Source organism: Cyprinus carpio, chromosome B19 (assembly GCF_018340385.1).
Source record: "Cyprinus carpio isolate SPL01 chromosome B19, ASM1834038v1, whole genome shotgun sequence".
Taxonomy (NCBI): Eukaryota; Metazoa; Chordata; class Actinopteri; order Cypriniformes; family Cyprinidae; genus Cyprinus; species Cyprinus carpio.
The window spans coordinates 5622725-5766903 of record NC_056615.1 but is presented as its reverse complement, the minus strand read 5'-3'; the positions used below and the strand labels follow the sequence as shown (position 1 = coordinate 5766903).

The 144179-nt window shown below is 36.4% G+C and overlaps 9 protein-coding genes and 2 long non-coding RNA genes across 13 annotated transcripts; 5 read left to right on the top strand and 6 right to left on the bottom strand.

Annotated features, from left to right (window-relative positions):
* Positions 1-18693: 18693 nt before the first annotated feature.
* Positions 18694-21812, bottom strand: polr3gla (RNA polymerase III subunit GL a). Its single transcript, XM_042745516.1, has 8 exons — positions 21651-21812; positions 21422-21546; positions 20673-20802; positions 20393-20461; positions 20234-20290; positions 20049-20125; positions 19837-19962; positions 18694-19562 (listed from the first exon to the last, which is right to left on the bottom strand). Exons 2-8 carry the CDS (start codon positions 21536-21538, stop codon positions 19476-19478), a joined length of 663 nt encoding a protein of 220 aa, XP_042601450.1. The 5' UTR covers positions 21539-21546; positions 21651-21812; the 3' UTR covers positions 18694-19475.
* A 4011-nt stretch (positions 21813-25823) lies between these two features.
* On the top strand, positions 25824-31069 carry si:dkeyp-92c9.4 (mucin-1). The gene is made up of 7 exons (XM_042745569.1): positions 25824-26048; positions 26209-26282; positions 27052-27194; positions 27413-27552; positions 27656-27802; positions 29310-29397; positions 30317-31069. The coding sequence occupies exons 1-6, from the start codon at positions 25836-25838 to the stop codon at positions 29370-29372; spliced, it is 780 nt and encodes a 259-aa protein (XP_042601503.1). The 5' UTR covers positions 25824-25835; the 3' UTR covers positions 29373-29397; positions 30317-31069.
* A 7173-nt stretch (positions 31070-38242) lies between these two features.
* Positions 38243-40831, bottom strand: LOC122140778. The gene is made up of 2 exons (XR_006157351.1): positions 39387-40831; positions 38243-39207 (listed from the first exon to the last, which is right to left on the bottom strand). It is a non-coding gene; the product is annotated as an uncharacterized LOC122140778 (long non-coding RNA).
* Positions 40832-41060: 229 nt separating this feature from the next.
* si:dkey-81h8.1 (uncharacterized protein LOC100034657 homolog) lies at positions 41061-47586 on the bottom strand. Its single transcript, XM_042745433.1, has 9 exons — positions 47351-47586; positions 46054-46237; positions 45619-45735; positions 45461-45517; positions 43733-43870; positions 42194-42244; positions 41599-41652; positions 41479-41568; positions 41061-41099 (listed from the first exon to the last, which is right to left on the bottom strand). The coding sequence occupies exons 2-9, from the start codon at positions 46147-46149 to the stop codon at positions 41061-41063; spliced, it is 642 nt and encodes a 213-aa protein (XP_042601367.1). The 5' UTR covers positions 46150-46237; positions 47351-47586.
* Positions 47587-48632: 1046 nt separating this feature from the next.
* sema4ab (sema domain, immunoglobulin domain (Ig), transmembrane domain (TM) and short cytoplasmic domain, (semaphorin) 4Ab) lies at positions 48633-78277 on the bottom strand. Of its 2 annotated transcripts, XM_042745977.1 has the most exons (16): positions 78041-78277; positions 76656-76759; positions 71797-72025; positions 59997-60157; positions 59331-59390; positions 59111-59209; positions 58055-58160; positions 55367-55489; positions 55113-55240; positions 54808-54989; positions 54517-54661; positions 53948-54137; positions 53747-53862; positions 52966-53126; positions 52749-52837; positions 48633-51299 (listed from the first exon to the last, which is right to left on the bottom strand). In XM_042745977.1, exons 3-16 carry the CDS (start codon positions 71888-71890, stop codon positions 50446-50448), a joined length of 2508 nt encoding a protein of 835 aa, XP_042601911.1. In that variant the 5' UTR covers positions 71891-72025; positions 76656-76759; positions 78041-78277; the 3' UTR covers positions 48633-50445. The 2 variants fall into 2 exon arrangements, with proteins under 2 accessions (XP_042601911.1, XP_042601910.1); XM_042745976.1 differs by lacking the exon at positions 76656-76759 and having other exon boundaries at positions 78041-78276.
* Positions 78278-86411: 8134 nt separating this feature from the next.
* LOC122140783 lies at positions 86412-90145 on the top strand. Of its 2 annotated transcripts, XM_042745720.1 has the most exons (7): positions 86412-86582; positions 87143-87442; positions 87828-87929; positions 88509-88536; positions 88627-88664; positions 88814-88854; positions 89911-90145. In XM_042745720.1, exons 1-7 carry the CDS (start codon positions 86525-86527, stop codon positions 89965-89967), a joined length of 624 nt encoding a protein of 207 aa, XP_042601654.1. In that variant the 5' UTR covers positions 86412-86524; the 3' UTR covers positions 89968-90145. The 2 variants fall into 2 exon arrangements, with proteins under 2 accessions (XP_042601654.1, XP_042601652.1); XM_042745718.1 differs by lacking the exon at positions 89911-90145 and having other exon boundaries at positions 86413-86582; positions 88814-89000.
* A 2239-nt stretch (positions 90146-92384) lies between these two features.
* On the top strand, positions 92385-93764 carry LOC109054973 (immunoglobulin kappa light chain-like). Its single transcript, XM_042744850.1, has 3 exons — positions 92385-92572; positions 92661-92978; positions 93069-93764. Exons 1-3 carry the CDS (start codon positions 92524-92526, stop codon positions 93374-93376), a joined length of 675 nt encoding a protein of 224 aa, XP_042600784.1. The 5' UTR covers positions 92385-92523; the 3' UTR covers positions 93377-93764.
* A 1299-nt stretch (positions 93765-95063) lies between these two features.
* LOC122140614 lies at positions 95064-98839 on the top strand. The gene is made up of 2 exons (XR_006157200.1): positions 95064-95241; positions 97836-98839. It is a non-coding gene; the product is annotated as an uncharacterized LOC122140614 (long non-coding RNA).
* Positions 98840-110902: 12063 nt separating this feature from the next.
* LOC109067913 (immunoglobulin lambda-1 light chain) lies at positions 110903-112676 on the bottom strand. The gene is made up of 4 exons (XM_042745580.1): positions 112512-112676; positions 112056-112373; positions 111594-111899; positions 110903-111404 (listed from the first exon to the last, which is right to left on the bottom strand). The coding sequence occupies exons 1-4, from the start codon at positions 112558-112560 to the stop codon at positions 111298-111300; spliced, it is 780 nt and encodes a 259-aa protein (XP_042601514.1). The 5' UTR covers positions 112561-112676; the 3' UTR covers positions 110903-111297.
* A 1812-nt stretch (positions 112677-114488) lies between these two features.
* Positions 114489-117387, bottom strand: LOC109067912. Its single transcript, XM_019084788.2, has 4 exons — positions 117170-117387; positions 116487-116807; positions 115273-115566; positions 114489-114917 (listed from the first exon to the last, which is right to left on the bottom strand). The coding sequence occupies exons 1-4, from the start codon at positions 117255-117257 to the stop codon at positions 114775-114777; spliced, it is 846 nt and encodes a 281-aa protein (XP_018940333.2). The 5' UTR covers positions 117258-117387; the 3' UTR covers positions 114489-114774.
* Positions 117388-120963: 3576 nt separating this feature from the next.
* Positions 120964-124956, top strand: s100v2 (S100 calcium binding protein V2). Its single transcript, XM_042745879.1, has 3 exons — positions 120964-121118; positions 122772-122903; positions 124231-124956. Exons 1-3 carry the CDS (start codon positions 121107-121109, stop codon positions 124387-124389), a joined length of 303 nt encoding a protein of 100 aa, XP_042601813.1. The 5' UTR covers positions 120964-121106; the 3' UTR covers positions 124390-124956.
* Positions 124957-144179: the final 19223 nt, after the last annotated feature.

Below are 144179 nucleotides of genomic sequence, written 5' to 3'. Positions count from 1 at the left end.
TTAGCACATAACCTGTTCAATCATTTCATGCAAAGGACTTCCTTTAATGTAGATATATATAGCCAATGATGTAGGCGTTTGGGTTTTTTTTTTTTTTAATCAAGAGAGTTTTTAGTGCCAAACGTCATAATTATTTGAACCTGTTTGCACTAGTTTGAAGTTTCAACAGAGAGCTCAAAAACAAATTGTGCAATGAACAACTCATGAGATTCGTCAGATATTGTTCAGGATGTCTTGCTGGTACACCATGAGTACAATGTTTGTTTCGTTTGTTTCCGTCATTAGTCTCTGAGTCATCCCAGTCAGTCGGTAAAAGCGCTATTTATATACTGTATGTTCTCTCTATATTGATGATTTTTCTCATTGTGACAGCACCTCTTTTCACCCACTGCCTGGAACTCTCTTTTTTAGTTTTAGTTTTTAAATTTGTTCATTTCAAAATGTCCTTTTTGTGTCTAGTCAAACAATAGTGTAGAGGTTATCTGATGTGATTATTACGTACAACACTGAAAGGCCTGTGAGGTGTCTATTTAAAAAGAATAAAAACCAAAAAATCGTTCCTTAAGAATAAAGTATCTAATATTAGATGTAGAGGCAGATGCTGAGCGGTAGCCATAGTCCTGGATATCTCTGTCCCGGCATCTCTGTCTTGATGTCACATTATGCAAGGTTGGCATTAAGCCATGTGGAGCAAAGTTGAATCTCAATTGTCCCACTGTAATGGAAACTCGTCTCATATTCCAGTTCAGTAATGGTACATCAGCTGTTGCTTTTCCTCTGCTTGTTTGTCTGGCTCCTCATGATATATATTTTGTTTTGGGACTTCTTTATACAAGCATGTGATATCATCTGAGCAGCAAATAACGCTGACCTTGCTGTGGTAATACATTCTGCCACAATTTCACTTTAAGGTAGACCATCACAAAAACATGACCAGGTCACATAAAGACAGTACAACAAAAACTAGCAATAAAATACCATTTACTCACACAAAATTCAATGGCTTCAGATTATATGGTGTATTTGTGAATGTTCTAAAGCTTTAAAAATCCAGTCACAGTTCACTGTAACTGCCTGGAACTACTGCTTTTTATTTATTACATTTTTTGATTTTTAATTTAATGTTGATTAGTCAAAAAATCTTTGGGCCACTTACCAGTTGAGCATTGTTTAAACTCCACAGCCTAATATTGTTGCAGACCATAGCAAACTGTCCCTTTATGACCACAGTGTATAGTCATAAAATTTACACTTTTTGTCACTAGGTCTATGTTGTTGCATTTTCTTTTCTGTGTTGCAGGGAAAAAAACTACAGTTCACTACCCCCCCCATTATGTAAAATACTTGTATATTTGATTGGTGGCAACTTACTTGACTAGTTCTACTGCTGTTGGTTCTTTTTGGTTCACTGAAGGTGAAACATATCAAGTTCAGTGTGTGTTTCTGCAGCTCAACTGGTAGAGCATGACACTATAAACTGAAGTTCATGGATTCAGTCCCGAGGAAACACAAAAACATGCACGTACACATAATCTGTTCAGATGTATGCTTTTAAATGCACTGTAAAATGTTTTGAATAATTTGGCAAAAGCATAACACAACATGTTAGAAACTACCTTACATATTAGAAACACATTTACATGCCTTTTTAAATTGTGCATTTAATATGCAAGCTTAGGTTGTTTCTATCTGATAAATACTGGACACATGTGTTTTATAAGGGTCACCATGAGTTAAACTGTTAAACTATTGCTAAACAAGTAATAAAGGTAACACTTTAGTATATGGACCTATTCTCACTGTTAACTAGTTGCTTATTAGCATGCATATTAATAACATTGTCTGTTTATTATTATTTATAAAGCACATATTCTGCATGACCATATTCTACATCCCTAACCCTACAAAATACATAAACTTAACAACTACCTTACTAACCATTAATAAACAGCAAAAGGATCTTACTGAGGCAAAAGTCGTTTTTTAACAGATTTTTTAAAACTGCTCCATTTCTTTAAAAAGATGATTGCTAACAAGTTGCTAAATGGGACTACAGATGCTGTCAGAGACATTAAACATCATACGTCAACGTCACGCTAAAATTAAATGCTTATGGCCACATGATGCTGTTAGAAAGCATATGAGGATTTTCTAGAAGCAAGAACAAAATAATATTTTGTGTACACACCCACCCTAACAAAGCTGAAATGTGGTACTTTATTCTCTAAACTAAGTTTAATCTAACCATATCCAAAAACTCGCTTACTCTGCTGTTATTTAATAGATTAAATGCACTAGACTTTTATTCAATTGTACGTGGAGATACGTTTTTAATTTAAATATTCATATCAATAAAGGATTGATTGACTTTTAATGCACCTTATTTCAAAATGTACAGAAATACATGCTTTCATATGTCTTTTATTTATGAATTTTTTGTTTGAGAAAGTTTAGCTTCTAAACCTGAACCATATTGATTTCATTTTAGTGATACAGTTCTGATGAAAGCCTCTTTTAGACTAATTCATTTGTCTATTAATTAGATGACAAGATGTTAGAGCATTAAATTTCAAATCAGTAAATTATATCTGAAGCTATATTGTTATACCTGCTTCTCATAGTTTCACCGTGTGCTAGTGCGTCATGATGTAACGTCACACTCCTGAGAGAGCGTCCTCTTACCTGAGCTTCTGACTAAACCTGACCACTGTGTTCATAATTCATCACCGGGAAGTGTGAACTGGAACTAAATATGCAAGTAGTGAGCGACCAGAGCCATGTGCAAACTGACTGATGAGGATATGAATGCTTGAGGCCTCCAGCCAATCAGGAAGAAATTAGTCAGCCATGCTATATGAGAACCACTCAGTTTAAAAGTAAAGGAAATGAATGTTTCTCCGACACAATAAAAATGTTATTACATTAGTCATTCTTAAATTAAGAACAATTTCAGAGCAGGTACTACACTCTTATTCACTGAGCTGATAGTATAAAGATGGTTAAAGAAAACTAAGAATGTGGTGGTTACCATCATATTCTTTACACTATACTATTTAGTCCACATAGAATATAGAGTTTCATCTTATATCTTCTATCTCTTGCACATTAGTTTTATTTTAAGACAGACACTAAAATGTTACATGGTTTAATCTAGAACAGGTAATTGTAATAAAGTTCAATCAAGACCGAACCATCACAGGTATTTGGGAAATAAGGGAGAATTGTCATTAGGTGCATATGTAGTCCAAATGGTACATGGTGAACTGAAAAATCTTTCCTTAAACAATCAGTGTTCATTTCGGCAGCCTAGCCAGGCCAAATATGGCTTTCCCTTGCGCCTCCTGTCTCTGGTATGTTTGAACCCTGGCCTTACTTGGCAGAATTACAGGCAGAAAAAAAAAAAAAACTTCACTGTTCTCCACTGTTCAAATGAAAGAAAGATTTTGAGGAACAGTTTTAATGTCAAAGCTCAGAGTCAGAATCCGAGGTCAATATGTGCTACTAGGATTAATTTCAGCCACAAATTCAGTTTCATCTGCTGGCTCCAGTCTGTCTCAGTGGATGACTAAACTTTAGTGGGAACTCTAAGTAGTCTTCAAAGACAACTCATTTTCACTTTAAGCGTGTTGTGACCAAAAAGTCCCAATCTATTTAACAGTGTATGTATTCAACTTCAAAATTCCCACAACATAGTGAGCTCATGATGCGACTTTCTTGGCCCGCTGACTAGCATTAACGGTGCTTTCCTTTGATTGGATGAAACACTTAATCATGCATGTTCTCATTGGTTGAGGCCAGTGTTCAGCGAGCTTTCATTCTCCTGATGCATGCTCATGACTCATTTAATTTCTCTTCCTTCTTTTTCTTTTGGTTTCTCTTTTTTTTTCCCATTTGGTTGTTTGTTTGTTCTATTAAATAGAGAAGAACAGTTAGGTCAGATTTTAATATGAATCTCGTTCTAAAGAAGGAATGTCTGGCCTTTTACAAAACGATTTTGTGTGAGAAAATGATAAAGGTTTCAGATTTAGATAGACGGATTTAGAATTACAATATATTAAGCATATATTTAAAATATATTTTGGCAAGAAAATGTATAAATCTTTGTGGTGTGGTTATTGTGATAGTTGTCTTGGTCTATTACTGGGTAATTTTTTGAGAAACTTGAGGAAAACTGATTTCATACATCCACTAAAAATCACTGCATTGCCAGCATAAAAAAACTATATAAATTTAAATATATTGAATTAATTAATTAATTAAAATACAATATATTAATTGAATGTATTGTATGAAATATTATAATACTATTACACTTTACTTTTATTATAGAAAAACATTTTTCTTGGCATGCCATAATTCCAGAAATATACAGAGCTGGCATAATTTATGAGGACACACTTTTGACCTTTGCACATTTGGAAAAAACCCCAGATTCCACTAAATGTTCCATTTCCCCACTCGCATACTTTCTGTGTTCTGCCAAATGGCAGTTTTTTCCCCCGCCCACGTCATCCTTCCTTGGCTTGAGGCTGAGAACAGTACTTCCCCTACATTTGTGTACTCTCAGTCACAACAGCAGCCTAGATGTCTCTGGCATCTGATTGGTGGCTGGCTCTGATCACGCTCCTGCTGATTGGCCGGATGCTTTGAGCATGCTGTGATCACGCTGTGAGCGTGTGGCAGCATCTCCTGTCTGACTCTGGCCTGTTTTGGGTAAAATGCGGGTTTCAGCCTTTTAAGGAGCATGGCACTATAGTCATGGCACTATAGTCATAAACATGGAAAGATTATTTTTCTTTCTTTCTTTTCTTTTTCTTTTTTTTTTTTTTTTTTAGAAGATGCTTTAAATTGATCAAAAGTGACATTAAATACTTTTATAATGTTACAAAAGATTTCAGTTAAATGCTGTTCTTTTGAACGTTCTATTTTTATAGGATCATGTCATACTGAAGACTTGAGTAGTGGCTGCAGAAATATATTGCATTTTAAATCATATTAAAATAGGACATAATATTTAAAATGGTAATAACATTTCCCAGTATTAGCCTACTGTTTTTGCTGTATTTTCGATCAAATAAATGCAGCCTTGGTGACTTCTTTAAAAAAATCTTACCGACTCCGAACTTATGAACGTAAGTGTATGTGTGTTTTAAGTTTTTTATCTGTAGCTTTGTGTTTTATACTGTATACAATCTTTAAAATTGTTTCAGTTCTCTGTGTTAAAACCAACATGTCAAAATCTATCCTGAACAGCAACCTTTAGAACTTGTTGAATGTTTTAAATGGGGAAGTGAAGGTCACGTTACATGTTGTTAAATATAAATAGATGTCTCAGCAAATTCAAGCACAGAGAACTGAAACAAAGGCAGAGAAACTGATGAAGGACAGGGAAATGGGATTTGTCCAGATCAGCACAGTTAATGCTGTTTTTTCAAAACACTGTATGCTGAAAGAAGACATTGTATCCTAACGTACTTGTTACATAAAACCTACTAAAGTTCCAAAAAGTCACAAAAAACGTACAAAATGTTTAATACAGCTAGACAAACTTTGACGGTTGCACAGTTGCTCATTATTGCATCATTACAGGCCAGTGTTGTTTCCCATCCATTGACACACATTGTGCCAGAATTCATGTGTGAAATGATCAAAACAGCTGGAGGGCTCAGCACGAGCTGCAGAAACGAACAGGTTTTGTGATTGCCTGTGTTGCTGTGCAGGAGTGAGACACACTCCTCTCATGAGATCGGAATGTTCTGTTTACAGTCAGTCAAGCAACAACACTTTGAGAAAGAGGAAATATCAGCTCCTCAGGTAACCTTGACCTGTGCTGTACTGCCTATGCACTGAGATACAACCATGCACCATGACAGAAACAGCATTGGTGCATGAAGGTAAACATCAAAGTGAGCCCATCATCCTAGTTTATGTATAAAGTTTAAAGGGAACAGTAACAGTTTTTTTTTTCTTATTTTTTATTTTTTTTACTTTTTATTATTATTATTTTATTGAAAGTAACTCACAATTGCAAAGACAGTCATCTTTGGAAAATATAGACCAGGGATTCCCAGCTGAAGGTTTGTGATTTTAAACCCCTAGAGATTTGTGATGGAACTGCAGGGTGTTTGTGGAATTTTGATAGAAAGCCATTGATAATTAAATTAAATAACACACACACAAGCTAAGCATTAAAAAGAACACTAGTCTTCACTTAGAAAAGTCTGCAAAAACACATTAAATTTAAACTCATTAAATTGATAAGAAGTTACAGTAAAGACGTATAATGTAACAAAGCATCATTGCATAAAAAAAAATGCTGTTGTTTTTAACTTTCTACTTGTCTAGAAGTTTTGGAAAAAAGATAAAAAATAAAAACAGACTATAGTTTGGCTCATTCAGCCAAGTTCAGGTGCATCCTGGGACGCTTTTAAACAGCACCAGAGTTATGAAATGAATTTTCTTTCAGTGTATCTTTTGAAAGGTCAGGACATTAGGCTGTTTAAAGATCCCATGGCCTACATCTGTCACGTGTCACAGGGGTTCAGCAGATGCTGGGGAAGTCCTTGGCACAGAATATGTGGCTGAAGTGAGCAATGGTGAGACAGCAAGAGTGTTATATCACATAACTCTGCAGTTTCTGGGTCACTCTGCCTAAGACTAGAGAACTACCTTTCTATTAGTAGCACATGATTGTATCAAGAAAGGCTGGGTTACAGGATCTGGAGTGTAGAAACAGTCACATCATGCACCTGTTTTTATCTGTAATTCACTAATGGCTCCACTCTTAAAGAAACAGTTCATGCAAAAATGAAAAATTGTTGAAACTATAATCATCCTCAGGTCATTCAAGATGTAGATTAGTTTGTTTCTTCATCAGAACAGGTTTGGAGAAATGTAGCATTACATCACTTGTTCACCAATGGATGCTCTGCAGTGAATGGGTGCCGTCAGAATGAGAGCCCAAACAGCTGATAAAAACATCACAATAACCCACAAGTAATTCACACCACTCCAGTCCAACAATTAACCTCTTGTTAAGCAAAAAGATGCATGTTCGTAATTAAATGTGTTTGCTTCCGGCTAAAATATGGGTTCTCTATTTATAATATTACTACCCCTAGTGAAAAAGTTGTTTGGCCTTTGTCAGTATACACTGGCAGAAATATGCATTGATCGAGCACCATTTACAAGCCAAAAGAGTCCAAAACACTCCTAAACTAATACATTGGTGGATTTTGATGTGAGAGGACAACAGGAGATGGACTTTTTTCACTGGAAGAAGCATTATTATGGATTATGTCCAGAAACAACAGTTTGAAGTTAAAGACGACTTAATGATGCTTTTGTTTCTTACAAACATGCAGATTTTCACTTTGCAAGATATTAACTGATGGACAGGAGTGGTGTGGATTACTTGTGGGTTATTGTGATGTTTTTATCAGCTGTTAGGACTCTCATTCTGACGGCACCCATTCACTGCAGAGGATCCATTGGTGAACAAGTGATGTAATGCTACATTTCTGCAAATCTGTTCTGATGAAAAAACAAACTCGTCTACATCAGCCTGAGGCTGAAAACATTTCCAGCAAATGTTCATTCCTTTAAACATTGTGTCAAAACAGATCGGTGACCCATTTTTGGGCAACAATGCACCAGTTTAGAAACCTTGTCATTGGGTATCTGCATTCATTTCCATAATTTAAAGACTCATGCAGAAATCAGTGATGTTCAAAGTCAGATCAAAGGTCCCACAGTCACCTCAGCTGCTGAATAAGCCATGACTCAGTCCTTCAAGCCAATATTAGAAGCAGCGGCAACAAATGCCTACACTTGTGGCTATATTTAGGTGATACGAACTGACCGCTTGCTGACAAGCCCTGGTGTGAGGACAGTGTCATGATATATCACAACCCTACTGTCAGCAACAACTAAGCTGACAGTGACACAACGAGGAAGTGAAAGCACTGAAGCTATTTTTTTTTTTTACCGAATGCGTTGATTTGGTATTATGTTTGGCACTGCTATTATAGGCAGTGTGTCATTTTCTCCTGAAGTCAGCCTGTACATATGTCAACATTTAAGCAGTGCAGCTTTAATTAGAATTCTTGAAGGACAAAGACATGAGTGAGAAAGCCAGAGATAATGTGCAGTGTAATGCCCTTGATTACATCTGTCTCCTGCTGTGTGTTTAGTCTAAAGTCTGCTGATTCCCCTTCAGTCCCCTAATCAGAGAGCTCGAAGCAAACAATCACCACATCTCCCTGCTTTCACATGGTTTCCCCTAAGTAATATTATTGTTGTGCTTTCCGAACATGAGAATTTTGAGATATGAGGATCGTGCTGCATAACTGTCATGTTATGAGTCTGATACTGCAATCAGTGATCATTAGAAGTGCCTGCGTCCAGGGTTCATTACAGTATGGGTCACAGCAACTAAACAGTGCTACACTGTAAAAACCTGTGATTCTTATCTTAAACAACTATTTTTTACTCATCTTAGCCATTTTGTTGGTGTCACCTAATTTATATAGGTTGATTCCATTTCGATTTTAATAAAATCAAATAAATTACGTTACCACACAAAGCATGTTTTTTTTATAATAAAAAAGTCATTTAAGTGTCGTTAAAGAGAGTTCACTTTCATGACTGTTTGTTAAAACACATAAGTAACCTACACTTTAAAGTGCACTTTGAAATAATGTCAGTAAAAGTTTTACTTTAAAGTTAAAGTTACTTAAAGGTTAACTTTAAATATTTAAATCATTGTTTTAATAATAACTTCTTTTGATGTGTTGAAAAAGATGGCTTATGTATTTTAAATGTACTAAATTGCAACTTCACCATACATTTAAATAAATAACACTGACGTCTTAGTAGTAATTACATTAAATATTATATCAGTCCATCATAAATGCTTGTCAGTACATTCAGCAGTACACTTTAACCATATATATCAAAAACAATAGAAGTAAGCATGAAAGGACAACTCATGCACTAAAGTTCAATACTTAGGATTGGGGACTTCTCTGTCCTCAAGTATGTGCAATAGCAATTATAATACTTGTTCAAATTTATATTATTGCTCCTTATTAGTGGTGCATTTTAAAGTTTCTGTTACTAACTGATATGTCATGATTTTCAATCAGTACCAAATTGCCTGTTAACGCTGCCAACACATAATGAAGAAGGAATGCTGGCAAAGCTTTACTCACACTGTGACTGTTTATTGCTTCACTTCAGTTTCATTAACTGGACTGTTTATTGCAGTAACAAGAACACTGTGTCACTGAATAGAATCAATATCAGATCCCGAGTGAGGAGGAAGTGAGAGTTGTTAACTACACAAACAGAGGAAGCACACTGCAGTACTTCACCTTGCCTCCGAGCACAATAGAAGGGCTGATCCTGGATCTGAGGAAGCAGGAAAAGGGTGGTTCTGACTCAGCTCTCCCATGAGAGTCAGGGGTTACAGCCGCTTTCGGAGGAGTATCAGCAAATAAATGTAGATAAGCGATTACTGTACAAAAACATACAACTTTTGTGGTTTGGTGGAGTCACTGGAATGTAGGTTTACTTGTTTCTGGTAAAGTCAATTCAGATGATTACTGTGGTAATGAAATGATGCAGCACATGACTAACATGTGATCAGAGTCAGAGTTAGAAGAAGGGAGGATTTCATAGCTGTGAGAGCTTTGCAAAACCTGTGACACACAATAATGTCCATAAAAATCCTTGTGAAAAAGAAGTGCACTTAACTGTATTGAATGTGCACTTGTAGTGCCACTTATGTGTACTTAAAGAGACACTTTCATATAGGTTTGTTAACACTCTTAAGTACATTTTACAAATTGCACTTTGTAATAATGTTAAATTAAAAATGTAACTTTAACGTGTATTTTAGCTATTTATTTATTGATCTATTTATTTATTGTTGTACTTTAAAGCAGTGCATTTATTTTGATGTGTCGACTAACGGAAAGTACTTGATTAGAATTTTAACTGTAGTTCAGTGGCGGACTGACAATCGGGAGTTCCCCTTCAGGAACTTGAGCTGCGTCGAAATTGTATGGGAACGCTCTGAATCACGCATGTAATCAGTCCAATAGATGGGCGAGACGTCACGGGCGGGGTGACGTAGCGACCAGGAAGCTTAAAGCACGTGCGGTGGATACAGCGGCAGTTTTCTGTCATTCAGCAAGTGCTCTGTCTCTGTCCTTTTGTGAGTCTTATTTAGTGTTGTCTGCCCATCACTATAAGTCATGGCAAAGGCAAATGATAAGACAAAACACTTGGGTGAGAGCAGGCAGCGTTTCCGGCTGTGTGTTCCTTCCTGCCCCCGCTACATTACAGTCTGTGCGTTGTCTGCTTGGGAGCGAAGCACGCAGAGTCAGCTCTCGAGGGCGTCTGCCACTGTGTGCGCTTCGCTCCCGGAAGGCTCTCTTCAAGAAGGCAGCCTTCACCAGCGTTCCTCGCGGTGCTGTCCCTGCTGCGCTAGTGGGGATCGCCGATGGATCTGGTGGAGGGAATGGAGACAGGCGAGTCGCTTTTCTTCTTCCTCACCCACCAGATCCAGCGCCTGCTTTCTGGGATCGGAAGCCTGCTCTGTGGTTTCTTCCCCCCAGGGAGAGGGCTCGAAGGACGCTTGTGGCTCAGGACATCTGAGGACAGGCCTCTCTGGGGAAGAGTGGTGTACACTTCATCATTCAGTGCCCATCTCTCCACAGTGCCCTTAGGGAATCGATCTGCCATCCACAGTGCTTCAGGGCACAGCAGTCTCTGGCGAGTGAATCTCTCTGTCTCCACCCGGAAACATAGCGGTACTGGGAGGCTCGCTACCTCTTCGGAGGTCTCTATAGCAGCTAGTTCGGCCATCCCCTGCTGGTCCACTGCTTCAGGACACCAAGCTAGCCACTCTGATTACACCAGTCAGGTCAGTCTCGAGAGACTGATTACCTTAGTAGACTATTTGGCAGCATGGAAACTTCTGTGTCTCAATGAGTCCTGCACACTGTAGAGAGAGGCTACAGAATCCAGTCCGGTTCTCCTCCGCCTCATTTCAACGGGGTCATTCCCACTCTGGTGAGTCCCGAGCAGGCTCTGGTTATGGAACAAGAAGTAAACACTCTGTTGAGGCAGGTGGTCCCTCCTCTCGACAGAGATTGTGGGTTCTACAGCCGGTACTTCGTCGTTCCAAAGAAGGATGGAGGGTTGCATCCCATTTTAGATCTGTGTCAACTGAACCGCTCAGTGATGCGACTGAAGTTAATGATGCTCCCAATCAAGCATGTCGTGTCTCAGATCAGGTCCGAAAACTTGTCACGATCGATCTAAAAGACACATCATTCATATTTCCATCCTTCCCCAACACAGGAAGTTCTTGAGGTTTGCTTTTGGGAGCAAAGCTTACCAATATCGGGTTCTTCCCTTCGACCTTGCACTCTCACCACGCACTTTCACAAAGTGTGTGGATGCTGCTCTGGCTCCTCTGCAACTCCAGGGCATCCGCATACTGAATTATATTAACGATTGGTTGATACTAGCTTAATCGGAGCAGGAGGCGGTTCAACATCGAGATGTTGTTCTCGCTCACATGAAAGAGCTGGGGTTAAGACTAAACTTCAAGAAAAGCGTGCTTTGTCCAGTACAGAGAACCACTTATCTGGACGTGGTGTGGGATTGGACCATGATGCAGGCACGTCTGTCTCCTGCTCGGATGGAGTTGATCCTCACTGCTGTTGCAAGAGTAAGAGAAGGCCGGTCACTCACTGTCAAGCAGTTTCAAAAACTGCTGGGTCTGATGGCACCTGTGTCCAATGAGATAACATTTGGCCTGCTGTGCATGAGACCCCTACAGTGAATCACTTGAATCAAACCTTCTAATTATTTTAGCGTGCTCTGGCTTAGTGTAGCGGCTCAAAAGCACTCGTCAATGTCAAAATACTTTGAAATAGCTGATCAAATCGAAGAAGGCTTTCTTCTGTAATTTCACGTGTATAAGAAAATGTTGAAAACTTTCAACCACAAAAATAATTTAAAAATACAAATAAATCTAAACACAACACACACAAGTACAAATAAAAAAACAGAAATAATTATGAAATTAAAATAATGTACACGTGATCCAAGATGGCGCCGAGCATGGCGGCCGTTGCAAGCTCCGAGTAAACTTTGCAGTTTTTCGTCTTTTTACTTGTTTTTTTTGTTGTTCTACGTGTAATGTTGTTTGTATAACTGTCTACGATATTCTGAACATCGGTTCCCTACGTCGCGGAACGCAAACCGGACTTTGAGTTCTTGAACGCCGGCGCTTTGTTTACAGACACCGCATCAGAGCCCATTGTCTGGGCTGCGCGGGCGCGACCGAGGAAACGCCGCCGGAAAAGAGGAAAGAGAGCCGGCGTATCGTCAGACTCAGACGTCGTCCCCTACCTCCTCTCCCATCCATTTTGCTGGCTAACGTTCAGTCACTGGACAACAAACTTTTGCGAACTGCGGGCACATATCTCATACCAACGATAAACAAGGGACTTGCAAATTTGCTCACAGAAACCTGGATTCTTTTGGTTGACTCAGCCATCGAGCTAACCGCTCGGCAGAACGAAAGAGCTCACAGGGAAAAGCAGAGGTGGGGGCGTTTGTTTTCTGATCAAACTCGTGGTGTGATGAAAGGAACCTACACTCTATTTTCCTTCTGCTCCCCTGATCTGGAATTTCATATGCTTCTGTGTCGACCATTCTGGCTATATGGAATACAGCGGTCATTACCGCGTGTTTACTTACATAAGGAACTTATTATACAAATTAAATTATAAAAACACCTCCGCGTACCAACACAAGCCTGTGCAACACATCACCATCAACACGCGTGCTGTCGTTAACTGGCTACTCTCCTTTCCGGGATACAAATCTCTCCCACGCCCACCTTTCGGCAAATCGGATCACTCTTCCATTCTGCTGCTGCCTGCTTAGGCAGAAACTGAAACGGGAAGCACCCGCCCTCAGGACAATTCAGTGCTGGTCGGACCAATCAGACGCTATACTACAAGACTGTTTTGATCACGTGGACTGGACATGTTTCCGGGCAGCGTCTGATGACGACATAGAGGCGTACTCAGAAACTGTAACGGTTTCATCAGGAAGTGTGTAAAGATGTAGTGCCGACAAAACAATCCACATCTACCCCAACCAAAAACCGTGGATTAATAGCGATGTTCGAGCAGCCTTGTCAGCGCGGACATCCGCTTTTAAATCCGGAAATGCTGATGATCGCAAACAAGCCAGCTACGATCTCAGGAAATCCATCAAAGAAAAAAGACAATACAAAAACAAAGTTGAAGAACAATTCAACACCAGCGATGCAAGAGGCATGTGGCAGGGAATCAATAAAATCACAGACCTTAAAGGGAACAAGCCAGCTACTGTGAACATTGCCGCCTCTCTACCGGACGAGCTGAATAACTTTTATGCTCGTTTCGAGGCTCACAACACCGCCCACACAGAGAGCGCTCCCGCAGCTGCTGCAGAAGAGTGAGTGCACTGTCTGTCGCGGATGTAACCCGATCCTTCCGACGGGTGAATATCCGCAAGGCAGCGGGTCCTGATGGCATCCCAGGCCGTGTGCTCCCAAATGCGCATTCCAGCTAGCCGTGTTTTTACAGACATTTTCAACCTCTCCCTCTCTCTCTCTGTGGTTCCCTCGTGCCAAAAAATCCACCATTGTGCCCATACCAACAATGCTTGAATGACTGGATTTTAACACCCATCTTCAGTAAGTGTTTTGAAGAGACTCGTCAGAGACTACATCTGCTCTGTGCTGCCTGCATCACTGGATCCGCTACAATTTGATATCGTAGCAACCGTTCTACAGACGATGCTATTGCTTTCACTCTACACACTGCTCTCTCCCAAAAATAAGACACCTTTGGAATGCTGTTTGTACAGCTCATTTAACACCATAGTGCCTGCCACACTCGAAGCTGACACTAAACAGATCTCTGTGCAGCTGGATCCTGGACTTCCTAACAGGCAGAAGCAGAATGGGCAAAAACACTTCATCCCCGCTGATGGTGCACTGACCTCAACCAATGGTACAGACACACAGCTCCAACGCATCATCAAATTCGCTGACGGTGATAGGCCCGTGATCACCAACACAAAACCCTTCAATTCATACACCTCTCACTCAACATCGCCTACCTTGGTAATAAGACAGAGCAGAGGAACAGAAACCATCATCAAGTCAAGACACCTGTGGAGCGGGTAAGCGGTGTTTACATCAGTGCCGCCCTGAAGAAGGCAACACACACTGAAGCGCCTCTGATTCCTGAGAGGCTGAGGAAGTTTGGAATGAGCCCCAGCATCCTCAGATCGTTCTACACCTGCACTATAGAGAGCATCCTGACGGGCTCATCACTGCCTGGTTTGAAATGAACCGCAAAGCTGAAAAGGTCGTGCGAACTGCCAGCCACATGTTGGAGGTGAGCTTCCCTCCCTCCAGGACATCTACACCAGGCGGTGTATAAGGAAATCCCGGAGGATCATCAGTGGCCATCCTTCCCACAGACTGTTCTCTGCTGCCCTCAGGACGTCTCCGCAGCATCCGTCCCGCACAGCCGACTATATGTGGGACTTATGAACAGTCTGAACTAATACACCCTACAGCATTCCACAATATGCTATGCTTTAACTTTGACAGTTCAACACCGCATTTAGCACAATAATCAACCTTACCACTGGATACTGACATCCATACAGAGCATGCATATGTTCATGCGTATATATGTCTACATAATCTTGTACACTTTATAGTGTATGTGCATGCTAACTGTGTATGTACATTTGCGTAAAATGAGTGCTAACTGTAAGTATGTCCAATAGTACATGGTTTTATATGTACCATATTGCAAACCTGTTGAAGTCTGTATGGTATATGTTAGTCAACATTTCTAGGTTCCCAGAATTGGCACATGTGCTGTCTGATCAGATGCATAGCTTAGTCAAATGCAATACAATCCATTGTAGTGAGATTCAGAACATTTTTAACACAGCAAAATTATGAAATTACATATAAAGGTACTTAAGTCCTACTTATGAGTCAAAAACACATTGCATTTAATATAAATTTAAACTATATTTTTTTTAAATTGTAAATAACATGCCATTAAATGTCTGAAATCATTAGAGTACATTGTTTTATTACGTAACAAATGCTGTTTTTTTATATGCTAAGTTTACTTAAACTTACATAATTATTATACAAATTAAATTATAAAATGAACACAAGCCTGTGCAGACGTTCACACTGCTGTGTTGGCCATACCTCTTTCTCACCACAGCAGAATCCTCTCTCTTAGTTTAGCTAACAGGATTGACGCAGCACAGCATGATGGCCTAAATCCGCTCATCCTGACCTCATTTTGGCATTCTGCCAAGAAGCTGAATTGTGCTTGTAATACCTAGACGTTCACTTGAAGTGGCCTCGGGGCGAGAACGTCAGGTGATGTCAAGAGTGACAAAGCAAACATCCGAATGACTAATCTTTTCTCCTCACTTCCCTTTTCAACAAGGACATGTTAACAAAATTTTAAAGACATTTTGATTTTCACGTCTAAAAATTTTGGTGGAGTCACCATAATTTACATTCATGCAAATGAGCAGCAACATGATGCACTGACAACCAATGGGAGAGCAGACGGTCTTGCCAACACAAAACCTTCAATTATACACCTTTAATAACAAAGAAAGTTACATAACGGTGTTACAGTGCCGCCCTGGGAACTTGATCAAGATTTGGTGGCAATCTGTCATAAGTGAACTGGGAGTTTATGCAGGGCAGGTCACATATATGTGGGGTTTGCTATCTTTAGCATTAGCATTCAGCTTGATACTGACCTACAGAGCATGTTGTGTGAGTTTACTTCACTTTTATGTGCATCCTGCTTGTCATTTATGAAATCCAAAGCATGGTTTTATGTACCAAACGAATAGCAGTCAACATCTAGGTTAGTTGACCACGGGTAAGTGAGATGAACACAGCAAAAATGACGTGTTAAAATGTGAAACGTATACCCTATTTACATAACCAGATATCCAAGCCAAATAACATAACCAGATAACAGTATTCTTACAAAAATCTTTCACACATACAATTCACCAACATGAGTATGAAAATAGCCAAACCCAACAAACCAAACCACAGAACATAACTTAATAACAAGACCATACATAGCAAAATATGCAGTACGTGTGCTTATAAAAATGCCATGCATGGCATACCCAGACATATTTTTGGGATCCTCCACGTTAAGCTTGTTGACAGGGTGAATGGTTGTGAAATATATGGAAAAATTCACAGAAACCTACAAAATCACCACTCCAACACAGTTTGGTCCTGCTGTCATTTGGAGACTTTGTCAGCTATCATTTGAGCCTGAAAAATGTGTCAGCCAAACAACTTTCATTGATAAAAAGATGAAGGGTATATTAAATGAAAGCATAAAATGGGTAATGCATAACCTTGCAAATCCACATTTAATAACAAATACATTACGTAGAAGTTTTAACATGGAAAACATCCAATCCAGATGCAAAGGTTAACCACATAAAGCCTACTGTATCATTTTTAATATGCAAAGGCCTCTAAATTATTAATAGAATTTAAACTTTCCTGAAAAAACCTGTTGTACACAATCAATTACAGGCCTTCTTTTGTCTGACTGATAACAAGTAAAAGGCCTTTTAGTATAACTGTCGTGGTTCATGTTTTTTTTTCTTCTGTAAAATCATCACAGATTATAGAAAGTAAATGTAAGAATATCTTTTAAATATGATATTATTAATAATATTTCAAGACGATCACTTACTGGACTTTAGTTTCATGCAACTAAAGAGTTTTAATCATAAAACTAAGCATATAAAAATCTTACTTAGACATATAATTGGGAGAAATAAGAATGACAACTGACATTGATTTACAGTACAAGCTATGAGAAATTCATTGTACTTTTTGGCCGTATTAACATTAGTATCTGCACCAGATTGAATATTTTGCTCTTTTTGGACCTTTGAATAAAACTGACTTATTTTTCCATCTTGAATATAAGCTCTATATTCTAATTATCATACCTATCACATATATGCAAAAAAAAAAAAAAAAAAAAAAAATCTTAGATTTTTAGAAAAATTTTGTCCAAAAATTAAAAAACTGTTCCACTGAGAAAAAAAAAATAATAATAATACAGTGATAGTACAGTAATACCGTTTATGTTAAATTTTATGTTTATGTTGCTCGTTGGACTAGGGGTATGATTCTCACTTTGGGGCAGCTGTGGCCTAATGGTTAGAGAGTTGGACTTGTAACCCAAAGGTCACAGGTTCGAGTCTCGGTGCTGGCAGGAGTTGTAGGTGGGAGGGAGTGAATGAACAATGCTCTCTTCCACCCTCAATACCAATAGTTGCTCCCCGGGCGCTGGATATATAGCTGCCCACTGCTCTGGGTGTGTGTTCACTTCTCACTGCTGTGTGTGTGTGCACTTGGATGGGTTAAATGCAGAGCACCAATTCCGAGTATGGGTTACCATACTTGACAAATGTCATGACTTTCACTTTTACTTTAAATGTGCATTTATCACCTTCAGGCATTTTTCTTTGCTATAATCAGTGCTCCATATCTGTTTATTCAACACAGTCACATGCTGGTACAAAGGCATTCAATAAGTAAACTTGTTCTCCCATGTCTCTAGACTGGCGTTAGTTTGTGTCTCAGCTGTGCTAAAGGTCACGGCAGAGAGGGGTGGGTGTTTGTGCAGGTGACACGTCTGAGTTTGCTTCAGTTTGTTACACTTCCCACCCCTGTCCTTCACGGTGTGTGACATACATTGAATAACATGTTTTTCCTCAGGCCCTGACGGAAAATGCTGTATGCATATTTTGCACACTGTAGGTGTGTGTATCCAACTGCATGTGGGGGCCAATGTACGTGATGCACTGCATGCACAGTCTATAAGAGCTAAAGAGGTCAGTTTCTATGATTATAACCCCATGCAGCATGTCAGTTGTTTTTCTTCTGCAATTCACTTATTTCAGTCCACTGATTTAAAACTTTGAAAACCTCAAACCTCGAAGACCATCACTGTACACACATTCCAGCTTTTTTTCTTCATTTTTTCTTGACAGGTGTCTGTTATATAGATTAGTGTTAGCATATATACATAAATCTTATTTTTATTATTATTCCATTACTAGTTTGACATTGCCATTGTTATATTGCACATTTCCTTTTTCTTGTCATTACTTACATAATATATTTGTATAATGCTTTGGCAGAATAGCATGTGCACACAGTCATGCCAATAAAGTACTTCAAAATGATTGGAAATGAATTAAGTTTAATGCTAGAGGGGAGCTGATATTTTTTAGCTTAACTTTTAGTTCTGCAGAATGTTGCTGCACAAACAACATATATCTGTCACTGAGGAATGATGCAGTAAAACAAGATGAATATCACTGCACTCCATAGCATGCATTTCAACTGAATAATCAAAAAAAAAGATAAATATTTTATAAAATAGCATACAAAGATGTAACAAGTTGACGTTTTGTAAAGTCCAGCATGTGCAGTTCTGACATCAAAGCACTAAAGCTTATGTTACTTTGATATTACTTTGTGAAATCATGCCTGCACTGTAAAAGCTCTATAATCAGGTGATTTATTGTAAGAGCTCATTGCAGATTTATTTCATACACTGAAGGGAAATGTCGCCACCTGCCGGCTGCGTGATGATACATAAGAAATACTCTACTCTTAAAGAAACAGCTCACATGAAAATGTCCTCATTTACTCACATTCATCACAAACACGACTTTCATGGAAGTGAATAAAGACTGGGTCTGTCAAACTAAGAACAAAAATGCATCAGCTGTCTTCAACATGCTCCCTAAAAATCAAATTTTCTGTAACATTAATTCATTTTTCCCTAATATGTGTTATTCATTCACTCAAACACACACACACACACACACACACACACAACGCTTAAAACTTATGAAGCCAGGTGTGATTCACAATTCAAGGTATTATCAGGTGTAAACATGAGATGCATTAAAATGCATTTAAAATGGGGAATGAGGGCTTCTGTGCACTGCCTTTTTAAACAGAGCTTTCCAATTACAGTAATAAAACAGAAGTTAAAAGCAGACAATCTTTGAGTAACATCCCAGCACTGTTGGAATAGCAGCAGAATCTGTATCGATCATGATCTGTGTATGTGAAGCAGCTTAGAAATCCCAGAACAGCATCTTTAGGAGCAGCACTGACTCTCTGGATCTTAACAATATTAGTCCGTCACAATCAGATTCAGTATGTGTCAAGACAGCACATGAATTAAGACGCTTCTTCCTGAAATATATACTTTCAGTCTCACTCATAGACATATTCAGTGAGAAGAACTTGAAATAAAAAGCCTCTTAAAAACACATTAGTAGACAGCTTCATCCATATTGTCATCACTGTCTGCTCCGAAATCCTCTCCGTTGTCAAAGTAAGACATGATGTAGTCTGTCTCCTGAAACACAGCACACATATTCTGCTGTTAAACATGCTTTGCTAAGTTGCTAGGATATTTAAAGACTACTTTATTTGCTCTGAGGAACACAGAAGGAGATATTTCACAATAAGGCTAAGACACTTTGTCCATGCAGTGAAAAGTAACAGTGATTTATACCACCAAAAAAACTAAAGCAGCATACAACACAAATCTCCTTTTGTGCTCGAGAAAAGGAAGCGAGAAATATATCATATACACATGACAACAATACAAAGACTGTATGTTTTCGTACATCTTCAATCTCCTCTTCGTCATAGTCTTCATCTGCATCCGGCTCCTCCTCCTCATCATTCTGTTTCTTCTTCTCTTCATCCTCCTCTTCCTCAGAATGCTGCTCTTCTTCTCTTTTCTCGAGTGTCTAAATGCCATTCCACAATATCAGCATTACTAATGTGCTGCATACACAATAAACAGCAAGAAAACATGTTTTCAGTGAACTTATACCTCTAGTTTTTGGAGAACCTCTTCTTTACCCGCAGCTACTTTTGGTTTTCGTGTGAGTTGTGGCTTGGCACCTATGACAAAATGGAGCAGAAGTATTAAAAACGTGGTTTACTCTTATTATAACATGCATTAGCATTAGTATCAAGACTGTGAACCAATACACATAATAATAGAGTTTCCTTCACCTGTTTTCCGTGGCTTCCGTACTTTAATGCAAAGCTCTTTTGGCATTCGGCTCCAGTCTGGAATGAAATTGAATATTTTTAAAGGCGAAAACTTACTTTTAAAACCATTTGACTATAAAACAAGTTCAGTAACTGAAGAATGGTGCTGATGGTACTCACCTGGACTCCATTCAATGCAGTTGTTCTTCGGCTCTCCATTTTGATATTTATCAGAGTAACGAGCCACATCTAAAAAAGAAAACAATACAGAGAGCCGCTCAAACCTGATCTTCAACAATCAATGCCTGAAAGGTCGTTGGCTTTGAATATCTCCGTGACTGCCGACAGTTCAAATACAAATCAAGAGACAAGTCATGCTGGATCTTCATGCTTTGTGCTCAGAATGGGCCACTCTTTATACACCGATGTATCGCCCACATGTTGCCTCGCCCAGTCTTACCTGTCTTTGTTCTGGCTGCTTTTATGTGGAACGGCAGGTTCTTGCTGGAGGCTCTCAGCTCCTGCTTAAGAGCGAGCATGTAGTCCACCTCTTCTCCTGCGTGCAGAGGCACTGGCCGAAACTGCATAGGCTGCATCAAGAGTAATATGATTATTTATATTAAATAATATTAAATCATTATTGTTTGAAAGAAAGAAAGTCATAAAGGTAAATGAAAATAAAAAGAACAAAAAACAGCAAACACCTGTGTTTAAAAAAAATTTAGAAATTCATAAAGGTAAATGAAAATAAAATAATAAGAAATAAAGTACAATTATTTGACAAATAATTAATTAAAAAACAGTTAAATAATAAAAAATATTAAACTACAAATAAAAATAAATTATTACTGCCAAATGCAAAAAGGACCAAAACAACATACACCAAATATCTATTTTCGAGAATGAAAGAAAGAAAGGTAAATGGCATAAATTGATTGTCTTAAAGAAAAACACGCTTTTAAAGTGTAAAGAATAATTAGAAATACAATTATAAACAAAAATAAAATAACAAAACAAAAGTTACATACAGCAAACCCCAACATGTTTTTGTTTTGGATAGTTAAAGCACACTTTCCAAAAAGGCTTTTCTCAGAGTAATCAGCTTTTACGAACCAATAATAAGACATTTATAGCACAATATGTGTGTGATAAAAACCTATGGAGTTATACTCCAGTGTAAAGACACTTGATCTGCCAGTAAACACTTACAGGAAAAAGAGGAGAAGGTGTCTGTGCAGAAGTGGGTAAGGAGTCCCCTCTCCCAAACCCCAGCGCGTCCACACTGAAGGTGAACTGGCTCCTGCCTCGACCTCTGCTGCCTGCCATCACTGCACCTGGACCAGCATCACGTGTCAGCGAGTATATCACCAGCCATTCACAGCCACGTGAAACCGGAAAGATCCACAACGGATGACTGTGTTTAAACCATTAAACTTACCTCTAAATGTGTCTCGGGTTCAGTGGATCGCATTCATGAAGTTGTCCTTCCAGAACAGCCTCTTATGAGCCCAATAAACAAGCGCACAGATCACCAGCTGCCTGCTGAGCGTGAGGCCATGTGCACATGAACACGTGGTAGTTGTGTTTACATCCGGCACGTGTGCACGTGTCTTCCGCCTCAGTTAACAGTCCAGACAGAAACACTGCTCGCTACGAAGTTCCTAGTAGCCTATTACAAATGATCGCTACTACATTGTATTAGTATTACACTGCTACTACAAGTGTTATTACGAGATTAACAATTGATAATAGGATTAAAAAAAATAAGATTAAAAACAATTATTCTATAAACCATACAAAATACCCAACATACAAAATACCCAACCAAATAAATATCACTGAAATAAGTGTTGGTGAGAAAATGAGAATATCGAGTACATCTGTTACTGTACGAGACTCCTTCTGTGTGTTTCCAAGGCGATACGATGCTGAATATCAAATGTAAAAATATATAAATAACAGTTATCCCATTATAAAGGTGTTGCCACAGGAACATTTTACTCAAGTGCTCAACACTGGTCAGGATGCACCAATCAGATTACAATATAAGACTATTATAAAAGTTAAAAGAATCAATGAATCAAGTACTAATCAAGTAACAGATTTAAACGATTACAAAGTCCTTTCTGAGTATCTCGCGCCCCCTGAAGGAGAAGAACTGTGTTACATTGGAAACAGATAAACACAGGGTGAAATAAAATAAAAGGCTAACCAAATAAAAAAGAATAAGAGGAACAATTGATATATGGTAAAACATTTTTTCCTGTCTACATGTTCTCTAAACACTTTAATTAATATAGCAAAAAAATATAGCAAGAAACTATATTTAAAAGCTTTATACTCTGCATCTACATTTTCTGAAAACTTTTAAAAACTTTTTGCTCTTGAATCTCCTGACTGCACACTCATTTCTGTTTTCTAATAAGTCAGTTATGCATGTCTATTATACAACAATTAGATTTTTTTTTTTTTTTTTTTTTTTAACAACCATGAATAGAATTAGTGAAGGTTCAAGGTGGCCCACTTTTTTATCTAGCACACTGAGTGGACCAGTGATATTACTAAATGTGCATTTTAATCCATGTTAATCTGAAGTAACAAATAATACACGTACTGCCACGATAATATTTCTTTACATTTAGTTAACAACCAAGAAACTCTTAATGTCAAAGTGTTTACTATAGTAATAAGCAAGTTTTCCTTTGTAGTCACAATTACCAGTAACATATTGCACTGGCCAAACTATTTTATTGTTTAAAGAAATAATGTCCCTTTAATTGAAGTCCATTATTGTGCTCTGAAAGTGAAAACAAAGAAGTGTAAAGAGCCACTTTACCTGAATTCACCCTAATGTTTTTCCAGCAGGTGACACTCATGAGACTTGAGATCAGTGAAACTGTGGCGGAGGGATCTGCCGTGACCAGCATATGTGCTTTTTTGCACACCCTTTGTTATAGCTGTGTGGGAGAAATTTATTTTGCGTATTGTTTAAGTCAAATATTAGGGTGGAAACCTGAGTCACGGAATGTAATTTCAGTCTGACACGAGAGTAATATTTAACCAATGAACCACTGAATAAAGAAAGACAATTAAATAACCATTAAACATCCTTCATCAAACCATGCGCAGTATACAGCTGTGGATGCAAAGAATTCAATTCAATAAAACTACACTAACAAGACAAGACTCAGAAATGTAATATTTTTTATCATTAATTCTCTGTTAACTTTATTTAAGGTTGTAGTGCTTCTGTGTGTGTGTGTATTTTTTTTTTTTCAACAATTTAATTGCTTTTTTTTTTAAAATTTGCTATTACAAATTATTTTAAGTAGTCCTTGTTACAGTGTAATTGCACATTTAAGTAATGAGTAATATTAATAAGATACATGTACTTACTATATGTTTTGGGTTAAGATAATTTTTTGTCTTTGGGTTACTTGCGTGTAATTATGCATAATTTATTGTTATTATAATAGTAAATGTAACATGTGACAAGGACACCTTAAAATAAAATGTTACCAAATTGGCGTCTAGCTGGAATAAAGAAGGGTTAAGGTTTTCATATCAATAAAAAAAAAAATAATAATAGTAATAATAAAAAAACGTAGTGTTTTTAATCTTTACTTTATTTGAAATAGCTTATTAATTTATTTCAAATTTGTTTGTTTAATTTTAGTTAACTACAGTAACCCTCATACACAAATTTTCAGTAAAAACATTTTATTATGCCGGAAATGTGACCATAAGGAGGTCATAAAAAGCCCTGAAAAGTAGTTTCTCATTGTTGGCAGTGTGTTTCCATGGCAACACATCCTGTGCAGTGAGGTAACCTGTGTCCCTCTGGTGAGGGTGCAGCAGACCAGTGTCAGTCACATTAACCCCTGGTTAAACACAGCAACATACAGCGTTTTGACGCAAACACATGTCACAGCAGTGCAGTGCGTGCAGGTCAAACAGAATGGCTTTGACAGCAGTCCACGGGTCTCACTGTAGAACAATGAGAAAGAGGATAGAGTAAAACAAAAGAGTTAGTATGATTCATCATTCGTTACTAACTTTAGGTTCATAAAGCCACGCCTCCATCCACGACTGATTGACAGCTGACATTCTGTCTCTGGATAAAAGCTGTGCAAATACAGGATCCCTCTACACTCACCCCCACTCCATATACAAATACAAACACACACCATCCAGACAAACACAATAAAACCAATCAAATAACCAAATCCCCATCTCCCTATCATCTGACTTTCTTCAGCATGAGGCACATTAGATTATATTACACTGGGGCTGCACTCTTCTTCTTGCTGTTCTCTGCAACAGGTAAGTTATGACTTTTGCATTTAATCAAACACCTTGAGGATTTCACTATAGAAATAACAAACTGAGTTCATACGAACAGACTGTTTTGATAACTCACGCTCTCTTTTTTGTTATTTAATTCAGTAACTCATAATTGTGTAATTTGTAGAATGCATCTTAGTTTAATACTTGAAACATTCACATCTGTTCTTTTTTGTTTGTTTGTTTGTTTGTTTTTGTAAATGATAAAGTTCGCTATATGCTTTATTACTTATACTATGAACAAATAAATTAATCAAGAACTCAAATCAAGAAAAAAAACTTCTTAATGTTTGTTAATGGTCCTAACATAAAAAAAAAAAAAAAAAAAAAAAAAAAAAAAAAATGTGCTAAAATAGCAACACTTTACAAGAAGGGGCCATTTGTTAACATAAACTAACAATAAAAATACTTCTAAAGCATTTATTAATCTTACTTAATGTACACTTCTTAACAAAGATTAATAAATACTGTACCTTGAAAACATAATCGATGGATTTTATTCACTTACGTTAACAAAGATTAATAAATACTGTAACAAATACATTTTGTAACAAATTCACTGTAACAAATCAATTGTTAGTTAATGTTAATGCATTAAATATAATTAATCGATGGAACCTTATTGTAAAGTGTTTTTTGTGCTAGCAAAGTTGGAAAATCAATAATGTGTGTATTATATAATAACATAAAACAGCTTTGAGTTTTCGAAAGGAAAAAAAGAGAGATATTATATAACATTATATGCTATTTGTATTTACAAAATGTCTGATATCAATGCATTGTAGATACACTTATAAATAAATAAATACATAGAATTCAGCATTATACTGTTGGTACTGTTTTGTTATCAAATTTGAAACTGGTGCAAGTAGTCTTGAATAGTTAAAAATACACTTATTTTGATAAAAATAAATTGAATTTAGATGTCAAAAGTCATGATCTGACATTGACATGAGCTGAATTATGGGAAAAATGTCCAAAAAAATGTCCCCACAAGGTCAAAATAAAAGCTGTCACCGGGGCAGTACTTTTATTAGGTACTAATATGTACTGTATCTTTAAGGAAAAGGCGGTACACTAAAGGTACCACCACACTTACAAACCTTTTAGGTACTAATATGTACAGTATCTTTAAGGTACCAATGGATTTTTTTGGTACAATGGTGTGCCTTTTGTAAAGGTACCACCCCAGTGACAACTTTTGTACCTTTTTTTCTGAGAGTGTGGGGATATTGGTCCCTGTAATGTAGGGAATGCCAGGACACACACACACACACACATGGCAATGAAAAATCATTTAACGTTTCCAGGTGCTGAGCCCTACAGTCTGTTAAAAATTCTGGAGGGCCTCCAGGCAGAGCCACAGAACTACCCTTCACCCCTGTACTCATTCTCCCTCTGCATGGAGATCAACAACCGCGTCTTCAGCGACGCTCTCCTCAACTCAAGCTCACAGCAGTACAAGCACATGTATGCAGAGGTTGCTGGAGCTGTAAGTGTTTCCAGTGATTTATCAATGAACAAATGTCAGTGCCAGTTTATTGACCAGAGCAGCCATTTTATACATAATACCAGCAACAACATCTTCAGTACATGTAAGTTGTTGACCCTAAGAGAGATCCTGTGAACATGATCTTGTTTCATTTTCGCAGCTGGACATCGCCTTTAACTGCTCTGACTGTGACACAAGAGAAACCTACAGAGGAGTGACAAACATACAGTTCAGGTAAATCTCATCTCATTCTTTTGCTAAAGGTGTATTAGTCCCAAATGACTGTGGAAAATAAATGAATAATAATAAATTGTGATAAAGAAGTGTACTTATTCAGTACTAAGAACACTTATAATATAATGTTAATAATGTTAAGATAATATAATGTTAATGAAATAAAAGGTCAGTTAAGTATCCTTGAAGTTCACTGTCATGACGGTTTCTTAACACACTTTGTAAAACAAATTAAAATGTTACTTTAAAGAACATTTTAAAATCATGTTTTAATAATCTTTGGTTGCACTTGTTGACTAACATACTAAAGCACATGTAAAGTACTTGATTAAAATTATAACTGTAGTGTGTTGTTTGATATAAGATTTGAGTAAATGTATTTTATATCGATAGCTACTAAATTGTAGCTTCATCATTACAAATGTGTAATTACAAATATATTTTTAAATACATGACCTACAGGACCTACTATTACTATAGTTTAGTTTACTATAAAGCCTTGTCAGTATTCAGCATTACACTTTAATCTTTATCTCAAAGGCAACAGAAATTATTTTATGTAAAGATATACTTAAGCCCTACTTAAAGTTGGTCAAAAAAATTGTTTTTGATATAAATATAAACTATAACACATTTTCATTTAAGTGTCAGAAAACATTAAATTCACTCCAGAAATCTATTCTTTTAAACTAGAATATTTCTGTGTAATTAAGTGTTACTGCATTAAATATTGCAATCAATCAAAATTTTGTTTCTCATTTGATTACAGTAACGGGTCTGTGATCGCGAATTGTACGCTCCAGTTCCAGACCGTTTTTATCAACCATGTTGTGATCAAGCATTTGTTCCTGAGGGCCATAGATAATAAAACTCACGTGAACAGTCTTGCAGTCAACAGACAGTACACAGCGGGTGAGTATTCATCATCCATCAATCACTCATGCAGAATGGATGAATTTGCTCCCATCGATGTCAATTTGAATGATATTGGCCACACCAACATTCAGCAAAAACATTTCATTAGTCCAACACGTTTAGGTTTATATCTTGTAAGTCTGCTTCATGGTGTTTGAAAACCTATTTTTTTTTTAACATAAATTAATTCTAAAATGCATATATTTTTCATGCAGAAATAGTCACACCTGCCTGGCTTTTTCCAAAGTCAACCACTTTTGCAGAATCTAGTTCCGAGGGTCTTCCTTGGTGGGCCATTTTATTGCTAGTGCTGGCATGCATCATCATACTGCTGCTCTTCATCCTCTTACTACTGGTAAATACTTTACATTTACAATTGACAAACTCACCAAGTAACAGGACAAATGGTCAACACTACAATGCTGTGATATTATCTAATCTCATTTCCATCTTTCCAGTTATGCTTTTGGTGCTGTAGGAGAAAAGAAAAACGGGAAGAAACACAAACCGTTGCTCCGTATGAGAGAACGTCTTTCAAAGAACATCTTGCCAAACCCACATATCTGTCACACACACCTGAGAGGAGCCCCAACTACCAGAGCTTAGTGAGAATAACTTCACTTCGAAGACTGTGATATAAATTGAACTAAAGACCTACTGAGAAATACCACTAGCCCAAAAAAATATTTATTTCACATCAGCATTGTGATTTAGATGATCAAACATAAATTAATGGACCCTGTTCACAGACAATGATGATGTGTTTCCATAGTAATTAACATTGTAAACCTAGCAATGCTTTTTATATGTTCATTTTTGTTAATGTAATGTACATTTATAACATTTAAATTTTTTGTTATATTACCTTGGCATTACAATTCAGAAAAATACTTAAAGAAGAAGTTGACTAAAAAATGAAAATTAGCTGAAAATGTGCTCACCCTCAGGTCATCCAAGATGTAGATGAGTTTGTTTCTTCATCAGAACAGATTTGGAGAAATGTATCATTACATCACTTGCTCAGCAATGGATCCTCTGCAGTGAATGGGTGCCGTCAGAATGAGAGTCTAAACAGCTGACAGAGACATCACAATAATCCACACCACTCCACTCCATCAATTAGCATCTTATGAAGTGAAAAACTGTTTCGGAAATATGAGTCATCTATCCATAATACTGCTTTCTCAGGCGAAAAAAGGTTGTTTCATCTAAATCAGGAGAGAAATATGCATTGATCAAGCACCGTTAGATGTGAGAGGACAATAGAGGATGGACTTTTACACTAGAAGAATCTTTATGGATTATGGCCAGAAGTTAAAGTTAAAAACATCTTAATGATAGATTTGTTTCTTAAAAACATGCAACTTTTCACCTCACAAGATGTTAACTGATGGAGGGGAGTAGTGTTGATTACTTGTGTATTATTATTGTGATGTTTTTATCAGCTGTTTGGACTCTCATTCTGACGGCACCCATTCACTGCTGAGGATCCACTGGTGATCAAGTAAATATGCGTAAATGTATTTTAAATACATTTATTTCATGCTAAGTGTACTACAAATACATTCTAAAATGTATGTACTTAATAAAATACACTGCAGTTGTATGTTTAGTATACTAAACTGGTACACTTAAAGTCTGCTAAGTTGGAACAACTAATTTTGTACTTAATAGTGCGGCAGTAGTGCTGAAGTCCAATTAAACATATACTTATTTGATTGTGCTAAAGTGGAACTATTGCAAGTATACCGTACTTAAGGTACACTTCAAATATGTTGCATTTAAAGACCGATATTATTCAAAGATCATACAATCCTCATCAAAAGACATTAAAACACATTTTAGACTTAATATTAAGAAATGTACATTTTGCACATTAAAGTTTAATTATAGTTTTTATATCAGTAAGTCACTTGCGTTAACTGTCAGTAAATATGTTAATAGATTTGAACTATATTTAGTATGAAATAAATGCATTTTAAATATATTACGCTTTTACTAGGGTATACAATAACTTAATTGTTTTAATCTTATTGATCCATTATTCATATAAGATGTTTGTCTAATGATTCTGTTATCAGACATGATCTCTAATAAATGGTTCTTCTACAGGGAGAACCAGAAGCACAACATGGCAACCGATCCGGGATGTACATGACGAATCCTCAGAGATGAAAACCACAACACTGCTATAAGAGAGGTAGAAATAAACCCTTCATCAATAAACACTTCTACAATCTGGCCTCAGGAACCAAGGGATAGGTTTGCCTATGATGGAAGCTTACAGGTAAAAGCGTAGCTGCTGGTGGAGCAGATCTATTCAACATAAACAAAGAAACACCAGCAACACAGTGCAGATTAAATTCATAAACTGGGTTAGTTAACATGAAGTGAAGCCCTTCATTCAATGAACTGTTTACTATCGTGACCACAATGCTTGCTCAATATGGCAACACAAAGAAGGGATTTAATGCTAGTAAACACATTTCATAAAGCTGCCATTGAATTAGGATTAAACACAATACGTTCCGTTCTTTTACACACGATTAACGCGCTGTCAAATATAAATGGAGATGATGTATAGCTTTCGCTGGGAAAGGCTTTATGCTGGTCATTACAGATTGCTTTAAGCTCTGTTTAACTATTTTAATGCAGTGATGAGTGGAAGAGTTTTTTTTTTTTAATTGTTTGAGATTATTTAGCTTTAATTAAAAAGTCATACTGATTCTGAACCAGTTATGATTTCTTACATTATGTGCGTGCCAGCTATTTGAACAATAAATCCATCCATCAATGTTTTATCCAAATTGGTGATCAGTAAATGAACGAATAAAACTGAATGAGTCAGACTTGTAAACCCGGGTGCATTTAAAGTTCAGGGAGTGGTTTAATCTATTAAAACTCACCCTTCACGTGTCATTTACAGTGCAATATTTCACATACAGTTTACAATACAAAACTTACTACATGCGTAGGGTTTCTCTGACATGATAATCATCTTGTTAATTTTCATTAAACACTGTAAAACTGATGTCACTTTCAGGAAAAGTGTCGCTGCACTCTTTGATATCTGTCTGGTATAATGTATACTAATGTAAATAATATGGTCTTTGTTTCAGAGGCATGGAGTAACTGATGCTATGAAGGTCAGGATGGTAACGTGGCTTCTCTCATAGAAGATGCTGGTTTCCTCAGCAAGTTTCTAAAAATGTGGATTGTCATCATTACCATGTGTAATCTAAGTATTATACTCAACTGGACAGACAATTATTTATTTCTGTACTATTTATGAAACACAGATATGGGCATTTGGGTCTGTGAACTTTTGCTTCTCTTACTCTATTTCAGTGTAACATAAGACCGGGTCTAGTTGTCACACTTTATACTCCACTAAATATTTGCCAGGTTAGGTTTATTCTCAAGAAAGCCTTTGAACGTTTGCACTGTTTCAAAAATATTTCATTTAAAGTGTACTTTATGATATTCAGTGGTGTGAATGTGAAATTTCAGACAGTAAAACAATTATAAAACAGAATCATTAAAAAATAAAAAAAAATAAAAAAAATCAAACAGTCAAGACATATTAAATATCAAAACAATGTTTTGATCAACAGGATTTGCATGTGTGACTACGTGTGACATCTTGCCCCGGTCTCTTTTACTGTATATCTTAGGCTACAGAAGAAGAGAAGGTCTCTTAAATGGAAAGATTTTATTTTTGATACTGTATGTGGGGTTTGGTATCTCCAGATTACAAATTCATAAATTTCTTTTGATTTGTAATTTGCATTTGTGTTATTTGTATGGTCATTTACACTTATTTACACACTTTCTGTGGGTAGAGCTGATGTATTCCACGCACAATACTTCAGCAAAACAATATCTTACCAGGTACATTATAAATAAATAAACTGTATGCAGTATATGCAACTGTATGTATGTTTTATTTATTTTTTGAAATATTTATGTTTGATGAATGGCTATCCTCTTCTCAATTTTGTAATTTCATCTGAAAATCAACATTTATGGGATTTAGTCAGTCAGAACAGGTTAAGTGATCTAATTTTGTGTCTTTGGAAAATTGTGATCTGTGATGTTGAATATCAATAATTTTTGTGTCTATTTAATAACGAGGGATTCGGATTTATGGAGTAAAACTTATTTTGAAGTGAACAGATGAACCGAAGTACTTATTCCATGAATCACTCAATAATAAGCATAAAGTAAAAATCGTTAATAAAGTAATTCGTTTATAGTTTATTAGTTTTTACTGAAGTTACTACATTGTTAATAGGATGTATTTAAATAGTGAGTTTTTCATTCAATGTCAGTGTAATTAACACAATTATTATTGTTTAATTAGGTCTTAGTAAAGGAATTGTCAATTGGCAGGAGTGAATATTTTTAACTTTAGATTGGGTCATGGAAAATGCGAAAATGTCATTAAGTGATTTAACCTTTATGGAACAACACACACACACACACACACACACACACACACACACACACACACACACACACACACACACACACACACATACATAGAATCTTAGAGTCATATAATAATCTTACAATCTTACAATTTAAAAGTAAAGATCACATTTTAATTTGTGGACCAATTCTCACTAACTAACTATTAACTACTTAAATTTTGCTTCAATAAACTCCTAATTTGCTGCTTGTTAATAGTTACATCCCACTTTATATTAGGTGGCCTTAACTACTATGTACTTACATCAAAAAATATATACAGTGTACTTATTGTGTTTATATTGTATTGCAAAACACTTTTGCTGCTATTGAGGTGGGACAGGTAAGGTTAGGGACAATGATATAATGATAAATTATAAAAATAATCAAATAATAAATCATGTGAATGACTAATGATTTTAAAATTATTATGTGAATAAATTATTATAAATTAATTTTAAAAAATCATGAAAATTTTCCTGTGAGGATCTTCACTAATAAACAACTTGTTAATAGTAAGAATTGCTCCCTAAAGTGTAACCAAAGTAAATGCATGTTGTTCTTTACCCTTTAGTTCTGCTGTGGTTGTGCTTAACTAGGTCACATTCATGAAATGTGCAGGTATCTGAGAATTAGAAAGTTGCAGAATTCATATTCAATTCAGTCCCACTTAACTAAATATTTCAGCAGGTTACTCCAAAGGCACTATGTATTTATTTAGTGCAATTTTATTTCAGATTTAGTACAATTAAGTGATCAAATAGTTTTTTATTGTTGAAAATCAAACTTAGCTTAAATATTAGAATTAGTAATCATTTGAAAGTACATAGTTGATTAAAAATAATCAGTACCCTAACTCAAACATTGCATCTTTTATGCCTCTCCAAACTATTCCACATTTTCCTCTGCAATGTTAACATTCCCTCATAAGTTTAAGATATATATATATTAAGAAATGGTATAACCTAATAAAATCAGTCAGGGATCAGTAAAGACCTTCATGTAAGCTATACCTTCAGATCCATATAAATCGTAATGGAGTTTGTTTCTATAGCAGACATTTAGATATTTTAAGCACTTTTAGGGCTATTATACATAATATAACATTTACATGTTTTAAGTGGTTCACCAGCAAATAATGAACAAATGTTACATGTAGAGCACGTGTAAAAGATCATATAAATCTGCTTATCAGTGTGTTCTGAGTAATCATGCCAAAGCAGAAAGAAATCAACTGCAATCTCTGACAAAACCCTTGATACACTCTGCTTTCAACAGCATGTAGTTGTTTCATATACAGTGTATTTTATAATTAGTCAATATTGTTTGTGTTTGATTTCCTGGCTGAAAGTCAGAGGTGCTGCGCCTATTCTATCTTTAGTAACAGTTTTGCGTGACAAGGTGATCAGAAAAAGTAAAGTCATTATTTGTGGATTATTAATCAGAAAGGATTTTAAACAGTGATATTTATACAGTCTATTTATAAAACACTTATGGGATCAGGGAGTTGTACATTTCCGATTCACACATTTGTGAAAAAGAAGTGTCCTTAATTTTATTAAATATACACTTCAAATGTTATTAGCACAGTATATTAAAACAACAGCAGCAACAACAACAACAACAACAAAAACTGTACATGCATATAATATAATAAAATGAAGGGCCACTGAAGTGTACTTAAAGCTTATTTTTGTGTCTGTTTGCTAATAGACTTTTAAAAAGTGCACTTTGTAATAATGGCAAATTAAAAGTTTTGCTTTACAGGATGTTTTAATTCCTCATGTTTTAATCTTTTTTGTAACTATATTTTAAAAGTACTAAATTGCATCTTCATTGCAAATGTGTAATGCAAAATATGCAAATATTTTAAATACATGGCATACATTAAAGTATATTTTAGTACATCATAACTCCATATCAATCTTTTCGTAACCAGAGAATTTGAGTAAGATGAATCCTGGCAACCATTAACACAATCCTACACAATCATAAGAAGAGAGTGAATGAGCGCATCTCCGCTGAGTGCATCTCCAGAACATCTCTTCCCTCTCTGCAAGACATCCACACCAGGAGATGTAAATCTAGGGCTGTAAAGATCCTTAAAGACCCCACCCACCCTGGAAATCCACTGTTTCCTCTGCTACAGTCAGGCAGACGCTTCCGCAGTCTGATGGCAAAAACGGAGAGGCTCAGGAGGAGTTTCTTCCCTCACGCTATCAGACTACTAAACCATGGACATTAAACACACTACACTTTAGAGACTCTGGTAGTGTAGGGTTACCCAATAACTCTCTGCACACTGCACTTTTTTATGACACCTAACTATAAAACTCATCTGCACACTGTTTACATCTCTGCACATCATCTGTATAGCAGTTCTTGTAGCATCGCTACACAGCATCTGTGTAGTAGTTTAATATATTGTGTATATTTCATTATTTGTATTTAATTATCTTTTTGTTTGATTTTTTAAAATTATTATATTTTTCATATATTTCATTATTTGTATTTAATTCTTATTTTTTAGTTTTATTTTTTTCTCCTTATTTTTTCGGATATTTCATTATTTGTATTTAATTTTCTCTTTCTATCTTTTTTTTTTTTTTTTTGCACAGTCTAAAAAGAGTATGCCAGACCTACATTTCACGGCATGTTGTGTCATATAACTTGTACGTGACAAATAAAATCTTGAATCTTTAATAATAGTATTAAAAACTGAGATTCTATTACAACACAATAGTTCAGCCCTAAAACATGACAATTTGTTGAAATGGCACACAGTCAGATTTGTTTTTTGAATTTGTTTCTTCAACAGAACAGATTTGGAAAAATGCAGCATTACATCATTTGCCCATCAATGAATCCTCTGCAGTGAAAGGGTGCCGTCAGAATGAGAGACCAAACAGCTGATAAAAACATCTCAATAATTTAAACAGACAATATTAACTTGTTAAAATTATCCTGCAAGACAAAAGTGTAAAATTAACAATAGAATTGAATTTTGCATGAAAGCAGCATGAAAAACACCAATTTACTGCTACAAGGTTCTTTTTATACACTAAAAAGTTGAAAATGTGAAATAAGAAATAATATTCTCACATTGTTGGTGCTTAAAAGAGGTTTAATAAGTCCATTCAGCACCTAAAATACACTGCACTTCAAACACTATGAGAATGTGCTACAATGACACACCAGTTCCTCTGATCCCCCTCTAGTGGAAACTCACAGCAACATGCTCTAAATCACAATTAAACAAGAAGCAACATGTGAACAGGGCAGAAAATACACAGATGTTGTGTAAAAGAGGTATGAAAGTAAATACTTTGGTTTTTTAGATCTGTAATAAAATGTTCCTTGGATTAGGACTGTATTGTAGCAAATTCAGATTCTTCAGAGATACTAAAAATGACAATCCGTGAGTCTGGTTAGTGAGTAACGCACAACAATAATAACTATTAGCTGAACTATTACAGTAAGCTTTGTGAAACAACAATGGCAAGCAAACAAAGGGTCAAAGATGACACATAAAAGCTCTATTCGAACTCTCTCCAATTAAACCTGGTTATCCTCTCTCTCTCTCTCACTCATCTACTGATAACTGAAGGATACAGAATCATCATATGAAAGTTGAAAGCATGGTTTCTCACACACAAAACCTCATCCTGCACTGAAATGTATTGTTTTGTTAAGATGAACTAGTGTACTAGCACCAATGAGATTAATCAGGGATATACATCACATCTACAGGGAACTAACTCATGCCACTGTTTGATATTAACAGTGAACACAACATTGTTTTTTTTTGTTTTTTTCTAATAGGATGTAAGAGATCAAGTCCACCCTCTTCCTATTATATTACTCTATTGTTACTATTTTTCATTCTCTTGTGAGCATGGAGGTTCAATATAGATATTGTGCTATCAGATTACACACATTACTAACACTCAAGAGGCCAAATGAACAGTGGGAATATTTTACATTATGTAACATATATTAACATAAAGAGAATTGTGTTTGTTAGTAGGTTAGCTCAATGGAAGTATTTATTATTGCAGATCAGTGGTAGGTTTGATGCCATTTTTCAATTAACATGATATTACCCGCACTATAGTTTGTTGGTTGTAGTTGACAGCTGACAATGATTTAAAGCTGTCTTGCATTAAATGGATCCAACTATGCATGCTTGCACTGTTTTCATACATTTTTTCCTGCAAGATGTTTTTTTTTTTTTTTTTAGCTATGATTACATTTACGCCAATCATGCTATGATCTTTCTGCATTCGTTAATGTTATTTTTTCATCATGTACTTTATTCTGATAGACTCTGCAAAAATGGCAGAGTTTGCAAGGCAGGAAATTAATTGTCAAGCTTCCCACGCACTATGATAAATCAATTTTAATTTTTTTTTTTTTTTTTTAGTTGTTACTACATAAAAAGCCAATTTGTAGAGATTGCACCTAGAATAGTTCTAGCAAATAAAACATTCTAGATCTGTGCATTATTAGAAAAAAAATTATATCCATTTTATATCCATTTCTATAATATTTCCAGGCCTGGAAATCACAATGTTCAAATTCCCTGAAAGTTTAACATGTTTGTGGGAAAGCCAAATACAGTAAAAAAAAATTTAGCCTGTGCAAAATTTCCTTCACATAGAACCAAACCCTAAAATCTAACATCGGTTTGATTCAGAGCAAATAAAAAGCTACATTAGAGCTGTTTTGCCATTTCAAGCATCAATATACAGGTCCTTCTCAAAAAAATTAGCATACTGTGATAAAAGTTCATTATTTTCCATAATGTAATGATAAAAATTTAACTTTCATATATTTTAGATTCATTGCACACCAACTGAAATATTTCAGGTCTTTTATTGTTTTAATACTGATGATTTTGGAAAACCCAAAATTCCTATCTCAAAAAAATTAGCATATTTCATCTGACCAATAAAATAAAAGTGTTTTTAATACAAATAAAGTCAACCTTCAAATAATTATGTTCAGTTATGCACTCAATACTTGGTCTGGAATCCTTTTGCAGAAATGACTGCTTCAGTGCGGCATGGCATGGAGGCAATCAGCCTGTGGCACTGCTGAGGTGTAATGGAGGCCCAGGATGCTTCGATAGCGGCCTTAAGCTCATCCAGAGTGTTGGGTCTTGTGTCTCTCAACTTTCTCTTCACAATATCCCACAGATTCTCTATGGGGTTCAGGTCAGGAGAGTTGGCAGGCCAATTGAGCACAGTAATACCATGGTCAGTAAACCATTTACCAGTGGTTTTGGCACTGTGAGCAGGTGCCAGGTCGTGCTGAAAAATGAAATCTTCATCTCCATAAAGCTTTTCAGCAGATGGAAGCATGAAGTGCTCCAAAATCTCCTGATAGCTAGCTGCATTGACCCTGCCCTTGATAAAACACAGTGGACCAACACCAGCAGCTGACATGGCACCCCAGACCATCACTGACTGTGGGTACTTGACACTGGACTTCAGGCATCTTGGCATTTTCTTCTCCCCAGTCTTCCTCCAGACTCTGGCACCTTGATTTCCGAATGACATGCAAAATTTGCTTTCATCCGAAAAAAAAGTACTTTGGACCACTGAGCAACAGTCCAGTGCTGCTTCTCTGTAGCCCAGGTCAGGCGCTTCTGCCGCTGTTTCTGGTTCAAAAGCACACGCCTGTGCACGGTGGCTCTGGATGTTTCTACTCCAGACTCAGTCCACTGCTTCCGCAGGTCCCCCAAGGTCTGGAATCGGTCCTTCTCCACAATCTTCCTCAGGGTCCGGTCACCTCTTCTCGTTGTGCAGCGTTTTTTGCCACACTTTTTCCTTCCCACAGACTTCCCACTGAGGTGACTTGATACAGCACTCTGGGAACAGCCTATTCTTTCAGAAATTTCTTTCTGTGTCTTACCCTCTCGCTTGAGGGTGTCAATGATGGCCTTCTGGACAGCAGTCAGGTCGACAGTCTTACCCATGATTGCGGTTTTAAGTAATGAACCAGGCTGGGAGTTTTTAAAAAGCCTCAGGAATCTTTTGCAGGTGTTTAGAGTTAATTAGTTGATTCAGATTATTAGGTTAATAGCTCGTTTAGAGAACCTTTTCATGATATGCTAATTTTTTGAGATAGGAATTTTGGGTTTTCATGAGCTGTATGCCAAAATCATCAGTATTAAAACAATAAAAGACCTGAAATATTTCAGTTGGTGTGCAATGAATCTAAAATATATGAAAGTTTAATTTTTATCATTACATTATGGAAAATAATGAACTTTTATCACAATATGCTAATTTTTTGAGAAGGACCTGTACACTGCACAGTGTAAATGATTAATACATACACAGCGTGAATGATTAAATATATGCAAGGAAGAATGCAAGCATGCACCATCACAATTCATTATTCAAACTGTTGCAAGAAAGAAGACCAATCACCATTCAATATGCAAATTATTTGATGACATCTGTGCTGCCAGTTAACTAAGTGATTCTATCAAAAGGAAAAATATCTTACTTTTTTAAGGATACAAGTTGACAATAACAGAGAATTTTAAAATTTACGGTTAAGTTCTGACCTTGAATATTTAAAGAATATCTGTGTGCTGCTTTGCAAGCACTGTAAGTCTTCAGCTGTCAGACAAGAAGAAACTCTGCAGGTAATACAATGTTAAAGCAATAGTTCACCTCAAAATTAAAAATTTACTCTCATGTCTTTTGAAACCCATAGCTTTTAAAAATATTTCTTTAAAGATGTCGAATGCAAAAGGATAAAATAATAGTAGGATAATAGGATGTCTAAATTGCTCTTTTTTATAACATGAATGGGTTATCACAGTAGTCAAGCAATATTTTTAATGGATGACATAAATGTATGACTTCAAAAGAAAGTTATACGAACCACGCTTGTTTTTGCTTTTATGGGGATTTTTTTGTCCTTTTTGGAGCTTGACAACTTTGGTCCCCATCCATTTTCAATGTACCAAAGAAAGTCAGGTAACATTTTATTTTAAGGTGTCCTTGTTACACATTACATGTACTTACTATTATAATAACAATAAATTCTGCATAAAAACATGCAAATAACCCTATGTCAAACCCTAATCCTAACCCTATAGTAAGTTCATGTGGTTAATGAATATTACTCATTACTTAAATGTATAATTACACTGTAACAAGGACACCTGAAAATAATGTGTAACCAAAAGTCAGGGGTTTGGAACAACATGAGGGAGCAAATTAATTTCTATTTTTGGTTGAACCATCTTTTCTAAGTATGATGATAATGGCCTATTTTACAAAGCCCTATCATATTGATTTTATACATCACTTTCATACAAAAACCCTTGCTGCTTAAATCTCACTCATCTCTACAATATACATACAGATCACATGAGCACAAAGCATCAAACGTCTGTTAAAGAGTCAATGGGCGCCACTTGAGGTTCAGTGGGAGGGCTGGGGATTTCTTCTATCGGTTCAGATTTGGGTTCGGGTTCACGCTCAGGCATTGGCTCCACCTCTGACACCACCACTTCCACCTGTAGGGTTTGAATGAGTGGGAAAAAGCAGATGTTTGATTGGCTGACAGGGTCAAGAACTAGCAGAGAGTTAAATAGGAGAAAGCAATGGATTGACTAGCTCTAACATCACATAAGATGGTATCCAAAACCAAGCAAGGTTGAATCCCAGTTGAAATCTGAAAGTGCTCCTGGTGTACCTGAGGTTGGCTAGGGGTGACGGCCTCGGGCTGAGATGGGGCAGCACGCTGTCTAAAACCAGGAAGCTGTGGAAAAACAGGGATCACTGTATTATATTAGTTCATCATGAAGATTGTGAAGAGGAGATCACAGAATACAAAGAATACATAAAAAAATATTTCTGAACACCACTGTACATGCTGAGTTATTTTAGAAAAAGATTCACATTTATAATAGAAGTTTACCAGATCTGTTACATTAATTATCATGTAATAAATACAATGCAGGGTTGGAAATTAATGGGGGCTTGGGGCAAAAATTCCACCAAAATGAACAAAAAACACCCCACAGATTTAACAAACGTGGCAAAAAAAAATGTCTCTGCAGAATTACACTAAATCTTATGATTGCTGTGATTAAAGTGAAATGCGAAATGACATGGAAAGTGTTGATTTTGGCATTACATTTAGTTCCACTTGTGTTGCATAAAAGATTTTGTTTTACATGTTGTTTTTCTGCAATATTATGGCCAGTCACAGATGTTTATGAGTGCACGAATGACCAATCAAAACCACTTAGATTAGTGTTGAAAATTAGTTTTGTTGAGTGTGCACATTCACTGACTGAATGCACTACTGTGAATTCTGTCATCATAAGCAACAAAGCACAGATATTATGCAAAAAGAGGTACATTATGCCCTGTAGACAGATTTGTTCATTATAACAAGAGTTCCCCTTCCAGGGAACTCGCACTGCATCCTCATAGTGTACGTTAGAGGATGCAGTGTCTCGTTCCCTCTCAGGGAACCATGGTAACATGCGTAACCCAAGATGTTCCCCTTCTAGGGAACTCATGCTGCATCCTCTAGGGAACACTATGAGGACGCACAATCTCCTTGCCTCTCGGGGAAACATGGTAACATGCGTAACCCAAGATGTTCCCCTTCTAGGGAACTCATGCTGCATCCTCTAGCGGACACTATGAGGACGCAGGGTCTCGTTCCCTCTCGGGGAAAAATGGTTACATGCGTAACCCAAAATATTTTAGCAAGAATGCATAACTCAAGCTACACTCTTAAAATAAAGGTACCAAAATGGGGTTATTGCAGTGATGCATTGAAGAACACTTTAAGGTTCCCCAAAGAGCCTTTCAGTGAAATGTTCTTAAAATAACCATTTTACCAGTGCAAAAACAATTTAAAGAACTGCAGCTGTCAAGAACCTTTTGTGTAATATAAAGGTTCTATGGATGTTACTGGAATCATCAATGCTAATAAATAAAGTTTATTTTTAGGAGTGCAGACTGTCATGATCTTCTACAGTTATGGGCAAACACTATAGATACACAAAGACGGTTTACTTATTTACTTGGGAAAAATGTTTTTACATTGTACTTATATTTTAAAAATACCGACTTGCAATTACATCTGTAATTAATTTATGGAATTACATTTATAATTACACTGTTGACCCATCCCTTACACCTTAGCCCACCTTAAACCTACCCATACCACCAAACCTGTCCCTAACCTTACTCGTATCCCACCTCAATAGCAGCAAAATTGTTTTGCAATACAATATTAACACAATAAGCACACTGTACTTATTTTTTGATGCAAGTACATATTAGTTAAGGCCACCTAATATAAAGTGGGACCAACAATTTTTGAGGTTTCAGGATTTCCCCCATTCATTTAGATGGGACTGGGACTTGGAAGCATGAAATAGCTTCCCTGAGGCATTGCAAATATGGCTGCTGAGTGAACAGACTGTGCTTGGCTCACTTTCTATAAAATGTATTACTAGTGTCACTTTCACTTTTACTATAAAAATGTATTACTAGTTTCATCTCAGTAAGTGACAAACAGATTTTTTTACAATTTAAAAATTCATTATATTATATATATATATATATATATATAATTAATAATCATTGTTACAATATCAACAGCAATTATCAAATAATCAAAATGTCCTATACTCTCATTTATAATCATATTAAGCTCATATCATTATGCAACTATTTCATTAATAATTGTATTACTAGTGTAAAACAGATACATTTAAAAATCAATAAATTCCTAACCCTCCAAAAAAATAACAAAAACAAACATTAATTTCTGACTCTGCCATACAATTATCAAAATCAACATCCTCTCTCAATCCACTGAGTCCAAACAAGATGGTTACAATGCAGATCACCAGTCCACAGATGGTTACAATGCAGATCACCAGCTCCACCACCAGAAACAGAACCAGTGTGGCCAAGAAGCCATCGATTAAGAGCTGAGAGCAGCCAAAGAGACAGAAAAACAACAATCTAAGGTACATGCTCGTCCACGTTTGCAAGTTGACAAAGAGATTTCCTGTTTCAGTTAGTTACAAACATGGACAAGCACATCACATGTTGAAATATTAAAAAAGATTAGCAAGAGTGGCCATCTGAGTTTTCATAGCACATCTGCAAATAATTAAAGGTATCTTTCGTTCTGAAGCATTTTCATACAACTGGCCCAAAGTGCAAAACTGACCCTGCTACCACATGCATTCACTCTCCTTTAAATATACACAAAGCTACTGTTTTTTTTCTTTTTTTTTATCCAGATCCTGAACTGTAGAGTAAATTCAGGCAAATTGGACCAATTTTTGTGATGCTGTCACAATGGTGACCCAGTTTACCTGAATTAACATACTGTTTTATGGTTGAATTGCCTTAAAACGACAAAAGTGTTACTTTCAATTTGCCTTTTTTTGTTCTTGCATTATCAGCATATAATTATGCACATTCATGTAAACAAAGTCAAACATAAAGGTAAGAATTACTTACTTTACAATTTCTCTCGACAGTATAAGTGCACTTCCTGTAACAATATTGTTGCTTTGGAAAAGCAGACACAAAAGACAAAATGATGTTGAATTTTGTAAATGCAGCTATAAATCTATTATTTGTATACAAATGTAGCTGCAAGCAAACCCAATTAGCCAATTTAGAAAAACTGTTACAGTTTTTTGGCTTCCTTGACAAACGACAGTGCCCTCAGAAAGGTTTTGGACTTCTGAGATTGGAACAAGCCCAATAGGACATAGACATAGATTTACTAAACAGGGCAAAAATAGGACGAGAATGCAATCCCATAAAAGTTCCAAATAGACTAGAGCACACATTATTAAATCACCTTGGATGAGTCATTTAAATTCACTGTGTTTTTAATGTTTTTAATGCCAAAAGAGGGTTAGTGCAGGTGCAAGCTGTTAGTTAATCTCGCCCAAAGAATGTTAATGTGGCTGGCCATCACTGGGATCAAAACATAAAAAAGCAATTACAAACATGAGCATCAGTCAAAAATGTACAGCACCAAAGAAAAAAAAAAACAGCAAAGAAATAACTTCAAACCAAGAAAACATTAATATTCTATCTTATCAAGAACATTATGGAAATTATTTTCATTTTCCATTTTAGATCTAAAATAATTTTTTAAAAACGTTTCACTTTACTGTCCAAATACCTTGAAAGGGCACTGATTTTATTCATTTTCTCCCTTATTGGAAAAAAAAGTCTGTACCAAGTGCAAAGGGTCGGTATCCTTATAGTTATTAATCTACTCTGTTATAAATATAAGCAGTAACAAATTAATAGGAGAGATGTGAAACTATTATTGTGATTATGCTATGAAATATATTAAAATATCTATATATTTCAACAATTAAAAATTATGATAAACCAATTACAATTATACATTCCAATCAAATTGCTTAAATTGCTTTTCCAATTTAAAGCAATTTAATAAAGTATAAGTTGCATAGACAATCCTACATCAAATCAGAAGTCAGTACCCCAAGTAACAACATTACCTGTCTTTTTTTTTTCATTCCAACATAATCCTTCAATTCATTGAGCTCCTAAAAAATAACCTAACTATACCTAAATTATACTACAAAACAGCTTCCAACTTTGAAAGCACTAATTTGACTTCATATAAAAAAGCAGACAAACAGGTCTTTACTGAAGATTCACAAAAATCCTTCAACCATGTGAAGTATACGAACCTGACTTTTTGACAGACACACATTATTACTGAAACTTTTGAAGACGCTATGTTTTGCACTTCGGTACAGTCCTTTGAAAAGGCATCAAGGAAATTGCTTAAAGAAAAAACTGTAACAATAAAGTTGATGTGGCCAGTTCATCACATCATCACCCACTTACAGCGTTTTATCCTTCCCACTGCACCCAAAACATGCATTCATAATCAATATACTGTATGCATGCATATCTACAGGACTATGTTTAAATGTGCAAACCCATCTTCCCATAATGCAAGGCGCTCAGCAGTGCAGCGAGAGAGTAGCAGATGTGTGAGCTCACCACAGCATAGATCTCCAGTCTCCTGCAGTGCTCACAGTGGTACGTGTCCTGACGGTAAGGCAGGTGACGGGACAGCAGCCCAAGAACAGCAGTGGAAAACGCTGCACTGACCAGGTGAGCAACCAGTGTGGCTTTCACTTCACATGGTGGGACAGAAGTCACTGTGCAGCTCATGTAACTCATATACTGTCATTTGATAAAACACTGAAAAATGAAAGCCAATGCAGTACTGAGAAAAAAAAAATGAAATACAATGCCAGTCAACAGTTTGGATACACATACTTTTTTATGGTTATTATTTTCCACAGTCATCAAACTATGAGAATGTTAGCAAATGGAAGCATGGGAATTACGTAAGGACCAGATCATAACTCTCTTGTACTTTTCTCTTCTTCTTCGTATAGATTAAAGCTCGACATGTTTCAAGTAGTTCACATGAGTGACTGATATGTAATTATGTGATTGTTTGCTCCAAACCAAACACCTCCTACCAACCTGCTACCAACATCCACCAACTGCTGAGACCATCATATCTTTCAAAAAGCAGATGAAGACACACCTCTTCTGCCAGCACTTAACTACCACACTTAAACACACTCTTAAACTATTTATTAAACTATTTTAAACTAATCTGTTTTTCATTAACATTAAACATTCACTATCTGTTCCAAAACAAAACAAAACAACTTCTAAGAAAATCATAAACAGTCACTATTTATATTTCTTATAAACATTAAACATTCACTATCTGTTTCAAAACAAAACAAAACAAAACAATGCAAAAGCAGCATTCATTATCATCTCCAAAACAAAACAAAAAAAAAAAATCAAAACAGTCACTATTTCTAACATTTCACTAAGAAAAAACAAACACAAACTAATTTCCATCAACAATGACCATTTATATTTTTCTAAATAACTAATTTCCATCAACAAATGCAATGCAAATACAATGCAAAAGCATTGAGCATTCATTATCATCTCCAAAACAAAACAAAACATCTTTTAAGAAAATCATAAACAGTCACTATTTCTAATTCTATAAAAAAAAAATAAACATGACCATTTATATTTTTCTAAATAACCAACCAAAACAAAACAAAACAAAACTAAACAAAACAAAACTAAACAAAACTAAACAAAAACTTTTAAGAAAATCGTAAACACGACCGTTTTTTTCTAAGAACTAATTTCCATCAATTATGCAAAAACATTAAGCATTCATTATCGTTTCCAAAAAAAAAAAAAAAACATAAACAGGCATTATTCTTATTTTTCTACAGAACTAATTTCTATCAGTTATGCATAAGCATTAAGCATTAACTATCTGCTCCAAAAAAAGAAAAGGAAAAATAAACATAAGAAAACGAAACAAAACAATACATCTTTTAAGAAAATCATAAACAGACATGATTCATATTTTTCTATAAAACTAATTTATATCATTTATGCATAACATTAAACATTCACTATCTGCTCAAAAACCAAAACAAACAAAACAAAACAAAAACAAAACAAATAAAAACAACTTTTAAAAAACGAAAAAGGAATCATTTGTATTTTTCTACAAAACTAATCTCAATCAAATGCATAAGCATTAAAAGATAAGAGAAACATAAATTTAGTCAAGCATGTCCAAGATGTTGACTAGTAGTGAGGGTTCAGGGTGGGTAGGTGAGTAGGTTAGTATAGTTTCATTAACTCTGCAAACCTTGAACTTGTACTCACCCAGAACAGAGACAGGAACCGTCCAGCATGGATTAAAATGGATCCAGACACAAGCAACTGATAACAAGAGACTTCTTGAAGTTTGCAACATCCTTAGTAACAACCGGATTCATAATAACATATTAAACACCCTGCTTTTAAGGTCCATTAGCACTTACCTGAACAACAATCACTACCACAACAATGACATCAGGAGAGAAGTGAACCTCTTCATAGAGCTGAAGAATGGTGATGCTCAGACACAAGCACAAGACTGCAATGATGATCTGAATGGACTGAAACAACAAAACAAAACTCAATCAATGAACTTAATGCTGCCAAATAGGCCATTTCAATAGTTTTATAACAGAAAACAATTAAACTTTGATTTGATGTCAAAGATTCGGTTTGTTTTGAGAAATATGCTTTGACACTCTAAATAGCGTCAAACATTTGCATAGTCAAATGCAATTCATGCAATCACACTGAATGAAATGTGCAACACAGGGGCTTACAGTATGAGAAACAGCTGGATCTCTGGTGTATGGAAGATATTCCTGTGCACTTTTTTATGCATTTGGTATGGGATTTGTTGCAGTGAATGTGACACTCACGCCCAGTGCTTTCGGCTCCACCTTCTGAAAAGTCTCGACCTGCTTTGGCGTCAGGTTTCCTGCAGGGCGCGTGGGGCCCTGACTCTCAATGCCCATGCTGATGTCAGTCAGTTTGAGGCCTGGCTATGCTACAATCAGAGAATCAGCTGGAGATACAATAGCTGGTTTTGAAGAAGAAACTGAACTGAATAGGGAAATAGAGAGAAATAAGAATGAAGACATATCAGGACAGAATGAAAAGGACAAAAATATGGATGACTGAGCATTAAATCACGTTAACACTCAAAAAGGTTATGCTCATGGTGTCATTTGTGCCTGAAAGGTCATTAAAAGGTTATTGGTTTCAAAAAATCATATTTTTTTCCATGCTATCTCTGGCCTAAAGGTCCACCATAGAGCTATTTTGAGGAATTTAACTAGATTTTAAGTTTTTGTTTCCAATGATTTCTATCCTATTTGCGTCAATATAATGGAAGTCAATGGGAACTAAACTGTTTGGTTACCAACATTACATGAAATATTTTGTGTTCTGCAAAAAAAATAAAAAATAAAAATAAAAATAATAATAATAATAATAATTTGGTTATGAAAGTCATTCAGGTTTTGAATGGCATGAGGGTGAGTAAATGATGACAGAATGTTAATTTATGAACGGACTACCCCTTTAATATTTTATAGAGATGCATCACATGACAAGATTTTTTGACCAAAAAAAGTGATATGTGAATGTGAATATGATATAGGCTATACAGCAACTAAGATCTCCAAAGGGGTTCGCCAGTGTGTCAATCTGAGGAACCCTATATAGTGCCTCCAGTAGGCATATCTTTACAGGCTACTGCAAAAGTATTTCATATTTCATCAGCACTAGACCATTTTAAATCTGTATAAGGATTATAACATTTTAAGAGCGCATCTTTACACATCTGAGTCTTCTGAATTTCTGCGTGCGTTTTTATCATATACAGCTGTTTCACATGTTCAGCGGATGAGATATTAAATGGTTTCTTGGCCTCGAAGGCAAGAGGAGCAGCCAAAAATAGACGCAGGGCAAACGTGCAGCTTCATCATCTCCTCACATCCGCAGTGTCCCGCACTATGACAGCATGCAACTTTATTTCTGAGCACAACTGCGCCACGAATAACGCTAAACAGAGCGACTCACCCCCGTGCTGTATTATGCTTCCCAAATCCTAAAAGCGTGTAACCTTCAGCGCTGTCGTATATAGGTGGGGCCGCGCGCGCGGTCGTGCTGTCCCAAATTGAGATTCCTTCAAACACACGTGATGCCACTTACCTCTGCAGCTCAAGAAAAACGCGTTGATTCTGCTTTTCTTTTTTAAAGGCGAAAGTGAAGCCTTAAGTTATTCCATTCGTGTTGCGGCTGAAGGGAAACAACTAGTTCATTGTGAGGTGTGTGATACGCGGCTCTCGCGCAGTACTGCAGTGAGGAGGCGCGGTATGTATGGAGGCAGATTAAGTGATGCGGCGCTATGGCAACCTCCAGCATTCACTAACGCTCCCGTTCATTATCTACCTATACACACACATATATATGGGTTATATAATCAGTTTTTAATACCAGCAGCACCACTGCGAGATATTGCTTTTATAACAGCATTTACAATTCCATATTCTATGTGTAGTAGCTTACGTTTCAGACATAAGTTACGATGGATTTTTTTTTTTTTTTTTGCAAACTTGTTTTATAGTCTTTTAAAAAGTTTAATTTTAAACATTTTTTTTAAAGGAAGTCTTTTATATGAGCAACAAGGCAGCAGTAATCTGATTGAAATACAGTAAAACATTAAAATTGTGAAATATTATTACAATTTAAATAGCTGCTTTCTATTTGAATATATTTTAAAATGTAATTTATTAATGTGATGTAAAGCTGAATTTTCAACATCATTGCTCCAGTCTTCAGTGTCACATGATGATCCTTCAGAAATCATAATAATATGCTGATTTAACACTCAAGAAACATTTATTATTATTATCAATGATTAAAAAAAAAAAGAAAAAAAAAGTTGTGCTGCTTTATATTTTTGTGGAAAAGTTCAGGATACTTTGATGAATGGAAAGTTCACTGAACAGCATTTTATTGAATTAGAAACCTTTTGCAACATTATCAATTTCTTTACTGTCACTTTTAATTAAGTTTGCTGATTACAAGATTTAATTATTTGTTTTTTATGTTACACTACTATTCATAAGCTTGGAGTGAGGTTAAAAAAAAGAACAAAAAATGTATACCTGTGTGTTTAGGAAGGACAAAATTATAATATTGCAAATGTTTTCTATTCCAGTAAAATGCTGTTCAGTGAACTTTCAATTCATCAAAGAATCATGAACCTTTACACAAAAATATGCAGCAGCAAAAACTGTTCAACATTGTCCAACATCAATTAATAACATTATTGCAGAAAAAATATTAACAATTAAACATCAGTAAAATTTAAGCCGTTAATAAGCATATTAGAATGATTTCTAAAGGTTCATTGATGCTGAAAATTCGTCGTTTGCTGCCACCTAGTGGATTTTATTTTTTTAAAATTTGAAAGAAAACTTTCCAACACTTTAAATCAGCATCTTTTATTCTCAAAACAGCCTGCATCATAGGCTATAAAAAAATAAACAACATAATCTTTCAAAAACAGTGGCGTGCAGGAGAATGCATCTAATCCTGTGACAGGCTTCACATACTGGACTTCGACTGGTCTCAGTTACCCAACTACAGACAAACAGATACATGGAACCATTCTCTGAACCACTAAACAGAACAAGTTCTCCGTCATTTGATTATAAAACACACATTTGGCAATATCACAATTTACAAGTGATTTCCCCAGAATGAAGACTTCAAATCCGTACCGTTCAGTGACAAACCACAGGCTGGGAAAGAATAAAACAACAGGTGCAGGTCACTCCCAATTTAGTGGATGCAGCTACAAACAGGCCCAATATACTGCTGTGCAAACGCAAAACACAACTGCCGATTTTTTTTTTCTTATCATATTTAAGAACAAAACAAGTTTCTTTGACTATGATTTTTCCTGTAACAGATTGGCTTAACCATCTCCCAGTGCTTTGAATAATAAAAACTGAACAAAATTCAACCCAAAAATCCTTCGAGGCCATTTTCTCAGTTCCAGTGTTGAAGTTCCTGTGTTTTGTCGTTAGGGCAGAGTGAAGTGGTCAATATTGAACGAGGTAACCAGGCTCCATAGTTTTCTATAACAGGTCGCGAAATAACACATTTGAGTATTATTTTTATATTGAGATATTGTTACTCTGAAATATGAATGATAGACAAACATCTACTCGTACCTGCACATTACTGATCAGCACAATTTTATGCATTACAAAATACTTATTTAAATTAAACCACTTGAAAAGCATCTTCGAAAGCTTCATTTTTGCATTGGTGCAACATTCGAGAGATAATTGACCCAAAAATGAACATTCTGATATTAACTCACCCTCATGTCATTCTAAACCTGTATGAGTTTCTTCAGCGGAACACAAAAGATTCTTTTTTTTTTTTCTTTCTTAAAATTTTTTCAAAAACATAGTTAACCAAACTGTTTCTATTCCCATTGTCTGACATCGTTTTTTTTTTTTTTTTTTTTTTTTCTCAACATAAAACAAGTGTCACGGGAAACCAAAACGGTTTGGTTACCAACAATCTGAGGGTGTATAAAATGACAAAATTTTAATTTTTGGGTGAACTGAAAGAAAAAAAAAAGTTACACCGACAATACCTCGTCTTAGCATTCAAAAATAAGGAAAAAAGGCAAAGACTAAAAAAAGATGTGCGATATAGCAACTCTGAACAATGCAGACAAGAGTACAGGAAACTGAACATTTGATCATATTGGAAAATATGCAATTTCAAGCAATTCTTTGAAGCTGAAATTAGCCGATGATCAGCTGCCTCTCTTAGGAAACTTTATTACATTTTACTTTTAAGGTTCATGAAAATTTGTAATATAAAATTATTTAAAAAGTGTATTTTAAACTGAGCTGACTGAACAGCTTCTGACATCAATTAAAACCTTTGAAGAGATCAATAAAAATCTTAAACTGACCATCTACGTATACATGTGATTTTAGAGAGGCATAACATCTGAAACACTTTAGACTGAAACAAACAGTTGTCACATAAATTACAGCATAAATATGAACGAACTGAAAAATGTACACTACTGAAGTACCAAGAGTTTAAGATCTTTGAGTCTTACAGCTCAAAAAAAGGTCAGGTGTGCAGTTTTTACCAGTTTTTTTCCTCTCGGAAAGCGAAGTGGTTCAGGGACAGGGCTCGATGCAGGAGAAGCCCGGTTTGGCTCAGAAACGAGGTTTACAGTGAACCCAGAAAACCAGACGAGTGCGTCAGATGGGTGTGTTGGGCAGGTGACCGTTTGAGCTGTTCAGCATGCTGTTGCTCAGCGTGATGGGAGATTTGCCGTTATGTGCCTGACCGTTGTGGGACTGTCCGTTAGGAGCTTGTCCGTTCCGCTTTTCCAAACAAGGCGAGTTTCCTCTGAGAGACTCTCTCTCCTGGGGCGTCGCACTTCCGCTCTTCTCGACGTCCCTGCGAGAGGAAGGAGTTTGCGGGACCGTCTTGCTAGGACAAAGATGCCTGAATCTGTTAAAAGCGATGGTTAGCAAGGCGCTGATGCACAGAGCTAAGAGAACGGACACCACTACAAGCTCCTGAAAGTAGCTGGGCGTGTCCGCTTGCTGGAGGTTTTCACCAGGCTCGGTCATTCGGGAGTCTTCCTTTTCCATGCCAAGCAAGCGAGTAAAGTTCCTGCTTCTGCGAGTGGTGGCCGCCGGTGAATCTTTGGGTGTGACTGTAGGATCCACTTCGTCTGGTTTAGGCGTGGGCTCTGTTTGTTCAGGTGTGATGGGTCTGGTAGTTAAGACGGGGGTTTTAATTCCTGTTTCTGTGGACGGGGTGCTGTGTGGGCGGTTCAGGGTGGCTGGTGGGACGGTGGGGCTGCTCTTCTGTTTGACGTTGTAGGCGACCAGTGTTTGAGTGTAGCCGTTCTCCACAGACTGGCACAGGTAGTGTCCCAGGGTGGACGGGGTCGCCACGAAGCTGAGGCCGCCGTCGTCCGACTGAATGTAGATTTTGGGCGAGAGCTGGCTGTTGAGACGCTCCCAGTGGCGTTTGGCGAGGTGCGACGCTCCCGGACACTGCAGGTGCACTACTTCGTTTAGTGACACGGACACCACTTCACCTGGAGGTCAGGGGTCAAGGGTCAGCACACACACCACAGTTAACACCATGCAGTTAAACCAGTACTATGTTCAGCACATCAATAAGTACTAAAGGCTTAAAATGCTTTTCTTTTCTTGGATGAATTTTCCAAAATAAAAGTCAGCACAGGAGGTGCTAATCTTTCTGAAAATATTTCATGTTCACCTCATTTTTGCAACTGTTACATCCCTGTTACCTTTACCTAGAACATGACTGAACAGTTCAAACCTCTAATTTGTGTGATTATAATACACTAAACACAATACAACACACTAATATTACATTTAAATGAAAACATAAAAAAATAAGTATTATCATTTATAAGCACAATAGAATGGGAAACATTCACAAACAGTGTTGGGGGAAATGCATTTGAGTTATGAATCGGATTACCCTTTTAAGTAACAAGTAACATTACTTATACAACAAAATATCAGTTTTTTCAAATGAGTAACCCAGTTACTCTGTTTTCCCATTTATTCACCGACAGCTCTCCTGTCCACATGTTTCAAGAAATCTGGAATAAGTGCAAAGGCGCTTCCTTCAGACTGAAGCTTATTAATTTCACTTTTGGTGTGAAAGGGCCTTTACAGTTGCCAAAAATATATCCTTTGGGTTCTTTGTTATTAATAACAAATGAGCAAACCTAGCCCAGCTGACAAAAAGTAATGCATCACATTACCTTCTATAAAAAGTAAGTGACTTTTTAAATGGAGTAACGCAATATTGTAATGCATTACTTTTAAAAGTAACTTTCCCTAACACAAATTTATCTTAAATTCTGCTATCACTCAGTATGGGCTGGCTAGTTTGGGACAAAATGTTGGTTTGCAGTTTCTGATAAATCTTATTTACCATAATTACTTTTTAAATAATTTTAACAGTTAAACACTAAAACCTGTGTGAAAATTAAAATAATGCTGTGAATGACACAAGATCATGAACTATATATATTTTTTTAATAATGGAAAAAATGATGCAGCAACAGGGTTCTGTTTAAAATGTGTGACGTTGCTAAATATTACGTTTTCTTTTTGTTAATTTTTTTTTTCTAAAGTGAAGGAAATATTTAATCAGATTGTGCCAACAATTTGCCATTTCTGTATGATTTTACTGTTGTTAATTATTGAATGCAGTTTGGGAGGCAGGAAGGTCAAACGTTTGTAGAAAGTGCCATAAACAGCACTGAAAACACTCTAGTAACAATGAGACAAACTATAATAATATCAGGGACTTCTACTGAGCTACCCAAGTATAAGATTTGCAAATGCAATTAATTAATTATCATATATGGTTATTTCAATTATACATGATTAAAAACTATTATTATATATTATTATTAATTATTACACACGAGACTTGTGGATTAGAAATCATTTATACACTGATGCCTAAACATTATATACTTGTATACATGAACTGTACTCACTTGAAAGGGTTCGGGACTGGACTGAGCGTGACCTGGGGGTCATATATGTACACTGCACTGACACATTTCCCTCATCTACATCCTGGACACTGTGAAGAGTAGTGAAAAAAAAAAAAGACATTAAAAACAGTTTTCTGATGTAATCTAATGAGTGCAAATTCTGAAATCTTCAGTATGAAAAATAGGTTTGAATATGTTTGGCTGCGTTGATACTTACAGATGGTCGTGAGCGTGTATGTCTGTGCAGAGCTTCATCACAGGGTCCCAGCCACAGAAGGGGTCTCTGGCTAAAACACACTCAGCACAGCTCCAGTAGTATGAACAGTTGGACACAGGCACTGAAATAACTCCTTCTGAAGAGCCCACCAGCACTGCACCCTGGGACAGAGACAAACATTTACACTCAACTCTTTACACTCTTTCTTGCACAGTACAATAAACTTGCAGATTCATGAGTAAATTAAATTACTATGTGAGGATGAAGCTGTAACTAGGGGCACTTTTTATATTATAGATGCTTATTTAAAAATAAACAGTCAGTGCATATAGCTCTCAGAAAAGCTGTGCTTTCGCTGTTGATGGCATGAGGCTAATCTGGGGTCATTCCTTTAGCTTCTAAACAAAGGTCTAAGCAAAAAAACACCACACTAGCAAACCTCTTGCAGATTAAATTCAGTTTCTGAGGAAAAGTGACTGCTGAAGTCAGTGAAACCAGGCCTGCAGGCTACAGCTTGTGGGTCAGTAACACTTTTCACACTTTCCGTTTCTTTATCAAACAATTCACAGAATTAAAAACTGAATAAAGACACAGAAAATAAAGTGTCCACATGTCTTTCATGTGGAGCTGGCCTGTAATTGGCTGAGCAGTGTGATGGGAGTGGTCTAACACACCATCTGTGTCTCACCAGCATGATATTGTGAATGTTGTGATTGTGTTAGAGTCTGAAATGGATTAAATACAGACACACACAGACGGTTGTTCTCTGAAGTGATGGTACCTTTGAGACTGACAGCAGGAGGTTTTTGACTGGCTGAGGTTGATGAAACACTTGGATCTCCTCAATGATGTGAACTCCGTTCTTCAAGAGCACAGCCTTGTGCAGGTAGCCAGACTCTACAGGGAACACAGTAAAGGTGATATAAGGGGAAAACATCCATGAGAGGATAATTCTAAGAAACATTACAAAAAAAGTATTTACCTGTGAGCAGGTAAAGCAGAGTGTAATCTCTGCCGCGCGCTCCACGGACTCTCTGAGCTGCGATGTTGCTGTAGCTCTTATCAGGTGACACCAGTGTCAGGCCCTGATTGGCCGGTCGAACACTTTTATCAGCCAGGAAGTTGTCTTTAACAAAGCGCAGAGTGTTGTCTGACGCATTATGGAGGCCACACTGCAGAGATAAACAGCAGAAATTTGAATAGTTAGATTTAAGTGCATAAGAAAACAGAATCAGAGAATATCATGTCAAAAATACAACATGAACAGTAATAATCTTAAAATTGTAATTTTTTTTGTTTTAATATAATTTAAAATGTAATTTATTCCTGTGATGCAAAGACTAATTTTTCAGAATCATTACTTCAGTCTCACGATCCTTCAGAAATCATTCTAATATGCTGATATACTTATATATTTGAAATGCAGTCTTTAGTGTCACTTTTGATCAGTTTAATGCATCCTTGCTGAACAAATGTATTAATTTCTGACTTTTGAGCAGTATGTAATACAATATAATAAGGGTCTTCTCAGGACGCTCTCATGACACTAACCTCTCCAGGGTTTGCCATTTGCTCCTGTACCCGCGTGCTCCATTTTAAAGTGTCCCGATTCAGAACCTTGTAATGTCCATTAAACACCTTTTTAATGTCTTTGAGGCTGAAAGCACACACAGCTGAGCGACCCAAGTTAACTTGCCTAAAAAAAAAAAAAAAAAACAATAAAAAACAACAAACCGTTTTTTTTTTTTTAAGCAAAACAGCTTATTATAAAATAAATCCTCGCCAGTTTCAAATCTGGAAAAAACAACTTTCAGAGTAATTATTTGAAGCATGTTTCCTCACCACTGAGAAGTGAAAATCCCATAGAATAGAGTTTCGTCCTCAGACGTGCCCTCTGGTGGTGAAAGGCTGACAATGTCCTGCAGGATGTTGTAGGGCAGCTCTTGTTCAGCTTGACATAGCAGCTGAGCCTTGGCAAAGGTGGTCCAGCGTTTTTGCAGAGTACGCTGGCCTCCCACATCACTCTAAAAACAGATTAACACCTCCTTCAGAATGACAACGAATCTTTCATTTGAATTTGATGACTGCAAACATGCTTGTGACAACAAGTTGACTAACACTAGAAATGCATCTAAAACAATACTTACGGTGCAAACTTGGGCAACGCGAGACACTGTAAACTTGTCAATGAAGTCATATTCTTTTCCAGTCTCACTAAAGAAGAAATAAACCTTCTCCTCACTGGGAACGTACGTGGAGCTGATGAATGTAGGATCTGGAGTAGTGTAGTGAATAGAAAATAGTGTACGTTATGAGTAGACAGTAAAGCAAAATCAGAAATAGTCAAATCTAACTCTCTTTGCTTTTGTGGCAGCATAAACAACAACAAAACTTTTCTTACCTTCTAACCAGCCAAGTGTATCATCCAGTTTCAGATCAATATGGCTGCCTTCGCTCAAGTGGCGTGAAATCACAGGCCGAGTTCCCCTGTAGTCTGCCACTGTTCCGGTGTACAGTTCTCCATCTGAAACACACAAAGAAACATTATATTGTGCTAAATCACATACAAACATCCTTCATTAATAATCTTAGTAATTAGGATCTAGCAAAATGTGAATAAATATGAATATTCTTATTTGCCAAGTTTTGGAAACTTGCATGTACTTCTTTTAGGATACTAATACACTTCCAGCCTCACATTTTTGCCTCACAAAGTCAGAGACAGACATCACACACACACAAAAGTTTTAAATTCCATAAAGCTGGGGGTTTTGGGTAATATTAGGCCAAATAATCATGCATGGGTGGACATTTTGAAAATCAAATCAGTTGGGGTTCATGCATGGCTGTAGGTCTGTCTGATGGTGAGGTAAATGTGAAGTGAACCTTCTCAGGCCTCATGTCTAAAGTCACATGTCGGCCATCCAAAGATAAGTAGATCAACACTAGGATTTAAGAGCAAGAGGATTTATGGTGTCTGTTCACTGGGGGAAATCTGCCTGTCTCTCTCTCTCTCTCGTTCACTCTACTCTTCTTTGCAGCAAGGCCCTTTTCACACCACACACAACTAACCTGTGAGAGCAGCATCAGCAAAACTGCAACACCTGGGTTGTGTTGCACTGCAACAGTGACACTTACTGACACTGACATTTTTCCTGTTGGTGGGTAGTTTCACTCTCCACGTCTGTACTAAAATTCTTTAATATTTAATTTAATTAACATTTAACATTTATTTATTTTTTTAAGTGGAATTTGGTGTGATTACACTGCATGCATTCACTTTTATACATTTTTAAGATACCAGTTTGTGTTGATGAAATGTCAAATCAAAAACATGTCAAGTGTGGAGTTCCACAGGGCTCAGTATTTGGTCCTTTACTTTTCTCTTTGTATATGTTTCCCTTGGGCAGAGATTATCAGGAAACATGGAAATAGTTACCACTGTTACATATGAAACACTGCTTTATATTTTCAAACCTGAGCCAAGTTAACAGAGTGTATTTGTGTTTTCAAAGACTAGTAATTTCCTTCTTTACAAGTCTGCCAAAAAAGATATTTGTTATTGGACCAAAAACCTCTGAACATAAGACATTAGAATAGAAACAAAGCTCCATTCATTTATAATGCAAGTCTATCGCATAAGTTGTATAAATATCTAGTTCAGTCATAAAATTCTAGATGTCATTTAAAAGATCCTCCACATGCAATCTGCTAGCAATAGCACTACACATCACAAGCTGATTGGCCCCTGCTTATTCTGTAGCTTATATAAAGCATAGATAGTCTGCCAAAACCAAATACATTAACACTGTCATATCCATTAACATGCTAAAACTGACTGAAATTTGTTTATAGTGATGTGTTTTCACAGGCTCAGCACCAAAACCTAACTTCCAGCTATGCTTCTTCTGCACAACACTAATGCTGCTCATGTGAGCGGTGTAGGGCTGCTCCGAATACCTTTTTTGAGCTTCGAAGCTTCGGTAATAATCAACACTGAATATTTGAAGCTTTGGAGGGAGGGGGCTGAACATACTCTTCTCTCTAATGCTGTGTCTACACCGGACGCTGCGCTGCGACAAAATACAATAGAACCTGTTATGCTGTCTACACTGGATGCGGCGCAGCAAGTTCCTGATAGTTAACTGCTGCTGCAGTCTATTTATGACGTACTGACACAAATTTCAAATGATTTTCAACGGCCGTTTTGTCGCGTCCAGTGCAGACAGACTGTCGCGTCCGGTGTAGACATGGTGTGATAAAGGCAGGAATCTCTGTGTGTCTGTCTGTCTGTTTGCATTTGTATTATGTCGAGAACCGTTCATCCAATCGACTTCACGTGTGGCAGGTGTGTCGCTGCGGACCCAAGGGAGTGCAGTGTCTCATTTGGTGCAATATGGACACGCGACACGTACAGAATGAATAAACTTTTAATAACTACAGAACAGCGCAAGCCGGAAGCGGCACACCTCACGCGGGCAGCACTTATATGCTCCGAGAACGGACACTGCACTGCACTAGTGATACAAAACACAGGTCTGTTAAGAGCAATAATTTAATATAGACAAATTATTATTAGGCTGGGATACTGAACGTTTTTTTTATGACTGCCGTATTCGCAAGTATTTTCCAACTAAATTAAGTGCACATTTTTATCATGTGTAAAATTACTGATGAACATGCCGGATAAAAGCAGCAGTTATTTTTTTTTCTTTTTTTTTTCTTCACCAACAATAGGCGTACTACTTACAAAAAATGATTTTTCAAACTTAATGTGCTGTGTTAGGCCAGTTTCAAATCGCATATTTGGCACACTGCCTTTCTTGTCCTCACTCAATTTAAAGTGCTCCCACACAGCTGTTTGTCTTCTCTTTCATATGATATGAATCATGACGCTCACTCATGGGCGATTCATATTCAAGTGAATGAGAACCTTTTCGCAGTGGATGCCAGCAGTAAAAAAAAAATAATTATTATTTTCGAATCTCAAAATTGAAAATCAAATGCCAACCCACCGAACGAATATTCGAATAATCGAATATTCTGGTCCAGCCCTAGAGCGGTGTGAATGCTGAATGTAGGCTCTTACCCACAGTTATGGCAGTGTTCTTCTGGTATGGGTCATAAGGACAGCGGCCTCTGCCTTCTTCTGGCTTACCGCTGGGGCCTGTAGCCATGGAAAATGTCTTCGAATTCTGTAGAGGTGAGCACATAAAGCATATGTGCATTAAAACACTGATCACAACTTGAAGCAATTAGACTAGGAGAAAGAGCACAACACAATTTCAGCCCTGCTGATTGTTCAGATTTGTTCTGACGAAACATTGAGAAAATTAATAAAATCCTTCACAGGCTGTGGTGGTTTCATTCAGAAGGCTTTCTATTCTGCATGCACATCTCCCACGAGACACGCACGCACGCACGCACGCACACACACACACAGATCTTCATCCTCTCATGAAAGCACAGAATGAGGAAGAGGCACTTAGAGTGTTCACATGACAGGATCGCAAAATGCTCAATGGCACATGAAGGACAGTCACGCAAGTTTCCATCTTTAAAGTGAACTGAAAAGCACTGAAGTCGTTAACTAATCAAATCTTATTTTAAAAAGTTGTGCGAGGGGACACTACATGAACTTGGGCCCTTAGACACTAAGGCAGCCTTCCACTATCTTAAATAGATTGTTAGTATTTGCCCCCTAGTGGCATCCACACAGAACTTTAAACCTGGTTGTGAAGCAGCTGTTACCCTCCAATAATTCACCATTGTAAAATAAATGAATAATGAATGCATCAAAACAATGCTCACAAAACAACTGATCACCAATATGTCTAAAAGAAAAACATAGGTCATTTTTACCCTGCACTCAAAAGTTTTAATAAGAGCACATAAAATCCGGTCTGGTGGTTGCATACAGTCCAGCCGCAAGTTTAAATATTTTTACACAATGGAAGCTCTAATTTAAATATGAAAAGCTCTAATGTAAATATGAAAATTCTGCATATAATCGGAACTCCATGCAGCTTCTGTACCAATGGAAATGGAAATGCATGACTTTCGGCCTATCATTTGTTGCAAACTGAGAAAAGGCGGCTTAATTGGGCAAAAATAACTGTGAAAAGATGGATGCCGTCTGTCTTACGATGTAGATGCAGCGGGGGCTGAAGGCAAACGTTCCACAGGCGTACATATGGGTGGAGTTCAGCTCTTGCAAAACCCTCACGAAGTTATGACAATCCATCTGAGGGTGGAAAGGGGGTTCGGTTAAACACCAGCTTAAGAAGACCGATATTTTGTTAAGTTTAACATAAGGGTTAAAAAGGTCAGACCGTTTAGCACTGAGAGTGGACGGTTTCCCATACCTTCATTTTGCCTTTCATGGCACAGTCAGCGAGATCTTTTTCTGACGGAGACCAGTCCAGCTGAAATTTGAGTATGAAAAATGGGTCAAATTCATCACATGCATATAAAAATATTATTCAAATGCTGCAAGAAAACATGAACATACATATACATGCATGCAAACTCGTACGCATATATTAAATCACTTTAATTTTCAGAGCACACTGATTACTTAAAACAAATAAAAGATTACAAATAAAACTTGAATAATACATAATATGTATTTATTTCAGTGAGAAAAAAGCTCATATTTATAGACAAAATAATTTGTAGCTTAATCTTTTCAAGCAATAATGCATGAAAGATCTTGCTGAATTATATAACTATTTTTTAGTCACACGTACAAAAGTGTTTTATTGCTTATATAAAATATTATATAAATTAAAACGCTATTTGACTCTGACATAACAGTTGCTATGCAACATAAATAATAATTTGCTATGGACGCTGTTACTATATTGTGATATATGAGACCGCTTGAATGCTGCATTGACCAAACAGCATCCAGGAACGATCCATTAACAATATACAGTATATGTTTTTGTTTAATTATGTTTGTTTCCATTACTCGGATTTGATGTGTTTTTCTAGGTTATATCCCAGTATTAAATCAAAACTCCACTGACCTTCTCCTTCATGGTCATCGCATCCGTCTGACTGACATCGACTGAAAGAACAGAATCACGAGCTCCGATGAATAAAGTGCCCTCATCGTCGCTAAGCAACAGCGTGGTGGTGTTGTAAACATCAGGGTTTGTGAAGATACTGAGGGAACGACCTGGACTACCTGTGACGCAGCAGAAAAGAATATCCACTATTAAAGAGCAGAACCATAATCGGAAAAACAACAGCAAATTACAGTCTTATTGTATAGTTACCGCTAATTACCAATATTTTTATTCCAATTAATGAGTGCAAGAGTTGTATTTCCCAGAATAACCAAAGATAAAATCATATTTAGTAACTGACAAAGAAAAATAAGTCAATATTTGGGATCATTAAAGTGATAGTTTACCCAAAAATGAAAACTCTGTCATTAATTACTCACCCTCACGTCGTTCCAAACCCGTAACGCCTTCTTTCATCTTCTATTTTAACAATGTCGTTACTAGCTTTCTGGACCTTAAATGTAGTAGTTGCATTGCTGTCTATGCAGGGTCAAAAAGCTCTCGGATTTCATCAAAAATATCTTAATTTGAGTTCTAAAGATAAAGGTCTTATGGGATTGGAACAAAATGAGGGTGAGTAATTAATGACAGAATTTCATTTTTGGGTGAACTATCCCTTTAAGATAGCCATTATATTCATATTCCGTTAATGAGAGTTAAAATTATTATTATATATTATATTATATTATATTATATTATATTATAATATATTATTTATCCTATTTAACTGTCCATCATAAGGCCTGATTTTCCAAAAGCCATTATTATTTTGTCTGAGGTGATTTAAATCCCAGATAATTCTTCATCATGATGTGGAAAGATCACAAGCCCATTGAGTTGAATGGGTGAATTTAATCTAAAGTACTGCAGCTGTGACTACAGCAGTCTATAACAGCAGTAGTACTGCAAGCTAAACAGCTACATTTGGTACATATACAATGACTTTTGGATTAAGATATTTTCCCAAGCATATTAAATACCAGCTGATGTAAACTATGACAAGAGTCACATGAAATTTGTCAAAACTGCTGGTTTCTTATGAAGCAGCCATCAGATTCGCCTATGTATTACAAACAAACACTGAGCCGCAGCAATAATGAGAGAAACTGGGATAAAATCACTGACAGCAGGGGGAGCCAAGCCTCCACAGCAAGAACTGATTATTAATCGTGGCAAAAGACAAAAACGCAGTTCTCATGACAGTGACGCAGTGTTTTGGGGAGAATTTGAGTCTGCAGGTTTTTTGATGAGGAGATTAGTTTATTAAGCACAAATTACACAACTTGATGTATCAAATAGGGTTGAGATACAAGCTGATGTTTACATTTTAGGGTTTGTGGTTTTGTGCCATGAGAAGCAATATTAGTGGTAGACTACTTATGAAATGTGAAAGAAATCTTGATTATGGTTTTGTTCCAGCATAGGTACTGTTTTGGATGCACCTAATCAATAATAAAAAATATATATATATTGCTTTAAACCTCAAGTTAAAATTCAACTCTATAATGAGGAAGTCTATCTCCCCAGATGAAAGACACTGTAATTTCGAAAAAGTCAATTCGTGAAGCGTGCAAAGACAACTATGACTTCCTGTTCATTCTTTATAGGCAACATAGAGTGTGTCATAAACGTCTGCCGTGCTTTTGCTTGACTTTTATTAGATTTACACTGTTGCAGGGTTTTTTTTTCACCAGGTGGCTGGTTCACCTCGAGTTGGATGTTTGTAAATTTAAATGTGGTTTGCACTGTTTTTTCAGAGCCTCAAACCTGCCATAGCAGCCAATAACTGGTTACTATTACGTGAACTTCCCCTGAAAACCACATCTCTGATGCATCTCAGCTCAATCAGGTTCAGTCTAGACTAAGATTAGATGGCTACACCTGAAATGTCTCAGCAGATGGGCGACTGTAACCACTCATCAAAAAAAGTGATCTCTTTAACACACGCACACAAACATTGTATAATATAAATAGTAGATAAAACAGAATGCACTTCTGTGAGAGCAGAACAATGAGAACGAGAACAAAATATGAAGGTGACTGCATGCATTATTGATTGTAGTTTAATTTTGTTTAATATGACAGAACAAATATACACATTAATGCATGCTGGGGTGATATCTGCCATTATCTACATGCAAAAACAAGCGTGCATGCAGGCAGTAATGCTATGGGTTGAATATGAAAGGTTGAACAGTTTGGTTGTGGAATTTGCCAGATTATTTAAGATTTTTGATAGAAGTCTCTTATATTAACCGAGGCTGTTTATTTGAACAAAATACAGTAAAAACATTAATATTGTGAAATATTACCACCATTTAAAATTGTTTTCTGTGTGAATGTATTTTAAAATCTAATTTATTCCTATGATCAAAGCTGAATTTTTTTTTTCAGTGTCACATGATCCTTCAGAAATCATTATAATATTCTGATTTGATGCCCAAGAAACATTTCTCATCAATGTTGAAAATCAGTTGTGCTACTTTATATTTTTGTGGAAACCTCAATATTTTTTTTTTTCCATTTCCTTTTATGAATAGAAAGTTCTGAAGAACAGCTTTCATATGAACTCTATTAAAATGCTCCTTGTGTAACATGTTTTCATGCAAAACAGTAACTCCGACTCTCAATTTAGTTCAACTTTAACCGTTCACATGGAACTTTGTTCATATTTAAATCAAGATAATCGTATGTTGATAAGTAGCCAATAATAAATACGCAATGGTTCGTGAGACAATGTACAGACCTCAGAATAAACAGCTATGTGTCATGTTATTCTCAAGAACTGAAACTGTAAGCGGTTTAGTAAACAATGACAACCTAAATATCATATCTATAAATGATGTCTTAAAAGATAAGTGGGTAAAGTCTACATCTACAAAAAGAGTGACTGCTTCTCTGTTAGCATCCGTATCTATGTCAGCTCTTGAACAGGAAACTTGCTTGGGTCAAATACGAGCATAGTTCAATACCTAAACTGAAAACAAAAAACCACAGAGTTGGAGATGAGGAAAAAAACACTAACAGCTTTAGAAAATGGTGCTTTTCCAATCCATTAATACCTATGTGTTAAATTAATGAATAAATAACAAATGTAAAATTTTATTCCATCTTTTATGAAATGGCTGAAAAATGTTTTATAAAATCATATCCACATTTATAATATATTATTGTATATATAATATAATAATAATAATAATATTTATTGCTTAAATGTAACTTCAACTTCAAGCTAAACTTCCATCTGAAAATACTGTACATATTATTAATGCAATTGGTCATTTCAATAAATTTCACATCAATTAATTCTGATTTGTTTAAAGGTCGGCTCTCTTTAACGGCAAAAACAATTATATAAATAGATATCACAACTCTGTGGAGGCAATAAACTCATTTCACCCACAAGCTGGGAAAGAAGGGGGGTGAAGTGGTGTTACGCAACTATTTCAGATCTGAAAAGCTCTTGCCAATGCTTGCAGAAACACACACCGCTATCCGGGCCTTCGCAGAGCGTTCGGAAAAAAGCGCCGACAGCAAGGATAGTGAGGACATACAGGAAGCCCAACGACAAAGCAAGCTTATTAACTTCTAAGTCACATTAAAATCAACACATTCTTGCCCTAACCGCAGCTCTTATTCTGCAGAGGACATGTGAACGCCTTCCCCGCTCGCTCTCATGACCCTGAGAGGAAAACACTGGGCTCCGTGGGGAGGCTAATCCTAAAGCTGAGCCGCAGCATACCAGCTGTCTTCTCCAAACAGAGCTCTGAGGGAGAAGAAGAGGAACGTCAGCACTGCTTTACCTCCTCCGCCCATCTATTACTCACACGACGACTTCTGTGTAATTGAAGCTTCATAGAAATCTCCACAGAATTCACACCTTCTGACGCTGTGTGTAAAATGCTTCTGTTCATTTGATAACAATTAACATGCTTCGTAACAGGTTTAGAACCATAGATTTTCACCAAAATCCATTCAGTAAATGACAGTCTGCTTAAAAACAGCTGATACATAAACAGGGTTATTAACAAAAAGAGATACTGTCTTCTAAACTGTTCAATGTTCTGGTCGCAAAGGAAGGAAGGAAGAGGAATTTCCAAGAAAATCCTGGCTTATTAGCAGCATGTAATGGCGAATTTCACTGAACTAAAGTCCTGTAATTCTTCGTATCAGCTGCTCTCTGGTTTGTGAGGGCTGTAAAGAATGTGGATGTGACAGTCAGCGCACGGCTGTGAAATTACACAACCCCAGAGTGCATTCTCTCGGTGCAGACCAGAGAAATTTAAGTAGTGCTTCAGTTCATTCAGAATGACCCAAAACTTTAAAACCTCCTTGGCCCAGTTTATTACAGAAGTACTTTGTCTTGTAACAAAGCACATTTTCCCCAGACTCTAAAACATGCAAATGTGACCAAGCAGAGGTGCAGACTGCAAGTTTGGAAGTTTGCTTGACTACCCACTGTGTCTTTACTTCTTGATTCTTTATGCATGATTATGTAACATGAGATTTGTCTACAAGTCACATAAGGAATCAAAACTTCCTTTGTTTTTTAAGATAAGTCTTACTATAAATTATTTGGTGACGCTTTACTGTGAAGTCCAACTGTGCACTATTAACTAACAACTTTTGCCACGATAAACTTCTAATTTGTAGCTCATTAATAGTTAGAAGGTAGTTGAGTTTAGGTATGGGGTCGGGTTAAGAGATCTAAAATATAGTCATGCAGGATAAGACATTATTATGTGCTTTATAAGTATTAATATATAGGCAATATGCTAGTAATATGTATACTAATAAGCTATTATTTAATAGTGACAATTGGTTACTAAACTAAATGTTACCAATTATTTTGAAACTTTTAGTTCAGAACTTTTAGATCACTTTCCCACAGTAAAATAATAATAAAAAAAAAACATTTATTGCAACAAAGTAGCCAGAATGACTGGTTCCTAACTTCTACCAACATAATAATACAAAGAGAGCATGGAAAACGGTCAAACAACTAAATGATCACCTTGTTATAATAACACTAATCTTCATCAGAAAATGAATCCAATCTGATTTCAGATTTTAAAAGTTGCATATATGAACCCTAAACGTTGCAATTGAATTATGTTGATTATGTGTGAGTTCAGAACCAAAGACACTGCAATGATTCAACCGGAGCTACATCAGCATTATCGTCATTTCTTGATGACATATCTAAAAAGAAAGCTGGCATATGCCACAAGAGGGTTTTTTTTGTGCAAATATTGCAAAAAAAATTCCTCCACTGAACAGTTAGACGTATATTTGACAACCCAACATAAGCATGTTTGTAAGACATAGGAAGGCACTGCACATGTGCACAAGATATTTTTGAATCTGAATAAAAAGATAGTCGGATTAAAGCATTCACATGCTTATTTTTTTTCCTGTTGATCATATTATCGAGGCTAAACCACAACCTTCAATCAAATCAGAATTTTATTCGGATCGAAGGAAGAAAACACATGAAGACTTTTTTAAATCCAATTGAGACATTAATCTGATTATTAACTGATTATGTGGTGTGCACGTAAATGTAGCTACATGCACAAAAACTTACTTATAATAAATAAATACACACATAAATTCATAAAATATTTATACGACCCCTTAAAATGTCCACAACCTAATGAAATTACTGATGTAAATATACCCTGAAATAAAAATTTACAAATCATAGTGCTAGAAATAAAAGAACACAAAAGGCATATATTGACGCAGGCTACTGCTTGTTATTTGATCAAGTGTGGTGTTCGTGTTTCTGCAGCTACAGCAGCAAATGATGGGTCTGCAGGTGTCATCATCACATCAGACTCAATCACCTGCATGAGTGTGATCTGACTCACTCTGACACGGCTGTAACTGGTACTGCTGGGAAACAGGGACTCCGTCTGAATTAAGCCCTGTAATCTTCACACTCACCTCTGGACATTTACATGACGAGTAAGCAAACACGCTCAGGTCAAATGACTGATCCTGAATAAGCGAAACTGATGTATCTGCATGTCTAAGCAACTGTGTATGCATCTTTCAGTTGTTCAGATAAACAAGGAGAAACTCTTCTTAACAGATCCGTGTGACTTTTGCCAGGTCAGCCATTCTGCCCTGCTTCGCCAGCTCACAGACTGGCCTCCTCTCATCAAATAACTGTGGTTCAGAGAACAAGGGCCTCCATTCATTAAGAAGAAACTAAATAACCACTTTCAACTACATCAGCAAATTTATTTGTTTACTTTCTTGTTTCTCAAAAGTAGGCTGTTTCAACTTCCTTGTCTGTGACCCAGATGTATTACCCAAAAAACCACAAAGAGTATTATTTAATGTGTTAGAGGGTAGATTTATTTGTACAAAAGAAATGAAAATACAATATCAAATCAGTATAGCAATGCTTACTTTGTTTTATTGCATTTTATAATGTATTTTGCAATTATTATTATTAATTAAGACATGTTTTTTTTTTTAAGTAATTGATCATTTATTTTTAGCAAGGATGCATTAAATTGCAACATTTAAAATTTGCTTTCTATTCATCAAAATGATCCTTAAAAATATCATGTTTTCAGCAAAAATATTATGTAGCACATCTGAATTGTTTCTTGAGCAGCAAATCAGCATATTAGAATGATTTCTGAAGGATCATGTGACACTGAATTCTGGAGTAATGATGCTGAAAATTCAGCATTGCATCGCAGGAAAAAATTACATTTTACAACATATTGCAATAGAAAAACATTATTTTGAATTGTAATAATAATTTAAGATATTACTGTTTTAACTTTGTGCTTGATTAAATAAATGCAGCTTTAGTAAGCACTGCAATTCATTGCATTGATACTGTGGAAATACTGTTTGTTAAGCAATCAAACCAATAAAAACTATTTGAAAATGTAATTACTTAACTCCTTATGCACGTCAAAGCTAACATATAATAACAGTATTATTCAAATGTGTCAAATCAATGACAGCAACTACAAGTTCCTAGATTTTAACCTGAGAAAAGGACCTTGTTTAAAGTTACTGTGAGGCCACAGGAGAAATGAAACCTTAACTAGAAGTTTCAGAAATATATCAAGAGGCCATTTCAGGACGACTGCATCACAGCTCGCACTGAGGAGAAGGCTTCCTCTAAAGAGGGTCAGGGTCTTTCATTCCTCGTACGTCCAATGCTTTCTAATCAGAACAATAAGTATGTTCTACATGGAACAATATTTGTTGTAATGACCTCTCTTAGGCTTTTTGCATGTTATCTTTTCTTGTTAGTGAAAAACTGAATCCTTGTCCAGGAGGAAGCTTTTTAATGTACTAACGTTTCTAGCCCGAGTGGATTTTAAAGATTAACAAATTATAAAAGTGGATGAACATTTTGTGCAACCTGATGGTCAAACTGAATCAGACCGACTCAAAGTTGTGTACAATAATCTCTTAATCAAGTGCTTAATGATTGCAAAATCTTTATGAAATAATGCATTCTTAATAATAAGCATTCGTTTTTACATTACATTTACATTTAGTCATTTAGCAGACGCTTTTATCCAAAGCGACTTACAAATTAGGACAATGGAAGCAATCAAAATCAACATAAGAACAATGATACACAAGTGTTATAACAAGTCTCAGTTAGTTTAAGTAATGACACGTAGCAAGGCTTTTTTTATTATATAATAAATAAAAAGAAAACTGATAGAATAGAAAAAGAATAGAGCAAGCTAGTGTTAGAGGCCTTGTTTGCTTTTGTTAATTGTATAATAAATAAAAAGAAAACATAGATAGAATAAAAAATGATTAGAAAAGCTAGTGTTAGTTTTTTTTTTTTTTAAAGAAAACAAGCAGTAAATAAATAAAGTGTGAGTCTAAAAGGGGCACGTTTTTTTTCCTATATAAGAATAGAATTAGAATAGAGAGTGCTAGAGTTAAAGGGGTTAAATAAAAATGGAAGAGATGTGTTTTTAGCGATTCTTGAAGATGGCTAAGGACTCAGCTGCTTGATTGAGTTGGGCACGAGGGAACAGTTAATGTAAAAGTCTGTGGAAGTGATTTTGTGCCTCTTTGGGATGGCACTATAATGCACTGTTCTGCTTAGAGAGCATTGCAATAGTCCGGCCTGTACAGAACAAGAGCTTGAACAAGGAGTTGTGAAGCATGTTCTAAAAGAAAGGGCATGATCTTCTTGATGTTGAATAAAGCAGAATGTTTTTTAATTTACTGATCAATATTTTTATATCCCATACTCATAATAATTAATTCGCTGCTCCAATGTAACTTAATGGACAATAATGATAATTATGACATTCTACATATAACTTGCACATTACATATATGTGAAACATAAAAATGCTAGCCATGTTTTTGCAGGTCTTGCTGGCATAATCACAGCTAAGCATCTCATCTAATCCAAGTCTATCAATAAGTACCTGTACCAGTCACAGCAGTGCACGGCTAAACCAAGTGCACTAGGGTCATTCCATAGCCGTGCAGGCCAATATTAAACAAGATCTCGTTTAAAATTCCTGATATACTTTACTTTGTCATGCATAATTAAAAAATGAAAAGCAGTATTCTGACTGACAAATTTCATTATTAAATTATATAATATATGTATATATATATATATATATATATATAATATATATATATATATATATATATATATATATATATATATATATATATATATATATATGTTTACATAATATATGTGTATATATTAGGGCTGTCAAATGATTAATCACGATTAATCACATCCAAAATAAAAGTTTTGTTTACATAATATATGTGTGTATACTGTGTATATTTATTATGTATATATAAATACACACACATGCATGTATATATTTAAGAAGAATATGTTATGTTTATATATTAAATATATTTATATATAATATAAAATATAAGAATATAAATATATAAATGTATATACATGTAAATATTTTCTAAATACATAATTTATGTGTGTGTATTTATATATACATAATAAATATACCCTGTACACATACATATATTATGTAAACAAAACTTTTATTTTGGATGTGATTAATCGTGATTAATCATTTGACAGCCCTAGTATATACATATATGTATGTATATATATATGTATATATATATATATATATATATATATATATATATACCACACACACACACACACACACAGTGCCCTTCATAAGTATTGGAACAGTAAAGACAAAATTGCTTTCTCTGCTGTGGAGTCAAGACATTTGCAAATATGATTAAAAGATGAATATGCGACAAAACCACAGAATGTCACATTTTTATTATTAGGTCTTTCGACACATACATGTTTTAGCAAATAAAAAGGACATCACTTTTAGAGTTCATCACACTATTTGATGTGAGCATAAGTATTGGAACAGTTGAATTTAAGGCAGCTAATATTTAGTTGCAGATCCCTTGCATGCAGAGCAGTGAGTCTGCAACCCTTAGACATCACCAGACTCTTGGTCTTATGCTTTGAAATGTTTTTCTCCAGCCTTTAATAAAGCCAATTCCAACTGTTGCTTGTTTAGGGGAGTTTCTGTCTTTAGTCTCCTCTTCAGCTGGTGAAATTAATGTTCAGTCGGATTTAAATCTGGAGACTTGATCTGGAGACTTTACATTTCTTTGCCCTGATAAAGTCCTTGACTGAACTGGCAGGGTGTTTTGGGTCATTGTCCTGATCTAATATGAAGTGCTTTCTAATGAGTCTGGTGACATTTTCTTGAATATTGGTAGCCAAGATGAGTTTGTACCCTTCCAAATTCATTCTGCTACTGCCATCATACATTAAGTCATCATTAAAATGAAGAGTTCCTGTTCTAGAGACAGCCATGCATGCCCATGCCATGACACCAGTTCCACCAAGCTTTACAGATGAGGTTGTGTGCTTGGGATTATTTGCAGTTCCCTTTTTTCTCCAGACTTTTGCTTTCCAATCACTTAGATAAAGGTTAATCTTTTCTCATCGGTCCATCAACTCAGTTCCAAAACTCTACTGGCTCACATTTGTGAAGAATCTTGCCTTTCTATTTTTGGTGCTGATCAGAGGTTTGCATCTTGCTGTGCAGCTTCTGTAATTCTGTGTCAAATTCTCCTGCGGACTGTAGATTGACAGAGCATGTTGGTGATTTTACAGACGTGTATTTTAGGGTTTCTTTTTCACAGCTTTTATGATTTGTCATCAACTACTGTTGTGTTTCTCAGCCGATCAGGTCGTCGTTGGTTGCTGATGTCGCCGGTAGTTTCCAAACTCTTGATTTCTCCATGCCCTTTGTTTTTCCTATAGTTCTAATTGACTTCCTCTTTTCTTTTAGCATCCAAATTGCTTGCTTTTCTTTCAGAGTCGCTTCCTCGTCTTCATCCTGGTTTGTGTGTGTCATCATCGAATGCAAGACTTAGAATGCAGAAGCAATGGATATAACTGATAAGACACATTCCCTGCTTTTAATATCTGAAGAATTAATGCAACAGGACACAGCTGAACACTTAGAAAGACCTGTCAGGCAACTGTTTCAATACTTAAGCTCACATCAGATAGGGAGATGAAACTCTGAAAGTGCTGATCATCTTAGCTGGTAAAACATCTTTGTGTTGAATCACCCAATAATGAAATATGACATTCTGTAGTTTTGTCTCATATTCATCTTTTAATCATATTTACAGATTTCTTGACTCAACAGCTAACAGAACAATTTTGTCTTTACTGTTCCAATACTTATGGAGGGCACTGTATATATAAACTAAAGCTAGCATTTAGATACCAAGAAATTCGAATATTGATTACAATTATTTTATTTTATTATATATTTTTTTATATTATTATAATTTGATTATGACACTAACGCCCTTAAGTGAGATTTAATGAAACTGCAGCATGTTGACCCCATGGTCCATGTTTTGAAAATATTATTATTGAATTAATTTTTAAAGTGTTGATACATTTTACAAAAACAAATAAATAAATACATAAATAAATACTTATTTAGGCTCCAGTAAAAAAAAGCTTCAAGACAATTTGAAAGAGGGTTGTTACTGTTAATTAAAACTACCGCTATCGAAAATAGTTGAAACTAAAATATAAATATTAGATAAAAACAATTTCAGTAAATTGGCAAGGCAAGGCAATATTTACATTTATTTTTCATTAAGCTGAAGTACTAAAATTACTAAAACTGAAGCAAAACAAAACAAAATTTAAGGTAAATAGAAATATAAAAAAGGACAAATACACATAAGAAAAATACTCAAACCTAAATTAAATTAAAATCAGTAAATATATTAAAAAATTAGGTAAATTTTTTTAAATAAAATATTATAATAAAATGAAATAGTAAATAATAAAATAAAAATATGCACATAGCTAATTCAAAATATTAATAAATTCTATAAAAGTAAATAAATACATAATTCTAAAAGAACACTGATTCGAAGGTGTCACATTCATGTTATTAAAAGATGCATTCAAATGCAATTATTTACAATGTTGATATGAGGATGTAAAGCATCCTAAGGGTATGTTTAGCTCAGGTGGCACAGAGGTCTTTAGGTCTTGTTTAATGCTGTACTTGAGAATGAAATTCACCTTAATTTACCTCCTGATAACCACTACGGGCTGAAGATAAAGAGAACAACAGCAGCTCACAAGTTTCACAAGTAATTCAAATATCTAACAGAATTAATTATAGTAAATTACTAAATTATAGTTCTAAATCTTCACAATTTTAAAAATAAGCCTTACCTGTGGGAAAAGAGAGTCGGGGTAGAACATGAGAATGACAGCTGAGGACAGACAGAAGAGACAGACAGGCGCAGAGTGACGCTGAATGCACCATCCTGAGCACAACAGAAGAACTGAAGCCAAAGACCGGTCTATCTGACGCTGTTGGGTTCTGCTCCTGTCCTTTCAGCACTGACAATCCCACAGGGACACCACTTCAAACAGCCAAAGCAGTCTGCCGTCATCTCATCTGAGCAGAAACATTAAGAGCACGTTAGAAATCGGTACGCGAGTCCTTTCAGTCATCACTTCCTCTCAAGTCCCCTCTTCCTCTTTTAGAATTTTGCATAAGCTTAAGAAACAGTCAAGAAATTACATACATCAGCACATGACTGTCTTCATCCATGAGCAGGGAAGGAAATATAAGTTACTTTTCAACATTCATACTATTAAAAATGAGACTGACCACCATCCAGAGAAAGTCAGTGCAACGATTACAGCAATATGCAATTTTTTCCATTTAATGTAGCCATACATGTTCACAATGTATAATAAAAACATGAAAATAACTTCGCAGTGGATCGGAAACTGGGTTTCTCGCGTCAGAGAGTGTGGAGCAGGAAATGGAAAACTCAATGGAGGTGAAGGGTTTTCAGGATAAATCATGAATCATGTCTGATCTAATGACTGTTCGATGGAAATCCCTGTGAGCCAAGAACAGAAACATGGTGACTAGTGTCTTGTGCTAAACCAAGATTTACTAAACACTTGTTGACGTGAAATGCACTCCTGACCATCACGCATTCATACAGGAACCAATGATCCTGATCAATAATTTATTCATAAACACAATAGCTTATTTCAGGAGAATCTTTTTACTTTCATTAGAAATTCGTTTTACTATTTTTGGGAGTATAACATCTCAGGGTGAACTGTACTAATGACATTATTTGACGGTTACAGTATGTGACTTTTTTGGATTGTTCTTGTAAAAGCTATGAACGTTTTGTTTTTAAAACCACATTAAACCAAAATTAATACAAAGAGCATTTTTCAAAGAATTCGGCACGTGTTTTAAAGTACACTTTTAAAATAATTCATTTCCTTTATCCTGGACACTTTTATTTGTCATTGACCCAGACAATAATAATAATAATAATAAAAAAAGAACAGAGAAACTCAAGAGCTGTTTCAGTTCAATTTTAGTAAAACAATGACTTACATTAAGCTCACATGTAATGGGATCATATATATTAAATTTGATTTCTGAAGAAAACATAAGCAATGTTTCCCAAAATGATGCCAGGCATTGCTTTGTGGTTGCTAAGGTATTCTTTGTGGCTTTTATCATGTTGCTATGAGGTTATTGGGGTGTTTTGGTCAAGTCAATCACCTTTATTTACATAGCACTTTATACAACAGAGATTGTTTAGTACAGTGGCTATAGTGTTTTTTAAACCACAATTTAGCAAACCAAGAGGTGACAGCTCCAAAAACCCATAATTGGTATTTACAATATTCTGATATTCTGATTTCTAGATATAGCTCAGGTACAACCTATGATTTTTCCCCCAACTGTTTTATCATCTGCCAGATTAAAATCACAAGTCTGTGCATGCAGCCTAACATGTGAGTCATTTATATAATGACACACCCCTCCCAAACAATCTAAGGAATAATTCATGTGTGCAGCACAAATGGCAACAAACATGAAAAAGATGAATACAAGCACAGAGTATGGGCCTGTGCATTAGTGAAGATCTTCTTAGCAAGTGTCCTTCGCCAGTCTTGGGTGTTGCTAAACAGTACATTGGTTTACAATATACACAGCACAAGCAACAAGACCGTTCTCTAAATAAATGGCTACTTGTTTCAACTGAACAGCATGCAGGTCGATCTTATTTCCTACACCATACTCTGCCAGTCATTACCATAAAAACTCAAATTACTCATTCGTCATTTAGGTAGTGTGTTGAGCACAGATTTGATTTCCTTTTTCCTTTTATGCTGGCCAAGCATAAACCGGAAGAGCCATATAAGAATTACACAATCATTAGTTCCCTAAAATCTTAATTGTGAACAAGAATTGGTTAGTACCAGCGGTTTCAGTTTGTCAGACTTCCGTCATGATTCATGTCGCAGCACCAGCTCATAAGAAAAAAGTCCTATACAGAGCTTTTAAAACATTTTGGTTGCAAAGGACCCAAAAACGATGCGTGAGATCTCCTTCCTAAAATGTAAAAAGTTACTATCTATTTTGAATATTCATGTATAGTGTGTGAAAGAAATATTAAGCACAATATTACAAACAGCGTTTTCAAGAGAAACTGGCTTTTATGTTGTCGCTGTATTGGCAGTAAAGCAAATTATTTAAACATTATCTGGAAACTAGTATTTACTTTGAATTGTGTTAACACTAACAGACAATTATTTTTCCTTTCAAATCGTAATGTGATGTATAAAAAATGGAATATACTATTTTTAGCACTTTTCACATATTTCATAGCAGTTTTAAATGAAAAATATCACACTATTACATATATTATAATAGTATTAATAATTACAAACATATTTAATTCACTCCTTAAGTTAACTTTGACAGCCCCCCAAAAAACACTTCTGCTATAAAACATCCAATCCAAAGTCTTAATAGCACATTACAACCCTGATGCTATAAAGCAGACTAGATTTTCAACATAAGACTTTTCCAGTCTGATGGACATCTGAAACTAAAAGAAGTGCTGGATGCTCCAGTCTTTATCCACTGCATGACACTCAGCTGTCAGCAATGGGATTTCAACTGAGTCATATCTTGACTTCCATCATATGACAGCAGACGCTGAATGTTACAACAGAGTCATTCACATCTGATTAAGCATCACGGCAGATCGAGCCAGATAGCAGTCCTGTGCGTGAAAACAGGTCTGATGAGTGCTTTGCAAGTTCGCAATCTACTGAAGAGTGTGAAATTACACAAACCGTAAGAGATCTAGTGTGACACCGGAGCACTGTAGGGTTACTGTTTTGAACAAAGAGGTTTATAATATTTGGAGAGATCTGGTCACATTCATCTCAATGGCAGTTGCTTGGTTGGCACATTCTGAAATCCTGTCATCTTCGTTCATTCGCCGCCAGTTTTGCCCAGGTTTTTGAAACCAATCACTTTGAGCCGTAAAAATAACATGTAAATACAAAATCATGAAACACATTAATTTTTCAAATTAACTGTTTCGAATGAACACGTCCTTCCAATTCACGTATCGTCGACGTTTCAGAGTTTCCCGCTTGTAAAAAAACATTGCTCAGAACTCAGAATTACCATATTTCCAATTCCACTTGAAGGGCACCTTCACTTTTGATTCTGTTTGTAAATGATAGTTTAAGAAGAAGAGCGTTTCTCTAAAATACAATTTTAAAAAGACAGTCCTGAAGACTGCTGTCAGAGTACGCTTTAGCAAATCCCTTAAAATCGCTGTAACTGTCCATTCCTGGACAAGTCCCTGTAATTGGTTTACACACAGAGCCAGAAGCAGGATCAAACTGGTACAAAAATATCTACACCACAGTCAAATTAGGAACAGTCGTGACATACTTTTTTCCCCGGTAACAAAACAGAATTGTAGGAATGTCCATACAACCAGTACATTTTCCAGTATCTCACTTTACCGGTGGCTATTATGATCACACATGTTTGCTTTACTCACTAACTTTAAAGTTGCCAATAAATTATTCTGTTTCCTGCTATAAACACACAGGGCCTTGTTTTGAAGCACTTGAGCGCTGAAATTGCACTGAAACAGAGGAAGCCACAGTCATTTTAATATAAAATACTAAAATATTCAGTACCGAACTGAAGTCAGCCGACAATAACACATGCAAACATGCCCTCAGCCACTTGATAAATAATACACAACCCCTTGTCAACGTTCGTGTCAGGACTGCTTGAAAGGTGACATCTCTAGTGTAGTGAGTCACGCAAGCCTGATAAACACAACAAACCTTACATCACAACCTGCATACTGCAGGCCTATCCACACATCGACACCCCTGTCATGCTACAAGCCTACAGAATTCACATGACAAGCTTTATGTGCACGCAGAATCACACACAAGCCCTGTACAAGCACTATTTGATTCAGAATGAAAGCAACACAGGGTCAAAAAGAGTCTAAAGATAAAACAATGGCTCCTTTAACCGAGAGAGTTCCTCTTCTTGTTTACCGTAAGATCTTTTGACACTTTTCACATCCATATATGTGTTTCCAAAAATAGGGATGTAAACCACAGCCTCTGACCCATTACCTGAAGATGTTGTTTCACATTTTGTAAGCTTCCCATATGTAGCTCCTTTTTAGGGCAAGGTTTTGAGAACCACTGATGATGAATGGACATCTTTGAAGTGAAAAAACATGTTTCATTTCTCTTCCAGCTGAAAAATCATATAGCCTTAAGATATTATACTGCAGGAACTTTTGCATTATTTTACATTAAGAATTGAGAAGTCCAATCGGGGAAATTTTTATGTGTAAAATGTGCATAATGCATCCTCAAGTTTACTTTTAATGCTCCCGTTAGTCACTGTTTATTCCCATAACTGTAATACAGTAATTTTACTGAGCAAAAAAAAAAAAGCCTATATAATGTTGAAATAGCATAGGATAACAACAAATAATAAGATGAGGTATTAATATATTTAAATACTGTTTGCATACGAAAAGCAATAAACAAAGAATATGACTTTTTCTTTGCATCACGATAATGAGAACTGATGGGAAAATGAGCTTAACTGACATTGAGAATTATGTCGCAAAGCAAAAACTATTAACGAGTTAAAACAGCACGATAGGAAAAACAGCCACTGGCATCAACACCAGCCTTACGTGAAGATGAAGCGGAAAAACCTGCCTCCGGAAGAGCATGCAGCGATACCCTGAGGGAAAACCGGTGGTGGCATTTGCGTGCAAGCAGGTACCATGTAACTAGTCTGTGGAGGAAAAGCGATGAGTCAGTGAAGGAGAAGAAAATTGCTCTCCCGGTGAAAGCTTTCGTTCCCATGTGCAGTTGCCATGACTACAGCTGATGTGATTACCAGGCAGCAGTGATGTTATGAAGTGTGTGAGCCAGTGTGCTGCCGATGCTCTATAGTATAACATGTTAGGAAGCCCTGTGAGAATGCCACATAATTTTACACGTGTTTAATGAACACAATCCAGCCAACAAAAATAGCCCGCGATACTACGCCATGCAGGCTCTGATGTGTTTTGAAATGGGAATGAAAACATGAGCGATTAATTTCACTGGAGGACAAAACACACAGCTGGAGCGTCTTCAGAATTAACAACACTTTTCTGAATCGTTTTGCAATGACTTTTAACACAGCTGATCTCAAGATGGTGGATGCATGAAGTCAGTTCTCCTCAAGTTCACACAAGTGTTCCAGCACATAATAATAATAACAACAACAATCACCATCATAAACTTGATTATACTCATTCCATTATTTTTGTATTTTGTAAGCTTCTGTATTAAAATGATCAAACTGTTTTTCAACACTGTGGGGTCAGGTGGGTACCATTGCAGTGTAACTACCTACTGAATTGAATTAGTAAACAAGTGCATTACCGTATGACCAAGTAACAATATGCATGAAAAATGTGACCTGACACATGGGTATATAAAGGAAATGTGAATTTATACAGAAGCTAGGCCTATGCCTTTCAAAACATACTTGATGTGCTCCTGTACCGACATGAGTTATGTACTGTGTAACGTTACAAGACCTGAATAATTGTTGGTTTAAGGCAATAAAACTGCATACTAGACTCTGCAAGCACGCGCTACAACAGAAAAAGAAACTTAACCAGACAAGACCGACAAACACATCCTGCTTGCACAGACATACAGGACAAAACACGTGTTTCCCTCTCGCTCTCAGGGCTTTTTTTTGTGTGTAAAAAATGTTTTTAAATGTTTTTTTTTTTTGTTTTGTTTTTTTGTGGACAAAGTTTCTACACTGTTAACTGAACACACATTCATTAACCCACCGCGGTCAATGTTTGTTTGACACAAAGGTTTACATCGCACAACTCTGCTCTGTTTGAAATGATTTGGATAACCGTCCACGCTCTCCACAAACATACTTTACTATCAGTTATATAGCCCACTACAGTACTTCATGGATTTGCCAAATCTTTTGTAAAATAGACAGAATGTTCGGTTTATTTAACTTCATTAGGCTGTGTAATGATTTAACGCTCGTACTCACATCAGAAATGTGCTTCTCCGGGATCTGTTATGATAGTCCTTCCGTCTGTTTCTCAATTACGAACAACCCCCAAACGAAGAAATCGAAAATCTGAAGCACGGAGTCTGTGTTTGGTGACGGAGCTTGCTCTTTCTTTCAAATGCAGCTCGTTCTCGTGTAAACGCTCATCTCTGTCTATCTGTTGCGGTCACGCTGTTGATAAGTGAACGCCGTTTTGCCCTCGAGAAGAGAGACAGGTCAGCGGTACTGCAGCGGTACTGCAGCGCCATCTAGCGCTCAGACACGGAACGACACATCACTTTTGACCAAAGAATTTTACATTTTGAATATTTAAAAATCGAAGCTTCATTGGAATGGTATGAAACTTGGTGACCTTTATTGCACATGGAATGTGAACACACAAAAAAATTTAGGGCATGATTCGAAAAAGCTAAGGGCTCGTAAAAAATAGTCACACTCATGGTCTTCGGTCAAAAATGACCAACAATAGGAAATTAATACAAATCTACAAATCCCCAACGATGCAGGAAAAAAAAAAATTGCACAGCAATGAAGGGGTGAAACTCTAAAACATCTAGAGTGCAAAATCAACACACCCACTCACACACACACACACACACACACACACACACACACACACACACACACACACACACACACACACACACACACACACACACACAGCAACTATGTAAAATAAAATCAATAATGTAACTACAATTTAGTAAAAACAGCAAGGAAGGGGTTACACTCTAAAACATCAAGAGTGCAAAACAGACACATCCTCTCACTTACACATACTCACACACACACAATTATACACACTCAAATGACTTGGTATGGCTATAACCATATAGCCAAAATGAGTCAGAAGACTGAAATAAGAGGCTAAAATCAGATCAGGCCCAGAAGGATTGAGCTCTGATAAAGCATTCCTGTTTATTTTGTTACATTTTTATAGAATTTTAAAGTTTTGTGTAACAAAATGCTTTCTATGTTCAGGTTTGACTGTGGTAATAATAATTCAAAAACTGACGCTTCAAATCAACATTTAAAACAACAAAAAAATATATAAACCTTGACAAAAAATAGTCTTTGAGAATGCCTTAATATACATTTAAATCCACAACCTTATAAAAGTAAACAAATATGTATAAAACAACTAGGGAATTCAAAAGCCTCTCTATAGATTCATATTCAGGCATCTAGTGGTTACACCATGAAATGACAGGTGTTTCTTTCTTTGCTCTCACCAGGAGGTGCTAATCTGCCTTAAAAAATGGATTTTAAAGGCCTAGTAGTCTCTATTTTAATCAGAGATACTGCATTGATTGAAAAATAATTGTTAAAAAAATAGAGAATTTTGTTGTGCTATTTTCAATGAGAAAAAATTATAATAATTATTGCATAAATATTAATTATTACCATAAAATTCTCTCAAAATACAAAATAAAAAATATTATTGAACAAAAATATATTTAATTGATTTTACTGAAGGAAAAAAAAAAGGTTAAATTTCAGGTGTCCAGTCACTTTGAATGTGAAGACCATGAGTGTTGCTCCCAAATGAGGAGTGCACAAGGGTTAAACTCCTTTTAAAAAAATGAACCCCAAAATAAACATTTGCTGAACATTTACTCACACTCCATCCAGGATGAGTTTTCTTCTTCAGAGGAACAGATTTTGAGAAATTTACCATTATGTCATTTGCTTACCAATGTATCCTCTGAAGTGAATGGGTGCCATCAGAATGAGATTCTAAACAGCTGATAAAAACATCACAATGATAATACACAAGTAATCAACACCTCTCCAGTCCATCAGTTAACATCTTGTGAAGCAAAAAGCTACGTAAGAAACAAATCCATCATTAAGACATTTTTAAATACAAACTGTTCTTTCTGGCTAAAAGTGCTCTATCCATAATATTGCCTTTGTCAGTGAAAAAGACATCTCATCTGAATCAGGAGAGAAATATGCACAGATCAAGCTAAAACTGCAAAAACAAGTTTTACAAGCAAAAACTGTCCAAAAAAAGTTCAAAACAAATATATTGCTGGATTTTGATGTGGGAGGACAACAGGGGATGGATTTTTTCACTGTAGGAAGCGTTTTTATGAATTACGGATTCATATTTTGATTCTTACAAACATGCAACTTTTGCCTCACAAGACATTCATTGTTTGACTGGAGTCATGCGATTATTGTGATGTTTTCCTCAGCTGTTTGGACTCTCATTCTGACGGCACCCATTCACTGCAGAGCATCCAGTGAGCAAGTGATGTAATGCTACATTTCTCAAATCTTATCTGATGAAGAAACAAACTCATCTACATCTGGGATGGCCTGAGGGTGAGCACATAGAATGATGACATACTAGAATGATGATAGAGAAATTATATTTTATCATACAGGCAAGTGTGCATGGTGCAAACATGAGGGAGGGGTTTGCAGTCACTTGTGGGGAGACTGAACTGTTTTTCTTTCTTGTTGTTGACTCAAACAAGGTAGACTGTCTCAGTTTGACCGTATCTGATCATCCTGAACAGGAATAGGTCACGTGTTAGACAAACCAGTAAGGCCTACGTGACAAGCTAGTTTAAAAAGGCTTTGATAATACAAATGCTGTGAATAATTTCCTTAGGCATTGTGCAAATACTGTCAGCTACAAAACATGCTTGAACGCTGTATGAACTACTCAAAAGAGAGTAGAATAAGGCATATGGCTGCACTGTATGCAGGTAATAATTAGTCTACTAATAAACAACATTCATGTTTTACACATATTTCTAAATACAAAACCATAAACTTACCTGAATTTTCAAAACAACAACTGACCTCCGTTTCTTCTTTGCACATCAAAGTGAATCCAAAGGGTTGAAACCTCAATTAAGTGTCCGAGGTCCTCTAAACACAAACCCATAAGAGCTCAAAGGCACATTTGTAATCTCAGAGCAACACTAACCCTCACCAAACCCGTGATAATGAATTCTTAATATCAAACTTGCCCATCACAATGCATCACCATTCGTCCCTCAGAGGAACAGAAAGAGAGTTGTCCTCTCATCGCACCTGCTCCGTCTGTGCGCACTCCGCGTTGAGTTAAGCGGCCTAAATGTAGATCTCATTATTCACTTGAAAACCAGATTGTGCAGCACTCCACTTTTGCAGCTTTGTAAAATTCTGTCACGCCTTGTATCCTAATTAAACAAAAATTGCTGAGCCATTTATTCAAACAGTAGCCAGTGCTGAAAAATCACCAGGACTCGTCCCAGACTTTCACTGGTTTAATAGGTAGGTCAGGAGCGAACACAAAGTGAGCGGGTAGTAAGATTAGTAATATGAGCAAAGAAGATTTGAAGCTTATGCGCCGACCTCAAACTGGCTTTTGCGCGCAACCGGTTTCTTGTGCGCTTCTCTTATATCGCTATCCAATAACGCGCAAGTGTAGAAATGTGAAGATTTTAGCTGCTTTGTAATATTTTGATGTGCAGCTTATAAATAATGCATGGCTGACATTAAACGTGTTGTTGCATTATCTACTTTAAAATACGGGTTAATGTTAAAGAGATTAAAAAAAACCGTACGTTCATAAATCAGAATGCGCGTGAACATGAGAGTGCTGCAGGCGGGGGCTTTCATTCCTACTGTGGTGAAGTATGCTCTGCCGTTTTCTTTTTTGATCCGACTCTTATGGAGGGATTATTGGGTCAGATTATAAACTAAAAGTCTAAAACTAAAAGTCTTAAACCAAAACTAAAAATCTAAATTTGAAACTTAAATCCAAGTCGAAAAATTAATTTGGTATTTAGGATAGGGGCATTTTGTATTAGGATTGGGCCTTTTCTTATTAGGGTTGGGCATTTTGGTCATTTAGCCGCTTTAGGATTTAGGATTGGGCATTTGGGGATTTAGGATTGGGAATTGGTATTTGGATTTGGCATTTAATCATTTAGCCATTTAGGATTGAGGACTGGGCATTTGGGGATTTAGGATTGGGCATTTGTATTGAGGATTGGGCATTTGAGGATTCGAGGAGTGTATGCAAATTAGGAGGCGTGGCCCAAATACTGGAGGCTGGGTTGAAATGGCTGGTGCGCAGAGGCCCCTATGGACAGGAGAGGGAGCTCCCAGTGCTAAGGAGCACACTGTAACTGAAACCAACGGAGCGACTGTGTGATAACTTCAAGGACTTTAATGACAAGCTTAATGTTTTTGGCCATTCAACATTTGTGGCCTCAAACTATGGCGGCATTTCAATGCCATTAATAACCGAGCGTACAACTGATGCTTGTGCGCACGGTAAGTCACTTCCGCGAGATGAAAACAAAATCGTGACATGTCTTCTGCGCGCAATACAATCCCTCGCGCGTGCATGATCATTCCCCACATCCTCGCGCTCGATCTTCTCACCTGCCTACACTTTTATTTTTGTCAGTCGTGGGGCGGGGCTTGCTGTGTTGTAATTGTTATCTCAATGTCATTGGTTATTCCCGTTTTCCTGAAGTCAGTATTGGAGCCTGTTAATAAAATGATTAATAATTCACTTGACTTGACACATGGCTTCATCAGTGGACAAGACATATGAGTTATCATTTCATTTGCTTGTTTTATTTATTTTTGTCTTTATTTAATGTAATTTAATGCATTGTTCATAGAGTAGATCTTTTCAAGATACTTCATTAAGAGGAAGTCTTCTGATTATTAGTGACTGCAGTCTTGTGATGATAAGAGATACACATATAAACCCTTTTTACAGGCTGTAATAATACACACACACACACACACACACACACACATATATAAAGCTAAAGGAATGACAGTAAAGTGTTTAAAAAGTGTTTTATCTTTAATCTTGTAAATAGATACATCATAATATTTGAATGTTTAGTCTGTGTTCCTATAAAACATAGGTTTTCATCATGTTGCATTTGATTTACAGTCTTGTAATACTTTCAATCCCAATGTATTTACTTATATAACATAAGTAAATACATTGGGATTGAAAGTACATTGGGCTCCCGTTTCCTCGCGTGCGATTTTGTTTTCATCTCGCGGAAGTGACTTACCGTGCGCAAAAGCATCAGTTGTACGCTCGGTTGTTAATGGCATTGAAATGGCGCCATAGTTTGAGGCCACAAATGTTACAAAGCTGTCATTAAGTTGAAGTTATCACACAGTCGCTCCGTTTGGTTTCATTACAGTGTGCTCCTTAGCACTGGGAGCTCCCTCTCCTGTCCATAAGGGGCCTCTGCGCACCAGCCATTTCAAACCCAGCCTCCAGTATTTGGGCCACGCCTCCTAATTTGCATACACTCCTCAATCCTCAATCCTCAAATGCCCAATCCTCAATCTACAAATGCCCAATCGTAAATCCCCAAATCCCCAATCCTCAATCCTAAATGGCTAAATGATTAAATGCCCAATCCTAAATACCAAATGCCCAATCCTAAATCCCCAAATGCCCAATCCTAAATCCTAAATGGCTAAATGACCAAATGCCCAACCCTAAATAGAAAATGCCCAATCCTAAATACAAAATGCCCTGTCCTAAATACCAAATGCCCAATCCTAAATACCAAATTAATTTTCGACTTGGACTTTAAGTTTCAAATTTAGATTTTTAGTTTTGGTTTAAGACTTTTAGTTTTAGACTTTTAGTTTATAATCTGACCAAATAATCCCTCCATAGACTCTTGTTGTAACTCGGTTGATTTAGTCAGATGACATACAGCGAATTATTTGATTATAATTTTAATAAAACAGTTTTAGGCTGTATAATTTGCTTAATTTATCTTCATGTTTGGTGATGAGAATAGAGCGCGCTCTGGTTGTCAAGTGTGATAAAATTAATTCTTTGGAATTCATAGCGGTAATTGTGAGCTTTATGATGCTATCAGAGGTAGATTAATGGTCCTTTCATTCTTGTCTTTGCACACTTTATAGTTCAGGCTTAAATTCAGCGTGTGCATCGTGCCGGGGAGCCAGAAATCGGCACAGGCTCTGGAGATGCTGTGACCATGATTTTAATTTTCTATCTATCTGTTTATTTTCCTAAAATAATGTTTTTGATTTTTTTCTCTCTCTTTTGAGGAAATCTCAAATCACAGCTGTTATGATTATGGAATATTTTGTTTGGACATGAGAATATTCCAAAATACTGTTCATAAATGCTGAATCGGTTTATATAGGCTATTACTGCAGATATGAGTAAACAAGTTTAGTTCGAAAAATGTACGTGCATGCGTCATTCATCAATTTCTAAATGTATGTATGTATGTATGTATTTATTTGACAATAACATTTAATATAGAATAGAACTGTCGATGAATTGATTTATATTGTATGCATTTTATGTATGTATGTATGTATGTATGTATGTATGTAGGTCTACGTGTGTAATGTTTACATTTCACTAATTACACTCAACAAACTGCAGGCTGCTTGTTATTTGAAGGAAACGACAGAATGGCCAGAATTAGATGATTTTGACAACAAATGTAGCCTAAACTTTCTTTAGTCCAAGGTTTGTAGCATGCATTTTGCACTCTTAAAGAAGAGTGAGAGCAAAAATAAGTAATATAAGCTATTTCTTTGTTGTCTTTGAATGCTGACTAGAAAGTGAATCAAAAAATTAAATCAAAATAATGCCAAGATCAAATGCGTGTGAAGCAGCGAGTCAATATGAACTTCAAAAATATGAAACAACAGGCTCAACAACAACATTTACAATAATCCCGAACACATATTTCAGTCTTTCTTTCTTAGTTAAAAATAAATAAATAAATAAATAAATTAAAATAACAATAATTCTGTTAAAAACATTTATAGGTAAGATTTGTAAAATATGAGAATTTGTGAATATGTAGGCTATGTTTTTGTGACGGGTTGAAAAACCACAGTGCATGCCTAAGACAATGCATGGGCATCTTGCTGAAGCCCCTCTGCTGTCATCTGAGCCCCGTGTGGTTAGACCAAAGTAAAGAAATGCATTCACAGCAGGATGTTAGAGATGAGGGTCTCATGAAACAGACTCAACACCTGCTCACATGTCCATTCACTGCAGTGACACAATCACATACATCCAACACTGATATATAAAACCACTCAATTGATGCAAATTATTTACACAAATAAAATGGAGCATACATAAATATGTATGCTGTGCATCGACATACATATTGTCCCCATCCCTGCGGATCCTAAATAGCCAAATAGCTGGCGTTATGATTTGTTGAAGACACGTTTTTGACCATAAATACAGGCATATACAATAGACACAGAATTAATGATATTCCTAATGGTGTGATGGATTCCATTCAGTCTCATTTTGTTTATTAGTTTATATACAGTTTTTTTTTTTTTTTTTTTTTTTTTTTTTTTTTGTAATTATCATACTATTTTGGTTTATTTCTTAAATTTGTAAGAAAATCTCAAATCCCTGGCACAAAAAGTAGTTTTCATAACACAAAACCCTTGATGCTTAAGACACCGGACATATATTTTAATGATTTATTTATTTTTTTATTCTATTTAAAGGAGTAGATTTGATGTATTTATAGAATGGCATTTTAACATGACATTGCACATGTGGGTATTTGAAGTGCATGGTGGAGAAATGTCTCAGACTCAGTAAGCGAGCGAAGGGGTGGGCGTTGAGCATTGGCCGTTCTTCTCTCACCATGCTGCTCTTTTCATCTCACACCCGTGTGGTTAGATCAAAAACATGCGACTGCATTCAGAATTACAGCAGATTGTCAGACACAGTAGAGTCAACCGGCAAGAAGAACACCTGCTCAGTCTGCCGTGACCTTTCTAAAAATCTGTAGATTTGTGCAACACAGAGGAAAAAGCCACACCAATGCAGAGCAACAGTGACTTTGTTGATGATATATGAAATATATAAACCTGAGGCATCAAACCTATCATTTAAGAGCTTTTGTCTATGTTAGCAATAACACACTAACACAATGTCCTTTAGCCTCTGAGAGTTCATCAACTCCAGGTTATGTCATGACAATCACAACATGTATGGAATAAGTAATAGTGACACATTGCCTGGCTATGTATTTCCATGGTAATGAAACTATAATGAAGCAACAGAGAAGAGCATTAAGCAGTCAGTCTGGGATGTATGGGATGCATGCAATATGGCCCTATGACCCCATTTCCTGAAAGACCATTAAACATAAATGCAATTCTATCTAATCTGGACAACATCCTTACCTGAAAGCATCATGAAACTAATTAGCACCACTGGGAGACTTTAATGCACAATGTAAACAGGTCTTTCGATCCACAGCAGGTGCAGGCCTAGCTTTTGCATTTATATAGGCAATTAAGGTCCACCCACTGGAGACTTGTAAGTTTTTACTTTCTTGTTTTGTTTCTTCTTGCAGGCCGCTTTCAGTCAAACTGCACGGGAGGCGATTCATTGATTGCCTTATTTAAGTTAAAAGTGGTACAGCAGATATTCTTCTAGACATGGCTATATGGATGCATTGTTTGATACTGTTATGTTCCTGCCTTTTTGCTTCACACAGTAAGTTTTTTGACATTTTGCCTGCATTTTCAATTAAGAACATTATAAAAACAGTATTTTTATTAGTTCCAGAGAGTTTTAACTGTTTGATCTAACATTCTGGTAATAATATTAAAAAATAAGAACCATTTCAAGCTTGTTTTTATTATTATTTTGTTTGCAGCTACTCACTCATTCTTCTTGACTCAGTCACCGGTACTCACACACGTCTCAGTCGGTGGTTCTGTAGAGTTAAGATGTATATTTGAGCATACCATTATATACTGCTATATCTCTGCTGCATGGGAAAAGTTGAATCTGCGGACTGGAAAACTCACGACAGTGAAGACTAGCAATGAGAATAATGTCCGTCAGCATGATCGTAATGCCTCTTAATTCTATATTAATTAACCAAAAAAAAAAAAATCAAGTAAATTACCATGAGCCAATTTAACCAAATGGCTGTCATTGGCAATGGGAGCAGGGTGATCGTATCAGGTAAATATGTAGTGAAATCTCATCTACATAGGATCACTATTCCTAAAACAAATAATATTTTGTCTTTATTTTCTCTGCTGTAGATCACTCTGAACCAGAACTCTCCATCTTACACTCACTACAAGAACCTGACTCAGCATCGGTATCACTGCAGTGTCTCGTGACTGGACTTGTCCCGTCTCAGGTGCGTGTGTTCTGGAGGATTGGACAGAATGAGCTTTCTGGATGGACCGAGTCCGGCTGGACAGACGACACTGATTCAGCCACAGAATTCACACGGGCTCATCTCTCTGTTCCTGCAGAGGAGTGGGATGAAGCTGATGAAATTCAGTGCTTTGCTGAATATAATGGCAAGAACATCTCCAAAACTCTGACACGAAGAGGTGCGTAAATGATGAAAGTCTCAGAGACACGACATCCACTAAATTAAATTTTACACTGTAAAAATATCAGTCCACTTAAAAAAGTTTATATAAATATATATATATATATATATAGTGTGTGTATCATATATATATATATATAAGTATATATATATATAATATATATTATATATTATATGATATATAGATATATATATATATATTAAAAATTTGAATTTGATCACTGAAGATAAAACTACATTACAAAAACCCCATGAAATTGAGTAGAAAATGTTAAAGTCTATAATGATGAAAACACTATATTAAAGCATTACACAAAGTTATTAATGAACTTATATCTATATATCCAGTTATAAATCCTATAATGCTCATTGCTATATTTCAGGACCTGAACCTGCAATCGTCTCGTGGCTTGTGTACGCCGGCTGTGTGGCAGCGCTCCTTACCATATTTATAACCATCATTATGTCTGTGGGATTATACCGAGGTAAGAACTTAATTACAAAAATTTCAAAAATAAAAAAAAAAAATATAATAATAATAAAAATATTTTCTAAAAATATTAAAAATACATACATTAATAAATCTTAAAACATCACACTTGCTTCTTTGTCAGGTTTGTTTGATTGGATGAGCAAGCTTGTCTGGCAAACAGTCCATAGCCTATAACTTTCACAATGTTGATTAACATGACAGTAAAGAGGAAAAAATGTTGGAATACAAATATGACCGCTTGAGCTTATTTATTTATTTATTTCTTTATTTTGTATTTAAATAAGTCAGCCATTTAGGAGATCATTCAGAATATTCATATGTTGGTTCAACAAATTCAGTATAAAATACATAAACTAAAAAAAAGCAAAAATAAAAAAATGCATAATTTGATAAAATTGGAATACTCTTAAGTAACATACAATTAACAACTTTTTTTGTACGAGTAACTTTAAGCAATAACTAAAGTTAAAATACAAAAATGCATAATTTGATAAAATTGTCCAGCTGATGATAATATTTTTTATAATATATTCAATCATACACTTTTCATTTTCTCTTTTACATTTCTCAGATATGTTGATGACCAAAAAATCCAAACGGTCAGTATTTCAAAATATACTTTATAAACTTCAAAACTGTACTATTAATATAATACAAAGTATCTGAACCAAATATGTATTTCATTTTAGGCTCACAAGAAAAGATGCCCACCGCAAAATTTCATATGGTAAAACAACCTTTCTAAGCTAATAAGTCTAATATGATGTACTGCATTTAATACACCTAATATTTGCAGTAATAGAAATATTACATAAAGAAACATAGGGAAGAAAATAGCAAACAAATGAATGTGTTTATTTGTTTGTTCTTCATCAGGTAAACAGAACACACTGAGAGAAGAGAGTTCACCTGTTATGGTAAGAGACAGAAATGAAGATGACGAACATCGAAGTGGATCACTAAACCATGTTTCTGCATGTGTCTTATGAAAAACTGTTTCTGCTGTTTCAGAACAACTATTACTTAAATAATAAACAAACTTCAAATATCTATCATACAATATTTACAAACAAAAATTTATAAATACATAGAAAAATCAACAAAAATTCAAAAAAAAACTATAAATTAAACCAAATATAAATAAAAACCTAAGTACAAAAACTAAAAAACCTAAAAATATAAAATACACTTATCTGCGAATATACAGTGTGGGGTATGTTACTTTTATTGGTGATATTGGTAAAGATTTTAGCATTTATTCAGTACCTAAACTAAACTACCTACAAATGTTGTCGATACCAAATACATGGTAATAAAAAAAGGGGTATATATTTAAAAAATTGTGAATTGCATTATTTCCTAAATTTTCTGAAGTTATATGATAGTCTTGTGTGAGGAACAAACTGAGACTGAAAATCTTTTGGCTGTTCTCCTGTATGTTTTAAAAGAAATGCAGGCACTCCCGATCAAATGTGTAGAATAGAAAATTAAAGATATTTAGTAATGATGGCTTAAATTTTGGTCTGGTCCTCACAGTTTTTGTCTTCAAATGATTTGGACATTTTGTATCACTTACTTTAATTGTGTTTTTTGTCCTCTTTGGAGCTTGACAGAGGTGGTCATGAATGCTGTGAAATAATAATAATAAAAAAAAACGTATGGAGATTTTTTAAAAGTGTTCCTTTTTATTACATGGCTCTCTGGATCTCTTGATTTTGATTGGTCAATTGTAGCAATATTTATTCATTATTCGTTATTCATTACGTTTCTTTATTGGCAAATAATAGAAATAATGGAGCAAACCGTTCCTTCAAACAAACACACAACAGATAAACTCATCTTAAGAGTGTGACAAAGTTGCAAATATTTGTTGGGGGAAAAATGCTTTGCAAACTTTTAATTAAACAAACCTGTTGGTAATTTTATATACAGGTACTTCAGCTTGCATTTTATGATGTTAATATTTTGTCCAGTGTTTCTCTGGGGATCTCATCGGTCATGGACAGGATGTTGGTCCATCAAGAGAATAAAGATAATGCAAAAGCAGAATTTGTAATTATATGAATTACATGAAACAGCAAAGTTGTGCAACTTGTAATTACACTTGAGAGGATCATTGTGGCATGGACTTGAGTTTTTCTTTCTCTGTTTTTCAGCGGGGAGGAGGAAATGTTGGAGTATGCTAAAATATTTATAAATAAAAGTCCTGAAATTAAATATATTGTTTACTCACATATCTTAAAACAACAAGATTGCCTGTTCTTGTTTTTTATAATGTCCATGGTCTTGAATATTTCGTAGTTAGGAACTGTTTCATTTACTTGTTTGTTTGTTTATTTATTTATTAAGTTTGCTTTTATAATTATCTTTTTTTTTTCTAATAAAAATTTGTCCTCTTGAAAATTAGTTTAATATTGCTCCTCTAGGCCATCACACTTTCCAGACAGATAAACATGTGATTTTCTGTTAACTGAAGAATCCTCTCATAGTTTCTAGACTACAGTACATGAAGCAGCACAATCATTTTCAACACTGATCGTAACGGTAAATGTGTCCTGAGCAGCGGGTCAGCATATTAGAATGATGTCTGAAATAATTTTAATATGAAAATTCAGCTATCATACAAATAAATTTCAATTTAAATTATAATAATATTTAGTATTATTGTTTTTACATCACATAAATTCACTAAATGGTAGTATATTTAACTATCATGAGATCTCTTTCCTACATTACTGAAATGTGCAGCACAGAATAGCAAAGCTACAGTTCAACTTTTCTTTGCAAAAGTGGCCCATCAAATGAAAATTAATCTTAATGTTACTTTTAATTATAAATAATAATGCAGGCAACGTATGTTTGAGATTGATTTCATATTGTAAGTATATGTTTTTTTTTTTTTTTGTGAAGGGTTAAAAACTCAGTGCATGTAACAGGAAAATGTATGGCCTCTTGCTGTAGTCTTCACACTCTCATTTGACAGCTTGTGGTTAGACAGAAGCTGCATAACAGGATGTTAGAAGAGACATGGGTCTCATGAGACTGAGATGCAAACCTGCTTTCACTGTCCATTTTTGCAGCAACTCCACTGGCATTACTTGAGCCTTCATGTGAAACTGTCTGAATTATGCCTTTTTTGTAATAATGTTCTCCAGCTCTCTGTCCCTAGTATGTAAATAACCACACTGAGAGTTATGAAATACTCAGATGATAAATGAAATTAGTCTGCACATCTGTATTAACAAAGCATTCAAAATAAAACATTATAGGCTAATGAAAAATAGGTTAATGTTGACATTGACATATAACGTTGAATTGGAGCAAAACTGTATTATGCAGATTTACAGACCTTAGGGTTAGGATTAATTAAGAAAGTAATATATTTCTTTATATTTCTAATTGTATGTTGTGTATTAAAGGTGGATGTTTTTTTTATGACTTTTATGAATTAATATTTGACCCCCTCAAAAAATAAATAAATAAATAAATAAGATAATTCTGTCATCATTTACTTATGATGAATTTTATGTTCAACAATATTAAACAACATTGTACGGAAAAAATACATTCCACAGTAGAGCACAAGTCATTTTTCAATTGCATGTTCGTGTGACCTGTTTTAACATGCAGTTACATAATTCATATATTTACCAGCTTGACACTGGACACAGATGCATCTGTCTGAAGTGCAGGGTGGAGGAACTGTACTGTCAGTTTGTGAGTGAAGGTGTGGGCGTTGGCCGTTCTTACACCATGCTGTCCTTTTCATCTCACACCCGTGTGGTTAGATCAGAACAAGTGACTGCATCCAGACTGTAAAAAGATTTTCAGAAAGCAAAGAGTTTACCGGCAAGAAGAACAGCTTCTCAGCTTACAGCAGAAAACACAAACAAATCCATTAAAAGAATATATAAAAAAATAAAATAAGACACAATGTGTATTAATTTGAATAAGTTTTGTTCAGTATTGAATTTTTGTTTATTTGTATTTTGAAATTTGCACTTCATTGCATGTAAATGTCTGTAAAATGAATGTTTTTTAAAATTAACATTTTTTTTTTTTTTTTACAGTGTAGATTACTGAAATATGCTATTTGTGCTAAATTGCCATCATTTCCCAGCTCTTGTCTCTGTATCAGGGTTGTGTGCCATTCAGAATTGAATTTAGGATGCCTTTGATATTCCAGTTCAATTCCTGAATTTGCAGAATTGCAATAGGTTTATAGCAAAAACATACAGAATACATCAGCACAATATGACCAAAACACCAAACAAAACAATATTAGAGATCAAACCAAAACAAAACCACCTTCTACAGTATATGAAACATGAAACAGTTTGTAAGTGCTACTTTGCAACCTGTTTGCTAAAATGAATATCACCATCAAAGTTACTTTAACTTCGTACAGAGTCTCAGATTTGCAAATAGATGTTTCCCCCACTGTTGCTACAGGAAGGGCCACCCTCTGGTGAGTTTTTTTCCTTGAGGTTTCAATCACACTCTTGTGTACTGACACCTTGTTGCATTAAGATTGTGACAGGTAATGGTGATGTTAAAAGGTGCATTAGAGCCCTGAAACTGTTACTATGGGTGCCTGGATGTGCTGTTGGATTTTATGCATTTCTTCTGTACTAAGTAAGCTTATGCCAGTTATCAATATTATTAACAATATTTCATCATGCAAAATATTTACTGTATGCCTTTTTTATTCTCTCATTTGCAGCTACTCAGTCATTCTCCTTGACTCAGTCACCGGTACTCACACACGTCTCTGTCGGCAGTTCTGTAGAGTTAAGATGTATATTTGAGCAGCCCATTACGTACTGCTATATCTCTGCTGCATGGAAAAAATTGAATCTGCGGACTGGAAAATTCATGACAGTGAAGACTAGCTTTGAGAATAATGTCCTTCAGCATGATCGTAAAACCTGCGTTTTGACTCTTAATTACTTAACCAAGAAAGATTCAGGCATGTACTATTGTATGAGCCAATTTAACCAAATGGTTGTCCTCGGCAATGGGAGCAGGGTGATCGTAACAGGTAAATATGAAGTGAAATCTCATCCACATCTTTTCCAGGGTCACAATTCCTAAAACAAATAATATTTTGTCTTTATTTTCTCTGTTAAAGATCACTCTGAACCAGAACTATCCATCTTACACTCAGCACATGAACCTGACTTACCATCGGTATCACTGCAGTGTCTCGTGACTGGACTTGTCCCGTCTCAGGTGCGTGTGTTCTGGAGGATTGGACAGAATGAGCTTTCTGGATGGACCGAGTCCGGCTGGACAGACGACACTGATTCAGCCACAGAATTCACACGGGCTCATCTCTCTGTTCCTGCAGTGGAGTGGGATGAAGCTGATAAAATTCAGTGCTTTGCTGAATATAATGGCAAGAACATCTCCAAAACTCTGACACGAAGCGGTGCGTAAATGATGAAAATTGCAGAGAAACATCAGGAAAAAATTTACACATTATTGTCCTCTATTATTCTCCTTATATCCAGAATTCTGAAAACAGACCAATTGTCAAACTAACTACAAACTCTTGATTCAAAAGGCCAATTACAGAAATGTTTTTTTTTTCTTTTTCTTTTGTCAGCCCTTGGTTTTGTGTGTATATTACAAACACTTGTCAAAACCTTGACTGAATAGTTGAAATTGATCTGAATATTCAGAATAATGTTATTCATTCTGTTCTACAAATTATACTTACATTTAAATTTACTATCTGTTGTTGTGTAAACAAGTGAACAAATTAAAGCATTCTCATATTCAGACAAGTTACATTAGGACAATATAAAGATACCTAAAGATTGAATCCTTGTGCTCACATGCTAATTCATTAGTGCATTAATTATTAATTGGACTCTGATCATAGTTAATCTTTCAGAGTTGAATCAAAGAAGTCTGTGGATTCTGTACTGTGTCTGGGGCACGGTATTGCTGACTATGGCTGTGGTCTTCTCTGTTTGTTTATGCCAAGGTAAAGATTTAAATCAATGGAAACCTGGTTAATTGCTATAAAAACCACTTAAGAATACAAACTAAACTAACTTATAAACTAACTAGCAAACTAATATATGCAAATACTGCTTAAAACATAGCATTATAATATGATTATAATATACATATATAAAAAAATAAATAAAAACTATATAAAAAATGTGAAGAAAATATATAAAAAATACAAAGGTCATTTACAAAATATTTACACATAAATATGGTATAAATACGAAAAGAGACAATCATAGTGGTGTGTGGAGATTCTAAGAAATCCATATGGTGATAGAGATTCTGAGAAGAAGTCCACATATTTAAATTAAACCCAAGTGTTGTTGAGAGATTCTGAGAAGTCACGTACTCAGAATGTGTTCTATTCATAATGAAGTTTCATTTCAAAAGTTAAAAAATGTATATTTCATGGTAATGATCTGTCTCATATATATTAATAGGTTTCATCTTTATATTCAAAATGTTTTTGGTAAACTTTATGGTATATTTCATATGTAATTTCACAGTATTTCTAACTGCGTAGTCAGTTGAACTGCATGTATTGTTCTTTTGTATCAATATTTCTTAGTATTATCAGTATGATACTTTGAATCTAAAAGAGGAATAAGTCCAAAATCGAGACATTGACTAGACTATTTTTAAAGGGTCAGGCGTTATTAGTGATAGCCAGATGACGACTTATGTCTGGAACAACAGTATATAAGATAGACTCTGCAAAATAGAATAGGGTTTTGACTTTCTGAGACTCTGGTCTCTCTATCTTTTCAGTTCACTTCCTCTTCTTTGGCTTCACTCGACAACTCTTAGACTCAGACTTAGAACTCTTACAGGTTTTTATTCCAAATTCAGATACCTTGAAATTCAGATACTTTGATACTCTGATACTTTGATATTTTAATATTTTAATACTTAATATTTTGGTACATTTGATTCGAACAGAATAGTTTATTAGAATTGTTTATGTTTTAATTACAATTGTATTAATGTTTTGGATTAATACTGGTTGGGTTCAATCCATCATAAATGGATTGTTATTAAAAATGTACTAACATTGGATTTACATTTTCTATATTTGAAGGTTGTTATTATTATCAAGAACTTTATTTCCAAGTTATGATGATTTGTGGTTTCTGTTCTCTATATTCTTTTTAATAAATTTACCTATTATTACACCTTGACCGTCTGAATTGGATTAAATTTTGCATCAGTTTATGGAGGCACCGCTGGGATACTGATCGATCCTTGAAGTATATTTGATGCATCGCAAGGAAAGATAAAGAGAGGTGAGTTGCTCATCTTTCTCTTTATGGGCTTCTGTTGTTCAAAACCTGCCGAGTCTAAGAGCTATATCTGCGGACCCATTTCGTTCATTTTTTCTTGACTGCAGCAAGAGAACGAATTTGGGGCGGTACGGTGGTTTAACCTTGTGTGAGGAATGAGCGCGCTCTGTGTTTGAGAACGGCGATTTGCGGCATTAAATGTGTTGTTCACTGAAGGGGTTTACCGACAGTGTGGATAATTCTGCGTAGCAAGTATACTTTGCGGGGTTTACCGGAGGTGTATTGCGGGCGCTTTCAGGGTTTACTGAAGCGCAACAGTTTTTTGAGACACGCGCTGTCAGGGATTACTGCAGCGTGCTGGTCAGATCTGTAAGTCGATTCTCTGTTTTGATATATGACAATTGATTGACTGTGGCAGAATACCACATTGTAATTCCACCTTGCTCTAAATTTCTAAATCATATATTTTGACGATTGTTTTGAATGTGGGCAGAATACAACATTGTACTGGCTTTCAATTTCTGTATAATGTTATAACTGGCATCAAATTAAACAAATTAAGAAAGAGAACACCACCAAATTTAAAGAGATTTAAATGGCTTTAAATGAGTGTATCTGAATTGAATAAAACTTTTTCTTTGTTGGGGGTGTCACCACATAATGGCTCATGTGTATGTAAAGGAGCTCTTAACGAAGCTCTCACTGCTCAAGTAGCGATGTTAGGCATCGGGAAAAAAAAGATGAGAAAAGGCTAAAGTTAATTTAAAAAATATGGGGTCTAGGCATGTGAATTGGGGGTGATGAAGGAAAAATGATCCTAAAAACAAAATAAATATGCACGAGTTTTGTGTTGTTTGAGGATTGTGCAAGCAAAAGGTATTTTAACATATCGCAATTGAAGAATAGTTTATGTGGATAAACTGGCACAAGCCGCTAGAGATGCTACACAAGATATGTGGGATTTATTAGACATTGTAACTAAGGAGCCAAGAGCAGATACAGGGAGAGTCCCTAAAATGATATTTATAGCTGGCAGGAATATGCTTCAAAACTGAAAGCAGCGATTGCCAAGGCAGGGAGACATGTGACGAATGTTTCTGAGAATGGTGGTATACAGGTTGTAGCTATTTCTCCCGGGGACCTGGAGGAAGCTGAGAATGAGTGGGGCGAGTATGTGAAACTGCGTCCAAAATTACCCCGCTATAGTGAAATAGATCAGGAATCGACAGCGGCTGGTCAAGTGGGGGTTTATCGATCTATGGGTGTGCGAGATTTGACTAGTATTGTAAATACACTGCCACTCATGAAATCTAACAGTACCAATTCTGAATTTTGGGATAGTTTGTGGGTAATGGCAAGAGCCAACCGCCTAGCAGTAAAAGATAAAAGATCCGTATTCAATTTGTGAGCAGGTCTGCCCATCTACATACACGGGACAGATCGTTTAATCTCACCCCTCCTTTACAGCCACCAGCAAATGCAGATGATTACGCAACTCAGTACAGAGTGCTGCGTACTGAAGTACAGCGTGCAGTTGGAAATGGAATTCAGACTTTCACTAACGTGACAATGATAAGGCAGGGTCCAAATGAACCATTTGTGGATTACACTGAGAGATTCACACAGGCGCTGAAAGAATTTGTGGCCGCACGATGGGGGCCTGACTTAGATTCTCCAATCTTGCTCCACACTGCGCAGTTAAATATGAATGCTAAATTTATACAGTTGTTTCATTCTTCTCTGCCAACAATAATTGACTGGTCTTCTTTTGTTGCATGGGGGACACGGGCTCAAGAAATCATGGATCAACAGAAAAGAAGAGACTGGTTGCTGCAGTTGGTCAGCCCTCTGCTCCAGCATTTCGTTGTTATCATTGCCAGCGTGATGGTCACTACGCAAACAGGTGCCCTGATCGAAATTTAGAGTGAAATTTCAGAAAGCCTAGTTCCTCTTTTCAACAACAGCAGACACCAAAACCACTTCCTCGAGATTGTGATTAAAAATAACCCTGGTGCAGAGAAGCAGGGTGCTGACCTGGAAGCAGGTTGAAAAACTGACAAGAGCTTTTGAGAATACAAACTGACAGATAGTGGCCTCCATGTTATATGAACACAAAGACCCTCGTCCATTTTTACATTCTAACTTAGGAAGCCAGGATAGCTACATTCTTGTGGGCCCCTGGGTCTGCGTCTCAGTAACTGTTATTAATTTGCCTTTAGCAAACAAATGCAACTTCAAGGTATATCTGGTCGCAGTCTTTTCACACAGTCTCTATTGATTCCTCCAATAATATATCCATTTGAACAGCCTTTTTGGGTGCAATTCTGGGTTGGAGAAAGCCAGTTGTGGCACAGTATGGGAATGGATATACTGAGTAAATTGGAAGCAGATGTTTTGCTGACTAGGGGTCAATTAATTAGTCAGCATTTACCAATTCCCATACCAGTGTTTAATAAAACTGGAATTCCTAAATTAATACTTGGAGCTATCACAGCTAATGAAAAGGAGTCTACTGACTCCTCAATGATACAATATTTTTCTGAGAAATTTCCAAATTTGTGGTCAACTTAACTTAAACATGATGTTGGTCTTTGCAGGATTAAACCTTTGAATGTTTCAGATCCTATACATCCTCCAGTATTCCAGTATCCTCTTCGGAGAGAAACAGAGTGAGTTGCACAGGAAATTGTGAACCAGCTTCAGGAATCAGGGATTTTGGTAAGGTGTACTTCCTCAATGAACTTACCTATGCAGCTTGTGAAAAAAAAAGAAAAAAAAAAAAAACCAGATGGGTAGTATAGGTTAACTATAGACTACACCGCATTAAATGCTGTGACTCCTAAAATAACTCCTATTGTTGCTAATCCGTCAACCATTCTTAATGACATTTCTCCAAACCATCGCTATTTTAGTGCAGTAGACATAACCAATGGTTTTTGGTCTTGTCCTATCAGAGAAGAAGTACAATACAGATTTGCCTTTCAATATTGTGACGACATTCTTCTCACATCTCAAGACAAAGCACAACACTTGAGTGTACTCACTCGGTTGTTGAAAATACTCCAAGAGGCGGGTTTCCTCTTAAACAAACAAAAGGTGCAATTGTTTCAATCGGAAGTTACATTTTTAAGGACAAAGTATAGGTTGTGAGGGAAAAAGACCTCTTCCAGACCGGGTCATAGCCATCATTCAATTGAATAAGCCAACCACAGTTACTGGTTTAAGATCATTAATGGGGCTATTTAATTTTAATCAGATGTATATCCCAGATTTTTCTGATTTGGCTAAACCTCTAACAGAGGCTTTTAAAGGCGGCCTTCCGGGTGCTTCGCCTTTGGAGTGAACAGCAGACATGGCTGAGTCCTTTACTCTCCTCTCCCGCGTTACATCACCCCGACATGACAAAGGCATTCCATGTATGGACACATGCTGGCCCAAGTGCTTATAACTGGGTTATAACTGGATTTTATTTTGTTACCTTCTGATCGTGGGTACAAATATGTACTAGTTTTTGTTTGTAAATTTTCCAGATGCTCTGAAAGGGTATATTGGATTTTCAGTCCCTCTCATTGCACCATGGTTCGGGAATGATAGATTTTCATGAAATAGGGGTATCTTTACTGGGATTTAGGTTATTAGCAATGTCTGTATTTGGTATCTGTGAGGTGACTGAGGGTCTGGCCTATGTCAGGAATGCAATAACAGTGATTATTCATTTAGCCCGGCTTCCAGAGTATAATACATATATACGTTTATTGCAAAGAGTTATTTTATGATATAACAAATTAAACAAAATTCATCATAGTTGTATAAGACATATAAAAAGAAAATACAACTAAGTCAAATTTCTTTCTAAAAAGGTATTTGGGTTTTTAACAGTACATTCCCCTACAGCTCCATTATTGCTCGTAGGTCCCTCGGGTTCATTGAAGGACACTTTACAGGAGTATCTGAAAGTACTCACGTGCGCAATGGGAATGCCCATTTCAGTGCCCTCAGTCCTCAAAATGCTGGAGATCTTAAAACACTATATTTAATGTAAAGGTTAAAAATCACGTACAAGTGGGGGACGAAGTGATGACACAGAAAATAGGGAACTCAGGACCAATGTCCTCCAAGTATGAGGGTCCTTATTCTGTGTTGTTGACCATCCAACATCTCTTCTTGTTGAAATCGAGCCAGGGCTGACTCGATGGATGCAACTTGCACAAGTGAAGCCTCTGTCGCCGCTTGCTGATACTAACTCTCTTTCTAATGTGATTTAGTCCAACAGGTGCAGTATTTTATATCCAAGGATTGGCTGCTAAGGAAGAACAATGACTAATTGTTTCCTCTCTTTAGGTTCTCAACTATGATTCCATCCGGACCTGTTGTGTTAATAATAAAAAAAAGAAAAAAAAAAGAGAGACTGAAAACCATGGTGTTTATGTTTAATGTATTGGTGTTGTCCTGTTTGGTTGTCTATGTGTCGTTGTGTGTGTTGTGTTTTTTATCCAAAAATTTCTGCTCCTACTATTCTATATCTCTAATAGGTACGAGTGCATGCTGTCACAGAAATACTCTACATATATTTACCACACACGACTGGTTCTAAGGGTGACTCTTTGATGTGACTTCTGCAACAGTGCAGCTCATTGACATTCTGGGAGTGGTTGCTGTGCTCGTGGCTGGACATCAGTGTTTCATCACATCATCATAACATCACTTGTTAACTAATTCTACGTCATCTGAGAGACCTGTGCTAAAATCTACCAGCTGATAGATATATATAGATTTACAAATTCCTACATTAAGATGCCTTAAAAGATTGTTGATCAAAGAGATTCTTATTCTCCCATTTATACCAGTAGTGATGAGGAAATCTATACCTTGCAGGTGAAGGGTAAGGAAAGGTATGAGATTTTGAAAACGATCAACGAAAGTTTGGAAATTAACGACATGGTACCATAAGGACAAATATCTTCAACTACTATCTCCCAAGGGCAAGAAGAGAAAGAACGATGATAGAGTTTAGAGTTGGGAAAGATGGAAGGCTGTGGTAAGTCCTCAACCCAGCAAAAGTCCAGGGGACGCCAGGGGTCGAATTTCCTTAGGAGTTCTCGTCTGGCCATCTTGGTGAAGATCTTTGTTAATTTTAAGGTAGCTGGGGTTAGAGAGGTATCTACAGTATTATCTGAAATTGTTTTATTGATTTTCTATATTTTCATGTATGCATCATTTATTTTTCTTTTGAATTATTCTGTATTTTTGGTTTTGATTTAAGGAAAAGGTTGTGGCGAGTCTTTTGATAAGACTCGAGTGGGGGATTGGTGTGTGGAGATTCTAAGAAATCCACATGGTGATAAAGATTCTGAGAAGAAGTCCACATATTTAAATTAAACCCAAGTGTTGTTGAGAGATTCTGAGAAGTCACGTACTCAGAATGTGTTCTATTCATAATGATAAGTTTCATTTCAAAAGTTAAAAAATGTATATTTCATGGTAATGATCTGTCTCATATATATTAATAGGTTTCATCTTTATATTCAAAATGTTTTTGGTAAACTTTATGGTATATTTCATATGTAATTTCACAGTATTTCTAACTGCGTAGTCAGCTGAGTCTGTTTTTGCATATGAAGTTGAACTGCATGTATTGTTCTTTTGTATCAATATTTCTTAGTATTATCAGTATGATACTTTGAATCTAAAAGAGGAATAAGTCCAAAATCGAGACATTGACTAGACTATTTTTAAAGGTCAGGTGTTATTAGTGATAGCCAGATGACGACTTATGTCTGGAAACAACAGTATATAAGATAGACTCTGCAAAATAGAATAGGGTTTTGACTTTCTGAGACTCTGGTCTCTCTATCTTTTCAGCTCACTTCCTCTTCTTTGGCTTCACTCGACAACTCTTAGACTCAGACTTAGAACTCTTACAGGTTTTTATTCAAATTCAGATACTTTGATACTCTGATACTTTGATATTTTAATATTTTAATATTTAATATTTTGGTACATTTGATTCGAACAGAATAGTTTATTAGAATTGTTTATGTTTTAATTACAATTGTATTAATGTTTTGATTAATACTGGTTGGGTTCAATCCATCATAAATGGATTGTTATTAAAAATGTACTAACATTGGATTTACATTTTCCTATATTTGAAGGTTATTATTATCCAGAACTTTATTTCCAAGTTATGATGATTTGTGGTTTCTGTTCTCTATATTCTTTTTAATAAATTTACCTATTATTACACCTTGACCGTCTGAATTGGATTAAATTTTGCATCACATAGATTTAATTTTCTCCATTCCCGTTCTTAGAGATGCATGTGACAGAAACATTTACAGGATCAGTAAATCAAGCAGTAGTATGTGTAAAAGTTTTTTTTTCCAGGTATAAAGAAAAATATTTTCTAAATTATGGTTACATGACTATTTTATTCTAAACTGCATAATGCTGTTTGCTATCCCGTGTGTTTGTTAGATACATGTAGTCATCTAGTGCACTAAATCTTCCTTAGTGCATCCTAACACATAATTGCACTGAATCATTTTTATTTGATGTACACTTTAACAGACAAACAGAGTACTGCGACTGCAGAAATGTCATCTGTAATGGTAAGCATGGTATAGACTTTTATATGTAAATATACAGACTGTATTTTGGTTAATTTGTAAAAAGTATGTGATTTTTCAAATACATTCAAGCATAGTTTTGGTGTTAAATTTCTACATCTGTTTCGTCTAGTTTTACCCTGTGGATCCCATCAAGTTAGGGCTTAATTTAAGTCCAACAAAAAAATAAAGGTAAAAAGAAAATGTGAGTATTCTTTTTAATCATACAAATTATGTGAAACAGTATATCAATCCTTGCTCAGTAATAAATCCATGTTTTTGGTTTTTTTTGGTTTTTTTAGATCATCTTTCCTCTTTTTCAAGGTGTTGCTGGATGTCAGTGTAATTGAAAGGAATGTAAACAAATGCTAAAGTATGCCAAGCAATTAATACAATTTCAATTTAATTAAACATCCTCCTAATGCTGTTTATGATGATGGTATACCAATTCACGTACTTATATTTTATTCTCAGATTTTACTGCCTTCTGTGCCCTGCGAGTGAACAGGCATCTTTCAAATGAATTAATTTAGAGTTGTTCTTGAGTCAAAATTATATAAATAATTTACTGTATATTTCTACTGTATATTTTTGTAATGCAGGAAATGGCCAATCATTATGTAGGATAATAATGATAATTTTGGAGTGGCACCCAAGGTGAACAACAACAACAATATGGGTACTGTTTCATAAAACAAGTTTACCAGATAAGCCAGGCTTATTTCAATTAGTCTGACTTTTTTTTTTCACTTGATTTGGTTTCATAAAGCAAATTTATCATAGCTCAAGCTCAGTCACTCTGGCAGCTTATGCTGGGAAACAAACCTGATCCGGAGCAAGCTGATTTCCTCTAACACTGACCTGTAGGAACACAATGATATTACCACTGACTCTCTCACATACAATTATCTGACTTTATCATCAGTCAAAAATAAAAGTATACGAAAGTGCAACTCAAATAATAAATCAAATAAATAAAAATATAGGCTACAATTGACTACATTTAGGCTAATGTATTGTGTCCAAGATTTATAATGTCATTGTTTTAAGATATATGAAAACAATAATAATAATAAAGAAGAAGAAAAATCAATAAATCTATCATACAATCCAAAATCCTATAAAATGTATGATTTTTGTTGTTGTTGGATTTAAACTATTAAACTATTATTAAAATCATACTATTTGGCTGTTTCAAATTAGTTGTAACATGTGCTATTAACTGCAGGGATTTATTATATTTGTATATTATTGAAAAGCCTAACGAATAGCTCTAAGTTGTGTGTTGTTCATTTCCCTGTGTTCACCACACGAGGGCGCTTCACGAGCTCTGAGCTCCGGTTTCTTCAGCTCGGGGTTTCAGCCACAGCCCAGTTTTAGAAGAAATCCTATTAGATTTTCCACTGTTGCCTGCTTTTGTCCTTTTGTATACCTTTATAATCTTTGGACACATTTTTTTTTTCCTCTGGAGTAGGAATTTTAATTTACTTTTAAATAGAATAATGAAGCAGGCCTAACTGTGCTTCTATGTTATTCCATTTTTTTTAATTACTTTTTTTTTTCTTTTTGTTTATTCTAACTTCACATTAAAATCCTAAAATACTTATTGCATGTCTTACAGTCAGTGTTGGGAAGGTTACTTTGGAAATGTAATAGGTTACAGATTACAAGTTACCCTATTTAATATGTTATAATAGTGTAACTTTTTCAATTACTTTATTAAAGTAATGTAACTGATTACTTTTGATTACTTTTTGATTACTTTTCTAAATTTCTAATGAATGTTTATTTTCAAATGTTAATCATTTTCAAACATTTACACCATGCAGGGTTAACCTTACAGTACTGCTCAACACTGTCAGACTTTCACAATCCTTCATCACTTGAATTAAGATGATCAAATTTGAACACATTCACCACAAAAACAGACTTTAGTACCACCTTTTACTTTGAGAACGAGCTGAAGTTCAATGCAGATTTAAAATCATAAAAAATAGTTTACTGATACTGTTTTTGAAACCAAATCTTTGCATAAGGAAACACTGCATCTAACAATGGTTTGGGGAAAAAAACTGTTAATTAAAAAATATTAATAAATAAAAGAATATACATCAGCTCAAATATGGTTATCAAATAAGCATGTGTCCTATTCTGTGTACTAAACTCCTGAAACATTGGTGTCTTTCTGAAACATTTCTCTCTCTTTGTATATGATATGACGATAGTTTTCTCAAAATAAGTAAAATGCTCATGAAGTGAGATAATTCTAGAGATTATGTTTATGTGTTCATATACTCATATATTGAGGCTGAAAACACTGCTAGCATCAGTAGGCCTATGTTTAGTAAATGAAACCACATGTCTGCACCATTCATTTCCACGAGGGGCGGACTGGGAAAAAATTTTAGGCCGGGAAATCTCACACTCATACACCCACAACACATTCTGAAACATGGACAACACTATTTTTTTGTATGGACCTCACATAAAAAAGGTTTTAATCCTTAGGTAGGGGACATGCAAAATAATTAAAAGTTCTCTCCGAGAACTGCACCTTCACTTCTATTTTCCTTTTCAGTCTCTTTATTTTGCCCTGATATCTATCTCTCTCATGACTTTAATACTCAAGATTTAACAAAACTATACTTTCTAAATTGCCTACATGTCAAAATTAGTACATCCACTCTCAGAAAAAAAGGTACAAGAGCTGTCCCTGGGGCGGTACCTTTCCAAAAGGTACACTTTTGTACCTTTTAGGTACTAATATGTACCTTTAAGGTACCAATATGGACTCTTTAGGTACAAAGGTGTGCCTTTTGAAAAGCTACCGTCCCAGTGACAACTTTTGTACCTTTTTTCTGAGTGTACAATATCTTTATAGAAAAATCGTAATACTGAACATGAGTCATGTTTTTACCTTACAAAAATTAACCATGCTTTTATTATTGTAAAAGTACAGTAACCATTTATTTATATTTTATTATTTATTTGTCAAATGGATTACCATTTGTATTTATTTTTACAAAAAAAAAAACATGGTTAATTTGTAGTTACTATGGTTTAACAATAGTAAGTCTTTGGATTAATAGTAAAATTATTGTTAATTTTCGTAAGGGTTGTGTTGTTGCCTGCCCTAGCTCCCCCTAAACCTATTATAAAATATGATTATTTTTCTGCTAAATTACTACTGTAACATTACACTAGATAATAGTGAAGTCCTTTAAACAGTATTTTGAGTGATAGTGAGCAAAGTGCTGCTGCTGCTTAACTAAGTAAACAAAGACAAAACTACAATAGCATCTTTACAGATGAAACTGACCTGCACTTGAAACCCTGAACAGTACACTATCTCGAATACTGCTCCAGAGTGGTATTCAAGGCTTAGTGTATCCCATCATGCATCATGTTATTTTGTATATTTAACAGACTGTATACAGCCAGACAGCTAAAGTAGTAAAATACTTAATAAATACTGGGAAATATTGCACTAGCACTAGCAAAGCTGCTGCTCACTGAACAAGACATAATGCATCATATTCATAACCATATTTATTTTGTACATCATTTGCAACTGCTTTTTATCACTTAATTAGAAGCACCAGAAATTAAAGTGTGCCCCATCAGGGTTTTTTTTTTTTTTTTTTTAATGGAATCTACCTGAATAAATCATGTAAAATCTACTAAATTAATTAATCTATGACACAATGAATTTTAAATAATTAGTGAAATGTGCTCATTTATTTTAAGTTGATTCTCATAAGTTTGTAGGTGACATTTTGACATTGAGTTATTTTGTATATTTAACAAACTGTATACAGCCAGACAGCTAAAATAGTAAAATACTTGATAAATACAGGGAAATATTGCACTAGCACTAGCAAAGCAGCTGCTCACTGAACAAGACATAATGCATCATATTCATAACCATAAGCTCTACTTTTCTGCACAGTGGTAACGAAAGAAACTTTAAAGTAACAGAAACTCTTTCAAATGTCAAACGTAACTGAACACTAAAAATATGTTTAACTTCACTCAAAAACACATAAAATAGCACTTAATTTCAATATTTACTCTCCATATCCAGGCATATGCAAATCATGCTGGGAGCCAACAATCACCGCTAAAATAAAACTGCAAAATTGAGCTAATTAAATAAAAATAAATATTTATACTTGAATCATTTAATAGCTTAAATCTCCTTAAAAATAATTAGGAAAAAAACACATCTCTTGGTTTCACTTTTCCTCAGTATTTTTATTAACACTGAACCACAATTTCTTTAATGAAGTATACACACAAATTTTAATTATCACCTTAATTTGTTAAATGAAAATTACAAGACCCATGATTTTTAACTGAATATAATGGAAAATGGGTTAATGATGACGTGTTGAAATATACAGTTGAATTAGAGCAAAATGACAAGCTTAAATTAATAATTGATATTAAATTAATAATTAATAATTTCGTTACCCCCGCCCCCCTGTACTTCGTACAGAGTCTCTGCATAAATAGATGTTTCCCCCACTGTTGCTACAGGAAGAGCCACCCACTGGTGAGTTGTTATCCCCTTGTGGTTTCAATCAAACTCTTGCGTACTGGCACCTTGCTGCATTAAGATTGTGACAGGTGGTGATGTTAAAAGGTGCATTAGAGCCCTGAAACTGTTCATATGTGAGATCAAGTGTTTCGAGAAGATCTGTTCTGGTTGGGCGATCTAGCACAGAAAAGCAGGTATACCCGGGTACCAATAAAGACTACACAATAAAAACTATGATTGCCACCACAATTACAACTATTACAATCTATTTAATCTGAAGTTGGGATTCCAGATATTAATCCTCTGACCTTAGATGCTGCGCCCGGAATATGTGACGTTACCTTGAGGTTGTTGAGTGTGGTTTTCTTGAGAATATTACTTTGTTGTTCTTTGGAATTTGCATCCTCCTATTCCCCATGAAACGCGTGTGATTAATCTTACCTATTTCCTTCTCTATTGCTTTCGTGATATGTATTGGATGCAGATCTGGCCCTCCCTTTTGATCAAACACCAAAAGAACTTTCCAAACATCAACCTGAGGCCTACTGAACTACTGATTCTATGGAATCCCCTTCACTTTCTGGTCTTTACCGTACATTCTGCTTGTTGCCATTAACAACCTCATCCCAAAACATTTTACCTTCATCAAACATATAAACTAGGCTTAGCGACGTAAAAGATCCACCAGATGTCTCAGCCATTGTCCAATTTATCCCAATGAACACATGAAAGCCTGCAGCTTAAATACTAAAATCCAATGAGCTGCAGCTGGAGAGTTATCAGAGTCCAAGGATGGGGCTTGTGGGAAATGTAGTGCAATAGTCACTGTGTGTGTCTGTGTGTGTGTGTGTGTGTGTGTGTGTGTGTGTAGTTGTAGGAAGAATGGCAGATGCAGGGTGAATGGGAAATGAAGTTCAATGGATATGTGAAGTCCAGTTTGGAGTGCCCTCTGGTGGCCATGACAGGCATTCTCACTTGTGATCATGACACATGACTTTGTTAGGAAGCAAAAGGGATTGAACTTTTATTCTGGTGCAGTTTTGAGGCGTTGTGTTTGAATATGAACATGCACAAATGAGATTTGGGATTGGGAGCTATATATCTGAGCAAGATTTTCAGTAAATAACAACTTATTTCACTCTGTTTAGCAGTTTATATAACACTTTAGATCAGGGAACACTAGTAACTAGTTGCTTAGCATGCATATTACTAGCATGTTGGTTGCCTGTTAATATTTATAAAGCATATATTAATGCTTTGCATGACCATATTCTAGATCACTTAACCCTAAACATAATTACAACAACTAGGTCTATAACTTACTTATTATCAATAAAAGGCAAATTAGGAGTTTATTGAGGGAAAACGCTTAATAGTGAATATGTGCTCCCTAATATAAATGTTACCATTTATACTCAACATAGCATATTTAATTTCAACATAAGCAGTACGTGTCGGCAAAAGTTGAGGAAGGATCTTTTGAGCTGACGACCACAGACTTTTAAAACTCCTTTATTCCACCAGCTTCTAGTGATTTACTAGTTTTTATAAAACGGAGAGTTCTGGTTCTTGATTCTGATTGGTTGAGCCAAATTCGTTTGTGTGTTTTCATTTGTGTGTTGCTTTGCAACCACTTTGTTGGAATCACAACCATTTCTGAGGAACTACATTATTTGGTGGAAGAATAATGTTTTTATTAATATCATTACACTTTATTTGTTCTGTTGTATTTTGTGAAACCTTACTACATATATGGAATAACAGTTTTATAAAAGCAATAAGCCCCGTGAAGCCGTGGTTTACAGTGAATTTAAAACAGGTTTTTCTGCTTGGTGTCGTGCCTAACAACGCCCCTTTTCCATTATAAATTCACTGTAAACCGGGGGGCTTATTGCTTTACATGCCTAACAATGAAATCAGTCAGAATTTAGAATTTGGCGGCAGCACCTGAGGCAGTAAAAAACTTTCTAGACATTTGCCACTGATGCCCCAGAGAGAAAATAGTCAGCCTCCCTTTCCTCTCAAACTTCTAATATAAATAATATTCAGTGGTATTTAGAATAATATCCCACCTGTGACTAAAAGGCCACAAAAATCGTCCTTGCCTCCTCGATTCACACTGTGAATGAACTGCCGTCCGAACAGATTTCTGAAGCAGACCGAGGTTCAGAGTTCAGTGGAGCCTGGGGAAAAAGAGGGGAGGGGGGCAAGTTCGGGAGCCAGTCGGGAGCGAGTGCTGATGTGACAGCCTGATGAATGAAGCTTGGTGCTGGTCCTGGCCTGGAGACTCCGCAGTCTCCACCCTTATGGCAGCAGACTGAAGAAGCTGTGACGGGTGGGTGGGATCACCTGCGATGCAGGGGGCTGAGAGGTGAGAAAGGTTCCAGCAAATCCTGGAGGGAGGGAAGAGAGACACCAATGATCTTCTCAGCTGCTCTCACTATGGCGTTGAAGGGTCTTCCGGCAGGACGCGTTTCTGGCGCCATACCACACAGTGATGCAGCTAGTCAGAATGCTCTCGATGGTGCCTCTGTAGAAGGTGTCTCCTGTAGTTTGTCTCATCTCTGTTGCTAATGAGCCCCACCACAGTCGTGTCAGCCGCAAACTTAATGAAGAGGTTGGAGTTGTGTGTCGGTGTGCAGTCGTGGGTCAGCAGAGTGAAGAGGAGGGGGGCTCAGCACACATCCTTGGGGGCCCCAGTGTTCAGTGTGATGGTGCTGGATGTGTTGCTACTACCGACCTACTGCCTGAGGTCTTCCAGTCAGAAAGTCCAACAGCCAGTTGCACAGCGAAGTGTTGAGCCTCAGCTGGACCAGTTTGTTAATGAGCGTTGAGGGATGATTGTGTTGAATGTTGAACTGAAGTCTATGAACAGCATTCTGACGTATGAGTCTTTTTCCTCTAGATGTGTGAGTGCAGAGTGGAGGGTAGACTTATATAATAAAGATTATAGGCTTAAATAATCTTTAATTTTGGAGCAGCACCTGACATAGCCCTTATCCAATCAAATGTTATGCAGAGGAAGTTTGTTTACACAGTTTGCCAGATAATAATAATAATAATAATGAAATTCAATAAGAAATAGTTACAATCAAAATCCCATAAAAATATGAATTTTGTTGTTTAATTTCAACTGTTATTGAAATCATGATGTTTTGGGTGTCTCACGTTAGTTGCTGTAACTGCATGGGTTTGCCAGTATAGCGCCTTTTTGCATACTTATTGAATGACGACACGTGAGGGAGCGCCCAAAATAGTATTAGTAGTGTTGCTTACCACAGGAGGGCGCTTCACGAGTTCTGAGCTCTTGGTTTCAGCCACAGCCCAGTTCTAGTAGTAATCCTACTATATTTCCCAATGTTCCCTGCTTGTGTCAAAAAACTTTACATTGTTTAAACACAGTTTGTATCTGAAATAGAGATTTTTAATATACTTTGGAAAAGAGTAATGAAACACAGGTCTGCCTAACTGTACTTCTGCATTAATCACAATAGCACGAATCTGGATAAAATGTCATTGGTGATTTTTTTACAGTGAAATATTCATATAAATCAAAACAAAACTGAAATATTTATTTTATTATTGGCCCTACCAATGTCAAGAAATATATTTGTTGCAATATATTTTCAAGAATTGGTTGCATATACCAATGTCAAGAATATATATATATTGTATGCATATATTATATATATATATATATATATATATTGTAACTGTTACTCGTTTACTTTCTGCCTTTGTTACTTTTTTCATACTGGACAAGCATTCAGAATGTACATATTATTTTTCACCTTTTTTAACATTACAGAAGCTATTTTAACTTCACCTTAAAAACCTAAATTACTTATTGCATGTCTTTCTGGAATATGTAAGCAGTCATAGATATAGAAACTGTGTGTGTATATTTTGTTTCCAAATGATTAGGCAATAAATGAAAATAAATAAATAAACAAGCAAGCAATAGGATGGCAGTCATGGCACATTAGATTACTTGTTGATATAAGCAATCTAGGCCTTTATTCAGACTTAATCTCTCATATATTGAGAAACTGCTAACACATTTACTAGTTTTACATTTTTCATATTTTATATAGTTGAAGTTAAAAGTTTACATACACTTGCAGAATCTGCAAAATGTTTATTATTTACCAAATAAAAGGGATCATACAAAATGCATGTTATTGTTTATTTAGTACTGACCTGAATAAGATATTTCACATAAAAGATGTTTACATATAGTCCAAAAGAGAAAATAATAGCTGTGAATTTACAAAAATTACCCTGTTCAAAAGTTTACATACACTTGATTCCTAATATGTTGTTACCTGAATGATCCACAACTGTGTTTTGTTTAGTGATAGTTGTTCATGAGTCCCTTGTTTGTCCTGAACAGTTAAACTGCCTGCTGTTTAATTTAAATAATAATTTCACAAATTCTTTGGTTTTCCAGCATCATTCCAGCATTTGAACCCTTTCCAACAATGACTGTAGGATTTTGAGACTCATCTTTTCACACTGAGGACAACTGAGGGACTCATATGCAACTATTACAGAATGTTCAAACACTCACTGATGCTCCAGAAGGAAAAACCATGCATTGAGAGCCGGGCGTGAAAACTTTTTGAATTTGAGGATAAGGGTAAATTGAACTTATTTTATCTTCTGGGAAATATGTAAGTATCTTAGCTTCTGAAATGTAAAATTTAAAAATGTTCTGAAAAAGCTCTTATTTTGGTAAAATAATTAACATTTTGCAGATTCTGCAAGGAGTATGTAAACTTTTGACTCCAACTTTATACAGAGAGAGAAAGCGAGCGAGCGTGATTTTATGCACATTTACATTTATTTGTAAAGAATCAACATATGTTTGATGTTTTCGGGTCTTAGGATCAAATACATAATTTCTGTTGTTTAGATGCATCTTGCTAAAATTAATGAGGTTGTTAAAAAAAGTAGAGCAGTGACAAGCGCAAAAATTCTGGTTACACTGACAAGAGGATAGCAAGTGTCCTGGATAGCTGAGGAAAAGAATAAAACGAGAAGTATTGTGAGAAAAGAATCAAACATGTTTCTTCTTAAACAAAACATCCAAAATAATATAGATATAAGATCCATCAAGAAATCCCACTGATCCCATTTTTGGACAGGTAATATTAAAACATTTGATTTGCTATCTTGATAAAGAGATATTATGAAAAGTTATTTACCATAATAATGCAGAGTTTTGTTGAACATCCATCCACCAAAACTCACAACGCAGGTGTAAGCTCCTTCTGTCCTCCACTCCTCAGCTGATACAGCTACATAATTATGAATTTTCACAGAGTTCTCTTCGCCTTCTTCCCAAACAAACAAAGTTTGTCCATTTTCCTTTCTACTCCCTATGAGCCAGTGCACATAGACCCGTGATGAAGCAAATTCTCCGACTGTACACTGAAGAGTGACTGTAGAGTCGCGTTTGTTGCTGCTGGCAAATGCCATGATATCAATAGACGGCATCACAGCGCTGCCAGCTGAAAGAAGAAAGATAAACACCATTTTACTGACATAAAACAGCAAAAAGGATAATTATATAATAAAAACGTGAGCTTTCTTATCAACACAGACCTTGAGAACCATCATGTTAGGCAGAAGTTCAGAAACTTTTGAAATTGTTTATGATACAGTACCTTGTACAGTGACAGCTGTGCCATTCCCAAGGTACATATGCTCACGGTCTGTAGTGATGCAGTAATACGTCCCCGAGTCCTGCACTGTTGCGTTGTAGATGGAAGCCTGACACACTGTGGTTTCCACCTGCTCTTTAGTCTGACGAGGGATGTTTGAGTCCTGCAGAATGTCTATCATTCCACTCACGGGATGTACTCTGACCCAGGCCACTGTGTGACAGAATGACTGCACCTCATTCAGCTGGCAGTGCATGGTCACTCTTTCACCCGATCTCACCTTCACTGACGGGGGAAACTGATAGACTGTTTCCGCCATCGCTGCAAACGGATTCAGACCTCAAAATGTTATTAATTCAACAGTCTCCGAAATTCTACTTTGCTAGTCTTACCAATTACACTAGTTTCAGGTACAAACTTACTGATAAGCATAAACAAATAAACATACTGGTAGCTTACCTTTTGGCGAAATTAAACAGAACAAGACAAGAAAAAGGAGGTCATACATGCTGTCTGAAGACTTCACAGGCCCAAGAAACTGAGAGAAATGTGCTGAGGGTGACAAATCACACACCTTTTCCTGTCTATTTCCACAGTCGTTTCTTCAGCTGTTAAAACTGTTAGGCTTAGTTAGAATCTAAACTGAGAAACAACTTTATTATATAACTCACTACCCATTACAAAACTGACTGAACCACAATCCCATTACAGATATTGTTATTAAGGCAGCACTATAAAACTGAAATTAAGAAACATTGTAGCAAAAAACTATACCATAAAAAAATAACATCAAAATCTTAACTTTAACAGAATTAACTCAATTTTACAGCTATTGTTAACTGAAATAATGTTAAAATACCAACTTGCTAAAATAGTTTTTTACCTTTATAATACACTGACCTGAAAAACACTAGTGGTAAAGAGATAATATATTGGTGCATATGTCATCCACACAAACACTAAACACATTCATGGTAACTCACATGACACTAAAATAATGCATTAAACATTAATTTAACAAAATACGATGCAGCATAAAGCCCTAATGTAATAACTGATAACAGATATCAACTGTATATAATAATAAAGTTATATAGGATATATATGATAGTCAAATTCACATATAGATTTGTATTTACAAGAGTGCTGATATACAGTTGAGCAGCACTGGGATTTTTTAATTGTTTGTATCACTCTACTTGTTTGTGTTTGCACGTATAGTTTGTATATTAGTGGAGGAAATGTTTCTGTGACATTTTCTAAAGATTATTGTTTTCGCTTGTAACTGGCGACTAGTGACTGTCCTAACAGTGAGTCACTGAATCATCCATTCAACCAATTAATTTCCATTCATTTAAACACTGATTCATTCACAAAAGAAATAAGTGAAAGACTATGTGTGAGCCACTGAATCATTCACTCATCTTATTAGTTCAAAACAGATTCGTTTATGACTGAGACACTTTACTGTGTGCTGCTCACAGAACTACTGATTAAGCTTTGGCGTTTTTTTTTTTTTTTTGCTAGTGGAGCAAAAACACAAAGAAACTGGCATTACTATAAAATGTACGTTACTCAATATTAACTTATATTCTATTGAACTACTGTATATGTTGGTCTGAACATCAGCACCACAGTGAATCTGTGTTCTTGTGCCTGCAGCTGGAAGGACAGCACTCTTGCTCATGTGATATTGCTTAAATAAGAAATGTAATAAGTATGACTGTATGGTTTTTCAAGGTGTACTGAAACTTGAAAGAATTTCAAATGAGAACTGCATGAATTCTGTGTGCGATGAGTAAAGCGGCAAAATCATGCCATCTTTATTGCACTCTTGATGTATAACACAAAAACTGTCATTTATTTAACATAAGACAATAATGACTAAACACATGAACATGATCTAAGACTGAAGCGATGTGGCACATGGCTGTGTCCTATTTCAATTGAACAAAATCAGCAGTTTTGTTCTTCCACGAAAGACTTTGGGGTTGGAGTTATGCATCGTTGAGGTTCCACTGTGGTACTTTTTAGACTGAAGTTTTTCCGCTGACATAGTAAAGTGTGGACATTAACCAGTGTGAGGTGAAGTCCAGATCAACATTTTGCTTGCGTGATGCATGCAACCACACGATAAAGAGGACACAGAGATACAACAACACTGAGAAAATGAAGAAAAAAAAAAAAAACACTTCCTGGCTCTGCCACACATAACAGAAACCACATAAGGCATAATATCTAATAATTGTTGTTGTTGTTGTTTGTTCCTTACAATTATCACACTGACGCTTTTATAGGCTATAGGTAATAACAAATAACATAATATATGAAAATTAAATTGTTTGCATATGTAGTTATTTTATTATCTCTGGTTTTAGATTATTGGTGTAAATTCAAGAAAAAGTGAGTCAAACAATATGTTTATTTTATTCAGGTTTTTTATTCACTCTATTGGAATAAACAAAGTTCAGAACATATTGGATGAAAGTATAAATTTACCCTTTCAATTCACAAAACAAACAACACTATTCAAAACATCAAAGATCCATAACGATCTGAACATAAACATCAGAACTACTCATGCTTTTTGAGAAGAGATATCAAAATATTACTAACTGTTGCCTTCTTTCATCTGATGTGCAATGGCACATACCAAAATAAGTTTGATGAATAAAAATGTGTTAAAGCAAAATAATGGACATAAACTGAAAGCTCTTTGAAACTATATGTTTTTGCATAGACATATCATCAAAAAGGTTTTCCGTCCCAACCTATAAATAATTACTGTTGCCAGAAGCAGGATACCGAAAATTAAGCAGACAGACAGATATATGTATTTTGCAGCATAACACACATCTGGTGCATCTGTGGAGACAGAAAATATGAAAAATAAATAATAGTATATTCAATACGAAGATGATCATTAGAAAACAATGAATAAAGTAACCTTAGGTTGGGGTCAGTACGATTTTTAAGTCTCTTACGCTCACTAAATCAAGCTGCATTCATTTGATCAAAAATAAAGTAAAACGGTAATAATGTGAAATATTGTTAGAATTTAAAATAGCTGCTATTTGTTATATATATTTTAAAATGTAATGTATTCCTGTGATCAAAGCTGAATTTTCAGCATCATTACTCCAGTCTTCAGCGTCACATGATCCTTCAGAAATCATTCTAATATGCTGATCTATATGTTAGATTTATTGTTAAACTGTACCATGTGGCTGAAGGGTCTTGGTATAGAGCTGTCCTCCAGACTCCACTACACACACACACTGCACCTTCCTTTCCCACTCGTCAGCAGTAATCAGGATCTGGCTCCTAGTGATCTGGATGACACCATCATTCCCATGTGTCAAAACTGGCTGTCCTTTCTCTTTTTTCCCCTCCACAGTCCAGAACATATGAACCTGAGAAGTCTCGACCATGTTCACAACACACTGAAGAGGGACCAAAGGACCGTTTGTGATCAGCGGAGTAAGAATATCAATAACAGGAAACACAGTGTGTTCTGGAACGAGATTAGGGGAAATATTTGGTTACACTGGAAAGAAATACTAAACATAATAAAGCGTTTGAACTGTTTGTGGCATTCATTATGGGTTTACTCTAAATCAGTCCATAATGATGATGTAAGTCACATACACACTTAAAAATAAAGGTTCTTTATTAGAACTGAAGATTTCATGAAGAACCTTTAACATGAATGGAAACGTTTCATTCCACAAAATGTTCTTTATAATGGAAAAGGGTTCTTTAGATTAGCAAAATGTTCTTCACGCTAAATAAATGGGTTAGTTTACGAACTGTTCATAGTAGATTATTTGGGGAACACATTATATTTTTGCAATGCTGAGGAACCAGTTTCTTCAGCTGCATTGCTTCGAAAACCCACTTTTTAAAACTTAAAAGTTTTAAAAGTGTTTAAAGGGAGCTGCAGGTAAATTCAGCAGACAAACATAAGAATTAAGACCATTTCAAACTGCACCGACAGACAAACGGCAACAGACACGTTTGCCAAGTTTGTCTAATCAGTGCGTTATCCCTGTCGGCATCTGTTGGCTTTGGTCGCCATTTGTTTTTGTCCTTCTTGGAACGTCGGAGAAGTGACTCAGAAAACAAATGCATTTATAATAATAATAAAATTGGCAAATATTTCTCAGTTCAGGGCATAAATTTCAGGTACCACAGACACCCATTTATTTTGATTGAGAAAATGAATAGAAATATGCAATTCAATATTTTTGTAAAGAAGACACTCCTAAAAGTTATTTGTGGTGTTTTGCATATCCATTTTGGGCAGTGCATTGTTTAATAATTCAAAACGTCTTAAAGTTGACCTTCCAGGGTGCCAGCATTTTTATCTTTCAACTTCTATTTACATATACATACATTCACATTAAAGAGATTATTATTATTATTATATCTCACCTTTCACAATGACTCTGGATCCATTACCGATGTGAGCAAAGCGGCTTTTCACAGCTGCGCAGTAGTACATACTGGAGTCATGCACCGTTGAATTGGTGATAACAGCAGTACAAATACTGGTCCACTGGCTGGACAAGTGATGAGGATCGATCTGAAGTCTGTCGGTCAGGCTGATCGTTGCGTTCTCGGGAATGACCCTCAGCCAAGCCACTGTTGAACAGGAGGAGTACAGCTCTGCAATGTTGCAGTTTAAAATGACATCTTCTCCAGCCATCACCTCAGCCACTGTCGGCCACTGTGTTACAACAAAGGCCTTTGTTGCTAGATGAAAAGATTGCAATGTTTGTTATTGTGTTATTATCTCTTTTCTATAGTGGCTCTTATAGAACTCAATTTCAAACAACATAAAGATGCATTTTAATTTTTGTAACTACAAAATTCCAGCCCATCAATGTATCTATGCCATCCATTATCATTTGCCTTCTGCATAATAAATGTTTGCTAAAGTGAAAAAAACAACAACAAAAAAACACTTACAAAACACAAATATACAAACAAATAAATATATCTCATTGATTCAGGCACAATATGACCTTTAAATAAGCTTAATTTTTCAAGCAAGTTAGTGGAACATAAAAAAATAAGCAAATTGGCACATTATAAAATGACTAAAAACTGCTTACCTGTTCCCACAGTGTGAGACACCCAGATCATCATCAGCCAGATGCTCATCTTTAAAGTCTGACGATCACAACAGAATCTAGCCTTCATTTGACTGGTTCAGCAAAAACCTGGTCTTCCTTTCTTTCGTCTGATAGGGTCGTTTTGCAGTAGAAAATGACTACAGAAAACACAGGATACTCAAGACTAAACCTATGGCCCTAAATCGCACTTGTTTTAATATCTGTAAGAGTTGAAAACCTGTACAGTGTTAAGTATGAATTGTCACCAATCACCCATTTGTTTGTTTTATTCATAATCACTCTGAGGCTAGAATTGCTCTAGAAAAACTTTTTTTTTTTTTTTTTTTTTTTTTTTTTTTTTTTTTTTTACTTTCATATTTTATGATTCTTAATAAAAAAATAAAAAACAACAAAAAACATCTGTACTGGTTATGCTTCTTTATGCTAGTTTTTGCAGATAAAATCAATGTAACAAACTAATTTCCTTTTAGAGCATCAGTTGATAATATGAATAGATATGAAAACATAATTTATATTCTAATGTCATTTAATTTTATTGAAATCAAAGAAGTACATCACTGGTCCTTTTCTCACTAGGGCACGAGCCCTAGTTCTTTTGTTCTAGGCAGTAGGAATTCCGCTCTTCAACAGAAAAAATAATAATAATGATAATAGTTGATGTGATGTGATCTTATTTTCAGTCATATTGAGGCCCTGCTGACAGTTTGCTGAGGCCCCCAGTGGGCCCCAGCCCTCTGACTAAGAACTGAAATATGGAGAAATATGGAGCCTGTGCTCCAGTTCCGATGAAAGGATCAAACGGATACAAGGAGAGTCATGACTCGTGGATTCACTTTAGCACAGGTTTGAACAGGACAGGGTATTGTGACATCGGCATCAGAACAGGCAGAGTAAATACATATTCTATCAATCATATTTCAACCCTTGTTGAGATGACAGGGAACTAATCCTTATGTGCTCAGGTTCCCTGCTTCTGTAAATACTTTTGTCAAAAGTAACAGGTTGGAAGGCACACTGATATTATTTCTTAAAAGTTATGTTGCTAGTGACCCTACAGTAGGAAAAGAAGTAATATATATATATATATATATATATGTGTGTATATGTATATATAATAAATACAAAAATAAAACAAATACATGTGTGTGTGTGTGTGTGTGGGTGTGTGTGTGCTGTCAAACGATTAAACTCAATTAACTGCATCCAAAATAAAAGTTTTTGTTTACATAATATATATGTATGCTGTTTATATTTATTATGTATATATATAAATACACACACATGCATGTATATATTTCAGAAAAATATGTGGTTTATATATGAATATATTTATTTATAATATAAATTTTCTGAATATAAACATAGACATGTAAATACATGTAAATATTTTCAAAATATATAGGCCTACTGTATGTGTGTGTACTAAAATATACATAATAAATAAACACAGAACACAGACATATTTTATGCAAACAAAAACTTTTATTTTGTATGCGATTAATCACGACTTATCATTCGACAGCACTAATATGTATATTTTTACTAGTACTATAATTTTCGAATGGTTTTGGCAAAATAAACATTCCATAATCAATTTAACTATATATTCCAGTGCACTCTCTCTGTTTAGTCATCCACAAGAGTGTGGCATTTATTGAACCACCTTTGTAAGGTAGATGATGACACACTTATGAGCAAATACTTGACGCTGAAACTCTGAAGTATGCGTAATCTATGCATCACAATCATACAAGTGTGAACAGGAGTCTGTATGTACAAAGCACATTTGTCCTCTTTGTAAGTATGTAACATTTGCAGTGGACTGCAGGTAAAACAGGCAGTCTGCAAATGGCAGCTTGCCATCATAAAACTGTGTGGTATGAGAAGAATTTCAGCTTGCAGTGAGCTAACTAAACTAACATCTGCAGTGAGAAATACTGCTGTTTGTGCATACACCCAAACTAAATGACAGTGTGTAGCAAGAAAAAGAAAAAAACATTTACAATATATTTTAAATTGGTATTAAAAGTGTTTCTTTCAAACTGACACAGGAACAAACAGCAGAGTAACAAACCCGAATCAACATGCAGTAAAGAAACTGACAATAACACACCATAAGCCAGACACAAAGGGCCATTGTATTCCCGTGTGAAAAAGAAGTGTGCTTAATTGTATTGAATGTGCTATTGTAGTGTACTTCAAACCATAAAAGCATACTTTTAAAAAACTGTACCTGCAGATAATGAAATAAAAGGTCACTTTAGTTCACTTAAAGAGAGGTCATGTTTTTAACACACCTTTATAAAGTGCACTTTTTACTAATTTCAAATGAATAAAATTTTAAGCAGTACACTTATTTTGAAATGTTGACTAGCATACTAAAACACAAATATCAAAATTATATTGATTATAATTTTAACAGTAGTGTGTTATTCAATATTGCATTTAAAGCTATATATTTTAAATGAACTAAATTGCAACTTCATCATTACAAATGTGTAAATAAAAATATATTTAAATGCATGACATACACGTTACAGTAACAATGACATTTAAGTATTTTTTTAGTTTACCATAAATGCTTGTCAGTACACTTAGCAGTAAACCTTTATAACCAAAACAACAGAAGTATGAAATTACATACAAAGACATACTCAAGTCTTACATAACTGTTAGAAAAGCACTTAAATTAACTGCATTTAATATTAATTTAAACTATTATTCATTTTCATTAAATTGTAAAAAACATGTAATTAAGTGTCTGAAAAACACTATTTGATTCACACAAAAGTATATTTTTGTGAAGTACATTAGTATGCTAAAGTGTACTTCTTTTTCAGAAGGGTTCATATGTGTACATGCCAATGTGAAAAAAGTCTCCGAACACTGGAAATATTTTATATGATTATAGTCTGCATGTGTAATTCTGCTTGTGTAAACGAGTCAGTTATACAAAGCCCACTAGGTATCAGTTACCATTTTTCAACTTGCACAAGAGGGTGGTGCAACTATTTGAAGATGAAGACACACTGACTCATTCAGTGCTCAGTTTGTTTATGAGTAAATCTGCATGATTATACACACTTGTGCATTGCTGTCCTATATTCTTTACAAGTAATGCGCCCAGGTAATTTTGTCAAAGGTGTGTCATTTAGTACTCTCAATGCACCCACCCAAAATGCTGTGCATGTCCTTGCCTGTGCATTACCAGAACTGTTCAGAAAACAAGCAGAGGAAGACAGCCAAAGCCAGTGAATTTTGATCCGACCAGGGACACGCCCGCTCAATGGGAATCCCGCTATACAGTGTTTCTAAAGGATTCCTGGAAAGCATATCAGAAAAAAGACACCCAGTCCTGTTGACCAAAGCAATATACAGAGCACTGAATACCTGGCAGAACTTCTCAGTTCTTTAAAACAAACAAAACATGTCCTATATAAAAACTAGGCCAATGCAAACCCAACCACACTTTCTGAACCAGGGCCTGTTGTTGCGCAAAAGAATTTTTATTCTGAGCGCTTCCAGATGTGTTCCCAAAGGATCAGTGAGTCTGTTTTCCAATAGTTTTCTCCATCAACAAAAACGTGTCATACGGAAACCTGGTTTTCCAGAGGTTTTTTCTCTTTTTTTTCCAGAGTGCGGAGCCCATGAAACCTGATCGTCTCCGCCTCGTTAGGTTCAGTCATAAAGCATCAAGTTACAGGAGACATTTTTCCCATAGCAGTCACTGACACGGAAGGTGGGTTTAGTTTTTTTTTTTTTTTTTTTTTTTTTTTTTTCCTGAGTGGGAGGATTCAGGATGCCAGCCAAGATGTGACAGAAGCGATGGGACGCTGAGAGTGTAAAGTAACGAGCACTGCACGACGAGAACAGCAAAGTTTATCTAGAGCCAAGAAAATAAAACAAATCACGTCAAATGGCGACACAGGTATGTGGCTTATGTTATATTATGTAGTTATGATTGCTAGTTTACATTTTATCTGGGTTTCACGCAGTTATGAGTTTTTTGCGTAAACTGCGCTTCTTCGGTTTGTTCAGTCGAAACTTCGCGTTTCTCTGTCCCTCTCGGTAATCTCCCGCACTTGACCGAAACGGTGTCCAGATGCTGTAGTTTGTTGTTGTCAAAGGAACTCGTTTTTTAATTAAAGGTTAAAGTTTTTTATTCTGTTTTCTTTTCTTTTTTTTTGCGAACAATCAATAAACTTCAAGTGCCAATGACGCGGCTTGCCTCGCCTGTTTTCTGTTTGTTTTACAATGACGTGCGTTTGACAGATGTCTTTGACTGCTGTGACGTGTCTCGTTGTTTTTCACGTCTTGTAGCCTGCCACAATCACCGCGTTTTATAGGACATGCCAATTGAAATTCAACTCTCAAAGACTGCGTTCTTTCACAGTCCGCTGCTCTGTTTCTGAACGCAGGAGCGCGTCTTGTGTTAATGGTCCCTAACAAAGAAAAAAAATATGGCCAGTGTCAAGATAATTCAAGCCATATGAGTCGAGAGCTTCGCTGCAATGAAACGTTCGCAATGCAAACGACACAATGGCTGTATGTCTAAACCTAGCTGGCTGCGTCCGTGCCCTAACCACCCCCATCTGGCCTATGATCCCCAAAAATGCCGTCTAAGGAGGCAGCGCACTAGGTTTTGACATACAGCCATTGTGTAGAAATGGAAAGCACGGGGAATCAATCAGAGTCTTCGCGTTGTTGCTCTCTGGAAGAAGCCTCAAGACGAAGATTGCCTGTGTGGACTAAAAGAAAGAGGGGGAAAGTGTGTAGGAAGTTTTTGAATGGTCAAGACTTCAATTGGGGTTACATATAAACACTTTTTTATAATCGTAGCCACATGTTTTTATGCATTTTAACACCATGCAGTAAGTGTATTTTAGGTCAAATTTTTGGAAGCCTAACCTTTTGTCTTAACTAAACAGGGAAAATGGTTTCCATCATAAATGCACAGCTTAAGTAAATAATGCACAGAGGGTGGGCCGTCTTGGCCGGATATGCAGGTATTTCAGGTACCGTACTGGATAATTGTCTTGAGAGCAGATAGGTTTGAATAGACAGTTAACAAAGTCCATTGATAGTGCTCTGATAGTATTGGAGGGAGGAAAGGCACAAACTTTTAGAATTTTTAGAGTAAAATTATCAGCATGGAAACAGGTTCATATAACTGATTTAGTCCTAATGTTCATTGCTTAATCATAAAAGACAAAAAGAAGAGCTGCAAAACACTCCGAATCATTTCTAAATACTGAAATAAGTACGGATCGTCATAGCATTTTTCAGCTTCATGCATTACTTTTTCCAGTTGAATTATTGGCCAGACATTGAGCACAAAAGATAATTGCAAGCTCTCCAAATCAGTGTATTTGTTACTAGACTCTTTAAAGTTTCAATACATGAGTGGTTTTCTAAAGAACTAGAGAATAAAAACTTCTTTGTGAGACTTAAACAGGTTCTCCTATCAGTGTAAATCCATTTTGGTTTTAACTAAAACATGTTTTCTATACTAGTAAAACCCCCCACCTGTATTTTTCTTCTATATAAGTGTCCATCTCTCTGTACTCTTTTAATTCTGCAGTATTCTGAGCTTGAGAAGGCCATTAACACCTTGGTCACAAACTTCCATGGTGCTTCTCCTGATAATCGGCCTACGCTGAAGGTAGATGAGTTCAAGAACCTCCTCTCCTCCCAGCTGCCAACTTTAGTCAAGGTAAAACCCCTGCTATTCATTCCAGCAGATACCAATGACTCAAAACTGTTATTACTCATTTCCTGTGATTGTACGTTGTGTACTTATAGTGTAACAGTCGTTAATAATTTCAATAGGAGAAAATGTGAAAATGCTACAGCGAAACCAGTAAAGTGATTACATTAGGTTAACAATGATATTAGGATATAAAAATGCTTTTGCATTGTTTTAAGGCCTGTGTGTTACTCGTAGTGTTTTGTCTTTGTGTAGGAAACACAGTACACTGTCTTTGTTATTATTGGCTACATGTGCTGGAAAGACCAGTTTTGTTTAATTTTTAAGCCAGCATGCAGGTATTATTATCTGTATGTATAACTTATTTTGGTAGCCAAAATAGGTTTTTATGTCACACACATACAGGTGTAAAATATATATCATCCCCAAATGTCTGTAACGTTGTCCCCATATTTGTTACGGAAAGGTTTTGGCAACCACAACTGCCTTTTTTTTTTTAAACATAATTGAACTTTTTTTCAGCCTGGGGGACTGCTTGGTTTCACAGAGAATGTTTCCCAGAGTTTGTTGCCTTCGAAAGAGGTGTGGACTGATTACACGGATCAGTTTGACCTCAGGTTGAGCCAGCGAAGGACACTGGGTGTGGCTCTATTGAGAGAGCAAAATGGTGGCTGCCGTTGATCTGAAAGATAAATAATTTCTCCGGCAGTCAAACTGACGCTGCTCTTCAGTTACAGTCAGTATCAGATCATGTTTTGGCAGGCCTTCTACAGCTTAAGGGAGAGCCTCTGACATAGTAGATTTCGTGTTTCTTTTAGCTGAATGGAGATCTAATGCTCTGAGGTATATGGTACTGTAACATTTGAACAATACTTCAGTGCTGATATAATTCTGCTCATAGTTCGTGTTGTGACGTGTTTGTAACAGAAGAGTGAAAAACGGTACAGACTGTAGTGATTTAGAGAAAAAGTATCTTAGCACAGAATTAATATACATTTTGTATATGATTATGTAAGTGTTGCGAAGTTTAATAATTTGATTATATTTGAAAGATTCCAGCTGAATGTTTGAATATGTTAGCATTTGTTGTACTCTTTGTATTTGAATTTGCAGAGTAACTGTTAAAGCTGTAGAAAATCTTTCCGAAAACTAAAAAGAATCCTAAGAATATTTATTATGAAGCCATAAAGACAAACCACAAGAGGGCGACAAAACGCCAGTTTTCAAAAAAAAAAAAAAAAAAAAAAAAAAAAAGCTTGTTTAAAATGGGTTACATTTTGACAGAATACATGAACCCCAGTGAGTTTCTCTCTCTTTCTGTCTCTTTCTCTAGTCGGATAATTTTGGAGAAGTGCTGAAGCAAATGGGTGTGAAAGATGGGGAAGGCATCAGCTTCAAGCACTTTTGGAGCCTGATCCAGAATTTGGCCACAACCCAGCATGGTCTGCTGAGCCAAGAGAAGCTGTCCAAATGCACCTGCCTTTTACTATGAGCCATGGGCTTCAACTGCATCTGCCACTAAGATCTGGTCTCTCTGCGTCTCTGCATTTATCCAGAACCACTCATCTTCAAACAAAATAATAACTTTCCTTCCTAAGCAATCCAATAAATAAACACAATTTGTACATCAAGATTTTTTTTAATAATGTGTCAAGCAGTACAGCCATCATCTCTCCTCATATCAAGTATCAGGTTAATCTTAACATACAGACCAGTTAACTACTTCATATTCCATAGCTGAACTGGAGTCCAATTCATTTTTCACTTGCAACTGGATTTACAGCTTCCCATAAGTGCATTTAACAAGTGTTTCTCAGTAAAATAAATAAATAAAATCTTTCTGTTTTTTTTTCTTTCTTTTTTTGTGATAACACTACATTTAAACATACTGCCATAATAGTCTAAAGTATGTGTATTTCAAGACATAGATATGTACTGAGTGGTTTATGCAAACAAAAACAATAACAACAATTTTTATTTATATTTTGTAATACTGTTTTTCTATGGCCAAAAATCAATAACACCCTGAATTATTGTCTAATAAAATTCATATCAAAAAGTGTCGCTTGTTGATTTTTTGTTATTTTTTATTTTTTATTCAAAATTAATAATTCTCATTTTTAAAATAACCTTATTTAGAATCAAATGTAATTTTATTTAGAATCAGCTGTCATTGTGCAACAGAAATGTTACTAAATCTGCCAGTGTAAAGAGTGACAAAAAAATTATAAAACTCGGTAGCAACAGAAAATATATCTTAATTATTATATCTGTTACTATAGTGTATTAGTCTTAGGTCTTAGAACTGTGCTGAATAAGATTATTTTTTATTTTATTTTTTACAGTGTAGGTTTTCATGAGAATTTTGCCTACAAAGATCTGGTAACCACACAGACAATATACACCAGTTGTGAATGCATTTCCTATCCATTTGCGTTCTCCCTTTATGCTGTGAAGGCAGTTCCACACTTGTCCATATAGACCTGAAAATCAATTGAATTGGAAGTCTTTTTTGCAACTCTTGCAAACGCTAATTTGCATTTAGACGTTCAGCTAAGAAAGTCACAGGTTAATAGACCAATGCTTTCTACTGTGTTGCCACAACAAATTTTCACAGTCGGTGTAGGCGCTCACCACAATGTTCAGTCAAAACAACCCTACAGAATTAGAACTTTTGTGTGAACTGTTTACTTTGTTGAATTAACACCTATGCATGCATTTATTTTTTTTTCATAATTTTCTCATCCCTTAAAATACAATGAAAATGAACCTGATATGCTCTTAAAAAAGATGATCTTAAATTTAAAGCAGTGCATTTTTAAGGTAAACACCCTACAACTGATATACTTGTTTATTGCCCAACAACTATTTTTCTGACTGAACAATAACCATTGATTTTGGTCGAATATAAGAGTAATTATTGCCAGTTTCAAGCGCAATACATGCTTTCATTCATAATCTTTGACCTTTAAAATGGGGGAAGCTCTACATCCCGATTATGCTCCAGAAAGATCATCATCTGCTGTTGAATAAGATAAAAAAAAAAGACATAATTTTGAGGGTACTGCCCTGATTACAAGCTGTTGTACCTCTAAAGGTACAATTTTTGAAAAACTTTGCCATATGTTCTTGGAAAAATTTGAGGCTGAGTTCCTGTTTTGTTTTTTTAGCTCAAGCAACATGATCCCAATCCCATGAAATGCATAAACCAGTTTGAATCTGTTATGCATTCCCCTGGAATTAAGCCCAATGGGTGAACTATCCCTTTAAGAAACAAATGCTGATGATGATTGTGTTAACACAAATGTGAGGCTTTTCACAACTAGTATGAATATCACAACTTGAAACAGCTGAGAACGTTTATTAACACCAGAGTTTAAAATGTCACAGGTTGAGTGTGATAAGACTTTGAAGACTATATTACTATTTTTGTACATGAAATGTACCACTGATGGTGAGTCATAGAGTCAAAGAGCTTGCAAAACATGAGGCTAAAAAAAACTGTAAAAAACAAGGAAAAAAAAAGAAAACCGGAGCAGTTTTGATGACTACTTTAAATTGAACTATTCATATATGTTGGTATTTATTGATATGTTGTATATATTTTAGGGCTGTCAAATGATTAATCACGATTAATCACATCCAAAATAAAAGTTTTGTTTACATAATATATGTATGTGTACAGGGTATATTTATTATGTATATATAAATACACACACATAAATTATATATTTAGAAAATATTTACATGTATATACATTTATATATTTTATATTCTTATATTTTATATTATATATAAATATATTTAATATATAAAACATAACATATTCTCCTTAAATATATACATGCATGTGTGTGTATTTATATATACATAATAAATATACACAGTATACACACATATATTATGTAAACAAAACTTTTATTTTGGATGTGATTAATCGTGATTAATCATTTGACAGCCCTAATATATTTATCACTTGTCCTGACCACCAGCTATTAAGCAGCAGACCAAACAAAGACGTTTAGGTATTAAAATGCCTAAAAATATAATATACTGTATAACTTCAAAATGGAGGCCAAAAAGTATAAAGTTGCTGGTTTAATGCTGCCCAGGAAGTATGTGGGCTGAGCCCATGCTTAAGTAACATGGTGAGAATGCCGACAACAATGATGAGTCTAAAACACATCCAGCTTCGGTTAGCATTAACATATTTACACTTGTATTATTGTTAGTTGTATTACATATGTTCAATATGAGACTGTATTATGGTTAATGTGAAATATATTCTCTGTCCATGTAAATGAACTGACCAATTAAGACGAGTTCACACCAAGAAAAATAACTTTAAATATACATGCAAACAGCAAGTAAGGGGCCAAGCACAACAAAGGCAAACTGAGGAGATAAGCAAGCATGACAGGGATCTGGCCCCTCATACTCATACAGTCTTTAGAAGTGTGAAGAAGTCTTCAGTCTCTGTCAACTGACTGAACTTCAAATTTGACTCCTAGTCTTCATTTAGCATACTGGTCTCACTATGGGGTTTAACTGCTTAAGGCACTAGGGGAGGAGAGATCAAGGGAAGATCAAGGAGCTATTACTAGGCACTGCTAAGTGGTTTTGAAATTATTTAGTCAAATTAATTCTGTTGATGCCGAGTCTCTGCAGAAATGATAATTAAGGCGATAGAAGGCCTTCATTTTGGACTGGGCTGACCCATTTGAGGTTTTATCAAAAGTAAGTCAGAGAAGTTAAGGACCTCATTCTTTTTCATCTTACAACTCTGAGCATGGGTGACCACAGAGGCATGAAACACTTAAGGGGAATTCTCAACCACATCACCAACAATGATATTATCTTTCACCAAAGTAAAAGAAGAAAAAAAGGACATTTAAGCCACAATCACACAGCAACAGAATACAGTTGTCAGTCCTTAATACGGTTATGTTCACACAGAATAGGGTTATTGATGAGAGTAACAATTGCATTCTATACAAACTCACAAACTCACACTTGTAATTTTTCAGGGCTCACATGTGGATGAAGTACCTGAAAGACAAGCTTAAGTAAAAGTACAGATATCTCACCAGAAAATGACTTTGGTAAAGGTGAAGTCACTGTATAGGATATTACTTGAGTAAAAGTTTTAAAGTATGTGATATTTACTGTACTTAAGTTTGAAAAGTATTTTTTTTTAAATATAACACTGAATTCTCACTATTGGGGTTTAACTGCTTAAGGCACTAGGGGAGGAGAGATCAAGGGAAGATCAAGGAGCTATTACTAGGCACTGCTAAGTGGTTTTGAAATTATTCAGTCAAATTAATTCTGTTGATGCCGAGTCTCTGCAGAAATGATAATTAAGGCGATAGAAGGCCTTCATTTTGGACTGGGCTGACCCATTTGAGGTTTTATCAAAAGTAAGTCAGAGAAGTTAAAGGACCTCATTCTTTTTCATCTTACAACTCTGAGCATGGGTGACCACAGAGGCATGAAACACTTAAGGGGAATTCTCAACCACATCACCAACAATGATATTATCTTTCACCAAAGTAAAAGAAGAAAAAAAAGGACATTTAAGCCACAATCACACAGCAACAGAATACAGTTGTCAGTCCTTAATACGGTTATGTTCACACAGAATAGGGTTATTGATGAGAGTAACAATTGCATTCTATACAAACTCACAAACTCACACCTGTAATTTTTCAGGGCTCACATGTGGATGAAGTACCTGAAAGACAAACTTAAGTAAAAGTACAGATATCTCACCAGAAAATGACTTTGGTAAAGGTGAAGTCACTGTATAGGATATTACTTGAGTAAAAGTTTTAAAGTATGTGATATTTACTGTACTTAAGTATGAAAAGTATTTTTTTTAAATATAACACGTATTGAAAGTCAAAGTACAAGTAAGTGCAAAATGGAAAGGGAGCAAATAGATAAAAAAAAGTTTATATATATTTTCAGCAGCAAGATTGTGTTCAGTTTTAACTCTTCTTTCATTTCGTATCTTTGGGTAAGCATAAAAAGCTTACCCATAAGAAGCTTACTTAGTCTCTTTTATTCCAGCATAAGAGAACATTCCTGGAATTTGCATCTGAAGTGGCATTTAGATGTATTAACACAGTTTAATGTAGCTCAGAGGGGACCTGCAGTTACAAATGCATAAATAATGCCTTGTTTTAAATATAAAATGTTAAAGACGGATATTTGAAATGATTTAAAACATTAAAAAATAGTTGAAATGTTAAATTAAAATTGCTAGTAGGTAGCAGCTAGTGACTAGTAATTAGTGAGTCATTGAGATTCAACCGATTCATTCAAATGGCTGATTCACTCAGGAACAAAGCATTTGACTGTGTTTAAGGGGTGGTTGACCTTTTTTTCTAGGCTTCATTGGGTTTATGGGGTGTAGTCTAACATTTGTTAATGCTTCATTTTTAAAAAACACATTGTTTTTCACATAATTTACCTTTATTCTTCACTTCTCTGTCCCTTCTCCTATGAACGCTCTGATGATTTCCTGGTTTTATGAATTGAGACCCAGACATTATTAGTGAAGAGGATCGCACAGAACCTGTGCAAGCACAGCTCTTAAAGGACGTTTCAGAATGGTATGTTTGTTGTTGTCTCATACCTTTAGATACACTGTTATTTGTAAATGCTATTGCTTATGTTAGCTTTTAATATACGTTTTTATCCTGATTAAAGCTGTAATACAGCAGAATACATGATTGCACTGTAGCATTTTTGTAAATTAATTGTTTACTTTGTAACAATAAGAAGTGTTTGCCAGCAAGTATTGCTCGCTACCATTGCAACCACATGCACATCCATGTTTAACACTTCTCGTAGCTACGTGACAAATATCTGTCTGTCTATACAACTGGAACACAGTTTTTTGATAGAGCTGTGATGAGCTGATGAGCTGAATGAGAGAGAGAGAGAGATGCAGAGCAGAGTTTGCGCAGAGGGGACATGAGGAACAGGATTAAGAACTGCTGCTTTAGAACATTGATTTTAAAACTTGTGAATCCATTGGAATCGTAAGACAGAATTGCAATTCATATATGAATAGATTTTTTTTTTGTGCACCCCTAGTTTTGAAGGCATGGCAACAACACTTCCTTATCTCTAAATCAGCGCATCATGGCTTCACTCCCTTTGTTGCATGTTTCCAGGGGCCGGGTTTATGTAAATTTCATGGTTTGTGATTTCACCAACCCGGGAAGTAGCTCGTTGTAGTCCCTACGAGCCGTTTTTGTAGGCAGTCATTTATAAAACTAACCTAGAAATGAGCACAGATCCGTGGGCACAAATCAACTTACGACAGAGTTCATGTCTGATTCATGAAACATTCGTATGCCACCAATCTCATCGTATGAATGATCACATGTTGATACATGTAGGAGCAGAGAACAAACATAATTTGAATATCATGCCCCTAGAGTTTACGACACAAAGAAATAAAACACGGCCAAAAAGAGAAAGTAATCTCATGAAATTGATCTTGCTCCAAAAACACCTGTTAACAATTAGGCTACATTAATTAATGTAATTTATATGTATATTAAAGTACTGGTAAATATAAAGATTATAGCCTATTTTTTCCCCTCACTCTACAACAAATATTTTTAAATGAATATGAACAGAACAACAATGAAAAATAAGTAGTTATAAAATTATATGTTAAACTATAAAATAAAATACAAATGAGGTTATAGGTGGCATTCATTATAAACAGCATACAGATGTCAAGCACAACTGAAATGGCATTGGGCTCAAGGGCCTGTCTCATTCCACAAGAATCCAAATGTTTCCATTTTTGCCATATTTGTAACATTTGGTTGCTATCTATTATTCATTATGTAGCCTAAACAATGCTTTATACTACACTCATGTTCTAATTGTCATGAACTCTAGCTGGAGTGGCCGTGAGCTTCGCTAGAAGGCACTCCATTCCAGACTCTTGCCACTTCACCCCGGAATCCATTTCCCATAATCCTTTGCCCGGACTTGTGAATTCTCTGCGTATCCTGTTACAGCTAAGAAGGCCGTTTCTGAACTCTTTGACTGTCCAGGCATGGTCAAAAGCCATTGGGATCTTCGGTCCCATCTGCTCCACTCTGGTGGTCACCTGCTCCACCGTGGGTATCTTCAGACACGTCTGCTCTGCCCTGGCAGTCTTCTGCTCTGTCCTGGTGGGCTCCAGCTCTACTCTGGTGGTCTTCTGCTACATCCTGGTGGTCTTCAGCTCCACCTGCTCTGCTGTGGGGGTCCTTAGCTCTGCTCCAGTGGTCTTCTGCTCCACCCTGTTGGTCTTCGGCTCTGCCTGCTCTGCCGTGGTGGTCCTTAGCTCTGCTCTGGTGGTCTTCTGCTCCACTCTGGTGTTCTTCAGCTACATCTGCTCTGCCCTGGCTCCCTATTATGTTTGGAGCATCTGGAAGCTGCTCCTTGGTGGGGGGCTCTGTCAAGATCTCTAGCTGGAGTGCATGTGAGCTTCACAAGAGGGCACTCCATTCCAGACTCTTGCCACTTCACTCCAGACTCCATTTTTTGCCGCCTTTGTGGAGTGGATACTGACATGAAATGGATCTCCGTTCACCATCTGTATCGAGGATGATCTCACCAGTTTCACTCTGGACACAGAGCCCAGCCCACCATCACCCCGCTGCGCAGAGCCGAAGCCTGAGCCCAACTCAGACAGAAGGCCTATGCCCACCATCTGCCAGCCATCGCTTACAGGAGTGACAGAGCTGAGGATTGCCCCGGAGCCAGAGCCTTACGTGATGTCTAACCAGGTGTGAGAGCCGGCAACTGAGCCTGCGCCAGTGCACTATGCAAGGGAACGTGAGGGCTTAGAGAGAAGCCCCGCCCACTGCACCACCGCTGAGTGTCAGCATCCCCTGGACTCTGGGGACCTTATAAACTTGGAGTCAGATATATATGCGGACATGCCCATTCTCCACCCACCTTCTTCAAACTTACCAGTCTGCCCTGAACTATCTGTCAGCCCTGTTGTTCCCCTGTCTGCCAGTATTGTTCCTCGATGCTATGTGTGTATTCCTGCCTGCCCTGTGTTACCCCCTGTTTGGATGTTTATTAAAGACTGTTATCCTGAATCTCCTTCATCTCCATGTTGCTCGACTCCACACAGGAGGCACCATGACAGATATAAAGAAAATAAATTAAAAGCATTAAGAGTGTCATGAAAGCGAGTGTATAGCCTATACTTGTTGCACAGTTTTTTTTTCCTTTTGTTTATATGTTAATTATATTATAGCTTCTTATATATTTTGTGTGGTCCTATTTATTTATTCCTTTTATAGACTTAATTTCTGTTTTTCTCCATTCATAGAAACGCTGCAGGTGCATGATGCAACAATGTGTGAATCCTCATGGCCACTGCTCACATCCATATTGATAAATTCCAAGTTTTGCATTGAAACGACCGTACGCCCAATTTTCTGTCATACGTTCGTTTTGTAAATGAGGCCCAATATCTCCATTTGCATTGAACTTTCAGCGACGCAACTCAAGTTTGTTTAAACAGCAACATTACACACTAACTAAAGTTAAAAAAGCGAAATCACTGTCCAACCACCCCTTTAATGAGTGAATCATTTATTTAACTAGTTGGTTCAAAAACTGATTTATTTCCATCCTGTGTTTTGCTCAAAGACTGTGATCTGTGCTGTAATCTTTCTTTGGAACTATTTTTGTTGGCACTCGAGTCGCATTTTTAAAGACTTCAGACTTGACTCAGACTCGACCTGTAATGACTCCAGACTTGACTTGACTCTACTCGAGGAAAAGGACTCATGAAAATTTTAAAAGCAACTCAAATCTTTTATCCTTAAATACTTGTATAACTGATATACAAAAGGCAGACCATATCCACACCCTGGCACAGAGGATGGACGGATGGATGGACAGGCAGATAGATAGATAACTGGGGATCAGGAGCCCTCCCTGGGCTTAACTGGGGATCAGGAGCCCTCCCTGGGCTTAACGGGGAAGCAGGAGCCCTACATGGGCTTAACTCGGGATCGGGAGCCCTCTGTAGGCTATACTCGGGAACAGGAGCCCTTCCTGGGCTGAAATGGGGATCAGGTGCCTTCCGTGGGTTATACTTGGGAACAGGAGCCCCTCCTGGGCTGAACTGGGGATCGGGAGCCCTTCCTGGGCTGAACTGGGGATCGGAAGCCCTCCATGGGATATTATTAGGAACAGGAGCCCCTCCTGGGCTGAACTGGGGATCGAGGCACTTCCTGGGCTTAACGGGGAAACAGAAGCCCTCCCTGGGCTTAACTCGGGATTGGGGATACGCTTGTCAAACCCCATCTTGTCTCAATTGCAGCCTGACAACACAGAGCATATTGTTGCTTTCACTTCTCATCCCCTCTCAACTGCGGAGAGAAAATATTCAATAGTTGAGAAAGAACCACTTGCTTGTGTGTGGGCTGTAGAGTGATGGAGAACTTATCTGTGGGGTCGTCGATTCATTGTGAGAATGGATCATCACAAAGCCCTAACTACATTACTGCAGACAAAAGGTATGAACAGGGCTGGTATGAGGATCACGTGCTGGACGGCCAGACTGCTTTCGTTCCAGTATGGTGCCATCTACAGGCCTGGAAAAAGGAATGTTGCAGCCGATTCGCTTTCGCTCAGTCCCCTTCCTTGCTCTGATGAGGTCGTAGCAGAACCTGAATTAATAGGTGAGATTTTACCCCTTGCTTTGAGTTGAGGAATTCAAAAATGCTTGTGAATCTTGTCCAGAACTTAAACAATTTTGCACGCAAATTCAGCAAGGGTGGCCAAGATCAAAGCATGCTGCATCCCCACTCATGTCATTGTACCACTCTATATGTCATGAACTTTCAGTTGACTCACCTGTTGTGTTTGAGGGCTCTCGATTGGTGGTGCCAGGTTCACTGAGAGAACGTATTGTTCATCTCGCACATGACACACACCCCAGACTTGTGCAGACTAAACAAAGATCGAGGGAACTTTATTGGTGGCCGTGCATGGACGCATTGGTACATCCAATTATTGCATCCTGTACCACCTGTCAGTCTGACAAAACTGCCGGTATACATCCCGCTCTACTCCAACTGACTGATAATGGCCCATAGTTTGTTTCATCTGTCTTTACTGATTTCCTGAAGGAATGTGGAATCAATCACATTTGCTCCAGTGTCTATGATCTGCAGACTAATGGCTGTGTGGAACATTTCAACAGGGTCCTGAAAAATAGTATCCAGTTAGCAGAATTGCATGAGAAACCATAGAAGTCAGAAGTCACTAGGATGTTAAACACTTACAGAGTGACTCCGCATGCCACTACCAATGCAACTCCTTTTCAGCTAATGAGAGGTCGATCAATGCATACTGAACTGAATATATTGCCAGTCCACAATAAGGACGACTACAGCAATGTCAGAGAAAGGCAAGTTGAAACGGCAAGTTGGCCCGAGTACATACATTCTTACTGATGGGAAAGCGTGGAACACAGGAAGTTTAGCTGTCTGCCCAGAAAACAGACAAACGCCTATTAATGTTCCTCAGAAGGAGCCGAATGTAGAGAGTGATAGTCCTAGAAGACTGAGACAGAAGAAGAGTCCTGGGTGGCTTAAGGATTTTGTAATCACTTAAACAAAGGGTTAGGGACTGTTTTGGGAACTGAAATTCCTATATTGAAAATAGTCCATTCGTCTGATTGAGTTTGGGGTGTTCACTGGGTAGGTTAATAATGTGTTACTGATATTGAGATATGTTGTTATTTCGGGTTTAACCTATTGTTAATTCGTTATTTTGAATATGGGTTTTGTTGGAATAGTGGAAGTTTTGATTTGATTCCAAAAATAATGGGTAAATGCTTTTCAGAAAAGGGGAAATATGTTGTTCACATAATAGTTCTGACTATACTGATTGTATCCAGTAGTGGGAACTCTAATGAAATAGAGTTGAGAAGAGAGAAGAAGATACAGTAGTTCACCATGCGGTCTCTGTGCGTTCTTTGCTAGCTGATGTTAAAAACATAACAGTTCAATCTTTTGTTACATCTTTCAAAAATAAATAAGCAAATAAGTAAATAAAAAAAAAACAACTGTTAACTCGAACAATACAAAATAATTCTGTTGTCATTTATGTAATCTTCGCTAACTGTGCATTAAATTATTTAGGCCTTATGTATGCATCGTTAAATATTCTCGTCATGATGCAGATTAATAAAACTTGCACAGCAGCATTGACAAGTGCCATGCTCGTGAATATTTCTGTATGTGAGAGCGATCTTCGATCTTTGTGTCTCTGCGAGTGATGTGTGTGCATGTGCGTGTGTCAGTGAAAGCAGCGAAACACTATATTAGCAATTCAAAGTTAGTAGCAAAGAAACATTTTAATACTATCTTATATGAGGAAAAAAGCAAGTTGAATTAAAGGGGTCATATGACGTTTGATAAAAAGAAAATTATGTTGTGTATTTGGTTTAATGCAATGTGTTTATGCGGTTTAAGGTTTATAGCTGATTGGCCAGCTATCCAGTGTGTTGTGATTGGCCGAATGCCTCAAGCGTGTGTTGTCTGTCTCCCGGCGCGACGAGACAAAACCAATAAAACACATTACAAACGAGGCATTTGTTGCATCCACTGGGGACATTAATTACTGATTATAATGACTTATACTGTCTTTTTACACATTGTGTTGCGTATCGCACTGCGTAAACATAAAACCATGTCTGCATTTGTGATCGGAGAAAAGACAAACAACAAGCGCTACTCTACACTGCTCAAAACTCGCGTTTGAATCATCATTGGCAAATTCTTTAAATATAAAAACATACTTACAGGCTGTGAGTCAGAAGCGCCAGACTGTCCTTGAAAAGTTGGAATTGCCCCACTTTATAGAAACAGCCTTTGTGCACAGACACATTGTAGGCTATGCATTGTAGAAACAATCCTCCATAAAATGTGCTGCACACATCTGAATATTTGGGTTGAACTGTTCTGGAACAGTGTTGTAAATATAACTTAACCACTTATTTCTAGTTGTGTCCTCTTTTGGAAGGCCAAACAAAGTAGTTTCACTTTCACAACAAAACACAGCATCTCCATGACATGGCTGTGGTGGAAACAATACTACAGCGAGAATCAAAGTTATGCCTTATTTCTCTGCATGAACATTTGGGCGGTGTTATGCAAATCGTCCCACACAGTGACGTAGATATGTGGGGGTGTGTTTAAATGAGGCGTTTTAGGAGGGCGTGGATGAGTCTTAACTTTTATAAAGAATATCTCTTGTATTCTTTTGCAACTTTAGGGATCTTATCTATGCATGAACAGCTTGTAACACTCTAAAGAGAAAGGAAAATTGTAAATCGCATCATATGACCCCTTTAACTTTATACATAACATTCCCTTTTAATTTTAAAATTGAATGAAATCCGTTTTTAAAGTACTGCAAATGTCTTGACTGCTGACATGATCAGGGATTATCAGCCCTCGCCCTCTTCCCTGTTTTCCAGTAGCCCAGACTCAAGCATTTCACTGATCCACAGAAAACTGGAGTCTGGGTTCTTATAAAGTTGTGGTATGAACAAGAAAGGGTCTGAGATCACTTAAGTGCTGAAGAAGACCAAAAAAAGGGCACTTTTATTATTTCATTACATTGCATCACTGCTCACAACCACATTCTCGGAAAACCCGTGCTGTGTGAATGGCATTGGACTGGACAACTAAGTTGCCTGTCACATCATACAATGTGAGAGAGCTGCTCATGCTCAAATGTATGCAGAGATATGAGCTGTGTGTCATCTGTAGGTTTAACTCCAGTATCTGTTCTCCAGATATAAAGCTGCTGTGGGTTACTGAAGATTTGGCAGATGAAGTTGCGGTTTGATATAACTGTAAGTAATTATAAGTAAATGCGGTTGTCAATCCCAAAAACTGACAGTGTGAACGTAGCCATACAGAGTTCAGTGCCACTCACTCATTTCAAAGACCTGCCCAAAACACTACAGTAAGTTTTCATGAAATAAACCTGCTCCTGAGCAGGTTTGAGCTAAAGGACCTGTTGCTATTAGCATCCTTGTTGATCCTGGAACAACATTCCAATCAACCAATCAGAATTGAGGGATAACTTTTCAGGAAATATCTGTTTAAGGCTTATGATCAGGGTTAGGTGCTTCTACACCCTTGTTAATCAGCTATCATTTCACACTGATTTTAGGAGTAAATTATGGGTAGGGTAGGTTTAGGGGTAGGGATTGGGTTAAGTCTATATTTTTGGACAGTAATGTTGATCCAGGATCAACAAAAGATGTTCTCAGGCTCCTATATTTACGTTCAGTTATTTCACTTTAAGGGCAATGAAAACAACCTATTTATTGCCATTAAAGTGAAATTACTGAACCTAAACATATGAGCCTGATGAAAATGCTCATTTTAGAAGAAAATTTCAAACAGCACTTAGAGGCTTTTGCATCTGAACTCTTCAACTGTAAATTGCTCCCTCTTTGATCTCACTGAATATTCTTTACAGATATCGTGTAGCTGCAAAGCCTCCTCTTCATGCAGAGTTTCTTGAAGCAATCAAATCAATCCCTGCATCCTACGATCCAGACGCCTACTGCAACCTGATCACCACATATGGCACTCACTATATCACAAGTGTCAAGTTAGGAGGGCAAAGGAAAGCCATAACAGCCATCAAAACCTGTCAGGCAACAATGAGTGGACCTACAGACATTAAAGTGAAGGACTGTTTGGATGTGAAAGCCTCTGTTTCATACAGTGTAGCAACTGTGAAGGCAGAAACACACTTTTATTAAGAAAGAAAAAGATGGGCACAAAACAAAAGTTTAGCAACATGTTCAATGAGCATCAAACAGATATTATCAGAGGAAAAATAAATGGAGAATATCTGCTTTTTTTCTGGTTCACCACACCCAAGCTTTCTGCTCAACATTCAAATACTTAGCCAGGGTTTGCTGTAGCAATTTGAAGTGCACTTTCAGAAAGCATCTAAAATCAACATCTTAGATACGTGAACATTCTTTTACTCCATCTCACTGTGCATATAGTTTGGTCTGCTTATTCATTCCACAATCAACAATTATAACAAGTTAAACTGAACCTCATGTTTAACAGTCTTGCATTCAATGCAGGAGTAAATTACTAAGCATATAAACAGCAGCAATTATGGAACTTTGTTTATGCAGCAGCAAGCTATCTATTGTATGTACTGTAATTACTGTGAGGATACATTGACTAAGCTACTCATATGAGTGTTCACTTTTGTATACTCAATCAACCTCTCATGGCATTTTGGAGTAACAGCAGTACATATGTCATAACAGTAGATTATCTTTTTTTTTTTTTTTAGGGTGCGCAGCAGCAACAGACAAGATGTCTGTGGATGTATTGGCAGTAGCAAGTCTCTTTACTTGCTCTGCAGCAGCAGCACTAATAATAATCAAAAGCAGCAACAGTAATAAAAAAATACAAAATTCTGTCATGAAACTCTAGAAGCGGTGTGGGCAGATAGGTCCTTACCTTTATGTGGCAGTATGCTATTATTTTAGATTAAGTCTGACTACGCCACCCGGAAATAGTCCGGGAGCACACAAATTGTCCAGGTACACAAACCACACAGATACGTAGTGGCTGAGTCAGGTAACAGACAGCAATGATAATACAAAACAGTTTATTAAGAAAAACACCATTTAATAAAATACAACACAATCAGTAATAATAAATCGTAAAAAAAAATCATATAAGTCACACATCACACACACACCTACCACTTCAGAACCTGGGGAATTTGTCCTGACTATCAGATCAACAAAGCAACCACTCGTGCTCTCTCACAACACTCCACCTGTTGTGAACACTGCAAACTATCAATCAAACCACCACCACACCCAGAAGGCTTCAGGAACCACGGGTACCCCAGATTCCAATTTAGATGTATCCTGGCAGGCTGTACACCGACCCGTGGTTTGATCAACTTGGACGTCATCTTACACCGGATTGAGACCGTCACACTGTCGAGTTAGAATTCACATACCAGTTCACAAAACTGTACAGTTCGAACAAAAGATGGAAGGGTGGGCGAACACAACAACTTGTAAGTGAAACACCATTCAATCCGTCCATAGTCGCTCAGTGTCACACGCAGACAAGGGTTACAGGAAATAGCACGAGTCGACAGCATCTTCAAAAGCCTCCAAAGTCTGCTAAGCCTGCTGCAACACTTCCACGTTGTACCACTGCGGTAAATAACTCACGCCGCGCAGTGCAATCAAAGACGTGCTAATAATAAAAGGGCTCACAATCATAGCGTTCACTCCACGTTCTCTTCAGCTGCACTCCTGAGCCTAAACCGGCGCCCCAGAATGACGTCACTTTCCGGACCCGGAATAGCACGTTCCCCTAGATGTCTGTCGCGTCTCTTTTTGTACTCACAGAACACCCTATTTGGGAATTAACCCTATGATGGCTGATTACATCACCACAATCATTTGCTAGTAATGACATCTTTATATACACAGGACAGCTGATTGTACAGTACATACATACAGAGAATCGAAATTGCGTTACTCTCAGACCCCTGGTGCATACAGATAACACTAACAGTAGAGCCTAAAAATGTAGATCAAATATAAAATATAAGATATAACTATACAATAAGGGAATGTAAAAAAGACATAATAAAAAAAGTTAAAATAAAGTTAAATAAAAGCAGCACAAGGCACATGACAGATAGAGTGCAAACCAGTGAACAAACAGTGCAGATTAAAAGATTTTTAGTGCATAAAGAAAAGCTTATTCAGTCTGATTAAAGTGACAAAAGGGCTCAAGAGCAGTTATTTTATTTAAACTGACTGATTAGTTGGTAGAATGACGTCAGTTCCATGGTGAATGAGGTAGTGAGCAGACCAATGCTGCACAAAGTGACTGGTGCATGTCATCGTATGTTAGAGAGAGGGGGGGTGGAAGGACCTGGAGATGAGGTCCTCTGTGATGTGCACACCCAGGAACTTGGTGCTGCTCACTCTCTCCACAGTCGCACCGTTGATGGTCAGAGGAACATGCTGAGTGTGCGCTCTCCTGAAGTCAACAACAATCTCCTTCGTCTTCTCCACGTTCAGAGAGAGATTGTTGTCACTGCACCACCCGGCCAGGCGGCTCACCTCGCTCCTGTAGTTTGTCTCATCTCTGTTGCTAATGAGACCCACCACAGTCGTGTCATCCGCAAACTTAATGAAGCGGTTGGAGTTGTGTGATGGTGTGCAGTCGTGGGTCAGCAGAGTGAAGAGGAGGGGGCTCAGCACACATCCTTGGGGGCCCCAGTGTTCAGTTTGATGGTGCTGGATGTGTTGCTGCCGACATGTACTGCCTGAGGTCTTCCAGTCAGAAAGTCTAACAGCCAGTTGCACAGCGAAGTGTTGAGCCCCAGCTCGACCAGTTTGTGAATGAGCTGTTGAGGGATGATTGTGTTAAATGCTGAACTGAAGTCTATGAACAGCATTCTGACGTATGAGTCTTTTTTCTCTAGATGTGTGAGTGCTGAGTGGAGGGTAGTTGAGATGGCATCATCGGTCGACCGGTTGGACCGATATGCAAACTGGAAGGGGTCCAGGGAGGGGGGGAGGGCAGACTTGATGTGGTGCATGACTAGCCGTTCGAAGCACTTTGGGGTAATTGGAGTAAGTGCAACAGGACGGTAGTCATTGAAGCAGGATGGAGATGGCTTCTTCGGGACTGGAATGATGGTGGTAGCTTTGAAGCATGTGGGAACAACAGCCTGACTAAGTGAGATGTTGAAAATGTCAGTGAAGACATCAGAGATTTCTGCTGCACAGTCTCTCAGTACACGCCCAGGAATGTTGTCAGGACCCGGAGCTATGCGTGCATTGATCCTGCTGAAGGATCTCCTCACGCTGTCCGGGGTCAGCATCATCACCTGGTCACTGGGAGGCAGTGGAGTCTACTTTGCAGTGGTGCTGTTTTGTGCCTCAAAGCGAGCAAAGAAGGTGTTCAGCTCGTTCAGCAGAGAGATGTTGCTGTCACAGGTCCGCTGTGGGGGCTTGTAGTCCATAATGGTCTGTATCCCCTGCCACAGGCTCAGAGTGTCTCTGCTGTTGCTGAATTGATGGGCTATCCTCCTGGAGTACTGTCTCTTAGCCTCTCTGATGCCGCGGGATAGGTTGGCCCTGGCTGTTCTCAGGCCCACCTCATCTCCAGCTCATCTTCCGCGTCTCCAGGAGTCTGTAGACCTCCCCTGTCATTCACGGCTTCTGGTTGGCCCGGACAGTGATGGTTTTTGTGACTGTTACATCCTCAATACACTTGGTGATGTAGGCAGTGACAGTCTCCGAGTACTCCTGGAGGTCAGTGGTGTTATTGTAAGTGGCAGCCTGCTTAAACATATTCCAGTCAGTTGTATCAAAGCAGTCTTGAAGAGCGTCAGACGACCCTTCCGGCCACACTTGAATCTGTTTCTGGACTGGTTTGGCGACTTTAACGAGCGGTCTGTATGCAGGCATTAGCATGACAGTGATGTGGTCTGAGGCACCAAGGTGGGGGAGGGGGAGGGCTTTGTAAGCTCCTCTCTATGTGATGTAAACACAGTCTAAAACGTTATTACCTCTTGTCGGAAAGTTAATGTGTTGGTGTATTTTTGGAAACACACTCTTTTAGTCAGCATGGTTGAAATCCCCAGCTATGATTAGAAAAGCATCAGGGTGTGCTGTCTGCTGCTCACTGATGTGCTGGGGCAGTTCATTTAGTGCATCGTTCCTGTTGCTGTTGTTCGGGGGAATGTAAACCGAAACGAGCAGTATGGCAGTATATTCCCTCGGCAGATAGAACTGCCGGCACTTAATAATCATAAACTCCACCAGGTGTGAGCAGTGTTTGCAGATCACAACAGCATCGCGGCACCACGCGTCATTGATGTAAACACAAAGCCCGCCGCCACGGGTTTTACCTCCCGCGACGAGAGCTCTGTCTGCTCGATAGCACATCAGCTGGTCGAGCTGAATGGCGCAGTCCGGAACGCTGTTGCTGAGCCATGTTTCCGTGAACACAAAAACACAACAGTCTCTTACAGTCCTTTGAGTTGAACGTAGTAATCAGATGAAGTCCAGTTTATTGTCAAAAGAGCGTACGTTAGCCAGTACGATGGTGGGGATAGATGGCTTGTGTGGGTTAGCCGTTAGCCCCTCTTCTGCTTCCTCTCACGCCGCTTGTGGCGCCTCCGCTGTGGGCGAGATGCAGCAGTGGGGGTCGGTGATGATGTAGGCCTCCGGAGCAGTCCGAGATCTCGCAGCTGTTCCGAGTGTGCGGAGTTTAACTCTAAAAATGCGGTTCTGCTGACATCCAGCAGAAACTCACGACTGTATGCATGCTTAAAGACAGGTAGATGCGATGACGACGTACAAAAACACTGCGACTCACAAGACAAAAAACACGAAAACACTGTTCTGTCGGGACAGAGAGAAGCCGCTGCGTGTGGACGCGCCGCCATCTTGAGTCAGAAAAATGTAGGTTGATGTAGGTTGTTAGGATGTAGGTTGTCAAACAAATTATATTGTAATAGTTGCATATAGCACACAAATCAAGTTCACTGAGACTACTGATAAAAAATTACAATCAGTGTTGGCCAGAAACATCTGAATTTGGTCCCTAGTAAAATCAGAATGACAGCTACTGGAACAGTGCTTTCCTTGGTAAATGGCTTTGATCTAGAAGTTTTATGACATGTTTTTAAATACAACACCTATGAGGTGAAATGAGCATGCAGTATAATGCTGATTAAAAAAGAAAAACCTGTAACTATGATTACATACTGGTAAAAAAAACCATATAGCCTGAATGCACATAAGTCACTTTGGATAAAAGCGTCTGCTAAATGCATAAATGTAAATGTAATGATTATCTGTAAACTTGCAATACTTAAAGGACTCCCAGATACCAAAAGTGCTTTTTGTTTATCACTTGTAATTGTCTTTCCCCCCTTTATTACTTTATATTTGCTTGTATGTTTTGAAGCTATATTTACTTTGAATTCTTAACAATGATGAATTAATTACATATTAATTAATATATTGATTAATTAGCATGATTATTTTAAAAAGTAGCCTGCTTATATAGTTTAATAAAAAAGCACAAAATAATTTTATAGATTCGTGATGCATTGTGATACATCGTGATATCGAATTGAATCAAATCGTTGACATAAAAATCTTAATAGAATTGAATTATGAAACCAGTGCCGATTCACACCCCTACTCATTACTCAGTTGAAATCAGTTAACCATTGATTCAGTTTGGATCAATAACTCTGTAAAGTTAATAAATTATGGAGTTTAATTAATCTCTAAAGCAGCAAAAAACAGTGATATCATCATTCAGCTCAGTTAATTTTTCAACCAGTAGTGTCACTGTATTATCCTGCCTTTACATGATATTGGAATTATTGTAAATATGAGTTTCCTAGTCGGAAGTTGGATATGAATGACCTGCAGAACACCAATGCAAAGCTTCAACAAACTTTCTCAAAGCAAAGCAAGGACACGGGTGAAGGCAGCCCATCTAGTGCAGCTCATAATCCCTTAACTGGTCGGGAAGTCGACGGAGACGGCCTGACTGCCGGTGAGCCTGCACCTGAACAGCTGAAAGGGAAGATAACTCGTGGCATGTGACCTCCACTGAACCTGATGGGGACACGGTCCTACCCCAACAAGTGGCATGTCATACTCCTCTTCGCTCTCAGATGCTGCACCGTCACCACAATGACCTGTGACACTTGGGAAAGGTCAACTTTATAACAATCTGTTAAGCAAACCCTATAATGGGAACCTAAAAACTGGGAACAACTGGGAACCCGTAAACTTACAAACATTGCACCACGTTCCATCTGAACTAAGCACAAGATATCTGCTTCGAACTTGTGACTTGTTACAGTCGCTATACAAATACACAAGGTCGCCAGGGCAAATATCAAGGCTAGGTGCACCCCAACTCAGTGGAGCTTTAGCTTTAACACTGTGCGGGTGGTTAGCCAGGCGTTGTGCATGCTGCAATGCAATCAGTTCCCAGTCATGCACCGGTAACTGTTTGAGAGAGAACTGATCACACTGCAGCAGCATCTCACAGGCTGACATGTCACGTGACCGAATATGGCTATTTAACCGAGCAACAGCTACGGACAATAGTAAGGGGGTGACGAGCCCACAGTGTGGTTCTAGTTGCAAAATTCGCAATGTTT

Coding starts and splice junctions, on each gene's coding strand:
- sema4ab (XM_042745977.1), bottom strand. CDS start 71,890: ATGGTGCATTCAGCGTCACTCTGCGCCTGTCTGTCTCTTCTGTCTGTC. Junction 54,662..54,807: donor GGGATTTTCACTTCTCAGTG/GTGAGGAAACAT, acceptor TTTTTTTTTTAG/GCAAGTTAACTTGGGTCGCT. Junction 51,300..52,748: donor CCAGTCCCGAACCCTTTCAA/GTGAGTACAGTT, acceptor CCTGACCTCCAG/GTGAAGTGGTGTCCGTGTCA.
- polr3gla (XM_042745516.1), bottom strand. CDS start 21,538: ATGGCAGGCAGCAGAGGTCGAGGCAGGAGCCAGTTCACCTTCAGTGTG. Junction 20,462..20,672: donor AGCAGCCAGAACAAAGACAG/GTAAGACTGGGC, acceptor TTTCTTTTTTAG/ATGTGGCTCGTTACTCTGAT. Junction 20,126..20,233: donor ACGGAAGCCACGGAAAACAG/GTGAAGGAAACT, acceptor TGCTCCATTTTG/TCATAGGTGCCAAGCCACAA.
- si:dkeyp-92c9.4 (XM_042745569.1), top strand. CDS start 25,836: ATGGCAATGAAAAATCATTTAACGTTTCCAGGTGCTGAGCCCTACAGT. Junction 26,283..27,051: donor GTGACAAACATACAGTTCAG/GTAAATCTCATC, acceptor ATTTGATTACAG/TAACGGGTCTGTGATCGCGA. Junction 27,195..27,412: donor CAACAGACAGTACACAGCGG/GTGAGTATTCAT, acceptor TTTTTCATGCAG/AAATAGTCACACCTGCCTGG.
- LOC109067912 (XM_019084788.2), bottom strand. CDS start 117,257: ATGAAGGCTAGATTCTGTTGTGATCGTCAGACTTTAAAGATGAGCATC. Junction 116,808..117,169: donor GTCTCACACTGTGGGAACAG/GTAAGCAGTTTT, acceptor CTTTTCATCTAG/CAACAAAGGCCTTTGTTGTA. Junction 114,918..115,272: donor CAAGACCCTTCAGCCACATG/GTACAGTTTAAC, acceptor CTGTCTCCACAG/ATGCACCAGATGTGTGTTAT.
- s100v2 (XM_042745879.1), top strand. Junction 122,904..124,230: donor AGCTGCCAACTTTAGTCAAG/GTAAAACCCCTG, acceptor CTCTTTCTCTAG/TCGGATAATTTTGGAGAAGT.
- LOC109054973 (XM_042744850.1), top strand. CDS start 92,524: ATGGGTGCCTGGATGTGCTGTTGGATTTTATGCATTTCTTCTGTACTA. Junction 92,573..92,660: donor ATGCATTTCTTCTGTACTAA/GTAAGCTTATGC, acceptor TCTCATTTGCAG/CTACTCAGTCATTCTCCTTG. Junction 92,979..93,068: donor GAGCAGGGTGATCGTAACAG/GTAAATATGAAG, acceptor TCTCTGTTAAAG/ATCACTCTGAACCAGAACTA.
- LOC122140783 (XM_042745718.1), top strand. CDS start 86,525: ATGGCTATATGGATGCATTGTTTGATACTGTTATGTTCCTGCCTTTTT. Junction 87,930..88,508: donor GTCTGTGGGATTATACCGAG/GTAAGAACTTAA, acceptor TACATTTCTCAG/ATATGTTGATGACCAAAAAA. Junction 88,537..88,626: donor ATGACCAAAAAATCCAAACG/GTCAGTATTTCA, acceptor ATTTCATTTTAG/GCTCACAAGAAAAGATGCCC.
- LOC109067913 (XM_042745580.1), bottom strand. CDS start 112,560: ATGTATGACCTCCTTTTTCTTGTCTTGTTCTGTTTAATTTCGCCAAAA. Junction 112,374..112,511: donor CTGTTTAATTTCGCCAAAAG/GTAAGCTACCAG, acceptor ATCCGTTTGCAG/CGATGGCGGAAACAGTCTAT. Junction 111,900..112,055: donor CACAGCTGTCACTGTACAAG/GTACTGTATCAT, acceptor TTCTTCTTTCAG/CTGGCAGCGCTGTGATGCCG.
- si:dkey-81h8.1 (XM_042745433.1), bottom strand. CDS start 46,149: ATGGGCATTGAGAGTCAGGGCCCCACGCGCCCTGCAGGAAACCTGACG. Junction 45,736..46,053: donor TGGAGCCGAAAGCACTGGGC/GTGAGTGTCACA, acceptor TTGTTGTTTCAG/TCCATTCAGATCATCATTGC. Junction 45,518..45,618: donor TGGTAGTGATTGTTGTTCAG/GTAAGTGCTAAT, acceptor TCTTGTTATCAG/TTGCTTGTGTCTGGATCCAT.